The sequence below is a fragment of the Apium graveolens genome, chromosome 5, assembly GCF_009905375.1.
Source record: "Apium graveolens cultivar Ventura chromosome 5, ASM990537v1, whole genome shotgun sequence".
NCBI lineage: Eukaryota > Viridiplantae > Streptophyta > Magnoliopsida > Apiales > Apiaceae > Apium > Apium graveolens.
The window spans coordinates 81,449,175-81,593,353 of NC_133651.1; the positions used below are offsets into that span (position 1 = coordinate 81,449,175).

Below are 144,179 nucleotides of genomic sequence, written 5' to 3' on the forward strand. Positions count from 1 at the left end.
AGATTGTTGTGGATATGTTGTGAACTTGATGATTTCATTAACAAAACACCTTGGTAGATTTTACTTAGTGAAAAATGTAGCACTCGACGGATAAGGATTATAGTCTCGACGGATGACTCGATATAGTCCCGACGGATGATGATTTATAATCCATCGAGTGAGTAGCTTGTGTAACAATAAGTATGTAGCACATTTCTGCATACATATTGTTTAGATTCCGTAGTAGTACTCAAGTCATGTTGACTTTAACTAGATATGCAGAATAGGTTGATTAATTGTACATAAGTGATGTCTTGTAATTCTGCATAAATGAAATAAAGTCAAGTGCCAAATAGCTACCCGACGGATAAACAACAATGCCACTCGATGGATGATCAACAAGGCAACCCGACGGATAATCATGAACCCGACGGATAAAGAATTCAAACATCTGTTGACAGTACCAACACAGTCACATGCGTCGAGTGTATGCAAAAGGAATGTGGAAGCCTATTCAACTGGGTTTTAGAGAACAAAGAAGCATTTCCATTTCCATGCTACTATGAAGATATTCAAAGATGCTGGAATAGAGTAATAAAGCAGCATAGTATTAGACTTGATAGTTTTTGTTTTATTATCTTGTCTCATTACTTTGTAATCTTGGTGATATATAAACCAAGAAGTAGCAAATGAAAAAAAAGGAAGCAACTGAGCAAGATTGTTATTTTTAGAGAAACATTTGTAAGCTGTATTCTTAGCATTTCTCTGTAAACTTAGTTGTTCAAATTTGTAAGCAGCTGTGAGCTAATTGCTACACAGAGTTCTCTCGATATAATATATATCTCTGGTGGATACATTCAAATCCACCGGAAAGTTTTTAAAGACTTGTGTTTTTAATTACTTGTGTTTTGATTCATTCCAAGTTATTATTCTGCACTCTGTAAATGAATTCACATAGTTATATATTATTAAGATAGAACATTTTATATCTTTATGAAAAAGTTTCAAGAATTCCATTCAACCCCCTTCTGTAATTCTTGTTGCATTGTTAGGGACTAACACTGCATATTTATACAAATATGAGAACCACATCTAGTATCTAATACCGAAGATGTAGAAGTAGACAAATTGACTTCTATAACATAAATACCTGAATCAGAAGTAGTAACAACAACCTTCTTCTTCTTCAGATCATCCAAATAAGCATGACAGTTCCTCTTCCAATGACCTGGTTTCTTAAAATATTGACAATCACCAACCTTTGGAACACCACCTTTAGGCTTCAAAGCCTTGGTCGGATCAGGTTTCAGATTGGCATTCGATTTAGATCCCATCTTCCTCTTGCCTTTCCATTTACCCTTTCCTTTGGCCTGCCCCTTATTCACCATCAACATGGGAGCAGGGGATGCCTTCTGAACATTGGTCTCAGCAGTTTTCAACATAGCCAACAGTTCGGTAGGGTTCTTATCTATCTCATTCATATTGTAATTCATCACAAATTGAGAATAGCTGTTATTTAAAGATTGCAAAATTAGGTCAATCTGGTGCTCCACAGCAATCTGGGCACCCAACTTGGCAAGGTACTCAATATACCCAATCATCCTTAGAACATGCGGTCCAACCGGATCATGTTCAATTGATTATTTATATATATTCAAAATATATATCTCCCACTATTTTATCAAATTAATAGCCCTAACTATTAATTCGAAAAGAGTATCTTCTATATACTTTCTAGTGAGCTAAGATCCAATTTTTCACAACATTTTAATTCAGCTTTGGCTTTACTCCTAAAACATGATTCAATAAGGTAGACAACATTTTCCAATTACATCAACTATATAACTCTTGGAAAGTTTAGTGGAACAACATTAATTCTTATTTATCCAATAAATCTCACCAAACTCTATGCCTCTAAGTTCACAATCCTATTGTGATAACTTAGTTAAGTCAAAACCCAAAGGTCTAAAAAGTATCATATACTTCAACACGCCGTCCCACGATAGATGGGAGTACTTCGCTCTGGAAAACCCACTCCTTATCGATCTAGGGGTTAACATGTTGGACATATTGGAAGGCATCTAAAAAACTTAATATAAACATTAGGGGTTTGTTAGTATTATAACGATCATGATCCCATCATAAAGAGAATCCCAATTTTTCCTTGAATAAAATACTTCAAATCAATACTCGTCAATGGTTTGATTTCCAGGTAGTGGAGGAGTCACATCGGTCTCGCTTAAAACCCACAGCCTTACAAGTTCTATGAACCCGTTGTTGACAAAATCGCCCCATGTCAGAAACAAAGAAGATTCGTATTTCATTCCGTGTTTCATAAACACGAGAATTTCATAATCGTTTGTAAATTTTAAAATCTTGAGTCATTACAGATTTTATCTTGTTTAGGCATGGCATGGGTGACGTATCTAATACATACATTCATGCATGATTAATCTAATTAAAGCATGCATCATTAACTATTCTATACATATATTCATACATCAATATGTAAAGTGCGGTATGTAAACGTGCTTGGTTATGGCCTTTATCCTATGTGATCCTTTCAAGCTAATGAAAGGATCAAGGTCAATTTATGGTGAATAATATAAATATAATTACAATTACATGTCTTCATTCTTCTTGTCTCGATTGCTGCTTCTCCTCTTGGATCATTCCTTCTTGAAGTATATTACATAAAAACAACCTATACTAATATACTTACATAAGAAAACTCGAGTTACATTCGAGGTAATATAGCTACAAGAATAATGAAAACGGCATTCAAGTCGTATTAATAAAACCAAAACCATAAACTTTAATTTAAAGGTCTTAAGGCCATAAGCAGCACCATGCTTAAGTAAACAAATAAAGTACTATGAGAAAAAAAAAAGCGGGGGTCCGGGGCGGCAGCCCCCGGGCGGGGTCCGGGGGTGGCAGACCCCGGCTGGGGTCGAGCTTCAAATGTTTTTGTTCCAATAATATAATTATGATTTTTTTTTAATAATTAGGCTTATATACCTTACGATAAGTAATCTCAAAAATTTTGGGATAGCGAGATTTAAATTCTGCGAGAAAAATTAAGCTCTCGCCACTTAAGTGATATAATCCTGCTATAATCGTATATATGAAAAGAAAATAAAGTAAGACACTCCTGTGATGACCTTTATATCATCTCATTTTTATTATATATTATTTATTCAAATTTAATAAAATATAATCAAATTTACAAAAATATATGGTTTATTATTATGTAATTGTTATACGAATGTAAAATAAAGTTTGAATGATCATTTACCGTATTAAAAAAATAATTAAGCATAGGTGTAAATTTGTTCGGATAATATTTCGATATATATATACATGCCCCCCGAAGATGAAAATTAACGGGAGATTGTGCAGAATGAGCGGGATTGCATGGTTTGTGATTTGGGGGTTAAGGGTTTATCTCATTCCGGATTCTATTTTTTATTAAAAGAGAATCGACGTTTAATTCAAAGAACTGTGTTTAGCCCCCCCCATGAAACGGCTCTGCTACAATGGATGGCAGAGGGTCGGTAGTTCCCGAAGCACTGATGCGATCCAGTTGCCGGGAAGGGGCCTAGAAGTACGTACTCCTACACCACACTACACTTGGCTCTACACATTTACAGAGCTCACCCATGTCCAGTGCCTGTCAGAGCTAAGGGTGCTTCAATCCTTACTCTGTATTGTTAGGGATTCGTACATGAAAATGTAACGGAAAAATAAAATTTTCGAATCCCTACCGCGGGATCTATGTATAATGAACGGATAGTTACGGAGAATAGATGTTTTACCTTAAGAAGTTTTACATTAATAGAAAGATGGAGGTCTTGAATGATCACCATGTAACCCGTCGCTGGAACGATCTACGCCTTGAAGGTATCCACACGAATGATCGCCCGGAGGATGGGTGTGTACTAGCACGTTCTTGACGCCGCCTTCTTGCTCTCTCAATCTCTCTTCGAGCTGCTAGGGTTTATGTTTTATCAAATAAAACGTGTAACCCTATTTCTATTAGAAAAAGATATTATATAGGAAATATTTAATGGGCCTCCAACCCTAAACTGAATTTCAGAGTTATTATTATTATTATTATTAAATTCAAAATTCTAATTATTGTATTATTAAGTCTCACTTAATCATCCAATAACTTAATTTCGGATTTAATATTAAATTCGAATTTCGTATTTATTTAATTAATTAAGTCACGCTTAATTAATAACAAATAATTCGAATTACTTACATTTAATTTAAATCTGAATTTAAATTAAATAATCCTCCAATCATTATTTGTGCGACCCTTTAGCTTATTATTACGTTGGCAACAATTTTAAATCATAAACAATTAGCGGCATATAGTAATACATCATTGTTACCCAAGTAATGATAACTAAATCGGTGATCAATTAAACCTTTCGCAAATAATGTATAATGTAATATAATCCCTTTAGCCTTATATTATAGATCAAACTCGAGGCATGCATTTTGTCATCCTCTGTTAACGTTCAATCCTTCTTTCATTGATCAATGAATAAACTATTAAACAAATCAGTATTTGAGCACGACCATGCATTTTATAGTCTTACTCAATCAAGAGGCCAATAATATCACTCCTTTAATAAAGGAGGGCTAAATCCCATCTAGATCATTCATATTTCTCATACGATTCGTAATTTACCCAATGTCTACTTTTATTATTACCCGGTCAAGGATAACTTTCAATAGTATCAAAGTATATTAATTCTCGTATAGAAATATAATGATTTCAGGTCAAAGGACCAATACATCATTATCACTGTGAGATTAACTTATGACACTGTAAACATGTAGTATCTCACAACGGGTCAATCCAGCACCATGTATTTAATACATGTGTCTGTGTTTTGACTTTAGTATCACCATACCTATGATCAATGAGATGTGATCATCAACCAACAAACACACTAGTCTCAATGTATTTATTATCGTCCCTTAACAATAATATTTGACTAGGGACCTTTAGGAATATCAATATTATTCTCATAATCTCATTTCTAAGTCACGTACTTAGAGATATAGATTTACATATCATACTCCAAGGACATTTATTAATCTAGCATCTTATTGCAGAAAATAAAGATATAATAAATTACTAAATAATAATACATATAATCATAATTAATACTCCAAATGTTTTATAATATACACATAATAGTGTTGTCTCTAGGGCACAAACACTAACATGTATCCCCATCTTCGCCCAGGCTAACGGGGCCAGGGGGAGGGTGGAGCCTCTAGAAGCACTGTTGTGAGGAAGATCCCTGGCCCCTCTTCATTCTCTATAGGGTTCCAAATCTTTCTTCAACATATGTCACAACGAGCAATGCAGGGATGGAAGAAATTAAAGATGAGAATTAAGTGTTAGGTCACACACACTGTAGAAGGGGGTTGAATACAGTATATAGTACAATCAAATTGAATTAAGAACACAAGTATGTAATAAAGAATAATCTTATTAATAAAACAGTATTGCAATGGAACCGTTCTCTCTCAATGATGAACAATTATCAGGAGAGCTGCTAGGGTTACAATGAATAATATTCTCGATAATGATAACACTTATAGTGTAAACCCTATGTTGTGTTTATATACCACACAGTTACAAGATAATCTTCTAATTGATATCGAATATAAGTCTGCATCCTAAAATATATCAATTAGTTATATTTTCCTCCAAGTCTTCTATTCTTCATAGAATTCTTCTTCATGCATATCTTTTCTTATTTTAGTCTTGATCTTCTTTCCTTTCAATCAGCCGCCTTCCTTATCTGAAAGTCTTCTTAAGTCCTGATATCATCTTCTGATTAATATCTTCTGATATCTTAAGTTCTGATAACTTAAGTTCTGATATCTTAAGTTCCGACTTCAGTATAAGTACTGATTTCCAGTTAAGTCCTGATTTGTCCTGTTAGTCAAGATCTGAAAACTAAACACAAATCATTATTAGACATGGCATCATAAATATATCTAACAATCTCCCCCAACTTGTAAATTAGCATAATATACAAGTTCAATAGATATTTGATGATGTCAAAAACATTAAGTACAAATGCATATGAGAATTTGACTAGATAACTACAACTCATAGTCCTTGTAACTTTTACCATCCTTAAAGTCTGATATCAGCTTTAGCCTGTATATCCTTCAAAATTTAACAGTTGTAGTCCTTGACTTGGCTTCAGTGTTTGATCTCTTGAATGTCAGGAGTTGTTCTGAGATAGTTCTTCAAAAGAGTTCTCTCAGCATATTCACGTTCATTTATCATCCTCCTTTTAGCATCTTTAAGTTCAACTGTATCTTCACATTTCTGAAAGATAGCAGCCCTGAGATCATTAATCTTTGCTTTCCTTATTTCCTGATCCAGTCTGATCAGATAAGCTTTGTCATACTCCAGATTAAATTCAGTACCCTTAATACCCAGAAATATAGTGATCTGGCGGTATTTGGCTTCATCTCAACCAATTCACCATTGTGAGCACTGTACTTTGGATAGTATGGTCTGTCAGACTTTATAGAGTAAAGTTTCTTCTGTCTTTGAATATCAGATTTTAAGTAACTGGCAACACCATTTGTTGACCCGTTCTTCACTTGAAGTAGAAATAAAACATGTTGCAGTTCTTCATAATACTTCAATCGAATTGCATCCTTTCTTATCTGGAATACTCTCCCATCTGACATAAAATAAAGCATTATGTCTTCTTTCAGCTTGGAATTGTAAACCATCTGTACAGACTCCAATTGATTTAGTCTTTCTGGAGTTGTCCATACTTCTGGTTCAAAAAGAGATGTAGGATCTAAAGTAGAGTTGTTTACTCTCTTCTCATCAGCATTACCCACTCCTGTTTTATCTCTAGCTTCCTTCCCATGAAGCAATCTACCCTTAAAAACATTTGTTGAAGTCTTCATAAATTAAGCAGATTGTTGAGCTTTAGTAAACCCAGGTAGTAGAATTTTAGAAGGTTTAACATGAGCAATGTCAGAGGTTTCCTTTTCTTCTGATGTCAAGAAAACTTGAGCTCTGTCAGAGGTTGCTTGAATATTAATTTTCTTCTTCAAAATTAGACTTGTATCTTCATCAGATTTTGCTTCCAGATCCATAGTTGGCATATATTTCTTTACAGGTTCATCAACTTTTGCCTTACCCTTGAATCTAGGATCAACTTCCACCTGTGATTTGGACTTGGCCTTAGATGCCTCAGTATATGTCCTCTCTTTGATCACAATGCCCTTAGGCTTAGGTGGATTCTTTGCAATGACTTGAGCTTTAGACTTTGACTTAGACTTGTCATTTTCAGCTTTCAGTCTAATCTCTTCTTCCTTCAAACTTTCAATATCCATGCCTGGATTGTCCTTTAGAAACAACATTTTGGAGATCTCTTCATCAAGTTTCATAGTTTGTTCATCATAACTTATCCTTTTACTAGTATAAGAACTTCTTCTTTACCTAGCATCAAAACTTGTTCTTTGACTTGTAGTTCTGGCTTTGCTTGATAAAGAACCCCTGCCTTGACTTAGACCTCTACTCCTTTTAGAGTTTCCCTGGTCTTCATTATCATCATCCTTACCCTTTAGTGGTTGATCAGATTTGCATTTGGACTTAATCACTTTCTCCCCCTTTTTGGCATCATCTGGTAGAAGCAGGGAGACAAGCGATTCCACAGAGTTTTGGATTTCATTGAGTTGGTCTTGTTGAGCAGCTTGATTTTTCAAAATATCATATATTTGAGCTTGCTGCTTTTCCTGAGTCTTTTCTATGTACCCAATGGGGTCAAAGGCTGGCTGAAAAAAAGCTTTTCTTGTCCAATTTGACATTCATGTCTTGCTGAATCAGTGTTTCTTGATTTTGTTCACCTTGGCTTGAGTTATTAAGTGTTGACCTTGAAGGTTCCTGGTACTCAATGCAGTAACTCTGAGCTGTGCTTTGAAGTCATCATTCATCAGCATCTTATCAGCTTTAACCAGGTGCTCAACAAGAATATTTGCAGTAGGAACAAAATCAACTTTGTTCCACTCCTTGATCCATTCTCTTCCTCTGGAGGTTTCACTCCAAGTACTGGTGCATCCTCTCTCACAAACTTTTTAATCAAATCAGCTTTATTAACTGTTTGTAGAGGTGCATGTCTTGAAGGACCAGCTGCATCAGCATTTTCATTTGTAGCAGCTTTACCAATATTTTCAGCATTTATTTCAACAAAGCTTGCAGAATCTTCAGTATCAGCATCTTGTGATAGAATAACTATATGTGAAGCAATAGAAGATTCATCTGCATTGACATCAACATCTAGAAGTTGAGTTGCTGGTGGAGTGTGTTGAGAAATGGTTGGAGCTTCCAAGTACAGAACCTCAGGCACATTCAAGTTGTGAATATCTATTTCAGCACTTGTACCTGGATTATCAGCATGTAGTTGATCAATGATAGGAGACACAGGAGGTGTAGGCATGTGTTCTTGAGTATTCTCTGGCTCTTGAATAGGAGATTTTTGAGCTTCAGTAAAGTCTGGTTCAGTAGTGGGAAGAGATTCAATCACAATTGGGTCTTTTGAGATCAGAGATTCCTGACCTCCTTTCTCAGCTGCTGCTTCCATTCCTTCATCAGAGATTGAGGATTCTACAGCCCTCCTTGCTCTTTGCTTTTTAAGTCTCTTAGCTGATGGAGAGACTCTGGGAGCTTCATCATCAGAGTTTAGCTTTCTAAGCCTTTTTAGGGGCCTAGAACTCCCATTTTCTTGAGCTTTCGGAGAAGAGACCTTCTCAACTACTTCAGCAACAGATTCTGATGGTTGAACATGTACCTCATCATCAGACTCATCTCTTAAAATTATCTTCCTTCATTTCTGCTGTGACTGAGGAACTATCTTAGTCCTCTTTGCTATAGAAGAAGAAGGCTTCACTTGATTATGTGCTGATGGTTGGTTGGCATGTTCTGATGTGAGTGTTTGTTGAGTGACAGTAGTAGGTGTTGATGGCTGTTGTGTGTTGGTGGGTTGGACATCAGGATATAGCAATGATTAGGTAGCAGCATCAGCATTTATAAAGGCTTGCTTTACTGATAAAGGAATTCTAAGGGGTCTCAAAACTCCCTTCTTGTTGCCAGCAGTTAAAAGATCAGTAAAAGCCCTCTTAGATAATCTAAATGGTTATATCTGTTCACTTGCTAATTATGGTTCTTCTGAAGTACAATGACTGTAGATTAACTGACAGAACCTAGCAAAGTAAACTACATTCCTGTCCTCTTTCATTCTATCTCCTATAAAACATAACACAGTCTTTGCATAATCAAAATGAGACTGGTTTAAGAGTGCATACCCAATTTGTTGTGTTAGAATAAGAATGACATCAAAATTTGAGCACTTGTTGGCAAACGTTCATGATGCAATCGAAGAAGAAGCTATATTCCTTTCGAATATATGGGCGTTTGAGTTGACCAACTTAGCCAAACTCTGTTCATACCCAAGATTAGCCATCATTTGCTGTAGCAATGGCTCCTCAACAGCAGAACTGAATTGACAGTTTTCAGGTAGGTGTAGAGCTTTTCGAACTGTTTCCGGAGTAACAACATACTCAACCTCCTTTGCTGTAAACACGGTGCTTGGAGTCCCATTCTTACCACCATCATCATAAAGTCATGAATGCCAAAACGTCGGAACTTGAGTTCCAGATAAATAGGATGGTTGCGTCAAAGCGAACCCAATTTCACTATGAGATAAGAAATCCTGAATAAAATGAAGTTCCGAAGGAGCTTCACTCTTAGTGAGAATGGCAGCATAGTTGTTGGGGATGAACTTTGCTCCATTAAAGATTATATCCTTGGGTGCCATTGAATATGAGTGAGAATTTAGAGTGCCCAAAAGGTGTTTGATAAAATGTCTGTATAGAAAACCGTCAGAGAATGTGAGAAAATAAGAAAAAGAGAGAGAGTATAGAATACAAAAGTAGATAAAAGATTTAAAATATTTTCTCTCTTTTACTTATACACGCCACCTGACAGCAGTTATTGAGAAGTGGAACAGACTGTACACATGTCAGCCATGCATTTATTAAGACAAAAGTTAATGGGCACGGGAAATAAGTAATGATTACTATGCACATACAGTTTTTCAAAAAAAACTGTTCCCACTAAACAAATGATTATTACTGTCTTTATCTCACATAAACCAATATTCTGATAAAATATAACTGTTCAAGTATTGACCCAAAAATAAATCAAGGAAATAAATACTGCCACGTAAGTATCAGAACTTGATTATTATCAGAATTTAAAAGTCATCAAAATATCGCTCCTTTACTCAAAAAGTGAATGTTTATTTCTGTAATTCTTCACACAAATACTGATATGGTTTCAACAGAACTTAATCATCAGACCTTCCAACAGAACTTGTCCTCAGAATTTATGAAACTGACACTTAAACTGTTCATCTAAAACAACATTGATCACCAAAGCAGTTTTCATCATTCATATGGAGTGTGAGTGTGTGCTTTAAGCTAAATATCAGACAAAGAGTAAAGTCTGATTCAATTCATTATATCTTAGAAATAAGGCATAACTAAGAACTTTGCTCAAAATCTGTCATTAGTCTGAAGTCTGCTATAGAATGAGTTCATGCATGAGTCTACCTCAACTGTTTTGTGCTCATTATATGCATCTTTTGAAATTCCTTTTTACAGTGGCTTCTCAGTGTAAGTGAGTCACGACTGCTTATCAGAATTTATGCTATTATCAGAGTATTTCTCCAGTAATCAGAGAATATGAAAAGTCACCAATTAAATTTTATTTTGCTTTTCTAATGCATATTACTTAATACCAGCAATGCACTTGGGTCTTCCCTTCCATATATATTTTTCTCTAGATCTCAAAGGAGTACCTGATATTTACTTCTTTTCTTTACTTTTTCTTTTGATAAGTGAGGCTTATCAGCACTTAGTACATCCATAAAATTTACCAACATCAGAACTTAACAGATAAGAAGCACTATTCTAGTTTTTGACTTAGTAATAAGATAAACAAAGTAAAACTAACCAAGCTCAATATCAGAATTTGCTTATGCTAAAAGATTTCCACATAAACAATTACTTCAAACATAGGATCTTTAGTATATTAGAGACTACTAGGTAAGCATCTAGCACAGTTATCCTCATTGGATTGAATACTCACAGAAATATTCATATCACTATCAGAGTTTAGAAATTCACATCAGACAACAATTAGCACTTAGGTAAATTTCAATTTAAGCACATATTACATAAAGATAGTAATATCTGTAAATACTGATTATAAAGTCTGATGTATCAGAACATAAACTAAGCAGATTTAGAGAAAGAACGTGAAACCATTCCAAGTTTATTTACCAATCTTGTAAAAGTAGCTTCACATAGTGGTTTTATGAAGATATCTGCTAGTTGTTGATCTATTGGAACGAAATGCAATTCCACTGTACCTTCCATCACATGCTCCCTTATGAAGTGGTACCTAATGCTGATGTGTTTTGTCATTGAGTGTTGAACAGGATAACTTGTCATAAAAATAGCACTTTAATTATCACAGTAAATAGGGATTTTAGAAAATTCTAACCCATAATCCAGTAACTGATTCTTCATCCAAAGAATTTGTTCACAACAGCTTCCTGCAGTAATGTACTCTGCTTCTGCAGTTGATGTGGAAATTAATTTTTGTTTCTTGCTAAACCAAGAAACTAATCTGCCGCCAAGAAATTGGCAGCTTCCACTTGTGCTTTTCCTGTCAAATTTGCACCCTGCAAAATCTGCATCTGAGTAACGTATTAGCTTAAAGTCTGATTCCCTAGGATACCACAATCCTAGTTCAGCAGTACCCTTAAGGTACTTGAAAATTCTTTTCACAGCTGTTAAGTGAGGTTCTCTTGGATCTACTTGAAATCTTGCACGAAGACAGGTAACATACATAATATCAGGTCTACTTGCAGTTAGATAGAGTAGTGAGTCAATCATACCTCTGTAATCAGTAATATCTACTGATGTACCAGTATCCTTATCCAATTTTGTTGTAGTGGCCATGAGAGTGGATGCACTTGAACAGTCTTGCATTCCAAATTTCTTCAACAGATTTCTGGTGTACATAGATGACAAATAAAAGTTCCTTCTTCATTCTGCTTGACTTGAAGGCCCAAAAAATAGCTAAGTTCTCCCATCATACTCATTTGATATCTTGGATGCATTAGTTTGGCAAACCTTTTACAAAGTCTGTCATTTGTAGAACCAAAAATGATATCATCAACATATATCTGCACCAAAAGTAAGTCATTTCCATGGTTAAGATAGAATAAAGTTTTATCAATAGTCCCTCTGTTAAATCCACTTTCCAGAAAAAACTGAGCTAATATCTCATACAAAGCTCTTGGAGCTTGCTTAAGGCCATAAAGTGCTTTATCAAGTCTATAGACATGATTAGGAAATTTTGAATCTACAAAACCTGGAGGTTGTTCAACATAAACTTCTTCTTCCAATTCTCCATTAAGAAAAGCACTTTTTACATCCACTTGAAAGACTGTAAACTTTTTATGAGCAGCATAAGCCAGAAATATCCTTATGGCTTCCAGTCTAGCAACCGGTGCAAATGTTTTATCATAATCAATTCCCTCCTGTTGAGAATATCCTTTTGCAACCAGTCTTGCTTTATTCCTTGTAATTATGCCATCATTGTTAGTTTTATTTCTGAACACCCATTTTGTACCAACAACTGATCTGTTCTTTGGTCTTGGCACTAGGGTCCAGACTTTATTTCTTTCAAATTCATTTAACTCTTCCTGCATTGCTTGCACCCAATCAGCATCTTGAAGAGCTTCTTCCACTTTCTTTGGTTCAGCCTGAGAAAGAAAAAAATGATAGAGACATTTATTTGATGTTGCTGTTCTAGTTCTAATACCTGCTTCAGGATCTCCAATAATCAAGTCAGGTACATGTGCTTTAGTCCACTTCCTTGCAGATGGAAGGTGATCTCTAGAACTGGATGCTCCCCCATGATCCAAGCTATCTCCATCAACATTTTCTGATGCTCCCCCTGAAATTATGCTCTCTGAGTTGGATCCTTCAGAATTTGAGTTTCCAGAATTATCAGAACTTGGCCCATCAGAGCTTGATGAAATAGAATTTGAGTTTCCAGAATTATCAGAACTTGGCCCATCAGAACTTGATGAATCAGAACTTGAAGAGCCTGTTCTAGGTTCTGATGCTTCTTGAGATATGGTTGGATCTTCAATATGCTCCCCCTGCACATGTGCATTTTTCTTTGGCGTAGAAACCACAGTTTCAATAACATCAGAGTTTAACCCATCAGAGATTGCAGTATCAGGATTTAGACTATTAGAATTTACAGAATCAGAATTTAAAACTTCATTCTCAAATCTCAGCTGATCATGATCATTGAAATCTTCAAGTCCAGTAAACTTCTTATCATCAAAAGAGACATTGATAGATTCCATGACAACCCTTGTTCTTAAATTGTAGACTCTGAATGCCTTTGTGGAAAGTGGATACCCAACAAAAATTCCTTCATCAACTTTTAGTTCAAATTTTGATAGTTGTTCAAGATGAGTCTTAAGAATAAAACACTTGCATCCAAATACATGAACGTACTTCAGATTTGGCTTCTTTTTATTCACCACCTCATATGGTGTCTTTCCATGCTTATTGATAAGTGTTGCATTCTGAGTAAAACAAGCAGTTTGCACAGCTTCAACCCAAAAGTAGGTTGGTAACTTTGCTTCATCAAGCATAGTTCGTGCAGCTTCAATAAGAGTTCTATTCTTTCTTTCAACAACTCCATTTTGCTTTGGAGTTCCAGGAGCAGAAAATTCTTGCTTTATTCCATGGTCTTTGCAGAACTCTTCCATAATCATATTCTTGAACTCAGTGCCATTATCACTTCTTATGATTTTCACAGAGTCTTTGACCAATTTATCCAGTTGTTTGACATGATCAATCAAGATAGATGCAGTTTCACTTTTTGTGTGCAAGAAATACACCCATGGGTATCTGGTAAACTCATCTACTATGACCATAGCATATTTCTTCTTTGTAATATACATGACATTCAATGGACCAAATAGATCAACATGTAGTAGGTGATAAGGCTCAAGAATTGAAGATTCAGTCTTGCTCTTGAATGAGGATTTTCTTTGTTTTGCCTTTTGACATGAATCACAAAGGTCATCAGGAGCAAATACTGATTTTGGCAGTCCTCTCACAAGATCTTTCTTGACTAGTTCATTTATATTGTTAAAATTTAAATGAGAGAGTTTCTTGTGCCAATGCCAGATTTCTTCAATTGATGCTCTGCTTAACAGACAGATTGCAGAACCATCAGAACTTGTTGAAATCTTGGCTTCATAAATGTTACCATGCCTGTATCCCTGTAGAACAACTTTGCATATAGATTTGCTTACAACTTCACAGTGTTCTTCAAAGAAATCCACATGATAACCTTTGTCACAGATTTGACTAACACTCAGCAGATTGTGTTTAAGTCCTGAGACTATAGCTACTTTTTCAATGATGACATTCCCAAGATTGATATTGCCATATCCCAGAGTTTTTCCCATGTTTCCATCTTAATAAGAAACTCATGGGCCAGCTTTCTCCATAAAGTCTGATAACAGGGCTTTATTTCCAGTCATATGTCCTGAACATCCACTGTTCAGAACTGGGATGTTTTTCGTGTTTCCCTGCAATCATAAAGAGCACTAATGATTAGTTTTAAGGACCCAGACTTGCTTGGATCCTTTGGTCTTATTAAGTTTGTTAACATTTGCATCGGATTTAACATCAGAGTTTATGTTAACATTTTTCTTATCAGAATTTACAGTATCAGACTTTGCATCAGAACTTACACTAGAAGGAATAATGCTAACTTTCTTTAAAGAAGGTTTTATTTGATAATAATCATAATACAAACTATGATATTCCTTACAAGTGTAAATGGAATGCCATAAACTACCACAATGAAAACAAGGATTTTGTGGTTTAAACCTAACAGACTGACTCTTAACTCCTGATTTAGGAGGTAAAGAGTTGATATTCTTATTCTTCCTGCAAAAAGAAGCAAGATGGTTAGAGTTTCCACAGTTATAGCATTTCTTTCTAGGAACATTAGGAACAGACTTAAAATTATTGCTTTTATTCACACCTTCCTTTCCATTTCTATTTTTCCTAGGTGGCTTTACCTTGTTTACATTCTTAATCTCTTTCAGCTTATATTTAAGCTGCTTCTTTGTCGTTAAGCCTATGTTAACTTCAGCTGGTTTATCCTGTTTTGCCTTATCAGAAGTTGACTGTGCCTTAACTTCTGTCTCAATATCTTTCATCTTTTCAGAATCAGACTTTATATTTTTAGCTACAAACTTAACAGGATTTACCTTTGGCTTATTAGTCTGTTTAACAATAATTGGCTTAATTTGTTCAGTTCCTGTTTCACTTTTATCATCTCCATAACCTAAGCCCTCTTTCCAGTTTCCACTACTTAGTAAATTCTGAGTTGTTCTGCCAGAGTTAGTCCAAGTCCTGATAATCTCTCTTTCCTTTTTTAACTCGGTTTTTAGAGATTGATTCAATTTTAACACTTCATCTCTAACATAAAAAGCATCATCTCTTTCTTTCTGAGTTTGATGGAACATAATTAACTCTTTTTCTAAATAGTCATTCCTTTTCTTAAAAGCCAGATTTTCAGAAGTTATTTTTATCACATGTTAAAGTCTGATCTCTATAACTAATGAATATGGTTTTAAGATAAGATCTCAACTCAATAATATCATCAGTATGAAAAGCATAAGTTGTTTGAGGTACCTTTAACTCAGCAGCATCAGAACTGCTATCAGCATTTGCCATCAAGGCATAGTTCACCTCATTTTCAGAATCTGAAGTGTCTGTCCAGCTTTTCTTCTTTGTGATAAGTGCCTTGCCTTTGTCACCTTTTCCTTTCTTGCAATCAGGAGATATGTGGCCTTTCTCACCACAATTGTAGCATTTAACATTTGAGTAATCTCCTTTGTCAGACTTTCCTGCTTTGCCTTCAGATTTTCTGAATCCCTTCTTATCAGAACTTCCACTTTTCTTGGAAAATTTCCTTCCCTTTCTGAATTTCCTGTAGGCTATATTTGTGATGCCCTTCACCATAAGAGCACACAATCTCATTATCTCTTCATCAGCATCCATCTCAGATAAACTTTCAGTTTCTGAATCCTCATCATCATCATCAGAACTTGATGAATCTGAATCAGACTTTGTGATGAGAGCCTTTCCTTTGCCTTTCTTTGAGACAGCTACTTTGGGGGATTCCTCCTCAGCCTTAAGAGCAACTGTCCTTGACTTTCTCCCATATCTCTTGCTTCTTTGATCCATCTCAAGTTTATGAGTTTTGAGCATACCATAAATTTCATCAAGAGTAGTTTCATCAAGTGCATAGTTGTCTCTTATAGTAGTTGCCTTCAAATCCCAACTTTCAGGAAGAACTAAAAGGAATTTAAGATTAGAATCTTCAAGATCATATTCCTTATCCACCAGTGACAGATCATTCAAGAGTTTGACAAATCTGTCATATAAGCCAGTTAATGATTTATCAGGTTTTAAGTCAAAGTGCTCATACTCTTGAGTGAGTATAGTCCTCCTGTTCTTCTTAATTGCATCAGTTCCCTGGCATCTTGTTTCGAAGGCATCCCATATCTCCTTTGCAGTCTTGCAGTTAATAACCCTGTTTGACATGACATTATCAATGGCACTATACAGCAAATGCCTTACCTTTGTATCCGTGGCAATTGATGAGATATCTTCAGCTATATACTCACTTTTCTCATTTGGTATAGTTTTTGCTGGCTGATCTGCAACTACAACAGAGAGCTTTGTTGGCTTATGTGGTCCTTCATTAATTCTGTCAAGGTATTCTGGATCTGTAGCTTCCAGAAACATAGCCATCCTCACTTTCCATATGGGATACTCAGAAGGTCTCAGCATGGGAACTCTAATAGTCTCATATCGACTGTGGATTTGAGTCTTTGGAGTTTCTTCAGTTTTGGTGGGCTTGGTTGGAGTTTGTTCTTCTTCAGACATGATTGTTTTGGATCTTTACTGTATTTGTGTTAACAGATAGGCTCTGATACCACTTGTTAGGTCACATACACTGTAGAAGGGGGTTGAATACAATGTATAGTACAATCAAATCGAATTAAGAACATAAGTATGTAACAAAGAATAATCTTATTAATAAAACAATATTACAATGAAACCGTTCTCTCTCAGTGATGAACAATTATCACGAGAGCTGCTAGGGTTATAATGAATAATATTGTCGATAAAGATAACACTTATAGTGTAAACCCTATGCTGTGTTTATATACCACACAGTTACAAGATAATCTTCTAATTGATATCGAATATAAGTCTGCATCCTAAAATATATCAATTAGTTATCTTTTCCTCCAAGTCTTCTATTCTTCATAGAATTCTTCTCCATACATATCTTTTCTTGTTTTAGTCTTGATCTTCTTTCCTTTCAATCAGCCGCCTTCCTTATCTGAAAGTCTTCTTAAGTCCTGATATTATCTTCTGATGAATATCTTCTGATATCTTAAGTTCTGAACTTAAGTTCTGATATCTTAAGTTCTGACTTTAGTATAAGTACTGATTTCCAGTTAAGTCTTGATTTGTCCTATTAGTCAAGATCTGAAAACTAAACACAAATCATTATTAGACATGACATCACAAATATATCTAACATTAAGAAGTAAGTTTGTCTTCCCTTTTTTCATTATTTTTATAGAGGGGGATGGAGAAAGTGGAAAATATAGACTCGCATTTCACAGTTGAAAAGATGGGTTCCATTTTCATCTCGCATTTTTCATCAAGATACAAACATTACATGTTCGTAGATTAACAGAGGAGGGAAGAAATATTGGAAATTAACATATTCATCAATTGCAAAGAAAATATTGAAAAAAGAAGAAATTAACAAATTATCAGCAATAAGCCGGTTCGAACCCGGTGAGTATGGCTCGGACTAGACACGCCATGCCCTGAAAATCTGACTCGTCCGTTTTGTTCAAAATTCGTCAAGCTCGAGAAGCATAGTCCGGACTGTAATTGAAAAGTCTGGTTAATACTCATCCTGGTGGGCTTTTTGTACAAATGTGGTCAGAAAAAGTGGAGATTTTTTTCATTCTGAAAGGATAAAACCAATGAAACATATTCAAACTTTAGATGTATAATTTATAATGTGAAATGTATTCAATCTCATTGAAAAATTTAGTATATGTTTACGTATATTATAACCAAAAATTGACATTATTATAACTGTATGATATTAACAATTCAAAACTGTACCGAATAGGCCTAAAATATATTAACGTATTTATCGAGGAGACGTCTCCCTCGGCTTTTTGACATTAAGATAAAACTCTATTTTTATTAGGAAAGAAGACAAGTTGCTCTAGGGATGTTAATAAAAGAAGTCGTTCTTGAATAAAACTTGGCATCATCTCATTTAAGTGAACTCCGTTCAGTTCATCTTCTTAATGAACCGATTTTAAACATAAAAATGAGCTCGCAAAAGTAAATGAGCCGAGCTTTTTGTCTATTATGTTCGAACTCGAGTCGTTTAGCTCAGAATCGGCTCGAACTCTGTTAATTCAACTTGGCTGGGATAAAGTCTTTATATATCACAAAAAATATATTATTATTAATCACTTAAATATATTTATTAGTATATTTTTTCATTATTTATTAATTATTCAATTATTTAATAATTTTTGTTTATATTTTAAAATTAAACACTTAGTTTTTTCGTAACAAAACTATCAAATATTGTCATTATGATCTATTTGTCTCCATCCAGTTCTTCAAATTTTCATAAACACTAAAAAATTACTTATAATTTACAAAAACCAAATTTAAGTTAAATATCAGAATATAATAAAATTTCGACATCGACAATTTAAAAAGTAATATATGATTTCTAAAGTTAAAAATGTCTAAATAATTTAAAATAAAATTAGATATGTTCTTGAAACTCGACTTGAGAAATAAAATGACATATATTAGAAACAAGTGTAGAGTGTGAGTGTGTATTTATATCATACTATTATACCAAAGACGGGATATTAAAAGTTTTGTTGGTAGTAGTATAGTCACTCAATCCGGAGCCAATCCCTTAATAACACCCAATCTTAATAATTAATCAACTACTCTGTACTGTGACCCCACAATAAACACACACACCACACGTTATAGTCTCAAAGATGAACATCCAAAAATAATCACAAGTCATTTTATTCCACAATTATCTACCAATACACCTTAAAAGGTTATCTGAATAAATTTACATTTTCTTTGCCATTATTACAATTCATAAGTATACATAAATCTGGTACATCAAAAGTTGAAGCCTAGTCTATTGGTAGTTCCCACATTAGCTACAGCGACTTCAATGCCTATAGGAAGCTGCAGAACGTTTCCTATCCGCTCGCGAATTGGGAGCTTGGTCCTGTTCATCTTGTCTATCTGATGTTGTGTGATGAAAGAAGAAAGCAAGGGTGAGCAGCAAGCCCACCAAAATAATATGTATAATAATTTACAATATATGAGCCTTCTCATAGTACTCATGAAAGTCTTGGTCAAAAGAAATGAACCAAGTTTGATATCTTAATGCGATGAAGTCGAAAAATATTCAGTATATATACATATATACTTTTCAAAATCTTGGAAGTCCTCTTCCATGCATAATATACACAGAGTTCCAGTGTATAACTATCTAAAAATATCGTTGCAAGGTGATCTCATATATCTAACCTTATCTCAACGTTTTTCTGAAAATCTTTGTCATGCATAAGATAATCATTTACTAGATATAAGTTTAAAAGATGAAGTTACAAGATACTCCAATATACTTATATCTTTTCCAAATACTACTTGAACTACCACCGTTCAAGTTATAATTAGTTTCAAAAGTTCATCACGTAGATGAGACTACAAGATAATACTTGAATAGATTCAATCTTTGAAATATTATTGAATGAAATGAAGTTACGAGATACTTCATTAAGTCCCGATATATATATACACCTATATATATCTCTCATACATTTCCTGAAAACCTCTGTCATGTAAAGTATGAACAGAGTTACAATATCCAATGAATTTGGAAAGAAAAGAAATTTTGGCATAAACCTGATATCTTGCTGATCAGGCAAAGATACCAATAAATAACCTTTTCTACTAGTAGATGGATGAATCCCCCACCGGTCATCACCCTGGCCACATAAGGACCTTGTGCTGGACCGCCACCCGGCCTCTTACGCGTTGATGGACTGCCACCCAGCCACTTACACTTTGATAGACCGTACCCCGGCCTGTCGCTTATGCCGACTCAATTAGATGGGCTTACTTCCCGAACGTTGGGTAAGTAATCAATTCATTTGTTTTCTCAAAACAGAAACCACGTTACGAATGTAAAATGCACCACAGAGCTAGATCCCCCAGGTTTTGAGCGAGTATTTAAATCCCCTTTGAAAGGAAGATCTTAAATATAAAAAGGAGTTTTGGGGTCCACTCTAACTTTAAAAATCATTTTGAAGACTCGAAAACATTTTTAAGAATGTTTGGAGTACTGCTGATTTATTAAAATAAATCAGTCCCGATATATTAGAAAATATCTTAATATTATTATTTAAATAATATTCTCATAAAGATAATCCTTATAAAAATAATTGAAGTAGAAGTTTTAAAACTCTTACTTGAATGAAAATTAAATAATCAAAGATATACTTATACAAAAGTACTATCTTTATTTGAATAATCGAAAATAAGTTTGATTATCGAAACATTATTCTTTAATAAAATAAAGAATATATCTCAGCAAATAATCGGAGTCATAGATCCTCAAATGAATATTCAAATAATATTCAATAAATAAATTAAGCTGAGTCATAAGCTCTCGAATGAATATTCGAAATAATATTCAATAATAAAATAAAGGAGTCACAAGTCCTCGGATGAATATTCGAAATAATATTCAATAATAAAATAAAGTTATCGAATAAACCTTATTCGATTAATAGTTTTGAAAACTATAACCATATATATATATATAAATATATATATATATATATATAAAATCTACTCGGGATCCTCGACTCCCGGTTTTAGAAAATGTTTTCACCTTTGGGTCCCTATACTAAGGGTATATGCAATTTACCGCTATTCTCTAGCATAGGTATTATGCAATTGTAAGCATTTTAACTAACAGATATATAAATCAAGAATATGAAACAGGCATGCATATATACCATATCACATGCTACAATATATCGCAAGAATTTGTTAATCACAAATATGCATTTATCGCAAGATTATGCATATACACATATACATCACAACAACAGTTATAACGGGTAGAAAACTTGCCTGAGTGCTCCGGGTTAGACTTAAGCTTAGAGTGGGTCCGATAACCTATGAACAACAACATAAGTCGGAATTAAATCCCGGTCGCTTAAGAAACTAGACTTTAACCATTTAGAGTCCTAACGTTCGCTTTCGCGCTTAACGATTTACTTAAGTCGCTTGAGTACCCTCGGCTCCACCATTTTAAATAAATTAACCATTAAGGGTTTTAAGGCGATTCTTTCACGAGTGCCTTACCAACTGCATAATACACTTTACATAAGTTATTTGTACTCCAATTAGTCCTTAACCAAGGTTTCAAAGTAAGGCGAGGGGTAATGGTTTGGTCGCGAAACGCCGTTACTTAAAACGGTCGTTTCTCCTAAACCGTACATCGGAATCAAACGAACTACATATCAAAACGAAGCTCGTAACATGAACTATCTAATCATAGTAAAGTTATAGATTGGTCAGTGAGTTATCTGGTTCGAGGTTCATGTACAACAGTATAAGGAAAACGGGCATTACGACGGCTATGTTTACGAGTTTTCCAAGTTTCTCACTACACCAAAACCTCACCAAACAACCCACAATCATTAACACATAAAAACATAAACTAAATAATACTATACCAGTCCTTATTCTTCATATTCTTCACCTCAATCAACCACAATCAAGTTCTATTAACTATAACAAGATTCATTCACCAAATCACTCCAAATTCAAATCAAACTACTAATAATCAAAGATCATGTTTCTCATTTAGAAACTCAACCTTCAAACTCACTAATAATCAAAGTAAAGGCTAGGGTTTGATGTTTATACCTTCCTTGGGAGGTGTTAAGTTGCTAGGAAACCTTAGGGAGCCTCCTACAAGCTTGATCTTTCCAAAGAAATCAAGAACACAAAGTTAGGATTTGAAGTTTCTAAAAGTCCGATTGAAAGAACTGTAAAAATTAGGGTCTTACCATGATAATTTGGACGAGACTTGTGAAAAAGAGTTGTAGGCCATCTCAATACCTTTCCAACAAGCTATAGAACACAACATTTGAGTGAGTATTGAAGGAGATATGGCAGTTTAAAGTTGCTGGATTTGTTTTGGCCGAGAGCTTTTGCTCTTGGAAGCAAAAGTCAACTTCTAATTTTTGTGTTTTATGATATTTGCTTGGTTGCTTCTCCTTTTTGCCTTGGAAAATGTTTTAGCTTTTTACCATGGTAAATTTTACATGGCTCAAAATCAACCAACAAAACAAAACCCCTTGTCATGCTTATGTCATCTTGCTTGTGTCATCTATTTGCCACATGTATTTGTCTTGTGGTTTGATGATGTCATAATACATTGGATTCTTGTACAAGCTTATCTCTTGGTTGCGTATTTGTTTTACGGTTCGCTTAACTTTCATTCTCGATACCCGTTTGAGGGATCATATCCGGGATCTCATTATTTGAGCTTCCCTAAATCTTTCCTAATATTTTATAATCCTTTAATGATCCTCATTTATAATCCTTAAATTAAAATCCTTTCAATCATGTTACCTTATACTCAATTCTGTCGGTATCTGGTGGATTTTCGGGAAAAATCAAAGTGTTCGAATTCGAATTCTGACGACCTTTACATACATTCATTTACTTTATGGAATACTAATACGATCTTAGAATTTCCATAACAGTACTCCTATATAGCGTGGTCTGATAATTTTTCTTAATCAGCATAGTCAGCAAAAGTTACTATTCATCAAGGTTTCAAAAATTGGGGATATTACAGTCTCCCCTCCTTAAAAGGATTCCGTCCCGGAATCAGATAGAAAATGAATGGGGATACTTTCTTAGCATTGCACTTTCTAACTCTCAAGTCAATTTTCCCACATTGTGGTTGTGCCGCAAACTCTGACTAGCATGATAACCCTTCTTCTAAGCACTCGTTCCTTTTCGATCTATAACCCTTCCTGGTTGCTCCATATAGGTTACGTCTGGTTGCATGTCTATGCGCTCATATGCCCCTATTATCTGGCATCCGGATTACACTTCCTTAACATTGATACGTGGAACACGTTTTGAACTTGCTACAGGTTCGGGGGTAGGGCTAGCTCATGTGCTAACTTTCCAATATGTCTTAATATCTCCAAGGGTCCAACAAATTGTAGACTTAGCTTTCCTTTCTTTCCGAACCTCATCAATCCTTTCCAAGGGATACCTTTAACATTACTAGGTCCCCTATTTCATAATACTCTTCGTCCTTTCGAGTCAAATCAACATACCTCTTATGTCCATCTTGGGCTACTACCACCCGTCCTCTGATTAGATCTATTATATCCCTTGTCCTTTGGACTACTGCTGGTCCGAGCATCTTGCACTCTACAACTTCATCCTAACATAAGGGAGATCGACATTGTCTTCCCTCAAGGATCTCATAAGGCGACATCTCGATAATGACATATGATCTATTGTCGTGAGAAAACTCAATCCGCGTTAAGTGATCATTCCAAATTCTTTCAAGTCTATTGCACAGACTCTCATTATAGCTTTTAGCATTAGAGCTTTTGCTTCTCAATACCCATTCTTTTCCAGTTCGTAATCGCTACTACCTTCCGTTCCTAATATTATACTGGTTATACTTTTGCTCGTTAGCGTTCTATAACCTTTTAATAACCATGCCAACCTTAGTATCACGAATGTGTTTCCATTCCGAATACTACCACAACTTTATTACTCCTTTTTCAGCTGTTTCTATTTTCGAAAGCTTAATCCTTCATATAGAAGTAAAAGAATTTATTGAGAGATCACTATGATCATGAACACTTGTTATATCGCATAGTTAGTACAGAAGGTGGCCAGCCTTTAGTACTTGACAAGCAATTAAACAATAGATGGTATCCTACTAGGCTTCTATCACATAGATAGATAGTCATTCGGCAATACCTCCCCTTTCTGGAAGGGTTGTTCTTCTCAGCTTACATGAAATGAAAAGAAGAGAAAAGAACGAATTGAAGAGAATTGTATATATGAAAAAAATATACTGCCACAAAATATCTGGCTTGGAACCTACCTCTGAACTATAGAGGTTTGTCATAGGAGAACAAAACATATATGTATTTATATCAACATCAAGTATTATAGCATCGCATTTCACATGCCTAAATATTTTCGCCATTCCGTCCATCATTCTATGGACCCATGCTCTTCCTCGAGCTTATACACATTCACCTTTGAAACTCCCTTGGTATCGAAAATCGAATCTGGGATCTCATTCTAGACCTCATCGTTACTAGAATCCATTTCTATACCGCAACCTTCTTCGTATGGGTAATACTACTCTTTATCGATAAGAAGGAATAAATATATCATAGGTAGATAATCGACTTAATTAGTTTATCAATGATAACTTATACACCACCACGACCCGATTAGTGGTACTTACTCTCAACATCCATTCCAATACAACTCTCACGGTTGTAAGTAATCAGCTCATTACTCTCAGAATCATTCCTGCATTACTATGGCCCACCGTTGACCTACTATAGTCATTCGTTTTCCATGAAGTTTTAATAGCTAACCATACGGAGTCCATTCATATCATATCGAATTCTTCTAAGGAGGTAACATGATCACCGTTCTTGATTCATGAAGAACACTCTTGATCCTGACGTACATTCATGACATGAAGCAGATAAAATTGCAGAAGAGTTTCAATGAAAGCAATGATAGCAGGTTAATACCATTCTTAATCATATGCCTTCAATAGAAGACTTAACTCAATGGTTTGTTTAGTCCCTTTTTTTTTGAAACATGGTCCAGGCTCATTCTCAAGATAGTATCTCCTGAGATAGATAGCCCGCTCATGGCGATTACACGAATTAAACCTTTACCAACTACTATTACGGTTGGGTATTGCACAGTCATCAGAAGGAATGTCAATCTTCCAAACCATAATACAACCTTCATAGCTTTAACCATCATCACTGTATTCCTTTGGCACAAGCGCCTATAATTATCCTCTTACCTTTAAAGTGTCGGCCACCTCTTTGGCCTTTCCTGATAGTAAAATTTCCTTACAGTCAATGTCATTTTAACCACCTCCATATAAATTTTCTACCTTATTTCAATCACAGCTTATGTGAAAATGCTTTTCTTTAATATCTGATGAGTAAATAAAAAAAATATCACCATTTTTCCATAAGTTATTGCCTCAATCTTTAGAGGTTAATCACTGTCACGACTGACTCTCAATCATACTTAGAACATCTTTTATCTTAGGTCCTAATTGCCCTGAACAATTTTGATCTTTACTGGTTCGATCCATACTTTCTCGTGGTTTAACACGTGCCCCACTTGGCATCATTATAATTATGTCATATTTCCTTTAACAACATTTTTATTCTTGAGAATTTTGAATATTTCCTTTCTCCTTGTAAAACCTCTAAGGTTATCCTTCAATTGTTCCTCCTGTATTCCCTATATACAGGGCATATCAAAATACCATTTACTAATACTAGAACCATTGTCTATATACTTCTGAAAAATTTCTCCACTGATCCTTAAAGGTTATTATTACCTTAATCCTTTCCAATTCATATTGTCAAAACTCATACTATCCCTATTAAGGGTGAAATGCCAACCTTTATGCATTCCCCTAGGATTCATTTTAAGTTACCGATATTCTATCCTTAATTCCACCTTTAAAAAGGTACAAGCATCCTTCCATGGATAAATAAAGTCATATATCCCTGATAAGGGTATCTTATTCAATCATTTCCACCTCGATAGTCTATACCGAATTTCACAATAGCATCCTTATTCAAGTTAAGGTCAATCCACATGGCCTCCAAAAGATAAAAATGGTTATCCGCTTTTCTTTCCTGATTTGGTAATGATCACCTGGATGATCTGGAAGATATTGGTCGTGTTCAACGTGAACTTCTTCTTAATAAATCCTTATTTACTTTTGTTGTTTATCTCAACAGTCATCTCAATGTTGGGATATCTTTCATACCTGGCGTCTCCCTTCCTGTGTATCAAGCCACCGGTCTTACACTTCACATTCTTGAAGGTCACTTCCTTCATTCAATTTTCCTAATTTCTTACTTCCTTGTCTCCTCAGTCTATCCGCGTCTCAATATTTATCCTTCGAACTATCTCAAGGTTTCCTCAAATCCTCCCAACTTACAGGGGATAAAATATATTTATCTCTTATGTCTTCAACCATCAATTTAACTCATGGTGTATCACCCTCATCCTGACGATTACATACTTTTCTATTTCTATTGCTACGAGTCTTTAGGGTTTCCTCATACCCAACTTCCTTATCATTCCTCAAACTCTATTGCCTTTATATTCCTTTCCACTTCAGTTTCTTTTTATTTTCCTTTCTCTTATCATTATTTCATGAACCAACACAACATAAGCATCGATTTCAAATATCCCGTCATTCTGGATTCGTGTCCTCAGAACGAATCTTGATAACTTTTACAACTTAGATTCATAATTCATCATACTCATCCGCTTTTGTTCTAGCTCCAAAGCTTTTACACTACCTCCATAACCTTGGGAAGTACTTTCCCGAAAATAATTGTCTGAACTTAAATCAGTTTATTATAATCTCTTGCTCCGTGCCTTCCTTGGCCTTTCACCAGCGGGTGGCCTCTCTCTTAGGAGGGTAAGTGACAAAAATAGTCTTTTGTGATTCGTCAATCATTTAGAATCTTAAATGATTCCTGTATTTCCTTTAGCCAGGCTCTTGCCTCGACTGGGTCAGCTTGTTCCTTGGAACTCTGAGAGCTTAGCGACTTAAAGGTCCTTAAATAATTTCTCACCGTATTGTTTCCTCAGGGTGGTGGTTGGGGATAATAGTCTAAGTTCTGTCTAGACAGGTCCATAGATTGCCGTATAGGAGTACCGTCTCGGGTCTCCTTTCCTTACTCGACTTTCTGTTTCCTTAGTATGAAATGTTTCATCCTTCTCCCATACTTGGGGTTATTTTATACATTTTAAATCCTCATTTTCCACTTCATTATGTTATGGGTTCATTCTATCTTGATGGCGACCTCCCTGACTATCACGTTCAGGTTTTGCTCTAAATCTTATTCCTCAAACTAGCTTTCATCTAGGATCTCATCTTTAAGCTCTTGAACATTTGGAACCCAAATCCTGTGGAATACCTCATTATTTCCTTATCATCTTTCTCGGTATTAATCTTTTATTCTAATTGTTGGCTCTCTGCCTTCATTCATCACTTTTTCTTGGCACAATAATAAATTTTCCAATAATTCAGACCGCATAGCGATCTCAAATAGCTTTTCGGTACCGGCTCCGGTTACCTTCACTTCTATTTCCATTTTCTCAAAATCTCTTATAAACTCTCCAAAAGACATTATCATCTTGAGTATCTCCTTTTTACTAAGGGCATCAGCCACCATATTGGCTTTCCCCGAATGATAAAGAATCTCCCAATCATAATTCTTGATTAGCTCTAACCGCCTCCTCTGGCGTATGTTGAGCTCTTTCCACGTAAAAATGTACTAGAGCTCATATGGTTTGTGTAAATCCCGCACTTCTCTCCATACAAGTAGTGCCTCCAATCTTTAGGGTAAAACTATTGCCACGAGCCTAAGCTCATGGGCGGGGATATCGAATTTTATATTCCGTTAATTGTCTTGACGCGTACGCGATTACCTTACCGTGCTGCATAAGCACGCACCCTAAGCCCTTGTGCGAAGCGTCACTATACTTCACAAAATCTCCTTTTCCATCCGGCAACGCCAGCATAGGGGTCGTCACCAACCTTTGCTTCAGTTCTTGAAAGCTGTTCTCGCATTTCTTTGTCCATTCAAACTTCTCAGTCTTACGAGTAAGCCACGTTAAAGGGGGCTACTATCTTTACAAACTTGAACGAACCTCCGGTAGTGATCGACCAATCCTACCTCTGGTAGTCGACCTAACCATGGTCATCAATTCATCAGTGGTCCTTTATTCATTCTTGTCAGGATCCTCCATGGGATCCTCCTCAGCAACTGTCCCTTCTAGGACAACATCCTCAACCGCTACATCCTCAATATGAACATCATCCGGTCCCTCATTAGGGTGTTCCATTGGATCCACAATCTGATTTCCAATAACTAATAAAACATCATCGCGTTGTTGCTCCTCAACCTCAGGGTTCGGAGTCCCGCTACCATATATGATAATAAACTACGCTTCTATCACGATATTTATAAGGGTTCCCATAAGGGTTTTAACTGTCAGTACTACGTTAGGTAGCCCGACTATGAACTTGGCAAGAGTTCTTATTATCTTAGTTATTATCTTAACGTCACATCATCTCTGAGGTTTATAACGCTTAGCTCTGATACCACTTCTGTAACACCCCTAAATCCGGGGTCGGGGATCCGGGTTATCACGAGTTCCATTTCCCTTAATAACACCCAATCTTAATAATTAATCAACTACTCTGTACTGTGACCCCACAATAAACACACACACCACACGTTATAGTCTCAAAGATGAACATCCAAAAATAATCACAAGTCATTTTATTCCACAATTATCTGCCAATACACCTTAAAAGGTTATCTGAATAAATTTACATTTTCTTTGCCATTATTACAATTCATAAGTATACATAAATCTGGTACATCAAAAGTTGAAGCCTAGTCTATTGGTAGTTCCCACCTTAGCTACAGCGACTTCAATGCCTATAGGAAGCTGCAGAACGTTTCCTATCCGCTCGCGAATTGGGAGCTTGGTCCTGTTCATCTTGTCTATCTGATATTGTGTGATGAAAGAAGAAAGCAAGGGTGAGCAGCAAGCCCACCAAAATAATATGTATAATAATTTACAATATATGAGCCTTCTCATAGTACTCATGAAAGTCTTGGTCAAAAGAAATGAACCAAGTTTGATATCTTAATGCGATGAAGTCGCAAAATATTCAGTATATATACATATATACTTTTCAAAATCTTGGAAGTCCTCTTCCATGCATAATATACACAGAGTTCCAGTGTATAACTATCTAAAAATATCATTGCAAGGTGATCTCATATATCTAACCTTGTCTCAACGTTTTTCTGAAAATCTTTGTCATGCATAAGATAATCATTTACTAGATATAAGTTTAAAAGATGAAGTTACAAGATACTCCAATATACTTATATCTTTTCCAAATACTACTTGAACTACCACCGTTCAAGTTATAATTAGTTTCAAAAGTTCATCACGTAGATGAGACTACAAGATAATACTTGAATAGATTCAATCTTTGAAACATTATTGAATGAAATGAAGTTACGAGATACTTCATTAAGTTCCGATATATATATACACCTATATATATCTCTCATACATTTCCTGAAAACCTCTGTCATGTAAAGTATGAACAGAGTTGCAATATCCAATGAATTTGGAAAGAAAAGAAATTTTGGCATAAACCTGATATCTTGCTGATCAGGCAAAGATACCAATAAGTAACCTTTTCTACTAGTAGATGGATGAATCCCCCACCGGTCATCACCCTGGCCACATAAGGACCTTGTGCTGGACCGCCACCCGGCCTCTTACGCGTTGATGGACTGCCACCCAACCACTTACACTTTGATAGACCGTACCCCGGCCTGTCGCTTATGCCGACTCAATTAGATGGGCTTACTTCCCGAACGTTGGGTAAGTAATCAATTCATTTGTTTTCTCAAAACAGCAACCACGTTGCGAATGTAAAATGCACCACAGAGCTGGATCCCCCAGGTTTTGAGCGAGTATTTAAATCCCCTTTGAAAGGAAGATATTAAATATAAAAATGAGTTTTGGGGTCCACTCTATCTTTAAAAATCATTTTGAAGACTCGAAAACACTTTTAAGAATGTTTAGAGTACTGCTGATTTATTAAAATAAATCAGTCCCGATATATTAGAAAATATCTGAATATTATTATTTAAATAATATTCTCATAAAGATAATCCTTATAAAAATAATTGAAGTAGCAGTTTTAAAACTCTTACTTGAATGAAAATTAAATAATCAAAGATATACTTATACAAAAGTACTATCTTTATTTGAATAATCGAAAATAAGTTTGATTATCAAAACATTATTCTTTAATAAAATAAAGAATATATCTCAGCAAATAATCGGAGTCATAGATCCTCAAATGAATATTCAAATAATATTCAATAAATAAATTAAGCTGAGTCATAAGCCCTCGAATGAATATTCGAAATAATATTCAATAATAAAAGAAAGGAGTCATAAATCCTCGGATGAATATTCGAAATAATATTCAATAATAAAATAAAGTTATCGAATAAACCTTATTCGATTAATAGTTTTGAAAATTATAACAATATATATATATATAAATATATATATGTTAGGTCCCAATGTGTTTGTAGAAGGGGGGGTTGAATACAAACAGCACCGAATAATCGAATTAAATGCGGAATAAAAAATGTGAAACAAAATTCAAGTTAAATAAAAATATTATTAAACTTGAAAGGTGTTACAACAACTGTATCGATTACAAGGAATTAATCTCAAATTAATTATCACAAATCTAGAATAAATTCGACATGAACTTTTTCTATTTTTGCAATAATTAGAATCAAATGCTAAACGCGATTTGAGATTAAGTTCTAGGGATTTTAATCCGCTAGATTGATACACAAGAGCAAGATAAAGATTTCTAGTGGTTTGGATTTAACATTAACAAACTAGAAATTTAATCTTGAATTTCTGCAGAGAAGATGATTTTATATTTCAAGGCGGCTGCACTTTGTTCTTGGCTTGTGTTTTTGTATTATTAATGATATGCTGCTTCTCTGCTTCTATTTAATCAATCAGCTGAATCAATTGAATTGGAATGACAATCCTTTAAGCTTGTATGACTTTCGGTAGGACAATTGAATGAACTAGCAAGACAATCTGAATGAACTAGCAAGACAATCAGAATGAACTAGCAAGACAATTACCCTCCTAGAGTAACTTTCGGTGAGACAATTGACAATGGCCTAGCATGACAATCGGTATGACAATCCTGATTGTCATGCTAGTTCATTTTCAATTGTCTTGCTGATTTAATGCTTGAATTTAATCCAATTAAGCTTCTGAAAATTCCTAAAATTCCTAGAATTAATTCAGAATTAATTAATCAATTAATTCAATTAATAAATAAATTATTCTTCGCAGATATAATTTATTTTCTTAATTAAATTAGATGACTTAATTAATTAATAGAGAATTAATTCTAGTCTTGAGCAGCAACCATTCTTCTGCAAATCTTCTGAAAATCACTGAAAATTATGAATCAATTCCATCACTTCAACGTTGACACTCGATGTACTGTCTGGTTCATGAGTGACTAACTTCTGTGACGTTTCTTCATGTCTTGACTCTGACACTTTGATTTTCTTCAGATTAAATCCTTGTAATTTATTGATACCCTGACGAGATCTCTGTCACTTGATTAAATCCACGATCTTGATTTATATCACTGAGGCATGATCAATTTCTTGAACTTCTTCCAGTGAATTAATTCCTCAAGTCTGTAGATGAACCTTGTCTCTGAATCCTTTGACAGATATTACTTTGCGAGATCTCTCTGATGGTAGTTCCACTATTTACTTATTACATTCTTATTTGAGTTGAGTTGAATCCTCGAATATACAAATAGGTCTATGACATATGACTTACAATCTCCCCCTATTTGTTTGTTAGACAATCACACACAAATACCTAGAGGATAACTCAACTAACAAATAAGAAAAAGATATAAATATAAATGCAAAGTAAATAGTAGAAAAGTTCTGGACTAGATTTAACATTTTCCAGATTCCAAGTAGATGTTCCTCTAGACTGAACATATCTTCAAGTAGTTCCATCTTCATTTGTACAACCACATTTCCTGTTGAGAAGCCCATATCTCTTGCTTCTCCCCCTATGAGAATCAACTGATTAAAGAAGATCACCTTCGTTTTACCACCTCTCCCGTACAATAGGATCCGCAGATAAAAACCAATGGTACTCCCCTAACAGCTTCTTCCCTTACTAGGAAATCACCTTGTGTTTACCACCTCTCCCGTACAATAGGATCCGTAGTTAGAAACAACAATGGTGTGGTGTAGTGTACATTTTTAGGATCTTTTTCTTACTCTCTGCTATTTCTCCCCCTTAGTTGAGGAATCCTCCAAACTATTACTTAAGCTTCTATCTCCCCCTTAAAGAAGGAATGTATGCCGTCGTTTGAAGGAGTTCTCATATTTCACTTGGTTGGAAAAGAAATAACAAGTAGTTTCTTTTTCTTCCTCACTGTGAGTGTGTGATTGTGTTTTAGTGTACCTCACATGTGTTTCACTCTTCTCTCCACTCGTGTTTACACTCATTCTCACAAGTGTATCACTCCTCTCATAGCTCCATAATTCAGCTGTACCTGCAAGGAAAATCACCTTAGCCATCCTTAAGGAGGTCACAGGTGGTGCAATGGGAGTTCACAAATCCCCATCCTTGTTAAACTCGTCAGATGAATCTGAGTTATAATCTACAAGTTGCTAGTTTCCCTTTTAGGGTTCCAGATTTGAATTCTGGGAAGGTAAACAATGATCCAACGAATTTAGCATAAAGATCAAAGTTCCCTTCTAATGTCTGTGAAGACATTTCCTTGTGACTTATCAGGTAATATCTGAATCATTGTCAACAAGTTGCCGATCTGCACCTATGTCAGATCCACTATCCGCAGATGCATCCAGGGGATTTAAGCCTGGGGAGGTAGACACTGACCACTGACATATGGCTTTTGGATCAGTATTCTCTCCTAACACCTATAAAGGCAATTGGTCCACTAACGAACCTTGAACAATCGAATCTGACCTTAAAATGGTCGAAACTCTTGTTTCCGTCAACTCATCCTTTGTGTGTGTAACCTCTCCTTGTGCATCAAGAATTGTTTATGTTTGAAGTGGTGACACTACATCGGATACCTTGGCCGACAGGCAAAATTCAATAGACTCACCCTGTTGAGAGAATGAATCTAGTAACTGTTTTTGTGCCTTTTCAGCCATTACATCTTTTTGAGAAGATGTATGGGGGCTAGCAGTTGTCTCGGTTTAAATACTACTTATCTATGTATGAGACAGAGCTACTGGGTTGACTACAGAACCTTCCTTATGCGGTGCACTAGGCACTATCTCCCTCACGCTCATTCATACTACATTTAGTGGTAAGAGAGTGTTGGTTGGTTCTGTTTTTGTGTTTGTCTTTACAGTCTGGGATAGACGTTGTGGGTTTTCAACCTCATGACTGTCAATGAAAGAAAGTCATTGGAGACTGAACCTGTAACACAGAATATATGGTAATAAAGAGAAAATGATTTACAATAGTGATTTCAAAAGATTTTACATGACATAAGAAATCACTAATGTAGAAAGAAGTTTGATTTTGTTTTTCAATATGAATGAGTTTTTGATAAAACATTGATCACTTAGGGTAAAGTCTAAGTAATTCTCATTCATATCAAAAGCTTACAAATATCTGCAACATAATGTTAACAAGATATCATTGACCGATACTTGTCAAGTACTTTAGATACTAATTGTTATGTTGCATTATCAATATACCACTGCACATATAAAACAATATGATTGTGCTTAGTGATAAAAGAGTTATAAATATGACGACTCTACTAGTTCATATGAAATTATAACTTCTGTTAGAGTGCCATACCATGTCGTTGACGATTGCTTGAGCAGTATACTAGTTCATACCAACCTGAATTGAGATTGTGAAGAAGAGATTGCATAGTCCAATAGATCTGCAACTGCAAAGTCCATGAACTGTGGTGCACTGACTTCCTCTTTTAACTCACCAACCAGGAGTACACTTGTACACATCTTACTAGAGTACAATTCCAAGTGTAATGTGCAGCAGGTGTCTGATATGTCGTAATATTCTCAAGTCTCGTCACTGGTGCTATATGTTAGATACTGCTTCCTGATAATAACCTAGCACAATATACAAAATTTCACTGATAACATTCCCAGCTTGCAAACAGCCATATCCCTCAGATAAACCTTTGCTGTTATCTCCAAAGGTAACTAGGGGGCCAGCTTTCTCAATCCACATTTGATAGCAGGGCTCTATCTCCGGTCATATGTCTTGATGATCCACTGTCAAGAATCCACACTACCGGTTATACTTGTTTAATGCCCTGCACTACAAATGGATTAGACCTTCTTCGGAACCCAAACTTGGTTGGGCCCGACATACTTGTAGAACTGTCCTTTGTCAGGCAAAACAACATTTTTAATTTTAACGATCTCAACATTCTCAATGACTGAACATTTGACCTTGTAAATAGCCTTAACAAATTTCTGGTTAGGCTTAGGCACAAATGTCTCCTTTCTAGCCTTAGAAGGACTAGCAGTCTTAGACCTATCATGCTTCTTGTTATTCACATGTTGACGAGGAGTAGTCTTATCATTAGACAGATGCTTACCATTAAAATAAGCATACATCATATTAAAAGCACAAGACATACAATTAGCAATACTACATGCTCTATGAGAGTGATTAACAGCAGGCAATTTATGCATGGTAGACATGGCATTATTGTTATCCAACTCATGTGTGTCTGAGTTAGTCTCAGTTGCTTTCACAACTTTGACTGGAACTTTCGACTCACTTGACTTGGAAACAATCTTCTCATAAGCATGATCCTCAGCACGTATTTCTTCTTGAATAACAGAAGAGGCCGCATCAAATGGTTCAGCAATTGATGCTTTATAGAGGGGTTCATCAACACCCTTAAGCACATGTGGTACTTCCCTCCCTTTAGCACATACATGAGGAGGGGAGTTTATGCCTAATTCTCCAATAGCAGCATTGTAATCATAACCTATTCCAGATGTTTGATTAACAGCTTGCTTACTGTAGAACTCTTTAGCCTTCGAACAAGAATTGAAGTAGGCTCTAACCTTAGTCTCAAGACCGGTGATCTTGTCTTTGAGAATAGTTTCGAGTTTTCTATAACAGTCAACTCTATTCTCTAGAAAAGATACCTGTTCTTTTAATTTGTCTTGATTAATGTGCACAAGTCTTAATTCATTGACCTCTTTCTCAAGGTCTGTGATCTGTAAACTTAACAGTTCATTATCACGACGTGCACAATCTAAGTTACCTCTTAGATGATAAACCATTTCAGCATCAGAAAGTTTTACCTCTATTCTTGACGATGAAGCTTTTCCATCAACAGCCATAAGAGCAAGATTTCCTTCTTCTTCATCTTCACTGTCAGTATCATCCCAGCTTCTTCCCTTTGCCAGATAAGCCCTTTCAGAGTTCTTTCTTACTTGCTTTGGCTTCCTACATTCTGTGGCAAAGTGTCCCAACTCATTGCAGTTATAGCATCTAATGGTGCTTCGATCAACCATCCCTGTTTTGTACCCACCACTGCTGGTGTTAGAGGATGAAGATCCACCTTTCTGGAATTTGTTGTAGTTGGACTTGTACTTAAGCTTGGGATTCCTCCTGAATCTGACATGGGAGAATCTCTTGACAATTTGGGCCATTGATTCATCTTCCAATTGCTCCAGCTCTTCCAAGGAATAAAAATCATTACTTGATTGATTTGTAGTAGGAGGATCATATTCTGCTACTAACTCATTTTCCTCACCCTTGGAAAACTGTACCATTCTTTCTAACTGTTGAGATTGTTGTTGTTGTTGACCTTCAGCTACAAGTGCAGTAGATGTGCTGACCATTCTATCCTTCCCGTAGACTTCCTTCTGTTGAATCTGCTCCAACTCATAGGTTTTTAACACTCCATAGAGCCTGTCCAAAGAAATCTCACTCAGATCTCTAGCTTCTCTAATGGCAGTGATTCTATGTTCAAGATGAGCTGGCAGTGTTAAAAGGAACTTTTTGTTGACCTCCCTGATTGAATAATACTTTCCATTGATGTTCAGGTTGTTGATCAACGCATTGTACCTCTCAAACACTTCAGTAATTCCTTCTCCTGGATTTGATTTGAAATGTTCATATTCAGAGGTTAGGATTTCCAACTTGTTCTCCCTAACTTCCTCCGTGCCTTCATTAATCACCTCAATAGTTTCCCACATGTGTTTGGAATTTTTACAGTTCATCACATGTCTGTTCATCAAGGGATCAAGGGAATCAATTAATATTAATTGAAGGCTGGCATCCAAGGAGGCTTCTTCCTTCTCAGCAGGAGTAAAATCTTCAGGCTCTTTTGGATAGGTTCTAGCTTCAGTAGTCACCACACCATCTATTATTACCTCCGGTTCAATAACCATCGGAGTTTTTATACCCTTCTTTAACAAGTTTGAATATTTGGGATTTGCAACTTGTAAAAATAATAGCATCTTCTTCTTCCACATGATATAATTCTCTTTATCAAATTGTGGAATTTTAACGGTTCCAACTTTATGTGAAGTCATTATGAATTTTTGAATAAATAAAAATTCAAGGAGTTGAAAAATCACAAAAGTCTAGGATCTTGATTTGTTCGTTAATCAGAAGGCTCTGATACCAATTGTTAGGTCCCAATGTGTTTGTAGAAGGGGGGGTTGAATACAAACAGCACCGAATAATCGAATTAAATGCGGAATAAAAAATGTGAAACAAAATTCAAGTTAAATAAAAATATTATTAAACTTGAAAGGTGTTACAACAACTGTATCGATTACAAGGAATTAATCTCAAATTAATTATCACAAATCTAGAATAAATTCGACATGAACTTTTTCTATTTTTGCAATAATTAGAATCAAATGCTAAACGCGATTTGAGATTAAGTTCTAGGGATTTTAATCCGCTAGATTGATACACAAGAGCAAGATAAAGATTTCTAGTGGTTTGGATTTAACATTAACAAAATAGAAATTTAATCTTGAATTTCTGCAGAGAAGATGATTTTATATTTCAAGGCGGCTGCACTTTGTTCTTGGCTTGTGTTTTTGTATTATTAATGATATGCTGCTTCTCTGCTTCTATTTAATCAATCAGCTGAATCAATTGAATTGGAATGACAATCCTTTAAGCTTGTATGACTTTCGGTAGGACAATTGAATGAACTAGCAAGACAATCTGAATGAACTAGCAAGACAATCAGAATGAACTAGCAAGACAATTACCCTCCTAGAGTAACTTTCGGTGAGACAATTGACAATGGCCTAGCATGACAATCGGTATGACAATCCTGATTGTCATGCTAGTTCATTTTCAATTGTCTTGCTGATTTAATGCTTGAATTTAATCCAATTAAGCTTCTGAAAATTCCTAAAATTCCTAGAATTAATTCAGAATTAATTAATCAATTAATTCAATTAATAAATAAATTATTCTTCGCAGATATAATTTATTTTCTTAATTAAATTAGATGACTTAATTAATTAATAGAGAATTAATTCTAGTCTTGAGCAGCAACCATTCTTCTGCAAATCTTCTGAAAATCACTGAAAATTATGAATCAATTCCATCACTTCAACGTTGACACTCGATGTACTGTCTGGTTCATGAGTGACTAACTTCTGTGACGTTTCTTCATGTCTTGACTCTGACACTTTGATTTTCTTCAGATTAAATCCTTGTAATTTATTGATACCCTGACGAGATCTCTGTCACTTGATTAAATCCACGATCTTGATTTATATCACTGAGGCATGATCAATTTCTTGAACTTCTTCCAGTGAATTAATTCCTCAAGTCTGTAGATGAACCTTGTCTCTGAATCCTTTGACAGATATTACTTTGCGAGATCTCTCTGATGGTAGTTCCACTATTTACTTATTACATTCTTATTTGAGTTGAGTTGAATCCTCGAATATACAAATAGGTCTATGACATATGACTTACAATATATATATAAAATCTACTCGGGATCCTCGACTCCCGGTTTTAGAAAATGTTTTCACCTTTGGGTCCCTATACTAAGGGTATATGCAATTTACCGCTATTCTCTAGCATAGGTATTATGCAATTGTAAGCATTTTAACCAACAGATATATAAATCAAGAATATGAAACAGGCATGCATATATACCATATCACATGCTACAATATATCGCAAGAATTTGCTAATCACAAATATGCATTTATCGCAAGATCATGCATATACACATATACATCACAACAACAGTTATAACGGGTAGAAAACTTGCCTGAGTGCTCCGGGTTAGACTTAAGCTTAGAGTGGGTCCGATAACCTATGAACAACAACATAAGTCGGAATTAAACCCCGGTCCCTTAAGAAACTAGACTTTAACCATTTAGAGTCCTAACGTTCGCTTTCGCGCTTAACGATTTACTTAAGTCGTTTGAGTACCCTCGACTCCACCATTTTTAATAAATTAACCATTAATGGTTTTAAGGCGATTTTTTCACGAGTGCCTTACCAACTACATAATACACTTTACATAAATTATTCGTACTCCAATTAGTCCTTTAAGGTCCTTAACCAAGGTTTCAAAGTAAGGCGAGGGGTAATGGTTTGGTCGCGAAATGTCGTTACTTAAAACGGTCGTTTCTCCTAAACCGTACATCGGAATCAAACGAACTACATATCAAAACGAAGCTCGTAACATGAACTATCTAATCATTGTAAAGTTACAGATTGGTCAGTGAGTTATCTGGTTCGAGTTTCATGTACAACAGTCTAAGGAAAACGGGCATTACGACGGCTATGTTTACGAGTTTTCCAAGTTTCTCACTACACCAAAACCTCACCAAACAACCCACAATCATTAACACATCAAAACATAAACTAAATAATACTATACCAGTCCTTATTTTTCATATTCTTCACCTCAACCAACCACAATCAAGTTCTATTAACTATAACAAGATTCATTCACCAAATCACTCCAAATTCCAATCAAACTACTAATAATCAAAGATCATGTTTCTCATTTAGAAACTCAACCTTCAAACTCACTAATAATCAAAGTAAAGGCTAGGGTTTGAAGTTTATACCTTCCTTGGGAGGTGTTAAGTTGCTAGGAAACCTTAGGGAGCCTCCTACAAGCTTGATCTTTCCAAAGAAATCAAGAACACAAAGTTAGGATTTGAAGTTTCTAAAAGTCCGATTGAAAGAACTGTAAAAATTAGGGTCTTACCATGATAATTTGGACGAGACTTGTGAACAAGAGTTGTAGGCCATCTCAATACCTTTCCAACAAGCTATAGAACACAACATTTGAGTGAGTATTGAAGGAGATATGGCAGTTTAAAGTTGCTGGATTTGTTTTGGCCGAGAGCTTTTGCTCTTGGAAGCAAAAGTCAACTTCTAATTTTTGTGTTTTATGATATGTGCTTGGTTGCTTCTCCTTTTTGCCTTGGAAAATGTTTTATCTTTTTACCATGGTAAATTTTACATGGCTCAAAATTAACCAACAAAACAAAACCCCTTGTCATGCTTATGTCATCTTGCTTGTGTCATCTATTTGCCACATGTCTTTGTCTTGTGGTTTGATGATGTCATAATACCTTGGATTCTTGTACAAGCTTATCTCTTGGTTGCGTATTTGTTTTACGGTTCGCTTAACTTTCGTTCTCGATACCCGTTTGAGGGATCATATCCGGGATCTCATTATTTGAGCTTCCCTAAATCTTTCCTAATATTTTATAATCCTTTAATGATCCTCATTTATAATCCTTGAATTAAAATCCTTTCAATCATGTTACCTTATACTCAATTCTGTCGGTATCTGGTGGATTTTCGGGAAAAATCAAAGTGTTCGAATTCGAATTCTGACGACCTTTACATACATTCATTTACTTTATGGAATACTAATACGATCTTAGAATTTCCATAACAGTACTCCTATATAGCGTGGTCTGATAATTTTTCTTAATCAGCATAGTCAGCAAAAGTTACTATTCATCAAAGTTTCAAAAATTCCAAAAATTGGGGTTATTACAAATACTACATCCTTTATCTATATATATATATTGAAATAGATATCGAGAGAAGTCTTATTTTTAAATCCTTTTATTATGTAATATTTTTTTATATATATCACGGTTTGGTAATTAATAAATATGGATGATGATATAATTTATATTTCAATTAATTGCAGTAAAGCGGACTCAACTATTTTTTTCCGCACCTAATTATGGAAACTAGCACGGGAATGGCGGAACAATAATTTTTTGAGTACCCGATATCGTTCCGTCAACGGGGTTAGACGGACATTAGTATATCAACGGTAAAAATGTAAATAAAATTTAAAAAACTATATACTTAGATGGTGTGTGTATGTGTATCCCAACTGCTTTTTAGTAAACCTTAGAATCTAAACATTTATTTCAACTTGAGGGCAAATTAATTAGCTGAAATGTGTCCTATATTGAGAGCTCACTGTCCTTCCAAACTTCATTCTCGATTGAATTTATTCAAGATTCATCAAGTCATAACAAATACTGATCAGATTATTGTTGAGTTTGTGATCAAGAACGTTGAGTATGAGATCACTGTTGATGAGTAGGATGGAGGGGACCAAAAGTGGAAGGAGTTTTCGAGGAAAATAGAATTGCAAAAGAGCTTGTTGGAGGTTTTGGAATCGAAAAGGTTGATTCTATTGAATGAGAATGCTAGATTAGGATATAGAGTTGGTACAATAGTGGAAGAGAACACAAGAGTGGAGAAGTGACATTTGAGAATTACTTTCAGGTTGATGAAGAAGAGGCTGACACTCTTTTGGGAGCTCAAGAAATTTAGATACATCCTTACAATAATCATATACCTGGTTGGCTAGAACTCACTTCATTTGCTTTCTTTTTTGCTTGTTTAACCTATTCATGGCCTGCTTGTCCCACCAAAACTGTCCCAACTTTCCACATTTTCCGGCAAGGCCATCAGATTCAGTCAAAAACTCGCAAACATCAATGTCGAAGGATCTAAACATAGATTCAGATGAGGCGTTAGTCCAGTTTATCTTCATTCTTTCTCCTTGTGTAGCCCTGTCATCAACATTCTATAGGGATCTATACTAAAAGGCTTTTGCATAAATAAAGTTTATAATACATCATTAATATCAACGAAGTTCTTATATTTTTAAATTAGTTAAGATTTGAAATTATCACTCGCCTTAAAGCTTGCTATCTGGTGTGTTCTTTCACATCTTTTCACTTTGATATTTGCCCAATTTATAATCTTTTTACTTTTCAGATTTTGCTTTCCATCAAATTCAGCCTTTTAAACTTTATTACTTTATTTGGATTGATTTTACCCTTTTAGCCTTAATTGTGTTTTACTTTATCATTAAACTAACATATGTCGAACCACATTTGACGGAACACTATCAATTGCTTAAAAAATTATTTTTCGGCCACTCATGTGCTAGTTACCACAACTGGGATAAATCTGTGCAAAAATAAAATAATTGTGCCCACTTTACTGCAATTACATCTTTACATTTATTGTGCTTCTATCTATAGAGGTATAATAATTGTGTAGAGGTGCATTCCTTTACCTAAAGAATGAGGTAAGTTATTCTACGATTCTAAATTTATTTTTGTAAGTGTTTTTCCCCTTTGAAATTTCTTTGATCTCATAAATCTTCCTTATTCTTCTTTTATTTACCCCTTCCTTGATCAGTTTCTCCTTATTTGAATTATTAACTTTGTTCATAATTTATTAATATCTTGAAAACATTGATGTTGTTTTACTTTAATGTTGTTTTACATGAGACACGATAACCCTGGATAATTTTTAAATGAGTTTTCCTTTAAAGGTCTCCATATGATGTGACAGTAATTGGTATCATTTGTGACCCAAGGTGTAAATAAAAAGAATTACAATGCATGCGGATCGTTTAGAGCTTATGGCTAGATCACCTTTTGCGACGTTGAGAAATAAATCAAATGTGAAGTCTTATCTACCTTAGGGTTACTGATATTGTCTCCCTTTATAACAAACATCCAGACGAGCAGTCAAATTTATACCGGACCCAACAACCCACCATAGGTCAATCCAAAAGAGCTGGCAATTGGTACACATTAGTTATTTACTATTCTCTATAAAAGATCCAAATACTCTTATTTTTATCGATCTAGGATGTTACACTTTATTAACGAGTCGATCTTGAACATAACTTTCCATTATTAAACTTAGCTCAGCACATTTAAAAAATTTAAACTCGATTCGAATAAAACTTTACTCGAGTCTGTTCGTTTGTATATCTCAGTGACTATATATGAAAGGAGGAGGATAATGCTTGGAAGGCCCTTAAGAGTGATTTTCTTGAAAGGCGATTATGGGTGATAATGATCGAAAAGTTCTTAAAGATGATTGATTTGAAAGTTCCTTCAATATGATATTCTTCAAAAGACTATCAGAAATGATCGTTTTGAAAGGCTTTTCGGGTAATTTTTTTGGAAGGTTTTTGGAGATGATTTTTCTTGGAAAGCTCCTCAAGGTGATTTTGTTTAGGAGTATCTCTCTAGGGAAAATATCATTTCGAGGATATTCTTTGTGTTTCCGTATTAAAAAAATTGAAAAATCAACAATGAATACAGTTATACAAACTTATACTTAAAAATAAATGCATCCAAAGCTTCAAATATTTAGCAAAAAAATATATTTTGTAATTATATGTTACTCATGCATCCTACTTATATTTGAGTAAAACAGTTTTTTTTTAACAGTATTAGAACTAGGGATGTACACGATTCGATTTGGTCAGTTTCATGAGATTTTAACAACCAAACCTAATTAAATTGGGTTTGTAAATTTTCAACCCAACTCATAAAATATAAATTTATAATCCAACCTATTTAACGTACTTCACCTTGTTAAATGTAACAAACAACCAATTTTAAGTTACACTGGTCTCCTTTCTAAAAGCTATGTAATTTTTGCTTCTTATCCACTGCCCTTTATGGATCTTAAGTGATCCCATGAACTACTCGTGCCATTGATATTGTGACAAGCATAATCAGCCCTGCAGTAGTTATAATTGCATCTTGGATTCAAGGGATTTCCTCCTATTACTTTAGTAAAATGCTCCCAAGTATCATATATCTTTGTTGGTTTCCTCTTTTGTGTGAGAGGTTCGTCATCGACTTCTTTTTAAGTGATTTAAACTCAATAAGAGTGATATTTTGGATGGTTTCCGGAGTTGTTTGGGATAAGATTCGTGAAGGTGTTTGGGAGGTGGTTTGGAGGAGCGTTTGGGATGGGAGTAATGTTTGGGTTTGGGATGAGATTTAGGTCCATGATGTGAAGAATCGGAAAGAGGCACCAAAAAAATTAGTGTTTAGAGTATAAGTTAAATGAGGCCGATCCTTGGCAAACATTTTCCAGGGAGGAGTTAGATAAAAATTGATACTAGCGTAAAAACCCGTGTGAGGCACAGGCCTGTATTTTTATCGAAATATTATCTCGAACGAATTTACGTCTATAAGAAATTAATTTTTGAATACAAGAAATGATTATTTTAACTTTATTTTATATTCATACATCAATTACATAATAATGAATGATATATTTTTATAAATTTAATTACATTTCATAAAAATTCAAATAAATAAATATGCAATGAAAATGAGATGACATAAAAGTCATAACTGTATTTTCTTTTTTTTTTCTTTTCGAACATATAGATAACTTATGTGGTGAAAACTTATTTTTGTCATAAAGTTCAATTTTTGCTCACCCCCGATAATTTTAATATTAGATACTTAGTTTAAGGTAGATAAACATAATTACTAAAAAAATTAAAACTCTGCTATTATAACAAAAATACTTGTAGTTTGTTTGTAGGGATATGTATTCGGTCACTTCGGGAAGTGTTATCGGATCCCCAAACAAACCCTACACCCCGAATGGATATTCTATTCCTTTCCAGTCCTCACCCGAATGGGGAATCCTGCGAGAATTCTGGATATAATTAAAAATAATAATCATGTATTTTTATTTTTATTTTTATTTTTTTAAAAAGAATTACTAATTCGTATTATACAAAAACATTAGTAATATCACATATTTTTAAAATCAAATCATATTAAAATTGATTTACAATATAAAGAAATGATAAATTAAAATTCGGACAAATATTTTAAATTATAATGTAAAAAAATTGATCAACAAAATTTTAGATTAATTTAATAATAAAATAATATTTTATTTATATTTTTATAATAATTAATTTAATATAATATATAAATATGTTGTTATGTATATATATACATATTAGGGGGTGCCCGCGGGTCGGTTTGGCCGGTTTACGGGCATTTTAATGATCCGGTCCATTTAGATCGGTTTTATCAAAATCGAACCCATTGTAAAAATAATAATCCTATAACCCAACCCTACCCTTTGTACCTCGGTTCGGTTCGGATTAATCGGTTTAACAATAAAAAAATTATAAAATAATGCAATGACAAGACCAATCAACAATAATAAAGTTGCAGAATAGTGCTTGCAACTAAGAGCCAAACTCGATAATTTAGTTGGTACATCTAACTTTTTAAGTTCACTGATATGTACTCATGTATTATCATAACAATGAGAGATAATACAGTTAGCATAACAATTCAAAGCATAACAATTCTTCTAAGGTTGCAGTCCAGGAATTCTGCTATTTTATGTATAAGATAAAGCATAACAGTTAGTAGCTACAAATATTACGCATGAATCATAAATTCTGCAGGCATAAATTCTGCAGGCATAAATTCTGCAAACATAATATAGTCCAGCCCATGCCCATTATATATATTTCGGGTTGGGTTAGATTTAAAATTTATAAAAACCTAACCCAACCCATTAACTTCGATTTTATAATATATAACCCATTTATAGTTCGGTTTTATTTTAATGGCTCGGGTTGGCCGAAAATAGGGTCGGGTAGGGCCGGGTTAACGCTACCCATGGGCATCCCTAATACATATAATCGGGGTCGGGAAAATGAGGCGGGGAGACACTAATCCTAAACTCCGCCCGGTCGCGAAATTTTATAAACCTTCCTCGTTGCTAGGTCTGCCCCCAAAAACTTCTCGAAATCCATGACCCGGACGGGCTGGGATCGAAAATAGAGAAGGGCAGGAAGGGCTTTTTTTAAGCTTGTTGCTCGTTTTCTCGCTTCCGAGAGGCGAAGGGGCGATTGAGACCCGAAGATACCCATTTCACTGCCCTAACAACCAGAAAAGCGGAGCAACTCCTATCAAAATATAATAAATAAAAAATATAAATGGATAAAAAATAGTGGCTTCCTTCGTTTATATGGTTACTTCTTAAACGGTGAGGTTTTCTCTATACACCAGAGCCTTTACTTTATTTAATCAATGTTCATAAAAATTCTCGTAGAATCGAGAATGAATTTTTCATTCTGTACATGCCAATTTCCAAAAAAAATCCCAATTATTTCAAACTTTCCATTTTTAGAATGGAATATTTACGGAATCTCCATGAATACGACCAAACCTTATTCCATGGTATCGGGGTCAGGAGGGATGACGTTAATTCTCATTCCTATTTATTTCGTTGAGATTAAAAAAATGAAGAGCGAAAAAAAGAGAGCAGATTCATTACTAATTCGTCTCAATTCTCAATTGTTAACACTTAGGTTGACTAAGCGGGTAAATTAATACAAGTGTAAATTTTTTAAAACTAATAAAAAACTAACATTCTTTATTAGAAGATAATAACAAATGAAGTACACTCAGAAAAAATATGATGATAAAAAATAATTTTTTCAAAATGAGGGTATAAAAATGAATGTTGTCTAATTTAATAAAACTTTCAGCATTAATTTTCTTATTTTACAAATACACTTAATACAAGAAATGCACTACATTTAATATATTATTTATATTATATCAAATTTTAGTGTTATATTTTTCCGTGTCACTGCTCGACTAACCCAATTCATTGTTCTAAAACTCGAACGTTTTAGCCAAGATATCGACCGAGTACACATAATTGAACTTATTCACGAGCTGATTTTTCTTTACTCGAATAATACCTGATTTTGAGTCTGACTCGGGTCAAACTTGTATCTACTCGGATTAAATATTAAGAAGTCTTAAAATAAATAGAAGGTAAGAAAAATATTGAACCAACACAACTACCTAATTATTTAAGAGTCTTACAAAATTTACTTACTCATCTCGTTCGGTAATCTATATATGTCCGATTGTACAAAATTAACATTTTTACCTCCTTAATGAATTATAATTAATATTTTTTCTGTTATGTAGGAGTATGTATATAATAATGATAAGAATAAGAGTAATGCATATTGATTCGCTTGATTTCATCTTTAAAAGTAACATATACATTTTATATGATATATATCTATAATAAGGGTATTTCCAATCACATCTTAATATGCCATATTACTTTATTTCTTACTCTATATATGAAGTTACGGGCTCCACCGATGAATTACCCTAACTTTATATATAAAGGGGAAAGCACTGTGCAATTTCAAATTTGGAGTTACACTGTAGATTTGAAGATATTGGTTTTATAATAAACCCTCTCACATGTTTCTATATCATATAGGCCCAACTATCTGTGTATTTTAAAATAATTTAATTATTGCACATAGTGATAAAGTAAATTTTAAGTAAAATTTGAAGAAATGATTGGAGATGAAATGGTAATACAACTAAAAAAGGTGAAATCTGAAGATAAAGTTATTTTAAAATAGAGCAATGCTTGGAGATGGCCTAATGTATTAGTTTTTAAAGTTAAAATTTTAATATATTTAATTTTTTAGATCCAAGTACTCATTCCGAGTACACCCGGATTAAACCTAGTACTTTTGACTCGAAAATCACAAAGTCAAACTGAATAAAACAGAATTATGATTTTTTGAAAATAAATCCAAAAAAAGTATAAAAAAATGTTTAATTTTATAAATTATATTTAAAAATATAATTGATATATGTGTGTGTGTCTAACTTCAAAATTTAAATTGCAACTATATAATTATATAAACAAACATTTTATTTACTTAAAGTTAAAATTAAAAAAAGGAGAAAATATAATTTTTTAAACAATACTTTTTAAATAAAATCAAAATTCATTATAGCACCATGATTCTAAGATAAAATTTAGTCACAAGTTCGATTCTCGTATATTTGATTTTTTATCTCATTACTCATTCCAAGTATTTACAGATTAAACTGAATGATTTTGACTCGATAAACACACAAGTCAAACTTAATTAAATGAAATTATGATTTTTCGAAAACAAATCCAAAAAAAGTATAAAAAATATTTATTTTTATAATATATATATATATATATCATAACAATTACAACATAATTGAGATATATATATATATATATGTCTGTGTGTTTGTCTAACTACAAAATTTACATGACAGTTGTATAATAGTATAAACTAACATTTTATTCACTCAAAAGTTAAAGTAATAAAAAATAAAATTTGTTGAAAGGAGAGGATATGGCTTATCTAATAAGAAATTTAATTTGGACTCAAAAAGTTATGTATCTTGATGGTAATGACACGAAATTTGTTAGTAAGAGGTAAGGGGTTCGATTCCTATTGGTTACAACAATTCTACTTATTATAAACAAAAATTGTGTAATATTGGCATTTTTATAATTTCTAAAAAATAAAAGGGGAAAATTGTGATTTCACAGCCATTAAAATGGCTCTTTTTACCCTTGGTTGATATATAATATATAGTAAGAGATTATAGTACCACTCTATAAGTGTACATATTTATTTGTTATTATGTATATTTTATTATTATCTCTAAAAATTTCATTTTATTAAAACTAAATTATAAATTAATTATAAATTTTATTTCTATTGAAACAAAAATTGTAGTATGATATATATATATATATGTGTGTGTGTGTATGTGTGTGTATATAACATTATAAATTAAGCTTGAAAGTAAGAAAAAATAAAATAATAAAATTTAATTAACTAAAATAAAAGAGAAAGCAAACCTTCTTTTAAGGTTGCAAGATGGAGGTTATGGAATAGCATGTAATAATGACAATTTTTTAATATATTTAGTGATTGATATCTAATTATCAATTTGATTAATTTTGGAAGTATTTTGAATATTTTTGCGAAATTTTAAATAGTTTTGTTACATCTACTTGAATGTGTTATAATTTTTATCATTTTAGCTTCCATTATTTAAATTTTATATTTTTATAATTTTCATTTTAAATTTATGAGTTGTTATAGTTTACGGATGAAATAAAATCTTTAAGTAACATATATCAATATTCAATAAATAATATAATTAAAATTGATAAGATTTAATAGTAAAATTATAATATATAAGATTGGTTTCTAATTTTATTTTATAAAAATATAATCCCATTCAAATCATTATAATGAACACACACATACATTTATAATACACTATTATAAGCGAAACATATTTTTGATTGGTCGATCGGTCAATACATACCTAAAAAGTATGTTAACACTTCTAAAATAAAATTTAAACAAATATAATTTAGTTAAAAAATTAAATCATGTAAATGATATAACTACAAACTGTATGAATTATTATTTCTAATCGCACTCAACTTCTTTCTTATCTCTTTTGTAGTGAAACAAAAACCTTTCAATTTTTTTTGTAATTCAAATTATAATATAATAAAATAATTAATAAATCAATAAAAAAATAAAAGAACAATATTGGAAAAAACAATACCAAATTATCCACATACATCATTGCTATTCAAAAATCGCATTTTCATATAGTCTTTGCACATGATATTTTAAAATTTTAACTATCTAAATTTTGAATCATTCAATAATATAATACATTCAAGATAATACATAAATATTTTAACTTCATTAATCTCAATTATATATAATTATTATCTTTTATAAATTATTAAAATATTAAATCATATATCTAATATAACTACAAATTCTATGAATTATTATCCAACTTAATTTATAATTGCACTCAACTTCTTTCTGATCTTTTTGTAGGGAAACAAAACCCTTCCAAAATTAAGTTTAGTAATTCAAATTATAATATTAAAAAAACTAATTAATAAATCATGAAATATTTTAAAAAACAAAATTACAAAAATAATACCAAATCATCCACATACATCATTGCTATTCAAGACTGTCACATTTTCTTATAGGCTCTGCACCCACGTAGCGAAGTGATCTATAAGCTATAGTAGGAGAATATTTTAATAGTTTAAGTATCTAAATTTTGAATCATTCAAAAATTATATTACATACAAAATAATACGTAAATATTTTAACTTCATTAATCTCAATTATATATTGTTATTCCCTAACAATACAACAAGAATTACAGAAGAGGAGTTGAATGTAATTCAGACCACTTTTTCAGATTTTAAAAATGTTCTAACTTGATAAATATAACAGTGTTTGATTAGCAATGTTACGGAATAAAAGAGTAATGGAAATCAAAACACTAAGTAATAAAAACACAGGCTTTTAAAACTTTCTGGTGGATTTGAAAGTATCCACCAGATATGTATATATATATATATATATCAAATTGAGAACTCTGTGAAGCTTTGAATAACTCACAGCTGCTTACAAGTTTGAACAACTAAACTTCAGAGAAATGCTTACAGAATATAGCTTGATATATTTCTCTGAGAATGAGCTTTCTTAGTTAGTTATTCTACTTGTTCCACTTGGTTTATATATCACCAAGTTTACATGGCAATAAGACAAGATAATAAAACAAAACATATCTAGTCTAACTCCATGCTGCTTCACTACTCTATTCTAGCATTTTTGAATATCTTTACAATTACATGGAAATGGTAATGCTTCTTTGTTCTCAAATTTCTGCTTAACAGACTGCCACATTCCTTTTTCAGACACCCAACGCATGTGACTGTGTTGTCACTGTCAACGACTATTTGAATTTGATCATCCGTTGGGACTATGTTTGTCATCCGTCGGGAGCTTTATTGATCATCCTTCCGGAGTCTTGTAGATCATCCGTCGGGAGTCTATCTGCCACTTGACTCTATTTCACTTATACAGAATTACAAGACATCTCATATTTATAATTAATCAACCTATTATGCATATCAATCTAGTAGTCAACATGACTTACAAAATCCTAAGCAATCTACTTGACTAATATATATTGTTTGTCAAAATGTGCTACAGTTCTTATTTGTTACATAAGCTACTCACTTGATGGATGTCAATTTGTCATCCGTCGGGACTATAAAGTTCATCCTTCAGGGCTATATTAGGTCATCCGTCGAGTGCTACAAAATTCACTAAGTTAAATCTACTAAGGTGTTTTGTTTAACTTATCATCAAGTTCACAACATATTCCTAACAATCTCCCCCAATTTATGTATAATGAAATTATAGCCATAAATTAAGAGAAACTTGATGATAACAAAATGCCCTAAAATACAGATTAAAAAGTAGTAGATAAAACTGATAAGTGCTACAAAATTTATTAAAAATTGAACAAAGCAAAGTGTACAAAGAGTTCTCACAATCGTTATTAAGGTGCTCCTCTAGTCTGAGCATATAATTCTATTTCCTTGATTGTCTGAATTTCTTCCCAAACTTCCTATTGTTTTCCTCTATTTGATTCTGGAGTTGTCTATGGAATTCAAGTTCATCAGCTTCAGATAGATCCAACATTTCTTGTATTTCCAATAGAGTCTCATTGCTAGAGATACTCAATTGGTCATCTAGTCTGAAGAATCTTCTAACTCCCTTATCATCCATGAATTCCATCATCCAATAAGGCCTTAAATGCACTCTCTTCCCTGTGAAAAGAATTGACAGAGTTTTTGGAAGTGCATCTTTGGCTTTATTACTCCTTAACTCTTCAATCTTCTTCAGAACCAATCTCCTTGCAGTCACATTGAATCCAAAGTTCTTCTTGAAAGATGAGTAGATCTTTATTAGTATAGAGCAGCTTTCTTCTAGAATCTGTGAAAAGGCCATGTGATTTCTTTCCCTGCCTTGTACTTTAACACCAATCTTTCAGGAAGATGTATGTGTGCATCAATTCCTCGTACTTCTACCAGTTCATCCAAATAGAGGTTTAAATCTGAAAACTCCGTGATATCATAGATATATAAAAGATCTTCCTTGTTGACTGTAGATTTAGATTTGGTTAAAGTCTTGGTTCTGAGAGTGACAGGCTTGCTTTTCTTGGTTGCTCTTACCTTTGTCTTCTTTGGCTTGTTGAAGATAGGTAAGTTGAATTCAGGACTTGGCAGACTTTCCCAATCTAATGGCTCATCCTTGGGAATAATAAGCTCACCATGAAAATTCTTAGTTGGATCCACCTTGAATTCTTCATGTACCACTGAGGACTTGGATGTCTGAGTTGAAGTTGTAGACTGTTTGGGAATGTAGTCTTCCATTTCCTCATAACTAAAGTCCAATTTTCTTTTAGAATGAAGCTTGTATCTGAATCTTCTTTTCTGTTGTGGTTCCTGATGCATTTTCTGATCTTGAAGTTCAGCAATCACAAATGGTTGTGCATACATCTCAGTTGTAGTCTTCACAGCTTGAAATTTGGCCAAGATAGCAGCTTGCTCCTTCTTTTGTTTAAGCTTCTTAGCATCTAAGGTAGCCTGCTTCTTTTCTTGCCTAATTCTTTCCTTCTCTTCCTTCTTAGCTTCTATAAACTGAAGGTGTCCAGCCACCACACAGATTTCCTTACCATTTCTTTAGATTTTGGCAATCTTTCTTTTAAGTGCTGAATTAGTTGGATCTTTGAAAAATATAATTGACCTAGCTAACCGCTTCTTCTCATCAGGCCTAGGTGTCTCAAACACAAGATCCATAGGATTTTTATTTGAGAACTTTGAGTAATTTCTTTTAGGCTTCAAGGACAGATTTGCCTTTGGAGATTTGATGCAAGAAGTTTGGCCTTTTTCCAGGTTGCCTAGACTCATTTCATGCACTGAGATGGGTTTTACTTGAGAATGGTGATGAAAGGTCTTGTCTGGATTTTTTAGCTGACCAAATTTCTCCTGAATAGCTGCATCAATCTTCTTCCATTTCTCATCTAGTTCCTTCTCAACAGCTGCAACATCAAGCATCTTTGGATTTATCTTATAATCAAGTTTAGCAGCTGCTATTTGGATCAGATCAATGTTGTCCAATACTGGTGGCTTTGGAAGAGTAATTTATGGAACAATTACTTGACTAATTTGAACATTTACCATATGCTCCTCCTCACTGGTTGGCTCTGCTTGATTGACTTGGATTGTTGAATCTTTCTCCCTCTTTTTGTTATCATCAAGTATAGTGGAGGTTGAGGTTTGTGTAGCCACCAGCTTTTGCAGCAACTGAGTTTGATGTGCTTGATGAAGATGAATAGCTGTGAGAGAGGCTTCCATTGCAGTCAGCCTTGTATCCAGGGAATCCACTTTAGTGACAAGATCAGAATTCTTCCTTAGCTGTCTTTTAATGTCAAGCATTGTTGCATCTGGAATTTTAGCATCCAATCTTTCAGAGACATCCTTCTTTACTTGGTCAATCTCTGTCTTGATGGAAGTGACATCTTGGTTATGTTGAAGAACTTGGATTTGATGGAGTTATAGTGAGTTAAGATGTGCCTGTAGAAGCTTCTTGGTGCTACAATTGGTAGTGGCTTGAAGAGTATTATGTGTCTGTTGAATGATATGAAAAAGAGTTATCTTAAAATGATGTTCATCACACTCTATAGAAAACACCCAAGAAGAAATGTTTGATCTAGAGCTAGGGCCTGCTTCTCCCCCTATGTCCATCAGCTCTTCACTATCATCACCATCATCTCCAAAGATATCTGCAGACTCACCAGTACCATAGTCAACATCATCACCAGCTCTAGGTGGCATGGCTGTGATGGCATCCTTTTCTCTTTGCATTGATTGAGTAGTATGCACCAAGTTCAGCATCTTTTCTACATTTGCATTGCCCTGTCCAGCATATCGAATAAATGCCTCATCATCCAAAGAGATGGAATCTATGTCAGCTTGATCATGCTAAGATAGTTTCTCTATGTCTGCATTATTGGTATTCATTGACTCACTAACAATGATGTCCATCCTTATTTCTCCTGTACCTGCATTTCTCTCATGATCTCTCTTTTCTTGCATCAAGGGCTCCCCTTGGCTTCCCACCCTCACACCCTCACCTTCACCATCTAAGGTGGGACTCCCATCACTCACTTTTGCAAGACCTGAAGAAATGGCCTGCATTGGTTCACTCTTTTCCTCTCCTTGGGAGCAACCCAGCCTCTCACTCGATTCACTCTCCTCCCTCAGTCCTAAGAGTGATTGTACTACTACTAGGTCATCTGCACTTGTGATAATTGTATGGATTTGAAGTTGTGGAGAGAGTACCGATGGATGAGGAACATCTATTGGGATAGTAGTTTGGCTATCTGACGGATGACTTCTGTTAGGCATATCCATCGGGATACAATCACTACTCGACGGATGAACAATATCCACCGGGATAGAAGAAGTGAATGAGTTTGGAGTGGAGACTATTATAGACTCTGTGCAGATTGATGAAAATTTGGGCACATATGTCTCAATAGACTCAGAAAGAATTGGAAAGTGATCCAACAAATCATCTAAAAGATGATGCTCACTTGCTTGGATTTTTGGCTTCTCCAAGAGAGTTAAAGATGGAGAATTTGGAAGTGCTGTATGAATCATGTCTACATCCAGTGAGTGTGTAGGTGAATTTGGTGTTTCAGGTGCTTCAATTATCATTGATTTTGACTGTGACTCCATATTTATTGGAGCCACATCAAGCTGACTTTGAGATGGTGCAGTGACTGAGTCTTTAGCTCTAGTTTGCACTGTGTGTTCCCTGTGCATCCCCAAGGGTTTTAGATATTTTCTTTCTGGCATAAGTCTGTGGTGAACTTATGTCCCTAACCCTCTTGGCCTGTGCTCTGGTTGGGAGCTTATTTCGATAGTAACATCCTTTTGGGAGGATGAAACTAGAATTGCGCTGATTTCCTTATTAACAACCACAAATTGTTGGGAAACTGTGGTATGGCTAGGCTTGGGTACACTGATCTCACCAGCTTTATCCTTAGGATTTTTTTGATTTTCACCCTGTCCCTCACCTAACTCACTCTCCTTCACACTCCCCTCTTTGTGTTTGGTAGTTTTTGCAACTGGTTTCTTTTGAAAAAAACCGTTGGGGGATTTTTTTGCTTTGGATTTTGAAGTTGTTGATTTGGTAGCTTAGGTAGGCATCTGTTGGGTCATTGACACAGATGTCATAGCTACACTTGAAGGAAAAGAAATTTGTGAGGTTGGAAGAGTAGAGACAGGGGTGCTTACCTCACTTACCTGAGGTCCCCCAATGATTGGAAAATAAAAGAGGGGCACCTCTTTGTGGTGACTTGCTCTGTTAAGATCTGCAATGATTCTCCTTTCTTGGACCCAACAATTCAGTTTGTTGGTTGGGTTCTCAACAGCAATGTTCTCAATAAGATGGTTAGCAAGCATCATAAATAATCTAGCATAATAGACACTTTTACCTCTCTTGTTAAGTTCCCCAAACTTATAACCTAACTCAAACATGATCATGTCACTGAAGTTAAAATACTTATCAGTAACTAGAAAATAAAGCATTTTAAGCATGGCAATGTTAATAGAATCAAAATTACTCACTTTACCAGAAAATACCTTAGTTACCACATCATACAGATAGCTCCATTCCTTTCTGTAACAACCCAAATCCGGGGTCAAGATTTGGTGTCACGAAACAATCTTTACATAAAGTGAAATAATATTCAATTAACCCCTTGAATCCGGATCATTTATAGGTTATGGTATAAAACAAGAATTTAACCTTCTACAATTCACAACAACTACAATACGAGTGTAAATACCTTTACACAAATGTTCTTGTCTTATTCTTCTAACATCTTCGATCTCTCGCAGCGGAGATTTCCCTATCTTCTGCTGTCTATCAAAAGCTATTCACTTTTATCATTATCTACTTCTGGAAGAAATAAGAATTTCAAAGCAAGAGTGAGCCAAAAATGCCCAGCAATTATATAATTTGAGTTTCAAATATTAATATCAAAGGAATTTTTCGGACAAAAGCTTTAAACAATTTTAAACAATTCTATTTATTTGAGTGAGTTGAGCGAATAAACGATGGTTGTCACCAGCCTTTGATTATAAATCTAAAAGTGACAAGCGATTCCCAGATTCATCTCCTGAATCAGGGTTTTGTTTGGTTTTGGAATCATAAAACCTTTCGAGAGCGAATGTCGTTAATGGCGATCAACAACAAATTAGACTGGACACTAGTTCGCATCTATATCATGCTGATCAGTCAGGATACAGTGCATATCTATACCTACCTATATAGATCTAGTCGGGTCCCCAGGCATTACAGCCCATCTCAAGGCACCGGTCGTGTCCCGGTCCTTAGGATTTAGTAAAACTTAATTCCCAAAATATCACTATCCAGCCCGTGGAGTATTTTGATGTCAAATCATTTGAATTCAAAACATCCCAATTCAGGGTTCACAAATAACCCGAAAGAATGGGTATTTGCTCGAGAGAGCAATCGAATTATAGGAACAATAATGAAAAGAACATGCATAATCAAAGTAATTGCAGCGAAATGTAAAACATTTAACTATTATAAACTTAGAATAGGAACGAATAAATAATTGCAGTAATTTAAAAGAAAGTTCAGGAATACTTGCCTTAATAAGCTTTAATCGCTATTACTAGTGGACTTTGGTTCGATTTGGACGTTCGGCTTTATCGTCAAACTACTATTCCATTCTGGATACGATCCCAACATTCAGGCCCTTCAATTGGAACTTCGTTGATCTCGACGTCTAATCACTAGATCGTTCCTAGTCCGATGTCAATACTCGGGTTTTCCGTCTAGGACCTACAGGGTTAAAATATCCTAATTCAGATAATCGTTTCACTTAACATAACACCACTATCTTATTCTACCCATACGATTTCATATCCCAACTCATATTTATATGTATTATTGAAACACACATAGCAATTATGGTTCACATCTTCGAAACTCGGTTCGGTATTTATTTTCGGAAAATACGTATACTCGTCATTTTGAAAAATAGGGCAATCGATTATTTATAAATTATTTTGTCTCAATCGCACTTAAGTTCATATAATATAATTATATATGGTTATTCAACATCTCCGATAATTGCGGGTTACACTCCCGTATTTTCGGAATCAATTTCCCAAAAATCGGGCAGCGTCTCCTTTGTTTATCGGTCTACCCGTCGAAATCGAATCGACGTCAAACACAACAACAATTGCAATACAATCCAGTCCATAATCCAATTCATCAATCCCAACCACCGGTACGAATTTTATTATTAACAATTATTTATTATTATTCCTTTTCGTTTCGAAATTTATTTCACAAACTAATTTTAATTTTATTTATTTATAATTTAGGACTCAGAATTAATCATCATTGTCCACCGTCGGCTCGCCGAGGCTCATCGCCGACGGTAGTAAAATTCGTCGGTGCCCGGTAATTTCCAGGTTTCCATTACGAATTTCACCAATAAACTACGAATATCCCAATAGTCAATCAATTCGAATAACCACAGGAAATTCACTCGAATTTTAATAAAATAACTCGAACATTTATTCATCACAAAGGCTGCAAAAATCTGAAACTTTGAACCAACAATCAGATATCAGATTAATCATTCGAATTAACTACAAACACTCAACTAATTGCAGCAAAAGAAGCAACAGAAGGCAGCTACTTCACAAAAACACATAGCACACGTGCGTGTACCGTCCCCACGCGCCACCGCCTCCCTGTCGGAAAACAAGGAGGGCGGCGCACAGATGGATACACAGTGTATGTATATATTTATACTATCTGAACAGAAAACGTAAAAGGGAATAAGGCCGGAGAAAGAAAGAAACCCGACTGAATCCACCGGAAATAGAGGCCCAGACGGAGATAACAGAGAGAAGGGGGAGAAAGACGAGACGCGAGAGAGAGAGATATGACAGAGGTGAGAGAGAAAGGGGAGATCGAACAGGAGAGAGAGGGGGAGAGGCATGATAGACGAGTTGGGGGGAGATAAGGAGGAAGTTTATTTATCTGTTAAGCCTATTCTGAAAATTAACGAGGGTTTTACCCATGTTTTACGATGTTTTACGATTTTTCACAGGCTCGATCTTACTCGAAAGTTCAAAATTTGCGCTTAAATATAAGTCGAATAAATTTCCAACAGCTCTTTAAAATTTTAGAATAACTAAAATCTAATAAAATAAAATTTCATAATTTTTAAATTATTTTTGGATCGGGTATCATACATGTATTTTACGATTTAACGAATAAACGTGCAGGTAAATAAAAGCTAGAAATTTACTGGAATAATTTTAAAACTCTCGAAATATTTAAAATTTCATAAAATAAAATTTTTCATGATTTTTGAAGTAATCTAGAATTAAATACTGATTTTACAATTAATTACAATCTGAAAATCATTAAGAAATAAATAATGATTAAAATATTGATTTTAAACTTTTAAAAACTCCTAGCAAAAATAAATAAAATTATAAAGCAACAAAAATAATTTTAGAGACAATTTAAGCATTTATGAGAATAAAGATTCAATAAAATCATTTTAAAAGCAAAATGAATTCATATTGCTCAATAATTAATTATACAACCAATCTTCGTACCCAACCAATCAACTACAATTAATAACATCGCAATACATAGCTAACAGGACCATCACATATTTTATTCATTTGATAATTCAATAATTATATTTATATATCGGATCCGAAAATAGGTTACTTAGCCGCTAAGTAACCATATAACGATACAATTATGATACTAGATTTGGATAATTATCAAAAAAGGGCCTCTTATAAAACACTTTATACAAAAAGAAAGTAACAGTATCCCGTCCTTCGATAATACGGGTTTTATCGGTTTATAAAAATGATTAGCGTGTATCGAGAATTTCACGTCGGGACTCGTACGGATTAAACCGTACCCCAGATCGAAAAAGTCAAAACATGAAAAGTGTTCAGAATTATCAGATTAGGTTAGGAAGGAGTTTTCGGAAGAGTTTCGGGTTGTAAAAATGCAAAACCGATTGAAGTGAGACGATTTCTGTTTCTAAAAAGTAATTTTACAATTACGTGAAATAATCATTATTAATTCTATAAATCCTTATAAAATCATATGATAATCCAAAAATTATCAAAAAAATACCAAAACACTTTATATTTTATTCTGGATAATTAAAGATTAAAATATCTAAATTTTTATCAGAAACAACATCCAAATATTAATATCAATTATCAAATAATTCACCAAAATTCACATAAAATCACATAATAATTATTTATTGATAAAAATAATTACATAATATTTCTCAGACGTTACACTTTCTAAGACCTAGCCTCCTAATCTCACTTAACATAGAAGTAGAAAGTGCATAGCCCATAGAATTAAGAATGGTAACTAAATTAGTATCAGTGTATGGAACAGTAGTAGTGTTATCTGGAATTTTAAAGCACGCTTTGATAATGTCACTATTAATGCAGAACTGCTTACCTTTGAGAGTGAAAGTTATGGTCTTGTCAGTAGAATGATACACAGTTGTTGTCCATATCTCCTCCACAACCTCACAGTAGATTATTGGTGATTCCAGAATAGCATAACTGAGTTTGTATTTTTTCACAAAGTCCATCATCTTGTGAAAATCTCCATATTGTGGAATCTCCTTGTTCATAAGAGCTACAAAATTATTCTTCTCATAGATGAACCCAGAGTGGGACATGATTTTGACTACAGATGCCGTTGTTAAAATTTGGAAGTTTGCAGAGAGAGGGATTGCTTTGGAGAAGAAAGGAGTTAGAGCAATTTATTTGAGAATGATAAAAGAATATAATAAAAATGAATTCTGCTTTTATACTATCTCAGAAATAAACTGTCAATAATAATAAAGTGAAATAAAGTAACCAATCAAAATAGCCCAAAATAGCCGTTTAAAATAAATAAACTGTCAAAATTCTGTCAATTATCCGTCGTGTTATACTTACAAACTGTAAGTATATCCGATGTATAATATTCAGAGAATTAACGGCTAAGATTGAGACAATTCGGCGGATAAGAATAAAATAATTATCCGTCGGATTATAAAATAATCCAGAAAAGTAATTGATTTTTATTAATAAATATTATTCCGACGGATGATCAAACTCGATGGATAACGAGCATCCGTCAGGATGTAAATTTTTACTTAGCCAAAATTTCATCCAAAACAGAATAATCAATTAAGTTTCTGGCTTCTTCATAACTTGCAAAAATATCTGAAATGATTCAAGAATAATTAAGCATACCTAACTCACTTACCAACCTTGAAAAGGTGGATTCATCAAGTGGCTTGGTAAAGATATCTGCAAGCTGCTTTTCACTTGGAACAAAATAAAGTTCCACAGTACCATTTATCGCATGTTCTCTAATGAAGTGGTACTTGATGTCTATGTGCTTTGTTCTTGAATGTTGTACTGGATTTTCAGTGATGGAAATTGCACTTGTGTTATTTCAGAAAATGAGAATTCTATCCACTTGTAGACCATAGTCCAACAATTGGTTTTTCATCCACAAAATCTGTGCACAGCAACTACTAGCAGCAATATATTCAGCTTAAGCTGTAGAAGTAGAAACTGGATTTTTCTTTTTAGTTTACCAGGACACAAGCTTGTTCCCTAGAAATTGAAAGGTTCATGTTGTACTTTTTCTGTCTATTTTATAACCTGCATAATCTGCATCTGAATAACCAGTTAGATCAAAACTATAATATCCAGGGTACCAAAATGCCAAGTTTTGGTGTTCCCTTGAGATATCTGAAAATTCTCTTTATAGCTACTAAGTGAGATTCTCTAGGATCAGCCTGAAATCTAGCACAAAGACAAGTAGCAAATATTATATATGGCCTACTAGCTATTGAGTACAGAAGTGAGCCAACCATGCCCCTATAGCTTGAAATATCCACAGACTTTTCAGTAATGTTTAATTCAAGTTTAGTTGTAGTGGCCATGGGAGTTTTTGTAGATGTGCAATCCATTAGATCAAATTTCTTTAAAAGATCATAAATATATTTAGTTTGACTAATGAATATTCCATCACTAACTTTCTTAACTTATAAACCAAGAAAGTAAGTTAGTTCTCCCATCATGCTAATTTCATACTTACTTTGCATCAATTTGGCAAACTTTTTGCAAAGTTTTTCATCTGTAGAGCCAAATATAATGTCATCTACATAAATTTGAACAAGTATACTAAAGCCATTAACATTTCTAAAGAATAAAGTTTTATCAACAGTACCTCTTGTGAAGTGATTTTCCAAAAGAAACTTTGATAAAGTATCATACCAGGCTCTAGGTGCTTGCTTCAGTCCATAAAGCGCTTTCAAAAGATAGTAGACATATTCTGGAAAATTTGGATCTTCAAAACAAGGAGGTTGACTGACATAGACTTCCTCCTCCAAATCTCCATTCAGAAATGCACTTTTGACATCCATTTGATAGACCTTGAAATTGGCATGAGCTACATAGGCTAAGAATATTCCGATGGCTTCAAGTCTTGTAACAGGAGCAAAAGTTTCATCAAAATCTATTCCTTCTTATTGACAGTAGCCCTTAGCAAGCAATCTAGCTTTGTTCCTGACCACTATGCCATTTTCATCCATCTTGGTTCTGAATACCCACTTGGTGTCAATTGGATTCTTTCCTTTAGGTTTGGGTACCATCTTCCATACCTTGTTTCTTTCAAATTGGTTTAGCTCCTCCTACATAGCTAAAATCCAATGAGGATCCAACAAAGCTTCTTCTGCCTTCTTTGGTTCTTCCTTCGAAATGAAGCGTCTATATAGACATTCTTCTTGAGTTATTTTCCTTGTTTGAACTCTAGAAGATACATCACCAATGATGAGCTCAAAAGGGTAATTTTTAGTCCATTTTCTTTATTGAGGTAGATTAGCTCTAGATGAAGAGGCTTTATTGTTGTCTTGATGTGTGACTGAGTTTTGATTATGAGAAACTCCCCACGAGTTTGTGAATCTTTGATTTGAGAAAGGGGTACTTTATGTAGGTGATCTATTTTGACTCTTAGCTTCTCTCATTATTCCGACGGATGATGCACTTTGTATCTCGACAGATGAAGCTGATTGTCTCCCGATGGATAAGGCAGATTGTCTCTCAACGGATGAAGAATTTTGTAACTCGACAGATGTTGAATTATGTGCTTCATTAGTTGTAGATTTTTCTGTATTATCCTTAGTTAGTGTTTCTTGATCACTTTCATCATCACTGTCATCACTAACCATCTCCACATTATCGAACTTGAGGCTTTCATGGAAATCTCCATCTTGTAGTCATTCAATATTTTTATCATCAAACACAACATGTACGGATTCCATAACAATGGTGGTTCTTAGATTGTAGACTCTATATGCTTTTCCCACAGAATATCCATTAAAAATTCCTTCATCTGCTTTAGCATCAAACTTTCCATGTTGATCAGTTTGATTTCTTAAGATATAACATTTACAGCCAAAGACATGAAGAAAATTTAGAGTTGGCTTCCTATTCTTGAACAATTGGTAGGGTGACATGCACTTTGCTTGATTAACCAAAGAGATATTCTGAGTGTAGCAGGCAGTGTTCACAGCTTCAGCCCAAAAATATATTGGTAACTTTGATTCTTCAAGCATTATCCCTGTAGCTTCAATAAGAGATATATTCTTCCTTTCCACTACTCATTTTATTGTGGAGTTCTTGCTGCAAAAAACTCATGCATAATCCCATTTTCTTCACAAAATGATCTCATCACAGAATTCTTGAATTCGGTTCCATTATCACTCCTAATTCTTCTTACTTTAAAGTCAGGATGATTGTTGACTTGCCTTATGTGATTGATGATGATTTCACTAGCTTAATCTTTGGACTTTAGGAAATATGTCCAAGAGAACTTTGAGAAATCATCCACAATTACTAGGCAAAATCTTTTTCTTGAGATTGACAACACATTGACTGGTCCAAACAAATCCATGTGCAACAATTGCAAAGGTTCTTCAATTGTTGAATCAAGCTTCTTTCTGAATGATGCTTTGATCTACTTTCCTTTCTAGCAGGCACCACACAATCCATCCTTAGTAAACTCCACTTGAGGAATACCTCTAACCAGCTCTTTCTTGACAAGCTCATTCATGGTCTTGAAGTTTAGATGGGACAGCTTCTTGTGCCATAGCCAACTTCCATCTTGACTTGCTTTACTGAGAAGACAAGTGACTGATTCTACATTAGATGAGTTGAAATCAGGTACACATTTCTTTTTCTCACTTCAGTGAGAACCACTTTGTTGCTCTTTTTGTTTGTCATAACACAAGCTTCTGAATTGAAAGTAACTGAGTTGCCCTTATCACAAAGCTGGCTAATACTAAACAAATTATGCTTGAGACTATCCACTAGAACAACTTCTTCAATAATGACATTATCTTTTGAAATCAAGCCATATCCCATAGTATAACCTTTGTTGTCATCTCCAAAAGTAATACTTGGGCCAACTCTTTCCTTGAACTCAGTGAGCAGGGTAGAATCTCCAGTCATGTGCCTTGAGCAACCACTGTCCAGATACCAAAGATTCTTTCTGTTTCCCTGCACAAATCAAAATCAAATCAAGTTGATTTTGGTACCCAAGTTTCCTTGGGTCCTGCCTTGTTAGCTTTTTTCTTTAGTTTCTTAGGTTTAATCTCATTTGACTTGGGAATTTCCGATTCATCCTTAGTCATTTGAGTTGGACCTTTGAAACCAGTCATTAGAACAGAATTATCATGCACATTTTTATTAACAGGAAAAGGCATGTTATTTGCAAACATGTTATTCCAGTAAGGCATGCTAAATGGCATTCGAGGCATACTAAATGCAGCATAATAACGATTAGGTGCAAATGCCATATTAGCAAATTATGCATTCATATTCTGAGTAGACATGGCATTTATAGGCATGGTAGGCATGGCTGTCATGTTGGGAAAAGAAGAGGGTGCAGACATGGAAGTAGGCATAGCAAGTTTGCAATTATCAGACAAGTGATTAACACTACCACACTTAACAAAGATTTTTCTCGGTGCATATTTATCAGGTGTGTAGTTGTTATGTTTATTAATTCCTACTTTCTCAATTTTATTATTTTTCTTTTTAGCTTATGTTTTAACCTCAATCTTTTCTAATCTGTCATTCAATTGCTTGATAGACAGATGACCAACATCAACTTTCTTTTCCTTCCTGACTTGACTTGATTCTCCTGGAATAAAGTTCTTAGAAACTGATTCATACTTCTTATTCAACTTAGCTAGCTTAGATGTGGCTCCTTGTCACTCGGCGGATAATCCTTTTGATTATCCGACGGATGATTTTCATCATCCGTCGAGTCCACATCTGTAAACAATCCTTCAACCAAATTGGACTAAAGCTTCTCTTTACTCTTCTTCCAGGCTGCATCACAAAAGGATTCAATACCTTAAACTTTAGTGATTTGAGCATGGACATCTCTAGATGATTTCCATGTCTTAATCACTTCATGTTCTCGTTCAAGCTGCTTCTTTAAAATCTCTTATTTCTTCAAGGACTCAGTTAATTCATCCTTATCAATCTTACACTCAATTCTCAATTTCTCAAATTTAATAAACTGAGACTCTAGCACATTATTCCTCTCATTTAAAAACAAATTGTTTTCTTTGATCTTAGCATTTTCTTTAGTGAGGGACTTAAGTGTAACACGCAGGTGATATAATTTTGTGGACATGTCATTTATTGTATCATTACACCCAGATTTAGATAAATGTGCTAGGTTAGTGGTGATTACTTGATTGCTTGAAGAACTTGTTTCTGTTTCATCAGATTTGGCCATTAGGGCTAGATTGACATAGATTGTTTCTTCATCTTCATCCAATCCATCTGCAGCCCAGTCATTTTCCTGTGTGATGAAAGCCCTTTCCTTTTGTTTGAGCAACTCAAAGTATTTCTGTTTATAATCAACAGGCTCAAACTTCTTTTTGTTGGAATCAAACTTTCTACATTCACTAGCAAAATGACCCACCAAGCCATATTTGAAATACTTGAATTTTGACTTATCAACCATGTTTCTATTTGGCTTAGCTGTTCCAAAATTCTTCTTGAACTTGAGCTTGGAAAATCTTCTGGATAAGAATGCTAGATGTTCATCAATATCATCCATGTCATCTTGGCTTAATTGATCTTCATTTTCAGCTACCATCCCTTTACCCTTGCTTTCTCAAACCTTTGATGTAGACTCAACAACTTATACCTTCATCTCTTTCTCCTTCTCTAGCTCTGCAACCAAAGCTATGGAGCCTCCTTTCTTCCTTCCTTTTTCCATCCTCTCATCTTGCTCTATTTCAAGCTCATAGGTTTTTAGGATGCCATACAGTCTCTCCAAGGTGAACTCCTTGTAATCCTGTGAATTTCTCAATGAGACTGTCATTGGCTTCCACTTCTTTGGAAGAGATCTAAGGAACTTGAGGTTAGAGGCTTTTGTTTGATAGACTCTTTCATACAACTTCATAGCATTTAGTATCTTTTGAAATCTACTAAAAATATCAGTGAGAGACTCACTTTCTTCACAGTGGAAATGCTCATATTGCTGAATCAGTAGTTGCATCTTGTTCTCCCTTACTTGCTCAGTACCATCACAAATAATCTGGATTGTGTCCCAAACCTCTTTGGCTGTTTTACAATTAATGATGTTATCAAACATATCAGCATCAACTTCATTGAACAATATATTCAAGGCCTACTTATCCTTCCTGACTTGCTCAATATCAGGGTCTGGCCATTCATGCCTAGGTTTTGGAACAGATGGCTCATTGCCATTTGCAGCTCTCATTGGTACATGAGAACCTCTCTCTATGCAGTCCACATAAGCCTCATCTTGGGAAAGAAGATGTAGGTGTATCTTCACCTTCCAATGGTGATAGTTGTCTTTGTCCATAAATGGAATCTTCACTCCAACATCCTTTTTGTTCATCTTGTTATTTGTTGTGATCTTTATACTCTTTGTACTTCAAGAGCTTACTCTGATACCAATTCTTATTCCCTAACAATACAACAAGAATTACAAAAGGGGGGTTGAATGTAAATTTGGCTACTTTTTCAGATTTTAAAATGTTCTAACTTGATAAATATAATAGTGTTTGATTAGCAATGTTGCGGAATAAAAGAGTAATGGAAATCAAAACACTAAGTAATAAAAACACGGGGTTTTAAAACTTTCTGGTGGATTTGAAAGTATCCACCAGATATATATATATATATATATATCAAATTGAGAACTCTGTGAAGTTTTATATAGCTCACAGTTGCTTACAAGTTCGAACAACTAAACTTCAGAGAAATGCTTACAAAATATAGCTTGATATATTTCTCTGAGAATGAGCTTGCTTAGTTAGTTATTCTACTTGTTTCACTTGGTTTATATATCACCAAGTTTACATGACAATAAGATAAGATAATAAAACAAAACATATCTAGTCAAACTCCATGTTGTTTCACTACTCTATTCCAGCATCTTTGAGTATCTTTACAATTGCAGGGAAATGGTAATGCTTCTTTGTTCTCAAATTCCTACTTAACAGGCTGGCACATTCCTTTTTCAAACACCCAATGCATGTGACTGTGTTGTCACTGTCAACAACTATTTGAATTTAATCATCCGTCGGGACTATGTTTTTCATCCGTCGCGAGCTTTGTTGATCATCCGTCGGGAGTCTTGTAGATCATCTGTCGGGAGTCTATCTGTCACTTGACTCTATTTCACTTATACAGAATTACAAGACATCTCATATTTATAATTAATCAACCTATTATGCATATCAATCTAGTAGTCAACATGACTTACAGAACCCTAAGCAATCTACTTGACTAATACATGTTATTTGCAAAAATGTGCTACAGTTCTTATTTGTTACATATGCTACTCACTCGATGGATGTCAATTTATTATCCGTCGGGACTATAAAATTCATCCGTCGGGACTATATTAGGTCATCCGTCGAGTGCTACAAAATTCACTAATTTAAATCTACTAAGGTATTTTGTTTAACTTATCATCAAGTTCACAACATATTCCTAACATATATAATTATTGTCTTTTATAGATTATTTTTATAAAATAATAAAATTATAAATGTATAATTAGTCTGTACATCGCATGGGTTATAGGTTAGTGTATATATATATATATATTAAATCTCATTATATACCGACAAAATTGTACTTCAAATAATAAATAAAATTGGTACCAATTTAATTTAATAAATACACCTAAATTCACAAAATTATACCAAATTAAATCTGAAACATGTATACACACACCAAATACACTGATGTATATACCTACGGGTTAGAAAATTTTTTAGGGACATTGAATAATGTATGCGCCTGTTGTACGTACTAATTTTTTAACTCATCTCGAGCGTTAAATGGATAATTACCTAATTCCTCAATGACAAATGTTTTTCAGATACCGTTCCCCTAAATTACAAGGATATAAATTAGAAGTTTGGGTGGCAAACGTGACGACGGACTAACTTTAGATAAATGGACTATGTATTGTAATTAATCGAAGATGCTAAAGTAATAACAGATCAGCGTATATGAAAATTATATACAATTCATTTAAATTGATTTTACCGTTTTTTAATTCAAATACATTAGGTTTAATAATTTTTTATTTGGATAAGGTAAAATAAGGTCGTGTTTAACATGAACAGTGAAAACTAATAAGGGGCCAATCTGTAATTTATCCTTACTGATAAAACAAAAGTTGTTAGTCCTTAGGGACAAAAGTTGTTAGTACTGCTACTGCTAGGCCTCATCTAGTAATTTCATATTTTGTTATTTAAGGATATGGTGTATACTCATTTTGGAGTTCAGGATAATAACTTTTTGTATGAAATGAATGTTGCTTTTCTCTAATCATTTCTCTATCACTTTCTCCCTTTAGTATCATTCTCATTCCTGTTTTGCAGATCTTTCATCCTTAGAGCAACTCCAAGAGTGGCCAAGGTTTTTAGCCTAAATCTTAGTCTAAATTTGGACCGAGACAACTCTCTATTCCAACAGTTTGGTCTAAAATTTGGTCCAAATTTATATATCAATATTTTACTTTTTTCAACTATTAATATATTATTATTTTAATGAGTTGATACTAATTCATAAACTTATTAATTCAATTGGACCTTAAATATATTATTTGGCTTGCAAGATGAAGATCAAGGATCATAAAATGATCATAATTATACTCAATATTATGATTATCTTAGAGGATTAAGAAATAATTTCTTTGATTAAATCGATGTTTAAATTCATATTATACTTTTGTATTAGTTGTATTTGCAATTAATTTTTATCAAGTGTAATCTTTATTTTATGTTTGATGTATTATTAGTTTGAATTAAAACAATTTATGGTGTTTAATATATTTTTGTTAAATAATTATTATATAAATAAGTGAAAATTAAAAACTACTTAATATATATATAATAACATTTAATTAACAAATATATAAAACATAAAAAATTAATATTTTATTACCGGCCTAAATTGAAACAGGGTAATAGACCAAGGTTGGGTAAATTTGGACCGAAATCGGTCCAAATTTAGGCCAACAGACCGCTCTTGGAGATGGCCTTATGGTATGAATATTCATAAAAACCCCTAAAATGAAGTACAGAACTCAAAGTTGTTAAAAACATAAGTAGGGGTAACTTTTATCTGTAGCAAGGGACACTACGCCATAAGTGGGCTACTGTAATGCCTAAATGGTGTTATAATAGGCCCTAAAAGCATTACATTAGGTCTATTGTAACACCAAGGGGCGTTACGTATACGAGCATTACAATAGACCCCTAATGTAACACTTCACTGATCTATTGTAACAGAGAGGAAAATGTTACAATAGGCACCTATTGTAACACTAAAAGGCATAAATATAACGCAAAATGAGTGATGCAATAGCTTGATCAAGATTGCATAAGTGGGACCCACCTGTGAGTCCCATATAAGCTATTGTAATAGTCTATTTTATCTATTGTAACATAATTTTTTTATAATTAAGCAACACTAGCAACGTAATACTATATATAATCATATATTACACTATAATAGGGGCAAATTTAACTGTTAATTTTAAATTTTTTGAAAAATATGCTTAATTTAAAGAACAATCCCATAAGCAACAAAACATTAAAGTTATCATACATAATGTTCTTAATATCCAAACCATACTACTAAATAACAGTGTCAACTTTATACTAACATCAACTACTCACACCCCCGACACATATCACAACAACTTTTACTTCTAATAGGACTTCTACTAGAACTACTGCTTCTACGAGTGACACGCGGAAGGCTGCCACTAACACTTCGACTTCGGCTCATGCCCATGCTCATGCTCCTAGTAGGGGTCATGCTTCTCCAAGGGCTCATGCTCGGGCTCTTTTTCATGCATTTACTCTTTCCCATTAATGTACCATATATAATTTCTGCTCAATATCCTTGTAGGACTGAAACTTTTACTCATGCTTTTACTTTAGGAGATTCTTTCTTATTACCTGTACAACTAGAAATCTGCAAGAACAAACCATCAATTCAAACCAGAACAACCCTGGTTATTTTGTTCCTCGCCCTTTATAATCCAAATGATAAAAAGGAATTTAGAAAATACAACAAATTATTTAATCAGAAATTGAGATGGTGTTTGTCTAGTGGCAAATGAAAACAAATATATAATCACTTGCCTGCACATTGGTCTCACCAGCAAGTCAAATATATAGTGGGAATAAGTACAAACCAGATTATAATTTTGGGTTGTGTTGCTGTTGGTGGTGTTGCTCGGTGTCGTAACTAGAGCAAGTTCCCAACCTGATGTATTACCAATTTCACTAAAGGCATTACTTGTTGACTGAGGTTCACTACATGCATGATATTGTATGTATAAGACTGATATTAAATAATCTTTGAACAAGAAATGAACCGGAATTGTCCATAACATAACAAAAGGTGTTTATTCTCTGAACAGGTGCATTAATCCTCACAACATTTTTCTATTGGGTTCAAGTATCACCCCAATAGAAATACAAATAAAGATGCAAAAGTAACATCTTTAGCTAACCCTATTTTGGGGTTACAATATAAAAGGTGTTTATATATATTTCTAATAATCCATGGTAGAGATTAACACTATTTTGGGGTCACGATATACAACTGGACTAAACATGGAATATACTCCATATCCTTTCTAGATTAACACAACTACTTTATATTGACACCATATCTCAAGACTAAAATGTAGCTTCTGTAAAGCCTTGAAACTGCAATAATACATCAAGATGATGGACACTGCAGCTTGGATAACATAAAAAGTGGTATAAACTAGGAACTGGCTATAGTACTCCATATATAGACTGCAATGTCTACCCATCTGGTAAAGTCAATTACTCAACCTGTTAGGTCACACAACATTGTAGAAGGGGGTTGAATACAGTGTAGAATACAATTAAATCGATTTAGAACACAAGTAACAGAAAACAGATGTATTCGATATAATAAACTCTGTTACAATGGAACTGTTCTCTCTCAGTGATGAACAAATATCACGAGAGCTGCTAGGTTACAATGTATGATCTTCTCGATGATCGTAACATATATAGTGTAAACCTATGTCTATGTTTATATAGACACACAGTTACAAGATAACTTCTAATTGATATGGAATATAATTATATCTCCTAAAATATATCAATCAGATATCTTATACAATTCTTCTAGTCCTCTAACTCTTTCCATACATGTAATAACCCCAATTTTTGGAAATTTTTGAAACACGGATGAATAGTAACTTTTGCTGATGATGCTGATTAACGAAAATTATTAGAACACGCTATATAGGAGTACTGTTATGGAAATTCTAAGATCGTATTAGTACTCCATAAAGTAAATAAGTGTATGTAAAGATCGTCAGAATCCAAATTCGAACACTTTAATTTTTCCCGAAAATCCACCAGATATCGAAAGAATTGAGTATAAGGTAACATGATTAAAAGGATTTAAATTGAAGGATTATAAGAGAGGATCATAAAAGGAATATAAAATATTGAGAAAGGTTTAGGGGAACCCAAGTAATAAGATCCCGGATATGATCCCTCAAACGACGAACGAGAATGAAAGTTAAGCAAACTATAAATAAATAAGCGACCAAGAGACAAGCTTGTACAAGAAGCCAAGGATTGTGACGTCATCAAACCACAAGGAAGAGACATTCGGCAAATGGATGACATAGGCATGGTGACATAAGCATGACAAATGGAGGGATTGGTTGGTTGATTTTAAGCCATTCATTTTTTACTATGGTAAAAGGATAATTAACAAAACAAAACAAAGCAACCAAGCCAAAACAAATCAAAAACACAAAATACAAGTTGACTTTCATTTCCTTCAAAAAGCTCTCGGCCAAAACCAGAGCAGCAACTTCAAACTACCATATCTCCTTCAATACTCACTCAAATAGTATGTTCTATAGCTCTTTGGAAAGGTATTTAGATGGCCTACAACTCTTATTCACAAGTCTCGTCCAAATAAGTAAGGTAAGACCCTCGTTTTGACAGTTCTTTCAATCTGACTTTTAGAAACTTCAAAACCTAACTTTGTGTTCTTGATTTCTTTGGAAAGATCAAGCTTGTAGGAGGCTCCCTAAGACTTCCTAGCTACTCTAATCACTCCGAGGAAGGTATAACACCTCCAAACCCTAACTTTACTTTGAGTATTATGATGGTTTTGATGGTTATAGTAAATGAGAAGCATGATGCTTGTGTGTTTAGAGTTTGGATTGGATTTGTAGTAATTTGGATGTTGAAATCTTGTTTATAGTTAATGAAACTTAAGTAAAACTAGTAGTTCATGTGTGGGGTTGTATAAATTGGAAAATCTTGAGGTTTGGGGACTGATGTAGTAAGGTTTGGATGAAGGTTGGTTGTATTGTTGGTTGTGAGTTGAATGGTGGTTGTTTGGAGTGGTTTAAAAATTGGAATTCGCGTAAACATAAACGTCCTAATGCCTGATTTTCCTTAACTATTCTGTTCTTAACTTTAGGACCCGTGAACTCACTGAAAGATTCTAACCTTTGCCATTTTTAGATAGTTCATGTCACGAGCTTCGTTTGATATGTGGTTCGTTTGAATCCGATGTACGGTTTAAGAGAAACGACCGTTTTAAGTAACGGCGTTTCGCGAACGAACCATTACCCCTCGCCTTACTTTGAAACCTTGGTTAAGGCCCTTAAATGACTAATTGGAGTATGAAACAATTATGTAAAGTGGACTAAGCAGTTGGTAGGGTATTCGCAAAAGCGCCGCCTTAAAATTCGTAACGGTTAATTTATTAAAAATGGTAGAGCCGAGGGTACTCGAACGACTTATGTGATTTGTTAATCTTAGAAATGACCATAAACAAACGTTAGGGTTCAATTGGTTAAAGTCTAGTTTCTTAAGCGATCGTGGTTTAATTCCGGCTTATGTTGTTGTTCATAGGTTACCGGACCCACTCTAAGCTTAAGTCTACCCTAGAGCATTCAGGCAAGTTTTCTACCCGTTATACTGTTGTGGTGATGTATATATGTATATGCATTATCTTGTGATAGATGCATGATTGTTATTAGCAAATCTTACGATATATTGGAGCATGTTGATATGGTTTATATGCATGCCTGTTTCATAATATTGATATCTAACTGTTGATTCAAATGCTTATAAGTTGCATAATACCTATGCTAGAGATAAGCAGTAATTGCGTATACCCTTAGTATAGCGGACCCAAAGGCGAATATTTTCTATACCGGGAGTCGATGTTCTCGAGTATAATATATATATATATATATATTTATATATTTATATATATATATTGATATAGTTTTCAAAACTATTAATCGAATAAGGTTTATTCGATAACTTTATTTTATTTAATAAATATTATTTTGAATATTCATTCGAGGACTTATGACTCCGCTTACTTTATTTAATGAATATTATTTTGAATATTCATTCGTGGGCTTATGACTCCGCTCCTTTTATTAAATATTATTCTTTATTTTATTAAAGAATAATGTTTCGATAATCAAACTTATTTTCAATTATTTAAATAAAGATCGTACTTTCATATAAGTATATCTTTGGTTATTTATTATCCATTTCAAGTATGAGTCTTAAAACTTCTACTTCAATTATTTTTATAAAGATTATCCTTTATGGGAATATTATTTAATAATAATATTCTGATATTTTCTAATATATCGAGACTGATTTATTTCATTAAATCAGCATTACTCCAAACATTCTTAAAAATATTTTCGAGTCTTCAAAATGATTTTAAAAGTTAGAGCGGATCCCAAAACTCATTTTTATATTTAAGATCTTCCTTTCAAAGGGGATTTAAGTACTCGCTCAAAACCTGAGGGATCCGGCTCTATGGTGTATTTTATATTTGCAACGAGGTTGCTGTTTTGATAAATGAATTAATTACTTACCCAACGTTCGGGAAGTAAGTCCATCTATTAAGTCGGCATAAGCAACATGGGCTCAGTGGGCGTCCATGAAGGTGTAAGTGGCTCAGTGGGAGTCCATCAAATGCGTAAGTGGCTGAGTGGCAGTCCAACATAAGGTCTTATTGCGGCCAGGGTGATGACCAGTGGGGAATTCGTCCATCTACTAGTAGAAAAGGTTTATGCCAAGGTTTTCTCCTTTCCAAATTCATTGGATATTGCAACTCTGTTTATAATTTTCATAACAGAGGTTTTCAAGGAGTGTATGAAATGTATATATATAGGTGTATATATATATCGGGACTTAATGAAGTATCTCGTAACTTCATTATTTATAATGATATTTCAAAGATTGAATCTATCCAAGTCTTTTCTTGTAGTCTCATCTATGTGATGAACTTTTGAAACTGATTATACCTTGAACGGTGGTAGTTCAAGTAGTATTCGGAAAAGATATAAGTATATTGGAGTATCTTGTAACTTCATCTTTTCAACTTATATCTGGTTAATGATTATCTTATGCATGACAAAGATTTTCACAAAAATGTTGAGACAAGGTTAGATATATGAGATCACCTTGCAACGATATTTTTATATAGTTATAAACTGGAACTCTGTGTTTATTATGCATGGAAGAGGACTTCCAAGATTTTGAAATGTATATGTACATATATACTGAATATTTTGCGACTTGGTCGCGTTAAGATATCAAACTTGGTTCATTTCTTCTTGACCAAGACTTTCATGAGTACTATTGGAATGCTCATATATTGTTAATTATTATACATATTATTTCGGTGGGCTTGTTGCTCACCCTTGCTTTCTTCTTTCATCACACAACAACAGATAGACATGATGAACAGTATCAAGCTCCCAATTCGTGAGCGGTTAGGAAACGTTCCACAGTTTCCTGTAGGCATTGATGCCGTTGTAGCTGAGGTAGGAACTACCAGTAGGCTAGGCTTTCAACTTTTATTGTACCGGACTTATGTATCTATATGAATTGTAATAATGGCAAAGAAATGTAAATTTATTCAGAAACCCTCTTGAGGTGTAATGGCTTATAATGTGGAATAAAATGACTTGTGTTATTTTATGTATTCATCTCTGAGACTATAACTTGTGGCGTGTGTGTGTATATTGTGGGGTCACAGTACGGAGTAGTTGATTGTTTATTAAGATTGGGTGTTATTAAGGGAAATGGAACTCGTGACAACCCGGATCCCCGACCCCGGATTTGGGGGTGTTATAGAAATGGTATCAGAGCTAAGCGTTATAAACCTCAGAGATGATATGACGTTAAAATAATAAGTTCACTAAGATAATAAGAACTCTTGCCAAGTTCATAGTCGGACTACCTAACATAGTACTGACAGTTAAAACCCTTATGGGAACCCTTATAAATATCGTGATAGAAGCGTAGTTCATTATCGTATATGGTAGCGGGACTCCGAACCCTGAGGTTGAGGAGCAACAACACGATGATGTTTTATTAATTATTGGACATCAGATTGTGGATTCGATAGAGCGTCCTAACACGAGACCGAATGATGTTCATATTGAGGATGTAGCGGTTAAGGATGTTGTCCTAGAAGGGATTATTGCTGAGAAGGATCCCATCAGGATCCTGAGAAGAATGAATAAAGGACCACTGAGGAATTGATAACCATGGTTAGGGCGACTACCAGAGGTAGGATTGGCCGGTCACTATCGGAGGTTCGTTCAAGTTTGTAAAGATAGTAGCCCCTTTAACGCGGCTTACTCGTAAGACTGAGAAGTTTGAATGGACAGAAAAATACGAGATCAGCTTTTAAGAACTGAACCAAAGATTGGTGACGGCCCCTATGATGGCGTTGTCGGATATAAAAGGAGATTTTGTGATGTGTAGTGACGCTTCGCATAAGAAATTAGGGTGCTTCTTATACAGCACAACAAGGTAATCGCGTACGCGTCAAGACAATTAAGGGAATATAAAATTCGATATTCCCCCCCCCCATGAGCTTGGGCTCGTGGAAATAGTTTTTCCCTAAAGATTGGAGGCACTACTTGTATGGAGAGAAGTGCAAGATTTACACAAACCATAGGAGCTCTAGTACATTTTTACGTAGAAAGAGCTCAACATACGCCAGAGGAGGCGGTTAGAGCTAATCAAGAATTTTGATTGGGAGATTCTTTATCATTCGGGGAAAGCCAATGTGGTGGCTGATATCCTTAGTAAAAAGGAGAGACTCAAGATGATAATGTATTTGGGAAAGTTTATAAGAGATTTTGAGAAAATGGAAATAGAAGTGAAGGTAACCGGAGCCGGTACCGAAAAGCTGTTTGAGATTACAATACAGCCCGAATTATTGGAGAAGATCATATTGCGCCAAGAAAAAAAAAGTGATGAATAGAGGCAGAGAACCAATGACCGGAGAAGAGATTAATACCTAGAAAGATGATGAGGGAATAATGAGGTATCCCTACAGAATTTGGGTTCCAAATGTTCAAGAGCTTAAAGATGAGATCTTAGATGAAAGCTAGTTTGAGGAATAAGATTTAGAGCAAACCCTGAACGTGATAGTCAGGGAGGTCGCCATCAAGATAGAAGGAACCCATAAGATAATGAAGTGGAAAATGAGGATTTAAAACATGTAGGATGACCCCGATTATGGGCAGGAGGAGGGAATGTTTAGACTAAGGAAACCGAAGTCGAGTAAGGAAAGGAGACCCGAGACGGTACTCCTATACGATAATTTATGGACCTTTCTAGATAGAACTTAGACTATTATCCCCAACCACCACCCTGAGGAAACAATGCGGTGAGAAATTCTTTCAGGACCTTTAAGTCGCTAAGCTCTCAGAGTTCCAAGGAACAAGCTGACCCAGTCGAGGCAAGAGCCTGGCTAAAGGAAACATAGGAATCATTTGAGATTCTAAATGATTGACGAATCACAAAAGACTATTTTTGTCACTTACCCTCCTAAGAGAGAGGCCACCCGCTGGTAAAAGGCCAAGGAAGGCACGGAGCAAGAGATTATAATAAACTGATTTAAGTTCAGTCAATTATTTTCAGGAAAGTACTTCCCAAGGTTATGGAGATAGTGTAAAAGCTTTAGAGCCAGAACAAAGGCAAACGAGTATGATGAATTATAAATCTAAGTTGTAAAAGTTGTCAAGATTCGTTCTGAGGACACGAATCCAAAATGTCGGGATGTTTGAAATCAATGCTTATGTTGTGTTGGTTCATGAAATAATGATAAGAGAAAGGAAAATAAAAAGAAACTGAAGTGGAAAGGAATATAAAGGCAATAGAGTTTGAGGAATGATAAGGGAGTTGGGTATGAGGAAACCCTAAAGACTCGTAGCAAGAGAAATAGAAAAGTATGTAATCGTCAGGATGAAGGTGATTCACCATGAGTTAAAATTGATGGTTGAAGGCATAAGAGATACATATATTTTATCCCCTGTAAGTTGGGAGGATTCGAGGAAACCTTTAGATAGTTCGAAGGATAAATAATGAGACGCGGATAGACTGAGGAGAAAAGGAAGTAAGAAATTAGGAAAATTGGATGAAGGAAGTGACCTTCAAGAATATGAAGTGTAAGACCGGTGGCTTGATACCCAGAAAGGGAGACGCCGGGTATGAAAGATATCCTAACATTGAGATGACTATTGAGATAAACAACAAAAGTAAATAAGGAATTATTAAGAAGAAGTTCACGTTGAACACGACCAATATCTTCCAGAACATCCCTGTTGTCATTACCAAATTAGGCAAGCAAAGCGCAAAAAAAAACCGTTGTTATCTTTTGGAGGCCATATGGATTGACCTCAGTTTGAATAAGGATGTTATTGTGAAATTAAGTATAGACTATCGAAGTGAGAATAATTGAATAAGGTAATCTATAAAGTATATATGACTTGATTTATCCATGGAAGAGTGTAAGTATCTTGTAAAGGTGGAATTAAGGATAAAACCCCGATAACTTGAAATGAATCCTAGGAGAATGCATAAAGGTTGGAATTTCACCCTTAATAGGGAAAGCATGAGTTTTGACAGTATGAATTGGAAAGGATTAAGGTAACAACAACCTTTAATGATCAGTGGAGAAATTTTTCAGAAGTATATAGACAATGATTCTGATATTAGTAAATGGTATCTTGATATGCCCTGTGCCTAGGGTGTACCTGATGAAGGATTTAAGGATAACCTTAGAGGTCTTACAAGGAGAAAAGGTAATATTCAAAGTTCTCAAGAATAGAAATTTTGATAAAGGAAATATGACGTAATTATAATAATGCCAGGTGCGGCACGTGTTGAACCATAAGAAAGTATAGATCGACCCAATGAGGGTCGAGATTGGTGAAAACAAGAAGGACCCAAGATAAGAGACGTCCTAAGTATGATCGAGAGTCAGTCGTGGCAATGTTCACATCTAAAGACTAAGGCAATGACTTATGGAAAAAAATGGTGATTTTTTTTCTTCTCACCAGGACTTTAGAAAAGCATTTTCACATAAGCAGTGATTGAAATGAGGTAGAAAATTTATTTGGAGGTGGTTAAAAAATATGACATTGATTGTAAGTAAATTTTACTATCAGGAAAGGTCAAAGAGGTGGCCGACACTTTAAGTGTAAAAGGACGATTATAAGCACACGTGCTAGAGGAATACAGTGACGATGGTTAAAGTCATGAAGGTTGTATTATGGTTTGAAAGATTGACATTTCTTCTGATGATTGTACGATACTCAACCGTAATAGTAGTTTGGTAAAGATTTAATTCATGTTAGCACTGTGAGCGGGCTATCTATTTTAGAAGGTCCTATCTTGAGATAAGCCAGGACCATGTTACGAGAGGACTAAATGAACCTTTGAGCTTCATGTCTACTAATAAAGACATATGGTTAATAATGGTATTAACCTGCTATCGTTGCTTTCATTAAAACTCTTCTGAAATTTTATCTGCTTCATGTCATATGTGCGTCAAGTTCAGGAGTGTTCTTCATGAATCATGAGCGGTGATCATGTTACCTCCTTAGAAGAATTCGATATGACAGGTATGGACTCCGTATGGTTAGCTATTAAGATTCCAAGGAAAACGAATGACTACCGTAGGTCCGTGGTGGACTATAGTAATGCATCAATGATTCTTTGAATAATGAGCCGATTACAACCGCGAGAGTTGTATGGTAATGGATGTTGAGATTAAGTACCACTAATCGGGTCATGGTGATATATAAGTTATCATTGATAGACTAATTAAGTCGATTATCTACCTATTGAATATTTATTTCTTCTTATCAATAGAGAGTCGTATTACTATACGAGGAAGGTTGCGGTGCAAGCATAAAATTCTAGTAACGAGGAGGTCTAGAATGAAATCCCAGATTCGATTTTCGCTGTCGAGGGAGTTTTAATGGTGATTGTTTATAAGCTCGAGCAAGAGCATGGGTCCATAGAATGATGGACGGAATAGTAAATATTCCGACACGTGAAATACGATGTTATAATACTTGATGTTGATATATATACATATATGTTTTGTTCTCCTATGACAAACCTCTATAGTTCAGAGGTAGATTGCAAGCCAGATATTTTGCGGCAGTATATTTTATATATATTCAATTCGTTCTTTTCTCTCCTTTTCATTTCATATAAGCTGAGAAGAACAACCCTTCCAGAAGGGGAGGTATTACCGAATGACTATCTATCTGTGTGATAAAAGCCTAGTAGGATACCATCTATTATTTAATTGCTTGTCAAGTACTAAAGGCTGGCCACCTTCTGTACTAACTATGCAATGTAACAAGTGTTCATGATCATAGTGATCTCTCAATAAATTCTTTTACTTCTATATGAAGGACCAAGCTTTCGAAGATGGAGGCAGCTAGAGATGAAGTGATACCAAGTATGGTGGTATTCCGATTCTAACGCGTTCGTGATTCTAAGGTTGACGCGATTATTAAAAGGTTATAGAACGCTAACGAGCAAAAGTGTAATCAGTATAAAATTTGGTACGGAAGGTAGTAACGATTACGAACTGGAAAAGAGTGGGTATTGAGAAGCAAAAGCTGTATATCTAGATTAGATAATGAGAGTCTGTACAATAGACTTGAAAGAAATTTGGAATGATCACTTAACGCGGATTGAGTTTTCTTATGATAATCGATCGTATGTCAGTATCGAGGTATCGCCTTATGAGATCCTTAAGGGAAGACAATGTCGATCTCCCTTATGTTAGGATGAAGTTGTAGAGCGCAAGATGCTCGGACCCACAGTAGTCCAAAGGACCAAGGATATAATAGATCTAATCAGAGGACGGCTGGTAGTAGCCCGAGATGGATATAAGAAGTATGTGGATTCGACACAAAAGGACAAAAAATAGGAAGTAGGGGACCTAGTGTTGTTACAGGTATTCCCTGCGAAAGGATGGATGAGGTTCCAAAAGAAAGGAAAGCTAAGCCTACGAATTGTTGGACCCTTTGAGGTATTAAGACGTATTGGGAAGTTAGCATATGAGCTATCCCTACCCCCGAACATGTAGCAAATTCATAACGTGTTCCACGTATCAATGTTAAGGAAGTATAATTCGGATGCCAGACAAATAGGGGCATATGAGCGCATAAGCATGCAACCAGACATAACCTATATGGAGCAACCAAAAAGGGTTATAGATCGAAAAGGAACAAGTGCTTAGGAGAAGGGTTATCAAACTAGGCATAATTTGGTGGTAGAACCACAATGTGGGAAAATTTACTTGAGACTTAGAAAGTGCAATGCTAAGAGAGTATCCCTATTCATTTTCTATCTGATTCCGGGACGGAATCCTTTTAAGGAGGGGAGACTGTAATAACCCCAATTTTTGGAAATTTTTGAAACACGGATGAATAGTAACTTTTGCTGATGATGCTGATTAAGGAAAATTATCAGAACACGCTATATAGGAGTACTGTTATGGAAATTCTAAGATCGTAATAGTACTCCATAAAGTAAATAAATGCATGTAAAGATCGTCAGAATCCGAATTCGAACACTTTGATTTTTCCCGAAAATCCACCAGATACCGAAAGAATTGAGTATAAGGTAACATGATTAAAAGAATTTAAATTTAAGGATTATAAGAGAGGATCATAAAAGGAATACAAAATATTGAGAAAGGTTTAGGGGAACCCAAGTAATAAGATCCCAGATATGATCCCTCAAACGACGAACGAGAATGAAAGTTAAGCGAACCGTAAAACAAATAAGCGACCAAGAGACAAGCTTGTACAAAAAGCCAAGGATTGTGACATCATCAAACCATAAGGAAGAGACATGCGGAAAATGGATGACATAGGCATGGTGACATAAGCATGACAAATGGAGGGATTGGTTGGTTGATTTTAAGCCATTCATTTTTTACCATGGTAAAAGGATAATTAACAAAACAAAACAAAGCAACCAAGCAAAAACAAATCAAAAACACAAAATACAAGTTGACTTTCATTTCCTTCAAAAAGCTCTCGGCCAAAACCAGAGCAGCAACTTCAAACTACCATATCTCCTTCAATACTCACTCAAATAGTATGTTCTATAGATCTTTGGAAAGGTATTTAGATGGCCTACAACTCTTATTCACAAGTCTCGTCCAAATAAATAAGGTAAGACCCTTGTTTTGACAGTTCTTTCAATTTGACTTTTAGAAACTTCAAAACCTATCTTTGTGTTCTTGATTTCTTTGGAAAGATCAAGCTTGTAGGAGGCTCCCTAAGACTTCCTAGCTACTCTAATCACTCCAAGGAAGGTATAACACCTCCAAACCCTAAATTTACTTTGAGTATTATGATGGTTAAAGTAAATGAGAAGCATGATGCTTGTGTGTTTAGAGTTTGGATTGGATTTGTAGTGATTTGGATGTTGAAATCTTGTTTATAGTTAATGAAACTTAAGTATAGCTAGTAGTTCATGTGTGGGGTTGTATAAATTGGAAAATATTGAGGTTTGGGGACTGATGTAGTAAGGTTTGGATGAGGGTTGGTTGTATTGTTGGTTGTGAGTTGAATGGTGGTTGTTTGGAGTGGTTTAAAAATTGGAAATCGCGTAGACATAAAAGTCATAATGCCCGATTTTCCTTAACTGTTCTGTTCTTAACTTTAGGACCCGTGAACTCACTTAAAGATTCTAAACTTTGCCATTTTTAGATATTTCATGTCACGAGCTTCGTTTTGATATGTGGTTCGCTTGAATCCGATGTACGGTTTAAGAGAAACGACCGTTTTAAGTAACGGCGTTTCGCGAATGAACCATTACCCCTCGCCTTACTTTGAAACCTTGGTTAAGGCCCTTAAATGACTAATTGGAGTATGAAACAATTATGTAAAGTGGACTAGGCAGTTGGGAGGGTATTCGCGAAAGCGTCGCCTTAAAATTCGTAACGGTTAATTTATTAAAAATGGTGGAGCCGAGGGTACATGAATGACTTATGTGATCTGTTAAGCTTAGAAATGACCATAAGCAAACGTTAGGGTTCAATTGGTTAAAGTCTAGTTTCTTAAGAGACCATGGTTTAATTCTGGCTTATGTTTTTGTTCATAGGTTACCGGACCCACTCTAAGCTTAAGTCTACCCCGGAGCACTCAGGCAAGTTTTCTACCCGTTATACTGTTGTGGTGATATATATATGTATATGCATTATCTTGTGATAGATGCATGATTGTTATTAGCAAATCTTGCGATATATAGGAGCATGTTGATATGGTTTATATGCATGCCTGTTTCATAATATTGATATCTAACTGTTGATTCAAATGCTTATAAGTTGCATAATACCTATGCTAGAGATAAGCAGTAATTGCGTATACCCTTAGTATAGGGGACCCAAAGGCGAATATTTTCTAAACCGGGTGTCGATGTTCCCGAGTATAATATATATATATATATATTTATATATATATTGATATAGTTTTCAAAACTATTAATCGAATAAGGTTTATTCGATAACTTTATTTTATTTAATGAATATTATTTTGAATATTCATTCGAGGACTTATGACTCCGCTTACTTTATTTAATGAATATTATTTTGAATATTCATTCGAGGACTTATGACTCCGCTTACTTTATTTAATGAATATTATTTTGAATATTCATTCGAGGGCTTATGACTCCGCTCCTTTTATTAAATATTATTTTTTATTTTATTAAAGAATAATGTTTCGATAATCAAACTTATTTTCAATTATTTAAATAAAGATCGTACTTTCATATAAGTATATCTTTGGTTATTTATTATTCATTTCAAGTATGAGTCTTAAAACTTCTACTTCAATTATTTTTATAAAGATTATCCTTTATGGGAATATTATTTAATAATAATATTCTGATATTTTTTAATATATCGGGACTGATTTATTTCATTAAATCAGCATTACTCCAAACATTCTTAAAAATGTTTTCGAGTCTTCAAAATGATTTTAAAAGTTATAGCGGATCCCAAAACTCATTTTTATATTTAAGATCTTCCTTTCAAAGGGGATTTAAATACTTGCTCAAAACCTGAGGGATCCGGCTCTGTGGTGTATTTTTTATTCACAACGAGGTTGTTGTTTTGATAAATGAATTGATTACTTACCCAACATTCGGGAAGTAAGTCCATCTATTAAGTCGGCATAAGCAACATGGGCTCAGTGGGTGTCCATGAAGGTGTAAGTGGCTCAGTGGGAGTCCATCAAATGCGTAAGTGGCTGAGTGGCAGTCCAGCATAAGGTCCTATTGCGGCCAGGGTGATGACCAGTGGGGAATTCGTCCATCTACTAGTAGAAAAGGTTACTTATTGGTATCTTTGCCTGATCAGCAAGATATCAGGTTTATGCCAAGGTTTTCTCCTTTCCAAATTCATTGGATATTGCAACTCTATTTATAATTTTCATAACAGAGGTTTTCAAGGAGTGTATGAAATATATATATAGGTGTATATATATCGGGACTTAATGAAGTATCTCGTAACTTAATTATTTCTAATGATATTTCAAAGATTGAATATATCCAAGTCTTTTCTTGTAGTCTCATCTATGTGATGAACTTTTGAAACTGATTATACCTTGAACGGTGGTAGTTCATGTAGTATTCGGAAAAGATATAAGTATATTGGAGTATCTTGTAACTTCATCTTTTCAACTTATATCTGGTTAATGGTTATCTTATGCATGACAAAGATTTTCACAAAAACGTTGAGACAAGGTTAGATATATGAGATCACCTTGCAACGATATTTTTATACAGTTATAAACTGGAACTCTGTGTTTATTATGCATGGAAGAGGACTTCCAAGATTTTGAAAAGTATATGTACATATATACTGAATATTTTGTGACTTGGTCGCGTTAAGATATCAAACTTGGTTCATTTCTTCTTGACCAAGACTTTCATGAGTACTATGAGAATGCTCATATATTGTTAATTATTATACATATTATTTCGGTGGGCTTGTTGCTCACCCTTGCTTTCTTCTTTCATCACACAACAACAGATAGACATGATGAACAGGATCAAGCTCCCAATTCGTGAGCGGTTAGGAAACGTTCCGCAATTTCCTGTAGGCATTGATGTCGTTGTAGCTGAGGTAGGAACTACCAGTAGGCTAGGCTTTCAACTTTTATTGTACCGGACTTATGTATCTATATGAATTGTAATAATGGAAAAGAAATGTAAATTTATTCAGAAACCCTCTTGAGGTGTAATGGCTTATAATGTGGAATAAAATGACTTGTGTTATTTTTGGTATTCATCTCTGAGACTATAACTTGTGGCGTGTGTGTGTATATTGTGGGGTCACAGTACGAAGAAGTTGATTGTTTATTAAGATTGGGTGTTATTAAGGGAAATAGAACTCGTGACAACCCGGATCCCCGACCCCGGATTTGGGGGTGTTACAATACATATCTTATTCTATATTAGTCTCGATCTTCTTTCCTGTAAATCAGCTTCCTTCCTTAACTGTTAGTCCTCCAGTACTTAAGTTCTGATATCCATCTTCTGATATTATCTTCTGATAATCTAAGTCCTGATATCCTTAAGTCCTGACTTCCAGTAAGTCCTGATTCCAGTAAGAACTGATATTTCCTGTTTGTTAAGATCTGAAAACTAAACATGAAACATATTAGACATGACATCTCAAATATATCCAACAATCTCCCCCAACATGTAAATTATGCAAGAATGTACAAGTTAATAGATTTGATAATGTCAAAAACATTTAAGTTCAAATGCAATAAGAGCTTAATAAGACTATTAACTACAACTTACAAAACATCCAGTTTTACCAACATCACTGAATCAATTTGAATCCATAATGATTCTTAACAAAATGATTTATCAGATTATCTTCAGCTTTCCTCAGAACTTCAGCTAACTGTGCTTTGACCTACATCTGTTCTTCTTCTTTACTATCACCAATTTGATAAATGGTTGTTCTGAGAGCTTGAATGGATGTTCTTTCAAGTCCATCACCGAGTCTGATAACCTTAGGATGTGAAGAGTTTTCATTATAACATAATCATCTCCTTCAGAATAACTTCCACCTTAGCAGAATTCTTCAGCATAGGAATTTCTCTTCCATCACCTTCAGTAATTATTGGACTGTAATGAGAAGTCTTTGTACCAGAGATTCTGAATAGATCTCTTATAGCCTTCAAAATGTATTATGACCATCTTCTTGTAACATCAGATTTTACTTCCAGGAGATAGTGAATATGTTGAAGCTCTCTGACAGACTTCTTTAGTACATCAGTATCAGCTAGTCTAGAAGTCCTTCTATCATTGAGAAATAAGATCAATTTCTCTTTTAGATTCTCTTTGTCATGAGCATCTATCACAATTCGAGTAGACAACACCTTTTCAAGGTGCCTTTGTTTGATTTGTTCATATGGTTTGTCTGTCAACATGAAAGGATCTCTTAGAGTAACCTCTACTCCTGTTTGAATCTTCTCTTCATCAAAACCTAATCCAGCTCTATCTCTAGGTTTCTTGGCTCTCAACCCAAATGTAGCGAGTTGATTAATCATGAGATTGGATTTTGGTTCAACTGGAGTAGCTTTCTTCCATAACAGCTTCTTCTTATCAGCAAATGTCTTTTTCTTCAAATCAACTTGAGCATTGTCAGTAGTTGATTTCTTGATAGCTTGAACAGAATTTGATGTTTCTTTTGTACCTTGTTGTCCTTTATTCTGAACAACAACTTGAGCAGTGTCAGAGGTTGTTTTAGATTCTTCAATTATCTTTCTTCTTTTCAGAATTTGAACAGTTTCATCTTCAACAAGATTATCATCAGTTACTTGAACCATTTTGCACACTGGTTTCATCAGGTCTTGAGAAGTTTTCAAGTCCAGTGGCTTGGTTGGTTCATCAACTTTTCCTTTCCCTTTGTCTTTGGGATCACTCTCAGTCTGTGATCCAGTCTTGAACTTTGAAGTTTCAGAATTTGACTTTTCCTTGATCACAATGTCTTTTTCCTTAGGCCTTGGAGGTTTCTTTGCATCAGAAGCTTTAGACTTAAGATTTGTCTTCTCAGCAGCAAATTTAGCTTCTTCCTCATTGAGAGTTTCTAAATTCATTCCTGGATTGTGTTTCGGAAATAATCTTCTATCTATCTCCTCATCAAGTGTCTGGATTTTAGGATTTTTATAATAAACAGTAGTCTGCTTCCCCTTTAACTTCAGAGTTTGCAAAAACTTCTGAGAGTCTTCAGATCCTGACTGAATCAGAATATCAGAACTTGACATTAGAATTTGTTTATCAGCACTTGACTTCAGTCTTTGAGCATTCACAGCATCAGAACTTGACTTGTTCTGAATAGAAGATTTTCCTTGAACTTTTATTTGACCTCTGCTCTTTTCAGAGTTTCCCTGGTCATCACCTTTATCATCCTTTTTCTTCAGTTCATAAGTAGGTGAGCATTTGGACTTAACTACCTTCTCCCCCTTTTGGGCATCATCAGGAAGTAAGAGAGAAAGAAGAAGTTCAACTGAAGATTGGATTTCATCCAATTGAGCTTTCTGAGAAGCTTGATTAGCCAGGACCTCAGCAATTTGGGCATGTTGCTTCTCTTGAGTTTTCTCAATGGCTTCAACTTTTTCAGAAATAGGTCTGATATACATGTTCTTGTCAAGCTTGAGCTGTAGATCGAGCTTATCAGCTTGTTCTTTGAGTGTATCAACCTTTTTATGAGTAGAAGTATATAGACCTTGAAGATGTTTTGTAGACATAGCTGTGATCTTGAGTTGTATCTTAAAATCAGCATTTGTGAGCAACTCATCAGCTTTTGTAATATGCTCTGTCAGAACTTTAGAACATGGAATAAAATCTGATTCATTCCACTTCTTGGTCCACTCAACACCTCTGTGAGTATCCTCCCAAGGAATAGGTGCTTCCTTTTCAACAAATTTCATTACCAATTCTTCCTTGCCCAGAAATGGAACTGGATGCTCAGCAGAAACACTGTCATCAGAACTTGAGGAAGACTCATGCTGTTCTGATAGCTCAATAGTGTGTGAAGCAACTGGAGATTCTGGAATAACATAATCTAAATTCTAAGGATCAGAATTTATCTCCAGAGCTGGTGTCTTTGATGTACATGGAGCTTCCAGATAAAGAACTTCAGGTATATTCAAATTATGAATATCTATTTCAGAATTTTCAGTTTGTTCTTTAGCATCATCTGTAGCTTTAATAGGAGAGACATGAGGGGTAACAACTGTATCATTAGCAGTGTCTTTGTCTTGAGCTGGAAGGGCTTCAATGATAACTGGTTCTTGTGAGATCAGAGATTCCTGATCCCCTTCCTCAGCTTCTTCAGTATCTTCTGATGGAGCCTTAGCCAAATACCTCCTAGCCTTCATTTTCTGCAATCTCCTTGCCAATGAAGGAGTTGCTTCAGCAGCAACAGAACTTACAGATATCTTTCTTTTCAAAGTATTAGAACTTTGAGCTGTTGTTTCTTTCTGAGAAGTAACATTCTCAGCTACATATGTCACAGGTTCAGATGCATGAACCCGTGCTTCAATTATTTCCTCAAATCATCAAAAACTGAATCAAAACATTCATCACAGGATAAAGTTAAAAATCTGTTAGTCCCTTAACAATGTAGCAAGAATTACAGAAGGGGGTTGAATGGAATTCTTGAACCTTTTTCTTGAAATAAAAATGTTCAACTCGATTATAGATATATTTATTTTGATTAGCACAATGCGGAATGTAAACTTAAATGAATCAAAACATAAGTAATTAAAAACAAGAGTCTTTAAAAACTTTCTGGTGGATTTAAACAATTCCACCAGAGATATATATAATATATCGAGAGGACTCTGTGTGCAGAAATGCTCACAGCTGCTTACAAATGGAACTACTGAGAATACAGGAAATGCTAAAGATTATGCTTACAAAGATTTCTCTGTGTTTGTGTTTCTCAGCTATCTCAGTTATTTTTCTATTTGCTACTCTCTTGGTTTATATAATACCAAGATTACAAAGTCAAAAAGAATGAACAAATATAAAATCTAACAGCCTTAAGCTTTGCTGTTTTTCATCCTCTATTACCTAGTTAATGGGCTTCCACAGTGTGTTTGTATACATCTTCGACGACTGTGTGTCAGCTTTCACTGTTCAACTGCTGTTTGAATTCTTCATATGATCATCCGTCGACTTTCAGAACATCCGTTGATGGTTTAATTGATCATCCGTCGAATGCTATATTAAACATCCGTTGATAGTCATTTGATCATCCGTCGATGGCTTTGTTAATCATTCGTCGGTAGCTATTTTGGCACTTGACTCTATATCACTTATGCAGAATTACAAGACATCAATTATGTACAATTAATCAACCTATTCTGCATATCTAGTTAAAGTCAACATGACATATATGCTACTACAGATTCTATACAAAGGTGCATACATAATTGTGCTACAAACTTATTATTACATAAGCTACTCACTCGATGGATAATAAGTTAATCATCCGTCGGGACTATAACGAGTTATCCGTCGGGACTATAATTCTTATCCGTCGAGTGCTACATAATTTCACTAAGTAAAATCTACTTAGATGTTTTGTTTATAAAATCATCAAGTACACAACATATGCACAACAATCTCCCCCAATTTATGTCAACTGGAATTGTAGCCATAAATTAAGAGATACTTGATGATAACAAACCATCCTGAACATATATCTTTAAAGAGAAGTAGATAAACTGAAAGTGCTTCAATTAAACAAAATGTACAAGGTTTGGCTCACAGTCAATTCAAGATGCTCCTCTAGCCTGAGCAGATTTTTCTAGTTCCTTGAAGGTCTGGATCTTCTTCCAAGCTTTCTGTTATTTTCTTCAATTTGATTTTGGAGCTTCCTGTGGAATTCTAGTTCATCAGATTCTGAGAGATCTAGCTTTTCTTGCATTTCCAAGAGAGTCTCATTGCTAGAGATACCCAATTGGTCTTCTAATCTGAAAAATCTTCTTACACCCTTGTCATCCATGAATTCCATCAGCCAGTAGGGCCTTAGATCCACTCTTCTCCCTGTGTATGGGATGATTAGAGTCTTTGGGAGTGCATCTTTAGCTCTAACACTCCTCAGCTCTTCAGTCTTCTTCAATACTAGTCTTCTTGCAGTTACATTGAACCCAAAGTTTTTCTTGAAGGATGAATAGACTTTAATCAGCACAGCTTGGCTTTCTTGAAGAATCCTGTGAAGTGGCCACTGAATCTCCCTTCCTCCTTTGTACTTGAACACCAACCTTTCAGGTAGGTTTCTGTATGCATCAATTGCCCTTACTTCATCCAGTTCATCCAGATAAAGGTTTAGATCTGAAAATTCTTTGATGTCATACAAGTACAAGTAGTCTCCCCTGTTGACCTTGGGTTGAGCTTTAACTACTGACTTGGATTTGAGAGGTGACAGCTTCACTTTCTTGACTACCCTTGACTTTGTCCTTTTTGGCTTGCTAAGGATTGGTAAGTTGAAGTCAGGAATTGGTATGTTATCCCACTCTATTGGCTCATCCTTTGGCACAATAGGTTCACCATGTATGTTCCTGTAGGGATCCACCACCCTTATGCCTTCAAATACCATAGAGGGCTTTGATGCTTGAGTTGTAGCTGGTGTGGATTCCTTAGGAAACTGATCTTCCAATTCCTTGTCAACAACATCCAGTTTCCTTTTTGTTCTTCTAGCCAATTCTTTCTTCCTTGGGGATTTCTTCTGTTCTTCAATCTTCTTCTTTGATTCAGAAGCTTCAGATGTTTGAGAGGGAATTTGTTGAGAAGAATTCACAGCCTGTAGCTTGGCCAAGATAGCAATCTGTTCTTTCTTTTGTTTAGACTTCTTTGTATCTAGAGCAGCTTGCCTCTTTTCCTGCTTTAATCTGGTTTTTTCTTCTTTCTTTGCTTGAGCAAACTGTGGATGTCCAGCTACCACACAAATTTCCTTTCCATTTCTGAATATCTTAGCAATTCTCCTTTTTGAAGCTAAATCAGCTGGATCTTTATAGAAGACAATAGATCTTGACAAAAGCTTCTTTTTATCAGGCTTGGGTGTCTCATACACAGTGTCCATAGGGTTCTTCTAAGATGATTTTGGATAATTTGCCCTTGGTTTAAGAATTTTTTCAGCCTTTGTAGACTTGATGCAGGAAGATTGTCCTTTTTCCAGATAGTTCATGCTCATCTCATTCACACTGATTGGCTTGACATGAGAGTGATGGATGGCTGACTGAACTGGCTCCTTGACTAGTTCAAACTTTTTCTGTATCTCCTCATCAATCTTATTCCAGTTGATCAAACTCAACTTTCCTTTTTCAGCAACTTTCAAATTTGCTGTTGCTGCTTTAATTAGATCTATACTATCTGCAACTGTTGGCTTGGAGATTGTAATTGAAGGTACAATTACTTTACTGATTTGTACTTAAAGTTTCTCCCCCTCAGTTGGTCCTTTCTCCCCCTTACTTGATTCTCTCTCCCCCTTTTTGTTATCATCAAGTTGAGGAGTTAGGCATTGTGCTTTAGCCAGTTGCATAAGAAGATTTGTCTGAGTCTGTTGATTTTGAAGAAGGATAGCCACTGAATTCTCAATAACTTGAACTCTGTTTTCCAGCTTGGCTAGCTTCTTTTCAGAATCTGATTCTCTCCTTAATCTCAGTAGTAGATCTTGCATGGTACCATATGGCATTACTGAATCCAGCTTCTCAGAATTGTATGTCTTCAAGTCAGCTATATCTCTTTTTAGTTCATCCACATTCATATTTTGTCTTAAGTGTTGGATCTTCATGAGATGTAGAGAGTCTAGGTGAGCTTGAAGAATAGCCTTGGTACCAGCATCTGAAGTCTCCTGAAGGGCCTTTTGAATAGCCACCACTTGCTTGACCAAAGACACATCAAATTGTCCTGGTGTAAATTCCTTTGTCCATGCCCATCCAGGTAAATTTAAAACAGAACTTGGGCCTTCATCTCCCCCTAAGTTTATGCTTCCATCCAAAGAAACAGAGTCATCATCATTAGAATTTACTCCAAATTCTTCAGATGGCTCACCAGCTTGAGAAGGCATCCTATTGACAGCAGCTTTATCTCTTTGAAGAGATTCTGAGGTGTGTACTAAATTCAAAGTCTGTTATGCCTACACATTGCCCTGAGCAGCCAATAATTGATAGGCTGACACAGGATGAGTAAAAGTGTCAGCATCCAAGGAAATGTTATCAATTTCAGCTTTGTAATGTTGCTGAAATTGTCTTCCCTTTTCAGCATCATCCATAATCATTGACTCACTAGCAATGGCTGGATCCATCCTTATTTCTCCTGTACCTGCATTTCTCTCATAATCTCTCTTTTGTTGCATCAGGGTCTCACCCTGGCTCCCCACCCTCACACCCTCACCTTCACCTACTAAGGTGGAATTCCTCTCACTCACTTTTGCCAATCCTGAATAAATGGATTGCTGAGATTCACTCTTTTCCTCTCCTTTTGCCTGGGAGCAACCCAGCCTCTCACTCAATGCACTCTCCTCTCTCAGTCCTAAGAGTTACTGTATTACCACTAAGTCTTCTGCACTAGAAATAATTGAAGTTTAAAGTTGTGCAGAGACACTCGACGGATAAGTGATATCCATCGGGTGAGTGGTAAAGCTATCCGATGGATAACTGCTGTTAAGCTTATCCGTTGGGATAAAATCACTACTCGACGGATGAGCAATATCCATCGAGAGAGTAGAAATGAATAAGGTGGGAAGAGAAACTATTGTCGACTCTGTGTTGATTGAAGTTATTTGAGGCACAGATGTCATAATAGTATCTGAAAGAATTGGTAAGTGAGCCAACAAATCATCTAAAAGATGATGCTCACTTGCACTAGATTTTGGCTTCCCCAACAGAGTTAAAGAAGGGGAATCAAGAATTGAAGTGTTTATCATATCCACTTCCAGAGAGTTTGTTGGTGAGTATGGTGTTTCAAAGGCTTCTATTATAAGAGATTTTGGCTGTGACTCCACATTTATTGGAGCCACATCAATCTGAATTTGAGAAAGTGAAGGGACTGTGTCTTTAGCACCAGTTTGCACTGTGTGTGAGCCCTGTGCATCCCCAGTTGTTTTGGATTTCTTCTTTCTTGTGTAGGTTTGTGGTGAGCTTGTGTCCCTAACCCTTTTGGCCTGTGCTCTTGGCTGAGAGCTTTGTTCAATAGCCACATCCTTTTGGGAGGATGCAGCTAGAAGTGAGCTTTTGTCCTTTTTAAGCACTGCAGTTTGTTGAGAAACTGCAGTGTGGCTAGGCTGGGATTCACTCAACTCTCCAACCTTATCCTTGGGGTTTCTTTGATGTTCACCCCTTCCCTCACCTAACTGATCCTCCTTCACACTCCCCTCTTTGGATGTGGTAGATTTTTCAACTGGTACCTTTTGAGAGATACCAAAGGGGGTTTTTTTTGACTTGGATTTGGAAATTACAGTTGTTTTGGCAGCTTTGGTAGGAAACTATTTGGTCATTGTCACAGTTGCCATAGCTACTCCTGAACTCAAAGAAATTGAGGAGATTGGAATAGTTGAGGGTATGGATGAACTTACCTCACTTACCTGAGGTGTCTGCATTACAGGAAAGTAGAACATTGGCACATCCCTATGATGGTTGGCTCTGTTCAAATCTGCAATAATTCTTCTCTCTTGAACCCAACAAGCTAATTTGTTGTTTGAGTTCTCAAGTACAATCTCTTGACAAAGATGGTTAGCCAATATCATGAAAAATCTAGCATAATATACATTCTTCCCCTTTTGGCTAACTCACCTAGTTTAAAACCTAACTCATACAAGACAAGGTCACTGAAATTGTAAAATTTATCTGTAACTAGCATGTATAGCATGTTAAGCATGGAAATGTTCACAGAATCAAAATTACTGACTTTTCCAGAGAAAACTTTAGTCACAACATCACACATAAAACTCCATTCCTTCCTAAGACCTAATCTTCTAATCTCACTTAGCTTATTAGTAGAAAGTGCATAATGCATGGAATTAAGCATATTGATAATATCAGTGTCAGTGTGTGGTGAAGTTACATTATCATCAGGAATTTTGAAACATGCTTTTATCACATCACTATTGATATAGAACTCATTACCTTTGATAGTTAGAGTGATGGTTTTGTCAGTAGAGTTGTAGATTGCAGTGGTCCACATCTCTTTAACAACTTAACAGTAAACTGTGGGTGATTCAAGCATGGCATAACTTAACTTGCAGTTCTTCACGAAGTCCATCATCTTGTGATAGTCTTCTGATTGCTGAATACCCTTATTGACCAAAGCAGTGAAGTTGTTCTTCTCATAAATGAACCCAGTCTGAGACATGATCTTTTCTACAGGTGCCATTGTTAGAGAATGAAAGCTTTGAAGAGAAAGAGGATATTTGCTTGAGAGAGAATAAATAAAAGCAGTTGAATTTAAGAATGATAAAAGAAAATAATTGGAATGAAATAAGCTTTATACTTCCTCAAAAACAACGGATGAAAATAATAAAGAAAAGTAAATTACCCAATAGAAATTGCCTAAATTAACCATTTAAAAATAAACTATAAAAATTCCACCCATTATCCGTCGTGTAATGCTTACAAACTGTAAGTATACTCGATGGATAATGTTCAGGGAATTAACGGTTAAGATTTAGACACTTCGACGGATGAGGATAAACTGTTATCCATCGAGTTTTAAAAGATTCCAGAAAAGTAATTGATTTTTATTTGTACATAGTACATCGACGGATGACTCAACTCGATGGATAATGGTCATCCGTCGAGATGCAAATTTTGACTTAGCCAAAATTTCACTCATGACTAAAAATCAGTTAAATTTCTGGCTACATATCAACTTACAAAATAACTCAGATAGATTCAAGAGTAATTAAGCATACCTAACTCACTTACCAACCTAGAAAAGGTGGATTCATCCAGTGGCTTGATAAATATATCTGCAAGTTGCTTCTCACTTGGAACAAAATGTAACTCTACAGTACCATTCATTACATATTCCCTTATGAAATGGTACTTGATGTTCATATGCTTTGTCCTTGAATGTTGCACTGGATTTTCAGTGATGGAAATTGCACTTGTGTTATCACAGAAAATAGGAATCCTCTCAACTTGCAAACCATAGTCTAGCAATTGATTTTTCATCCATAAAATCTGTGCACGGCAACTGCCAGCAGCAATATATTCAGCTTCATCTGTAGAAGTAGAAACTGAATTTTGCTTTTTACTGAACCAGGACACAAGCTTGTTTCCTAGAAATTGACAAGTTCCTGTTGTGCTTTTTCTGTCAATTCTGCAACCTACATAATCTGTATCTGAATAACCAGTTAGATCAAAATCAGAATCTCTAGGATACCAAATGCCAATTTTTGGTGTTCCCTTGAGATATCTGAAAATTCTCTTAATAGCTATCAAGTGAGACTCTCTAGGATCAGCCTGAAATCTAGCACATAAACATGTAGCAAACATTATATCTGGTCTACTAGCTTTTAAGTACAGAAGTGAGCCAACCATGCCTCTATAGCTTGAAATATCCACAGACTTTTCAGTAGTGTTTAGTTCAAGCTTAGTTGCAGTGGCCATGGGAGTTTTTGCAGATGTGCAATCCATTAGATCAAACTTCTTTAAAAGATCAAAAATATATTTAGTTTGACTAATGAATATTCCATCACTAACTTGCTTAACTTGTAAACCAAGAAAGTAAGTTAGTTCTCCCATCATACTCATTTCATACTTACTTTGCATCAGTTTGGAAAATTTTTTACAAAGTTTCTCATCTTTAGAGCCAAAGATAATATCATCTACATAAATTTGAACAAGTATGCTAGAGCCATTAACATTTCTGAAAAATAAAATTTTATCTACAGTACCTCTTGTGAAGTGATTTTCCAAAAGGAACTTTGATAAAGTGTCATACCAGGCTCTAGGTGCTTGCTTCAGTCCATAAAGTGCTTTCAGTAGATAATAGACATACTCTGGAAAATTTGGATCTTCAAAGCCAGGAGGTTGACTAACATACACTTCTTCCTCCAAATCTCCATTCAGAAAGGCACTTTTGACATCCATTTGATAGACCTTGAAATTGGCATGGGCTGCATAGGCCAAGAAGATTCTGATGGCTTCAAGTCTTGCAACAGGAGCAAATGTTTCATCAAAATCTATTCCTTCTTGCTGTCAATAGCCTTTAGCAACCAATCTGGCTTTGTTCCTTACTACTATGCCATTTTCATCCATCTTGTTTCTGAATATCCATTTGGTGTCTATTGGATTCTTTCCTGTAGGCTTGGGTACCAGCTTCCATACTTTATTCCTTTCAAATTGGTTTAGCTTCTCCTGCATAGCTAAAATCCAATCAGGATCTAACAGGGTTTTTTCTACCTTCTTTGGTTCTTCCTTTGACAGAAAGCTGTTGTATAGATATTCTTCTTCAGTTGCTCTCTTGGTTTGAACTCTAGAAGAAACATCACCAATAATCAGTTCAAAGGGGTGATCTTTTATCCATTTCCTTGGTTGAGGTAGATTAGCTCTAGATGAAGAGACCTCAATGTTTTCTTGATGTGTGATTGAGTTATGATTGCTAGAAACTCCCCCTGAGTTTGTGGATCTTTGATTTGAGAAAGGGGTACTTTCTATGAGTGATCTGCCTTGACTTCCTGCTCCTTTTGATAACCCGACAGATGGTGAATTTTGAGTACCGACGGATGAGGCAGGTTGTCTACTGACGGATAACACAGATTGCCTTCCGATGGATGAAGCATTTTGCAACTCGACGGATGTTGAGTTTTGTGCTTCATTGGTGGTAGATTTGTCCGCATTATCCTTAGACACTGTTTCTTGATCACTCTCATCATCACTTTCATCACTAACCATCTCAACATTGTCGAATTTGAGGCTCTCATGGTAATCTCCATCTTTCAGTCCTTCAATCTTTTTATCTTCAAACACAACATGTATAGATTCCACAACAATGTTGGTTCTTAGATTGTAGACTCTATATGCTTTACCAACAGCATATCTAACAAAAATTCCTTCATCTGCTTTAGCATCAAACTTCCCATTTTGATCAGTTTGATTTCTCAGAATATAGCATTTTCAGCCAAAGACATGAAGAAAATTTAGAGTTGGCTTCTTGTTCTTGAACAATTGATAAGGAGTCATGCATCTTGCTTGGTTAATCAGAGAGATGTTCTGAGTGTAGCATGCAGTGTTTACAGCTTCAGCCCAGAAATAAGTTGGTAATTTTGATTCTTCAAGCATTGTCCTTGCAGCTTCAATAAGAGATCTGTTCTTTCTTTCTACTACTCCATTCTGTTGTGGAGTCCTTGCTGCTGAAAACTCATGCAAGATCCCATTTTCCTCACAAAATGCTCTCATGACATAGTTCTTGAACTCCGTTCCATTGTCACTCCTGATTCTTCTAACTTTGAAATCAGGATGATTGTTAACTTGCCTTATGTGATTGATGATGATTTCACTAGACTCATCTTTAGACTTTAGAATAATGTCCAAGAGAACTTTAAGAAATCATCTACAATTACTAGGAAAAATCTTTTCTTTGAAATTGACAATACATTGACTGGTCCAAACAAATCCATGTGAAGCAATTGCAGAGGCTCATCAATTGTTGAATCAAGTTTCTTCCTGAATGATGCTTTGATCTACTTCCCTTTTTGGCAAGCATCACACAGTCCATCCTTTGTAAACTCTACTAGAGGAATGCCTCTTACTAGTTCTTTCTTTACCAGCTCATTCATGGTCTTGAAGTTTAAATGGGATAGCTTCTTGTGCCATAGCCAACTTTCATCTTGACTTGCTTTACTGAGAAGACAGGTTACAGATACTGCTTTGGTTGAGTTGAAGTCAGCTAGGTACACATTTCCTCTTCTCACACCAGTGAGAACCACTTTGTTGTTTTGATTGTTAATCACAACACAGGCTTCTTTGTTGAAGGTTACTGAGTTGCCTTTGTCACAAAGCTGGCTGATACTCAACAGATTGTCTTTGAGACCATCCACTAAGGCAACCTCTTCAATGATGACATTGTCCTTTAAAATCAAGCCATATCCCACAGTATAACCTTTGATGTCATCTCCAAAAGTAATACTTGGGCCAGCTCTCTCCTTAAACTCTGTGAGCAGGGTAGAATCACCAGTCATGTGTCTTGAACAGCCACTATCCAAGTACCAAAGATTCTTTCTGTTTCCCTGCATACATCAAAATCAAATCAAGTTGATTTTGGTACCCAAGTTTCCTTTGGTCCTGCCTTGTTAGCTTTCTTCTTCTGTTTCTTAGGTTTTATCTCATTTGACTTAGGAATTCCAGATTCTTCCTTAGTCAATTGGGTTGTACCTTTGAAACCACTAAATGCAACAGAATTAACATGCATGTTATGGCTAACAGGAAATGACATGCTTGGTGCAAACATGTTATTCCAGTAAGGCATGCTAAATGGCATTTGAGGTATATTGTATGCAGCATAATATGGATTAGGTACAAATGGCATATTAGCAAACTGTGCATTCATGTTCTGTGTAGGCATAACATTAACAGGCATGGGAGGCATGGCATTCATGTTAGGAAATTGAGGCTGAACAGACATGGGAGTTGGCATGACAGATTTGCAATTAACAGACAAATGATTTACACTACCACACTTGACACAGATTTTTCTAGGAGCATATTTATCAGGTGTGTAGCTATTGTATTTGTTAATCCCTACTTTACCATTCCTATTGTTTTTCTTTTTAGTCTCTGTTTTTACCTCTATTTTCTCAAGTCTGTCACCTAACTGTTTGACAGTCATGTGACCAACATTAGCCTTTTTCCCTTTCTTAGCTTGACTTGACTCTCCTGAAATAAAGTTCTTGGAAAGAGACCCATACTTATCATTTAGCTTGATTAATTTGGCTTTGCTAATGGGTTTGCTTACAGCCGACGGATGAGGATTTTTATCATTCGACGGATAACACTTTTTGTTATCCGACGGATAGTCTTCATCATCCGTCGAGTCTACATCTGTCAGCAACCCATCTACCAAAATAGGTTCTAGTTTCTCTTTATTCTTTTTCCAGGCTTCATCACAAAAAGACTCAATTCCTTGAACTTTGGTGATTTGAGCATGAACATCCCTGGATGTTTTCCATGCTTTAATCACCTCTTGTTCACGCTCGAGCTGCTTCTTCAAAATTTCTTCCTTTTTCAAGGACTCAATTAATTCCTCATTGGCAATCTTACACTCAATATTTAGTTTCTCAAACTCAACAAATTGAGACTCAAGCACATTATTCCTCTCACTTAAAAACAACTTGTTTTCTTTGATTTTAGCATTTTCTTTAGTGAGAGACTTAAGTGTAACACGCAAATGATACAATTCTGTAGACATGTCATTTATGGCATCATTACACTCAGCTTTAGATAAATGTGCAAGGTTTATAGTGATTACCTGATTGCTTGAGGAACTTGTCTCTGTTTCATCAGACTTGGCCATTAGGGCTAGATTGACATAGCTGACATCTTCATCTTCATCCAAACCATCTGCTGCCCAGTCATTCTCTTGTATAATGAAAGCCCTTTCCTTTTGTTTGAGTAGATCAAAGTATTTTTGCTTATAATCCACAGACTCAAACCTTTTCTTATTGGAATCTGACTTTCTACACTCATTTGCAAAATGCCCTGCCAAGCCACATTTGAAACATTTGAATTTTGACTTATCCACCATGTTTCTATTTGGCTTGGCTGCTCCAAAGTTCTTCTTGAACTTGAGCTTGGCAAATCTTCTTGAAATAAATGCTAGGTGCTCATCAATGTCCACCATGTCATCTTGGCTCAATGAATCTTCACTTTCAGCTAGCCCCTTACCCTTATTCTCACAGACCTTTGAAGTTGATTCTACAGCTTCCATCTTCACTTTCTTCTTCTTTTCCAGATCAGCAACTAGTGCAATGGATCCTCCTTTCTTCTTTCCTCTCTCCATTATTTCATCCTGCTCTATCTCGAGCTCATAGGTCCTAAGAATGCCATACAGTCTCTCCAAAGTAAACTCCTTATAATCTTGTGAGTTTCTCAATGAGACTGTCATTGGTTTCCATTCCTTTGGAAGATATCTGAGAAATTTCAGATTAGAGTCTTTAGTCTGATAGACTCTTCCATGCAACTTAAGAGCATTTAGTAGTTTTTGGAATCTACTAAAAATGTCAGTGAGTGACTCACTTTCTTCATTGTGAAAGTGCTCATATTGCTGAATCAGGAGCTGCATTTTATTTTCTCTTACTTGCTCAGTGCCATCACAAATTATCTGTATTGTGTCCCAAACTTCCTTGGCAGTTTTGCAGTTGATGATGTTATCAAACATATCTGCATCAACACCATTGAACAGAATGTTCATGGCCTTTTTATCTTTCCTGATTTGTTCAATGTCAGGATCAGACCATTCATGCCTTGGCTTTGGAACAAAGGGCTCGTTTCCTGTTACAGCTCTCATTGGAACATGAGGGCCTCTTTCTATGCAGTCCACATAGGCCTCATCTTGAGAAAGCATATGAAGATGCATCTTTACCTTCCAATGATGGTAATTATCTTTATCAAGAAAAGGAATCTTGACTCCAACATCTTTCTTGTTCATCTTGCTGAATTGTTTTGATCTTTAAACTCTTTGTAGATTAAGAGCTTGCTTTGATGACAATTGTTAGTCCCTTAACAATGTAGCAAGAATTACAGAAGGGGGGTTGAATGGAATTCTAGAACCTTTTTCTTGAAATAAAAATGTTCAACTCGATTATAGATATATTTGTTTTGATTAGCACAATGCGGAATGTAAACTTACATGAATCAAAACATAAGTAATTAAAAACAAGAGTCTTTAAAAACTTTCTGGTGGATTTAAACAATTCCACCAGAGATATCTATAATATATCGAGAGGACTCTGTGTGCAGAAATGCTCACAGCTGCTTACAAATGGAACTACTGAGAATACAGGAAATGCTAAAGATTATGCTTACAAAGATTTCTCTGTTTTTGTGTTTCTCAGCTATCTCAGTTATTTTTCTATTTGCTACTCTCTTGGTTTATATAATACCAAGATTACAAAGTCAAAAAGACTGAATAAATATAAAATCTAACAGTCTTAAGCTTTGCTGCTTTTCGTCCTCTATTACCCAGTTAATGGGCTTCCACAGTGTGTTTGTATACATCTTCGACGACTGTGTGTCAGCTTTCACTGTTCAACTGCTGTTTGAATTCTTCATATGATCATCCGTCGACTTTCAGAACATCCGTTGATGGTTTAATTGATCATCCGTCGAATGCTATATTAAACATCCGTTGATAGTCATTTGATCATCCGTCGATGGCTTTGTTAATCATCCGTCGGTAGCTATTTTGGCACTTGACTCTATATCACTTATGCAGAATTACAAGCCATCAATTATGTACAATTAATCAACCTATTCTGCATATCTAGTTAAAGTCAACATGATATATATGCTACTACATATTATATACAAAGGTGCATACATAACTGTGCTACAAACTTATTATTACATAAGCTACTCACTCGATGGATAATAAGTTAATCATCTGTCGGGACTATAATGAGTTATCCGTCGGGACTATAATTCTTATCCGTCGAGTGCTACATAATTTCACTAAGTAAAATCTACTTAGATGTTTTGTTTATGAAATCATCAAGTACATAACATATGCACAACAAAATCGATGAAGGAAAGATTAACAAATTGCAATTAAAACATGCACAGTCATATAATTTGAGAAACAAAGACAAAATCTTGTAATTAAAGGAAATTTCATTAATATATCAGATGAGTACATTTCATGAAATTTATCAATTACATGCAAAAATTACAAGATATAGTCATATTCTAAGATTCTTAACATCAACAGCCTTAATCCTAGTCTAAGAAGCCTAACGACTAGTTCCTTCTGCTGCTAACGAAGAGCACTGCAAGACAGATGATCCGTTCTTGCTGACGGAGAGCTTCTCTCCTTTCCTCTTCCAAACTATCAAGATGGAGGTGGTAGTCCATCGAAGAGAAAAAGAGGTCTATATGAACCTCTTGTGGAACTGAGTTCCAGAGCTCTTCAGGAATGGCGGTGACATGCCACTCCTGTTGCCAGTCATCACAACTCAACTCTATATTAAAAGTTTCATAGTTCATGAACAAGTTGAAATGAACCATTTTTGTTGATGAGAATAAAAAGAGAGTGAGTTTGTGAGAAAATGAAAGATGACTTTGGCTTTGATGAGTAGTCGGTTTAAATAGCCAATGGAAGACCAAGGGATGCGAGGACTGTTTGACTATTGAGAGTAAAAATAATGATGCCTCATCTCCCTAGATCAATGTGTAATAATAATAGTCAGTAAAAGGTTAAAGCAGGAGTTAATGGGCACGTAAAATAGGCAATAATTACCGTGCACATGCATTTTTTCAATACATACACGTTTACCACTAACCCAAAATGATTATGACTATTTTTATCTTACCCGGATATATTTTGATTTAAATATGACTATTTCAGATTTTATCATAAATAAGTCAAGTAAAGAATAATGTCACGTAAGCATCAAGGATTCCATCAGGATTTAATATCAGAACTTAACTTATATCAGATGTTTACAGTCATCAGAACATGGCTTCTGTACTCAAAAAGTGAATATCTTTTTCTGTAATTCTTCATACAAATACTGACTTGTTTTCTTCAGAGTTTAATTATCATAACTTCCATCAGAACTTGTCCTCAGAATTTATGCAAATGACACTTAACTGTTTGTTAACAACAACTTAATCACCACAGTAATTTTCATCATTCATATGGAGTGAAAGTGTGCGTGCATTCAGAAAAATATCAGATAAAGATTAAAGTTTGATAAACTTCAGTACATCTTAGAAAGAAGGCATAACTGAGAAAAATGCTTAAAATCTGTCATCAGTCATGATGTCTACTATAGAACAAATTTATGTAAGAGTCCATCTCAACTGTTTGTGCTCATTTTATGCATCTTTTGAAATTCCTTTTTATAGTGGCTTCTCAGTGTAAATGAGTCACGACTGCTTATCAGAATTTATGCTGTTATCAGAGTATTTCTCCAGTAATCATAGAATGTGAAAAGTCACCAAGAAATTTTTTTTTCTTTTCTAATGCATATTACTTAATACCAGCAATGCACTTAGGTCTTCCCTTCCACATATTTACTCTAGATCTCAAAGGAATACCTGAATTTTATTCTTTTCTTTTCTTTTTTCTTTTGATAAGTGAGGCTTATCAGCACTTAGTTTATTCTTAAAATTTACTGACATCAGAATCTGACAAATAAGAAACAAGAATCTAGTTTGTGACTTAGTAATAAGATACACAAAATAAACTTGACTAAGCTCAATATCAGAATATGCTTGTGTTAATGAGTTTCCACATAAACAACTAATTCAAACATAGGATTTCTAGTATGTTAAAGACTTCTAGGTCAGCATCTAGCACAATTATCCTCATTGGATTGAATAGTCACAGAACATTCAAAACACTATCAGAGTTTAAAGATCCACATCGGATAACAATCAGCATTTAATGAATTTCAATTAAAGAATAGATTTCATAAAGATAAGACAATCTGTAAACACTGATCATAAAGTCTGATGCATGAGAACAAAAAAAAACTAAGCAGATTTAGAAAATGAACCTGAAACCATTCCAAGTTCATTTACCAGTCTTGTAAAAGTAGCTTCACATAGTGGTTTTGTGAAGATATCTGCTAGTTGTTGATCTGTTGGAACAAAATGCAATTCCACTGTACCTTCAATTACATGTTCCCTTATGAAATAGTATCTAATGCTGATGTGCTTTGTCATTGAGTGTTGAACTGGATTACCTGTCATAGCAAAAGCACTTTAATTATCACAGTAAATAGGGATTTTAGAAAATTCTAACCCATAATCCAGTAACTGATTCTTCATCCAAAGAATCTGTGCACAACAGCTTCCTGCAGCTATATATTCTGCTTCTGCATTTGATGCGGAAATTGACTTCTGTTTCTTGCTAAACTAAGAAACCAATCTGCCTCCAAGAAATTGGCAGCTTCCACTAGTGCTTTTCCTGTCTATTTTGCATCCTGCAAAATCTACATCTGAGTAACCAATTAGCTTAAAATCTGATTCCCTGGGATACCACAATCCTAGATCAGTTGTACCCTTAAGGTACTTGAAAATTCTTTTCACAACTATTAAGTGAGGTTCTCTTGGATCAGCCTGAAATCTTGCACAAAGATAGGTAGAATACATGATATCAGGTCTACTTGCAGTTAGATAGAGTAAGGAGCCAATCATACCTCTGTAGTTAGTAATATCTACTGATTTACCAGTATCCTTATCTTACTTGGTTGTAGTGGCCATGGGAGTGGATGTAGTTGAATAATCTTGCATTCCAAATTTCTTCAGTAAATTTCTGGTGTACTTGGATTGACAGATAAAAGTGCCTTCTTCATTTTGCTTGACTTGAAGGCCCAGAAAATAGCTGAGTTCTCCCATCATACTCATTTGATATCTTGACTGCATTAGCTTTGCAAACTTCTCACAAAGTTTAGAATTTGTAGAACCAAATATGATATCATCAACATATATCTGTACCAAAAGTAAGTCATTTCCATGGTTGAGGTAGAATAAAGTCTTGTCAATTGTGCCTCTGTGAAATCCACTTTCCAGAAGGAATTGAGCTAAAGTCTCATACCATGCTCTTGGAGCTTGCTTAAGGCCATTAAGTGCTTTGTCAAGCCTGTAGACATGATTGCGAAATTTAGGATCTACAAAGGCTAGAGGTTGTTCAACATATACCTCTTCTTCCAATTCTCCATTGAGAAAAGCACTTTTCACATCCATTAGAAAGACTTTAAACTTCTTGTGAGAAGCATAAGCCAAAAAGATCCTTATGGCTTCTAACCTAGCAACTGGTGCAAATGTTTCATCATAATCAATACCCTCTTTTTGAGAGCAGCCTTTAACAACCAGTCTTGCTTTATTTCTTGTAATTATGCCATCACTGTTAGTTTTATTTCTGAATACCCATTTTGTGCCTATAACAGATCTGTTCTTTGGTCTTGGGACTAGGGTCCAGACTTTATTTCTTTCAAATTCATTTAACTCTTCCTGCATTGCTTGCACCCAATCAGCATCTTGAAGAGCTTCTTCCACTTTCTTTGGTTCAGTATGAGATAGAAAAGAATGATAGAGACATTCATTTGAAGTTGCAGTTCTAGTTCTGACACTTGCTTCAGGATCTCCAATGATTAAATCAGGTGTGTGTGCTTTAGTCCATTTCCTTGCAGATGGAAATTGATCTCTAGAACTGGATCCTCGCCCATGATCCATGATATCTCCATCAGCATTTTCTGATGTTCTCCCTGTAGTTATGCTCTCTGAGACTTCAGAATTTGAGTTTGATTTTTCAGGAGTTGAAGAATCAGAGCTTCCAGAATTATCAGTACTTGGCTCATCAAAACTAGATGAATCAGAACTTGAAGAGTCAGTGACAGGTTCTGATGCTTCTCGAGAGTCTTGAGATGTGGTAGGATCTTCAGCTTGCTCCCCCTGGATAGGTGCATTTTCCTTTGGAGTAGTTACCACAGTTCAATGACATCAGAACTTAATCCAGTAGAACTTAAAGGATCAGGATTTAAGTCATCAGAATTTCCAGAATCAGAATTTAAATCTTCATTCTCAAATTTCAGCTTATCATGATCATCGAAATCTTCAAGTCCGGTAATCTTCTTATTACCAAAAGAGACATTGATAGATTCCATGACAACCCTTGTTCTTAAATTGTAGACTCTAAAGGCTTTTGTGGAAAGTGGATATCCAACAAAGATTCCTTCATCAGCTTTTAGATCAAATTTTGACAGCTGTTCAGGATGAGTCTTAAGAACAAAACACTTGCAACCAAATGCATGAAAGTATTTCAGATTTGGCTTCTTTTTTTCACCATCTCTTATGGTGTTTTTCCATGCTTGTTTATGAGTGTAGCATTTTGAGTAAAACAAGCATTCTGCACAGCTTCAGCCCAAAAATAGGTTGGAAACTTTGCTTCATCAAGCATAGTTCGTGCAGCTTCAATCAGAGTCCTGTTCTTTCTTTCTACAACTCCATTTTGCTGTGGAGTTCCAAGTATAGAAAATTCCTGCTTGATTCCATGCTCTTTGCAGAACTCTTCCATAATTGAATTCTTAAACTCAGTGCCATTATCACTCCTTATTATTTTAGCAGAATCTTTGACCAACTTAACCAGCTGTCTGAAATGATCAGTTAGAGTAAATGCAGTTTTATTCTTCTTGTGCAAGAAGTACACCCAAGTGTACCTTGTGAACTCATCCACTATAACTATAGCATATTTCTTCTTTGCAATAGACATGACATTGACTGGACCAAATAGATCAACATGCAGTAGGTGATAAGGCTCAAGAATTGATGACTCAGTTTTGCTCTTGAAAGAAGATTTTCTTTGTTTTGCCTTCTGAGATGAATCACAAAGGCCATCAAGAGCAAATATTGTTTTTGGTAGTCCTCTCACAAGATCTTTCTTTACAAGCTCATTTATATTGTTAAAATTTAAATGAGAGAGTTTCTTGTGCCAATTCCAGCTTTCTTCAATTGATGCTCTACTCAACAGACAGATAGCAGAACCATCAGTACTTGTTGAAAGTTGGGCTTCATAAATGTTACCATGCCTGTAACCTTTCAGAACCACTTTTCCTGTAGAATTACTTATAACTTCACAGTGTTCTTCAAAGAAATCCACATGATAACCTCTGTCACAGATTTGACTTATACTCAACAGATTGTGTTTAAGTCCTGAGACTAGAGCTACTGATTCAATGATGAAATTCCCAAGATTGATCTTGCCATATCCCAGAGTTTTTCCAATGTTGCCATCTCCATAAGAAACTCATGGGTCAGCTTTCTCCACAAAGTCTGATAGTAGGGCTTTATTTCCAGTCATATGTCCTGAACATCCACTATCCCTTACTAGGATGTTCTTCCTGTTGCCCTGCCATCATAAAGACCACTAATGGTTAGTTTTAAGGACCCATACTTGCTTGGATCCTTTGGCCTTATTAAGTTTATTAACTTTTGCAGCGGATTTAACATCAGAGTTTATGCTAACATTTTTCTTATCAGATTTTATATTATCAGACTTTGCATCATACTTTACACTAGAAGGAATTAAAGCAACTTTCTTCAAAGAAGGTTTTATCTGATAATAATCATAGTACAAACTATGATATTCCTTACAAGTATAAATGGAATGCCATATACTACCACAATGAAAACAAGGATTTTGTGGCTTAAACCTAATAGACTGACTCTTAACTCCTGACTTAGGAGGTAAAGAGTTGATATTCTTATTCTTCCTGCAAAAAGAAGCAAGATGGTTAGAGTTTCCACAGTTATAGCATTTCTTTCGAGGAGCATTAGGAACAACCATATAATTGTTGCTTTTATTCACACCTTCCTTTCCATTCCTATTTTTCCTAGCTTCATTTACCTTGTTCATACTGGTAATTTCTTTCAGCTTATGTTTAAGCTGCTTCTTTGTCATTAGGCCTATGTTAACTTCAGTTGGTTTATCCTGTTCTAATTTGTCAGAAGTTGACTCTGCTATCACTTTTGTCTCAATATCTTTCATCTTTTCAGAATCAGACTTTACAGTTTTAGCTACAAATTTAACAGGATTTACCTTTGGCTTAGTAGTCTGTTTAACAATAATTGGCTTAACTTGTTCAGTTCCTTTTTCACTTTTATCATCTCCATAACCTAAGCCCTCTTTCCAGTTTCCACTACTTAGTATATCCTGAGTTGCTCTACCAGAGTTAGTCCAAGTCCTGATAATCTCTCTCTCCTTTTCTAACTCAGTTTTTAGAGATTTATTTATTTTCATCAATTCATCTCTAATATAAAAGGCATCATATCTTTCTTTCTGAGTTTGATGGAACATAATTAACTCTTTTTCTAAATAATCATTCCTCTTTTTAAAAGCAAGATTTTCAGAAGTTAATCTTTCACATGTTAAAGTTTGATCTCTGTAACTAATAAACATGGTTTTAAGATATAATCTCAACTCAGTAATATTATCAGTATAAAAGGCATAAGTTGTTTGAGGTACCTTTAACTCAGCAGCATCAGAATTGCTATCAGCATTTGCCATTAAGGCATAGGTCTCCTCATCTTCAGAATCTGAAGTGTATGTCCAGCTTTTCTTCTTTGTGACAAGAGCCTTGCCTTTGTCACTCTTTCCTTTCTTGCAGTCAGGAGATATGTGGCCTTTCTCACCACAGTTGTAGCATTTGACATTTGAGTAATCTTCTCTGTCAGACTTTACTCCTTTGCCTTCAGATTTTCTGAAGCCCTTCTTATCAGAACTTCTACCTTTCCTAGAAAACTTATTTCCCCTTCTGAATTTCCTATAGGCTATCTTTGTGATACCCTTCACCATAAGAGCACACAATTTCATCATCTCTTCATCAACATCTACTTCAGGTAGACTTTCAGTTTCTGAATCATCATTATTAGAACTTGATGATTCTGAATCAGATTTTATAATGAGAGACTTTCCTTTGCCTTTCTTTGAGACTGCCACTTTGGGGGATTCCTCCTCAGCCTTAAGAGCAACTGTCCTTGAATTTCTCCCATGTCTCTTGCTTCTTTGATCCATCTCAAGTTCATAAGTCTTGAGCATACCATAAATTTCATCAAGAGTAGTTTCATCAAGAGCATAGTTGTCTTTTATAATAGTAGCTTTCAAATCCCAACTTTCAGGAAGAGCTAAAAGGAATTTTAGATTTGAATCTTCAATATCATATTCCTTGTCCACCAGTGACAGATCATTCAAAAGTTTGACAAACCTGTCATATAAGTCAGTTAATGACTCATCACTTTTTGAGTCAAAGTGCTCATACTCTTGAGTAAGTATAGTCCTCATGTTTTTCTTGATTGCATCAGTTCCCTGACACCTTGTTTCCAAAGCATCCCATATCTCCTTTGCAGTCTTGCATTGAATTACCCTGTTTGACATGACATTATCAATGGCACTATGCAGCAAATGCCTTACCTTTGTATCCTTGGCAATAGATGAGATATCTCAGCTATATATTCACTTTTCTCCTTTGGTATGGTCTTTGTTGGCTGATCTGCAACTACAACAGAGAGCTTGGTTGGCTTATGCGGTCCTTCATAAATTCTATCAAGGTATTTTGGATCTGTAGCTTCCAGAAACATAGCCATCTTCACTTTCCATATGGGATACTCAGAAGGTCTCAGCATGAGAACCCTGATAGTCTCATATCGACTGTAGGTTTGAGTCTTTGGAGTTTCTTCAATTTTCGCGGGCTTGGTTGGATTTTCTGCTTCTTCAGACATGCTTGTTTTGGATCTTTACTGTATGTGTGTTAACAGATAGGCTCTGATACCACTTATTAGGTCACACAACACTGTAGAAGGGGGTTGAATACAGTGTAGAATATAATCAAATTGATTTAGAACACAAGTAACAGAAAACAGATGTATTCGATATAATAAACTCTGTTACAATGGAACTGTTTTCTCTCAGTGATGAACAAATATCACGAGAGCTGCTAGGTTACAATGTATAATATTCTCGATGAACGTAACATATATAGTATAAACCTATGTCTGTATTTATATAGACACACAGTTACAAGATAACTTCTAATTAATATGGAATATAATTCTATCTTCTAAAATATATCAATCATATATCTTATACAATTCTTCTAGTCCTCTAACTCTTTCCATGCATATCTTCTTCAGTATTAGTCTCGATCTTCTTTCCTGTAAATCAGCTTCCTTCCTTAACTATTAGTCCTCTAGTACTTAAGTTCTGATATCCATCTTCTGATATTATCTTCTGATAATCTAAGTCCTTATATCCTTAAGTCCTGACTTCCAGTAAGTCCTGATTCCAGTAAGAAATGATATATCCTGTTTGTTAAGATCTAAAAACTAAACATGAAACATATTAGACCTGACATCTCATATATATCTAACACAACCATGCCAGAGTCCACAAGGGTTTGTTAGTAAAACCAGTCCCAACAATATAATTTCCTAGTATTTTAAACCATAAATTTGCTAATAAGGTGTTGTACTGGGAATAAATCATGAATGTGATTAAAGATCCAGAGAATACATATAGATTCCTGTCAACCCGTGTTCACATATTCAGAAATATTCCAGCTCCTGGAAACTGTAAATGTAACTTTTACATATAGTTGGGTTTTACACATGTTTACATTTTAATATGAACACAACTGAAGAGAACTAGATACAGAAGGCAAGAATCCATGACACGAAATCGCAATCTCAAAGGCTTCCATCTTTGCACCACGGACAAATCCATTACGATCATAAGAAGATATTTCATTGATGTTAAGATCAATACAAACCTTGACAAGCTCTTCACCAATTCGTTTTGCAGCTTCCTGAGATTATGAAATGTGAAAAAAGCTAATCTAAACAGCAGTTCAATGTCAAAAAACTCAACCACAAGATTTGTCCAAGTGATAAGTAGACAAAAACTCTCGGTTCTTTTAAAATAAGCACCTTCTATAAGATATGGTCTACTCTCTTGACATCAACTTATGTAGAATGTGTACTTACAACAGTGCTACAGGTGGGGTCCTCACACATTGCTTTCTGCAGAGTACTTCCATAAAACAAATTTTTCTTGTTATGATCATCAACCAGCATAGCATATAACTGTTTATCAGAGCAGAATACCGAAAGTCTTGGTCTTGTAGGCGTACCATTAAACTGCTCAAACCAAAAACACAATTCGTAAACTAAGCAGTAGTAAAGATAAGCTCCGAACAAAACAACAAATCAAACAATGAAGTACGATCGACAAATCAAGCTAAAAAATATTACTGGGACAACATAAAGTTAGAATTATCTTGAATTCAGCAATAAGCACCAAAAAATTTAAAGTTTCAAAAAATTATGTCAAATGAAGACTATGTGCCTTGACAGCATTGTACCACCGCAGTTTATGTGGTTGAAGACGTGCACAAACTAGTTATCAGAGACTTAGTCAATGTCTTTGCAGTAAAAAAATGAGTACCTTTTCCTTATAATAGAAATACAATTTTCTATTGTGCAACTGATATTGCATTGTTAATGTTGTATTTATTTGTAATGGATACAACATTTATCGGTGTATAGCTTTTATAGTAATTGACCAAGAAATAACATAAATGAAGATGCAAAAGTAACATCTTTAGCTAACCCTGTTGATTTATTAAGGATAGAAGACACTTTCAATATCATTTGATTGCTTCATCATTGGAGCAAAATATTCCTATAGTCTGTTGATGTAGACTAAGGACAAGATACAGCTAACAAAGTATTTCTGAAAGCAACCATAATGTAATACTGCCATAGTCTAATTGGTCAAATTGGGACGGTAAATGAAGTTACTAGGTTTAGCAAATATTTTAAAAAAGTGTGTTAGGTCACACAACACTGTAGAAGGGGGTTGAATACAGTGTAGAATACATTCAAATCGATTTCGAACATAAGTAACAGTAAACAGATATATTCGATATAATAAACTCTGTTACAATGGAACTGTTCTCTCTCAGTGATGAACAAATATCACGAGATCTGCTAGGTTACAATGTATGATCTTCTCGATAATGATAACACATATAGTGTAAACCTATGTCTGTGTTTATATATTACACAGTTACAAGATAACTTCTAATTGATATGGAATATAATTTTGTCTCCTAAAATATATCAATCAGATATCTTATACAATTCTTTCAGTCCTCTAACTCTTTCCATGCATATCTTCTTTTGTATTAGTCTCGATCTTCTTTCCTGTAAATCAGCTTCCTTCCTTAACTGTAAGTCCTCTCGTACTTAAGTTCTGATATTCATCTTCTGATATGTATCTTCTGATAATCTAAGTTATGATATCCTTAAGTTCTGACTTCCAGTAAGTACTGATTCCAGTAAGTACTGATATTTCTAGTTTGTTAAGATCTGAAAACTAAACATGAAACATATTAGACATGACATCTCAAATATATCTAAGAATCTCCCCCAACTTGTAAATTATGCAAAATATACAAGTTAATAGATTTGATGATGTCAAAAACATTTAAGTTCAAATGCAATGAGAGTTTAATAAGACTATTAACTACAACTTACAGTCGTTGTAGCTTTACCAACTTCACTGGATCAATCTGAATCCATAATGATTCTTAACAAAATCTTTTACCAGCTTGTCTTCAGCTTTTCTCAGAACTTCAACTAACTGTGCTTTGACCTGCATCACTTCTTCATCTTTACTATCATCAATTTGATAAATGGTTGTTCTGAGAGCTTGAATTGATGTTCTTTCAAGTCCATCACCAAGTTTGATAACTCTAGGATGTGAAGAGTTTTCATTATAACATAAGCATTTTCCTTTCAGAATAACTTCCACTTTAGCAGAGTTCTTTAGCATAGGAATTTCTCTTCCATCACCTTCAGTAATCATTGGTATATACTGAGAAGTCTGTGTACCAGAGATTCTAAATAGATCTCTTATAGCCTTCAAAATGTATTTTGACCATCTTCTTGCAACATCAGATTTTACTTCCAGAAGATAGTGAATATGTTGAAGTTCTCTGACAGACTTCTTTAGCACATCAGTATCAGCTAGTCTGTAAGTTAATCCATCATTGAGAAATAAAATTAATTTCTCCTTTAGATTATCCTTCTCATGAGCATCTATCACAATTTGAGCAGAAAAAACTTTGTCAAGGTGCTTTTGTCTGATTTGTTCATATGGTTTTTCTGTCAACATGAAAGGATCTCTTAGAGTAACTTCTACTCCTATTTGTATCTTTTCTTCATCAGAACCTAATCCAGTTCTATCTCTAGGTTGCTTGGATCTCAACCCAAATATTGCGAGTTGATTCATCATAAGATTGGATTTTGGTTCAACTGGAGTAGCTTTCTTCTATAACAGCTTCTTCTTATCAGCAATTGTCATCTTTTCCAAATTAACTTGATCATAATTTGTTGTTTCTTCTGTAACTTGTTGTTCTTCATTCTGAATAACTTGAGCAGTGTCAGAGGTTATTTTAGATTCTTTAATTATCTTTCTTCTCTTCAGAATTTGAACAGTTTCATCTTCTATCAAATCATCATCATGCATTGTAGTTTGATAGACTGGAACGGAAGAACTTATCTTTTTCTCATTCTTTAAAGGTTCATCAACCTTTTCTTTTCCTTTTGACTTAAGATCAATTTCAGTTTGTTATCTAGTCTTGGACTTTGAAGTCTCATAATTTGACTTTTCTCTGATCACAATGCCTTTTTCCTTAGGCCTTGGAGGTTTCTTTGTAATTAGAAGCTTTATATTTAAGATTTGTCTTCTCAGCTCCAAATCTAGCTTCTTCCTCCTTGAGAGTTTCCAAATCCATTCCTAGATTTTGTTTCAGAAATAATCTTCTAGCTATCTCCTCATCAAGTGTCTGGATTTTAGGATTTTTGTAATAAACAGTATTCTGCTTCCCTTTTAGCTTCAGAGTTTGTAAAAACTTCTGAGAGTCTTTAGATCCTGACTGAATCAGAATATCAAAACTTGACATCAGACTTTGTTTATCAGAACTTGACTTCAGACTTTTAGCATTCACAGCATCAGAACTTGACTTGTTCTGTGTAGAAGATTTTTCTTGAACTTTTCCTTGACCTCTGCTCTTATCAGAGTTTCCCTGGTCATCACCTTTATCATCCTTTTTCTTCAGTTGTTGAGTAGGTGAGTATTTGGACTTAACTACCTTCTCCCCCTTTTTGGAATCATCAGGAAGTAAGAGAGAAAGAAGAAGTTCAACTGAAGATTGGATTTCATCCAATTGAGCTTTCTGAGAAACTTGGTTAGCCAGAACCTCATCAATTTGGGCCTGTTGCTTCTCTTGAATCTTCTCAATGGCTTCCATTTTCTCAAGAGTAGGTCTGATATATCTATTCTTGTCAAGCTTGATCTGTAGATCTAGCTTATCAGCATGTTCCTTTAGTGTATCAACCTTTTCATGAGTAGAAGAATGTAGACCTTGAAGATGTTTGGTAGAAAGAGCAGTGATCTTGAGTTGTGTCTTTAAATCAGCATTTGTGAGCAACTCATCAGCTTTAGCAATATGCTCTGTCAAAACGTTAGAACTTAGAATGAAATCAGTGTCATTTTACTTCTTGGTCCACTCCACACCTCTGTGAGTATCCTCCCAAGGAATAGGTGCTTCCTTTTCAACAAATTTTTTCACCAATTCTTCCTTTCCCAGAATTGGAACTGGAGTCTCAACAGAAACATTGTCTTCAGAACTTGAGGAAGACTCATTATGTTCTGACAGCACAACAGTGTGTGAAGCAACTAGAGATTCAGGAACAGCTTCATGTAAATTCTGAACATCAGAATTTATCTCTAGAGCTGGTGTGGTTGGTGTAGATGGTATCTCAGCATTTAAAATTGGAAAATGAGTTGGAGATTGTTGAGCTTCTTTAGATGGAGCTTCCAGATAAAGAACATTTGGTATATTCAAATTATGAATATCTATTTCAGAAGTTGTAGTTTGTTCTTCAGCATCATCTGTAGCTTTAATAGGAGAGACAGGAGGTGTTGACAGAGTATCCTAAGCTTGAGTAGGGAATGGCAGAGCTTCAATTATCACAGGTTCTTATGAGATCAGAGATTCCTGATCCCCTTCCTCAGCTTCAGTTGAATCCTCATATATAGGCTTGGCCTTGTACCTTTCTGCCCTCATTTTCTTTAGTCTCCTTGCTAGTGAAGGAGTTGCTTTAGCAGCTTCAGAGCTTACAGATTTCCTCTTCAAAGTATCAGAACTTTGAGCTGCAGCTTCTTTCTGAGAAGTAACATTCTGAGCTCCAACTGTCACAGGTTCTGATGCATGAACCCGTGCTTCAACTGTTTCTCCAATCATCACAATTTATTATTGACCATAATTTTAATCAAAACATTCATCAAAGTATAAAGTTCAAATAGATGAAGTAAAGATTAACATATTATAATTAGAACATTCACAGTCACATAATATGAGAGAAACAGAGACTAAATCTTGCAATTAAAGGAAATTTCATTAATATATCAAACGAGTACATTTCATGAAATTTATAGATTACATGCAAAAATTACAAGATAGTCCTAGTCTAAGAAGCTTAACATCAACAGCCTTAGTTCTAAACTAAGAAAACCTATCGACTAGTTCCTCCTGCTGCTGACAAAGAGCACTGCAAGACGGATTATCCATTCTTGCTGAAGGAGAGCCTCTCTCTTTTCTTCTTCCAATCGATCAAGATGGAGCTGATAGTCCATCGAAAAGAACAAGAGGTCTGTGTGAACCTCTTGTGGAACAGAGTTCCAGATCTCTTCAGGAATGGCGGTGACATGCCACTCCTGTTGCCAGTCATCAAAACTCAACTCTATATTGAAAGTTTCATAGTTCATGAACAAATTGAAAAGAACCATTTTTGATTATGAAGAAGAAAAATGATGAGAATTAAAAGAGAAAGTGACTTTGTGAGAAAATGGAAGATGATTTTGCTGACAAAAATTATCGGTTTAAATAGCCATCGGAATACCAAGGGACTCAGGACTATTTAATGATTAAGAGTAGAAATAATGATGCCTCGTCTCCCTTGACTGATGTGTAATAATAACAGTCAGTAAAAAGTTATAGCAGAAGTTAATGAGCATAAGAAATAAACAATAATTACTGTGCACATGCAGTTTTTCAAGACAAACACGTTTACCACTAACCCATAATGATTATGACTATTTTTATCTTACCTAAATATATTCTGATTTAAATATGACTGTTTCAGTTTTTATCACAAATAAGTCAAGTAAAGAATAATGCCACGTAAGCATCAGAGATTGTATCAGGATTTAATATCAGAACTTGAACTTATATCAGATTTTAACAGTCATCAAAATATGGCTTCTATACTCAAAAAGTGATTATCTTTTTCTGTGATTCTTCATACAAATACTGACTTGCTTTCTTCAGAATTTAATCATCAAAACTTCCATCAGAACTTGTCCTCAGAATTTATGCAAATGACACTGAACTATTTATCAAAAACAACTTAATCACCACAGTAATTTTCATCATTCATATGGAGTGAAAGTGTGTGCATTCAGCAGAATATCAGATAAAGATTAAAGTCTGATAAACTTCAGTACATCTTAGAAATAAGGCATAACTAAGAAAAGTGCTTAAAATCTGTCATTAATCATGAAGTCTACTATAGAACAAATTTATGCAAGAGTCCACCTCAACTGTTTGTGCTCATTTTATGCATCTTTTGAAATTCCTTTTTACAATGGCTTCTCAGTGTAAGTGAGTCACGACTACTTATCAGAATTTATGCTGTTGTCATAGTATTTCTCCAGTGATCAGAGAATGTGAAAAGTCACCAAGAAAATTTATTTGCTTTTCTAATGCATATTACTTAATACCAGCAATGCACTTGGGTCTTCCCTTCCACATATTTACTCTAGATCTCAAAGGATTACCTGACTTTTATTTTCTTATCTTTTCTTTTCTTTTGATAAGTGAGGCTTATCAGCATTTAGTTCATCCTCAAGATTTATTGACAAAAGAATTTGACAGATAAGAAGCAAGAATCTAATTTATGACTTAGTAATAAGATACACAAAGTAAACTTGACTAAGCTCAAAATCAGAATTTTCTTGTGTTAATGAGTTTCCACATAAATAACTAATTCAAATATGGGATTTCTAGTATGTTAAAGACTACTAGGTCAGCATCTAGCACAGCTATCCTCATTGGATTGAATAGTCACAGAACATTCAAAACACTATCAGAGTTTAAAGATCCACATTAGATAACAATCAGCATTTAATGAATTTCAAGTAAAGAACAGATTTCATGAAGATAAGACAATCTGTAAACACTGATCATAAAGTTTGATGCATGAGAACAAAAAAAACTAAGCAGATTTAGAGAAAGAACCTGAAACAATTCCAAGTTCATTTACTAGTCTTGTAAAAGTAGCTTCACATAGTGGTTTTGTGAAGATATCTACTAGTTGTTGATCTGTTGGAACAAAATGCAATTCCACTGTACCTTCCATTATATGTTCCCTTATGATAAGGTACCTAATGCTGATGTGCTTTGTCATTGAGTGTTGAACTGGATTACCTGTCATAGCAAAAGTACTTTGATTATCACAATAAATAGGGATTTTAGAAAATTCTAGCCCATAATCCAGTAACTGATTCTTCATCCAAAGAATCTGTGCACAACAGCTTCCTGCAGCTATATATTCTGCTTCTGCAGTTGATGTGGAAATCGACTTCTGTTTCTTGCTAAACCAAGAAACCAGTCTGCCTCCAAGAAATTGGCAGCTTCCACTAGTGCTTTTCCTGTCTATTTTGCATCCTGCAAAATCTGCATCTGAGTAACCTATTAGCTTAAAATATGATTCTCTAGGATACCACAATCCTAGATCAGATGTACCCTTAAGGTACTTGAAAATTCTTTTCACATCTATTAAGTGGGGTTCTCTTGGATCAGCCTGAAATCTTGCACAAAGACAGGTATCATACATGATATCAGGTCTACTTGTAGTTAAATAGAGTAATGAACCAATCATACCTCTGTAGTTAGTAATATCTACTGGTGAGATAGTATCTTTATCTAACTTGGTTGTAGTGGCCATGGGAGTGGATGCAGTTGAACAATCTTGCATTCCAAATTTCTTCAGTAAATTTCTGGTGTACTTGGATTGACAGATAAAAGTTCCTTCTTCATTTTGCTTGACTTGAAGGCCCAGAAAATACTAAGTTCTCCTATCATACTCATTTGGTATCTTGACTGCATTAGCTTTGCAAACCTCTCACAGAGTTTGGCATTTGTAGAACCAAATATGATATCATCAACATATATATGTACCAAAAGTAAGTCCTTTCCATGGTTGAGGTAGAACAGTGTTTTATCAATTGTACCTCTATGAAATCCACTTTCCAGAAGGAATTGAGCTAAAGTCTCATACCATGCTCTAGGAGCTTGCTTAAGGCCATAAAGTGCTTTGTCAAGCCTGTAGACATGATTTGGAAATTTTGAATCTACAAAGCCTGTAGGTTGTTCAACATAGTCCTCTTCTTCCAATTCTCCATTAAGAAAAGCACTTTTCACATCCATTTGATAGACTTTAAACTTTTTGTGAGCAGTATAAGCCAAAAAGATTCTTATGGCTTCTAATCTAGCAACTGGTGCAAATGTTTCATCATAATCAATACCCTCCTGATGAGAGTAGCCTTTAGCAACCAACCTTGCTTTATTCCTTGTAATTATGCCATCATTGTCAGTTTTATTTCTGAACACCCATTTTGTGCCAACAACTTATCTGTTCTTTGGTCTTGGCACTAGGGTCCAGACTTTATTTCTTTCAAATTCATTTAACTTTTCTTGCATTGCTTGCACCCAATCAGCCTCTTGAAGAGCTTCTTCCACTTTTTTTGGTTCAGTCTGAGATAGAAAAGAGTGATAGAGATATTCATTTGATGTTGCAGTTCTAGTTCTGACACCTGCTTCAGGATCTCCAATAATAAAGTCAGGTGTATGTGATTTGGTCCACTTCCTTGCAGATTGAAGTTGACTTCTAGAACTGGATCCTCCCCCTTAATCCATTTTTTCTCCATCAGCATTTTCAGATGCTCCCCCTGTAGTTATGCTCTCTGAGACTTCAGAATTTGACTTGGATCCTTCAGGATTTGAAGTATCAGAGCTTCAAGAATTATCAGAATTTGACTCATCAGAACTAGATGAATAAGAACTTAAAGAGGTAGTGACAGGTTCTGATGCTTTTTGAGAGACTTGAGATGTGGTAAGATTTCCAGCTTGCTCCCCCTGGACATATGCATTTTCCTTTGGAGTTATTACCACCGATTCAATGACATCAGTACTTACAGGATCAGAGTTTAAGTCATCAGAATTTACAGAATCAGAATTTAAGTCTTCATTTTCAAATCTCAGCTGATCGTGATCATTGAAATCTTCAAGTCCAGTAATCTTCTTATCATCAAAAGATACATTGATAGATTCCATGACAACCCTTGTTCTTAAATTGTAGACTCTGAAGGCTTTTGTGGAAAGTGGATATCCAACAAAAATTTCTTCATCAGCTTTTAGATCAAATTTTCACAACTGCTCAGGATGAGTCTTAAGAACAAAACACTTGCAACCAAATACATGAAAGTATTTCAGATTTGGATTCTTTTTCTTCACCATCTCATATGGTGTTTTTCCTTGCTTGTTTATAAGTGTTGCATTCTGTGTAAATCAAGCAGTCTGCACAGCTTCAGCCCAAAAGTAGGTTGGCAGCTTTGCTTCATCAAGCATAGTTCGTGCAGCTTCAATGAGAGTTCTGTTCTTTCTTTCTACAACTCCATTTTGCTGTGGAGTTCCAAGTGCAGAAAATTCCTGTTTGATTCCATGCTCTTTGCAGAACTCTTCCATGATTGAATTCTTGAACTCAGTGCCATTATCACTTCTTATAATTTTAACTGAATCTTTGACCATCTTATCTAGCTGTCTGACATGATTAGTTAGAGTAAATGCAGTTTCATTCTTCTTGTGCAAGAAGTATACCCAAGTGTACCTTGTGAACTCATCCACTATAACCATAGCATATTTCTTCTTTGTAATAGACATGACATTGACTGGACCAAATAGATCAACATGCAGTAGGTGATCAACATGTTATGGATGCACTACACTACGTGTATTATTCTAAATTGTACGTACCTCTTTTCTCCAGCAATCATCACAATTGTATAAGATGGAAAGCAATAAATACAAAAAGAAAATCTAGATGATGTGATCCTACGTGAGAGAATGAATGATGCAACAAATTGGTTTTTAACAATTACCTAACTAATATTTTTGAATTTTTCAAATATTTTTTCTTTTTTTTGGAGTATTCAATAATAAAAGTGAGAAGAAAAAAAAATAGAGAGGTGATACGGAATACCGAAAAGTGCTTTCAAAAATTCCAAAAGAGACGGCGAGGCCTCCTAGCGATCTTCTTTTCCAAACTTTCCTCCGCTTCACGATTCCCTAAAAAAACAAAGAGAAAACAAAAAAACTAGTCTGAAGAATTAAATATCAAGGAATGCAAATTAACAATAGTCCCTGACAGCGGCGCCAAAAACTTGATGTGTAAAATAACTGCAAGTGCACAGCGGTAATTTGTAGCAAATACAGGTCGATCCACAGAGACTATGAATTTTCAAAACCCTAACAATTTAAATCAGGCGAACTAGACAATACGATTTGAGAGGACTTTGAATTAACCTAATTAGCAAATAGATCAAATAATTTGAAAAACCTAGGAATCCGAATCTGTTAATTAATCACAATTAATATCAACTCGCCCTAAAATCAATTCTCTTTTCTTCACTAATAAATTTTAATTAACGAGACAAGCATATACTATGAAACTTGTTATCTAACAATAACCCATCAAAACTTCATGGAGCAAGCATAGGCTATGAAAAATAAATCCAGTAACAATAATATATCAAAATTACTTTGTCAATTAAACAATTAAGCACCAAGAAAAATCATGAGAATCAAATAATAGGAACGAGAAGATATCAAAGCAATTAAATTAACTTCATCTTCATCCTAGGGAACAAATTTAGTTACACATGATAAAAAGATGAACAAAACAAATAACTAATTGAATGTCCCGGGTGTTGGAATGTTGAATGTATAAAATACAAGAGGGGAGACCCATATATATAGGGAAAATATGAGGGTTGGGTTCTTGGAATACAAGTAGGATTCTTAAAGTAAATTATTCTTCTTCTCCAATAAGGATTCTATTTATCTTCCAATTCCCTTGACTTCTAGAATAGTCCACCTCCTTCCTTATTTGCTCCTTTTCCAACTCAAATTCTGATTTTATTTATTTTCCTACAAAACAAAGTAAAACAATTTATTTATTAATAAAATGACGAAAACGGACATAAAATAGGTATTAATAATATGCAATAATATGGACCTATCATCATGCATAAGAGTTTGTTAAATTCTTTTGTTTGGTTCCTAGTGAGGTTTCAGCTTAAACTACATGATACTGACTAGTAACTACATATAAGTGTGAATTAATTAATTTACAAGTGGATGTAAAAACTGTAATTCAGGAGGATGTTATAAGCTGGTTAAAAGTCTCGACATCTAAGCGTCATTTATGAAATAGTCCATAAAAATAGCATTAAAATCCTGCATATGCATTCATGGCACTATAACTGTACACACAAATGTAGACGCCTTAAAAAACAAACCTTGCGCTGCTCACTAATAAGATAAGCAACTTGTCGATATTAGGAACAACAAGCAATTTAGGCATCAAATGGTTGCGGAAATGTCCCGGAGCTACTTTCACAACCTCTTCGGTTTTCCCTAGCTTGTCGACATTCTGTAAAGTAATCCCGCGGATATAAACATTTCAAATTGTTCATTCAATTGTTAAATAGGAAACAAGTGATAAGTGGCATTTTATACCACTTAGAACATCTTATAATGGCTTGAATTGATGTCTTGAAATCAGGTATTTTGTGTATTTGATGCGTTTTTCTAGTGTTTGTGCATGTCAGGGTATAACTTGCATTTGTGGGGAGATTTTATTAGGAATAAGCCTAGGGGAGTGCTTGGCAATGGATGTGGGAAGTTAGGAGCAGAACGCAGCAGAAATCGGGAGCAAAATGAGTATTTTTCCAGTAACTTGCTGGGCGCCCGCTCAGGAAAGCTGGGCGGCCGCTCAGGAAGCTGGGTGCTCGCTCAGGATTGTTGGGCGGCCGCTCAGGGTCGGGAAATTTTATATTGATTTTTACAATCCTTATTCTGTTGGACTTCTGAGACGACTGTTTCTTGTGGACTTCTATATAAGTAGTTTTCAGAGACGTTTCACGGTGGCGTGGTATCAATCAAAGAGCGAGGAGAGAAGGAAGAATACCGTTTTAGCACATCACAATGAAGAAAAGGAAGCATACATTTTCTTGTGATTCTTTTATTCGTTGTATCACTGGATGCTAGTTTTCATTACTTTAAACCTTATTACTCTTGTGACATACTCTGGTTTTAATAAGTATTTTTATTAGTTTATATTGTGTGTTATATCATATTTTCATATGAACCCATGGTGACGATGAGTTCTATCACGGGCTAATCGTGATCATGGGGTCGTAGCGGATTTACTATGGAATTCTTTAGTTAGTTGTTTAATACCTTAGTATGTGACGATTGTATGATATCTAGCATAGGTTATGCTAATTCGTCTTATGTGCGTCGCGAACATATAAGATAGTCTGTTAATCTCTTGTGAAGCGACGGTGGATCTTGAGGTTTAGAACTTGCCATGGTAGCATAGGTTCATGTGTGTGTATGCATGATTAGTGGGTAACTCTAACCGTTTTACTTGCCCTGTGTAATCATAAGGAATAACTTGTGCTTAAATCGTTATGTTGTCAAATTCTGTAGACATATAGGGTCTCAACATAATTGATGCCTATTCAACTTCTATCTTAACTGTGGATGTTTGGTAGAATGGTATTGGTATAACGAAAGTTGGCTTTTATCAGTTTCGTGTTGTTCGATTAATATCATCATCGTTACATGCTAAGGGTAATAATAATAACTATTTAAGGAAGTAGTAATGAAGTTATGATCTCATGTGTGTTTAATATTGTTAATTCAAGTGTCAATTAAGTGTTTAATCCTCGTAGTTAATTATAGTTAATAATTAGTTAATCAAATCTAAGTGTTATTGTCTGGACATTGAGAAGTAATCATACATTGGTGAGTAAGTGTTAATTGAACATAATTATTCTGAGTCTCTGTGGGAACGAACTAGAAATTATTCTATATTACTTGCGAACGCGTATACTTGTGTGAATTATTAGCGCGTGTTTTGTGCCTAACAAGTTTTTGGCGCCGTTGTCGGGGACTCGGCGTATTTGTTTAGTTTATGTACTTACCATCAGTGGTCATTAGGACTCATTGATGAAGACGTGTTACTTATTATTTCCAGTTGTGTTTCAGGTACTTTAGCGAGCGTTTATTCAAACACGTTCTCGTACTCGCAAGAGGACTTTGGATACGGCTGAGGAGACAGACGCAGTTCTTGATATTCCGGAGAAGATAGATTTTGAAGATTCGGATAAAGAGAGTGAGCAGAAAGAACCAATAATAATGGGTGATCGTATAGTTCCGGAAGATCCAGCTCTTATGGACTTTTCTCGGCCTAAAATTGATGACATTCAGTCAAGCATCCTTCATCCGGCTATTCAGGCTAACACTTTTGAAATCAAGCCGGGCACTATTCAGATGGTGCAGATTTCTGTTTCTTTCGGAGTGTTGCGACTGAAGACCCCAACATGCATATCAAGAATTTTGTCGAGATATGTAGTACTTTCAAATATAATGGTGTGACTGATGAGGCTATCAAGCTGAGGCTTTTCCCATTCTCTCTGGGGGATAAAGCTAAGGACTGGTTACATTCTGAACCAGCTGGGTCCATCACTACTTGGCAAGATCTTGCGCAAAAGTTTCTGGCGAAGTTCTATCCAATGGCAAAGACTGTAGCTATGAGGAGTGCTCTTACTCAGTTTGCGCAGCAACCAACAGAATCTATGTGTGAAGCTTGGAAGCACTACAAGGAGATGTTGAGAAAGTGTCCACATCATGGTATGCCTGACTGGATGGTGATCACTGGTTTCTATAATGGTTTGGGGGCCCAATCTCGGCCCATGCTCGATGTAGCAGCTGGAGGCGCCTTGTGGGCCAAAAACTATACTGAGGCTTATAATCTTATTGAAACTATGGCTGCAAATGAGCATCAAAACCCAACTCAAAGGATAATCCCTGGGAAGGTAGCAAGTATTCTGGAAGTTGATGCAGCTACAGCTATTGTAGCGCAGCTCCAAGCGCTGTCTTTGAAGGTCAATTCTTTAGCCAACTATGGAGTCAATCAGATAGCTATGGTCTGTGAGCTTTGTGCAGGTTCTCATACTATGGATCAGTGTTCTCTTGTTAATGAAACTGTGCAGTATGTGAACAATTATCAGCGACCGCATCAGCCTGTGCCAGCTACTTATCATCCTAACAACAGAAATCATCCCAATTTCAGCTGGAGCAATAATCAGAATGCTATTCAGCAACCATATCAGCTAGGCATAAGTAAACAGTTTAATCCACCTGGATTTCAGCAACCACAGTATTACGCTCAAAGGCAATCATATCCTCAACAAGGAGGTGCTGCTCCACCTTCTAGTGCTAATTCCGAGGAACTCAAGTTGTTGTGCAAAAGTCAGGCTATTTCTATCAAGACCTTGGAAAATCAAATCGGTCAAATAGCCAATACAGTGCTCAATCGTCAACCTGGCACACTTCCCAGCGATACTGAAGTGACAGGCAGGAAGGAAGCTAGGGAGCAAGTCAAAGCTATTACCTTAAGGTCTAGAAAAGTTGTTGATGCTGAAAAAGCGAAAGACGGAGAAGCTGAAGTTGTTGATGAAGAAGAGAAGCAAAAGGAGAAAGCGGAGGAACTAAGGAAGACTACTGTTGAACACACTCTGCCTGAGGGTAATACAGGGGAGAAACAGCTCTATCCTCCACCACCTTTCCCTAAGAGATTGCAACAACAAAAGCTGGATAAGCAGTTCGGTAAGTTTCTAGAGGTGTTCAAGAAAATTCACATCAACATACCTTTCGCTGAGGCTCTGGAGAAAATGCCTAGTTATGAAAAATTCATGAAGAGTATTCTTTCAAGGAAGGTAAAACTGGATGACCTTGAGACCGTTGCTCTAACGGAAGAGTGCAGTGCTGTGCTGCAACAAAAATTACCTCCAAAGCTTAAAGATCCAGGTAGCTTCACCATTCCTTGCACCATCGGCAAGTTGTCTTTCAACAAATGCCTGTGCGATTTGGGAGCAAGCATCAATCTGATGTCATTATCTATCTTCAAAAAGTTGAATTTGCCTGATCCAAATCCCACCTATATGTCTCTACAATTAGCTGATCGTTCTATTACATACCCACGAGGCATAGTGGAGGACGTGTTAGTAAAGGTGGATAAGCTCTTCTTCCCTGCCGACTTTGTCATTTTGGATTTCGAGGAAGATAAGAAGATTCCCATAATCTTGGGAAGACCTTTCTTGGCTACAGGCCATACCTTTGTTACATGTGCAGAAAGGTGAACTTACTATGAGGGTGCAGGATCAGGATGTGATATTCAATGTATTCAAAGTGATGAGATTCTCTACAGAAGACGAGGAGTGCTTAAAGGTGGATTTGATTGATTCTGCGGTAACTTCAGAAATTAATCATATGCTAATGTCTGATGCCTTAGAGAAAGCCTTAGTGGGGGAGTTTGACAGTGATGATGAGGATGGCAATGAGCAACTACAATATCTAAATGCTTCTCCTTGGAGGCGAAAGCTAGACATGCCATTTGAATCTCTTGGTACTACTGATCTCAAGAATGCTGAAGGAAAGCTCAAACCATCTATTGAGGAAGCACCTACTTTGGAGCTTAAACCATTGCTTGAATACTTGAGGTATGCTTTTTTAGGTGATGCATCTACTTTACCTATTATTATTGCATCTGACCTTTCAGGTAGTAAGGAGGACAAGCTCTTGAGGATCTTGAGAGAATTCAAATTGGCTATCGAATGGACTATAGCAGATATCAAAGGGATCAGCCCTTCGTATTGCATGCATAAAATTCTGCTAGAGGAAGGTAGTAAGCCGACTGTTGAGAAACAACGACGACTTAATCCTATCATGAAAGAAGTGGTGAAGAAAGAAATTCTGAAGTGGTTGGATGCCGGAATCATATATCCTATTTCTGACAGTTCTTGGGTGAGCTCCGTGCAATGTGTACCTAAGAAAGGAGGTATAACTATTGTAGCAAATGATAAGAATGAGCTCATCCCCACTCGAATAGTCACAGGATGGAGGGTATGCATGGATTACAGAAAGTTGAACAAAACCACAAGAAATGATCACTTCCCTCTTCCATTTATTGATCAGATGCTTGACAGGTTGGCCGGTCATGAGTATTATTATCTTCTGGGTGGCTATTCAGGGTATAATCAGATTTGCATTGCACCAGAAGATCAAGAAAAGACTACCTTCACTTGTCCATTCGGCACATTTGCTTTTCGTAGAGTATCGTTTGGCTTATGTGGTGCACCTGCCACTTTTCAGAGATGTATGATGGTTATATTCTATGATATGATTGGAAACAATGTCGAAGTGTTCATGGACGACTTCTCCGTCTTTGGACATTCGTATGATGAATGTTTGAATAATCTTCGTTCGGTGCTCAAAAGATGTGTGGAAACTAATTTGGTGCTCAATTGGGAAAAATGTCACTTTATGGTGCGTGAAGGCATTATTCTTGGGCATAAAGTCTCTAGCAAGGGTCTTAAGGTGGACAAAGCCAATGTGGGAGTCATTGAAAATCTTCCACCACCTATTTCTATGAAAGGAATCCGTAGTTTTCTTGGTCATGCGGGTTTTTATCGGCGTTTCATCAAGGACTTCTCGAAGATATCTAAGCCGTTGTGCAACTTACTCGAGAAAGATAATCACTTAGTGCGGAATAAAAAATTGAAACAAAATTCAAGTTAAATAAAAATATTATTAAACTTGAAAGGTGTTACAACAATGGTATCGATTACAAGGGATTAATCTCAAATTAATTATCACAAATTTAGAATAAATTCGACATGAACTTTTTCTATTTTTGCAATAAAAAGATTCAAGTGCTAAACGCAATTTGAGATTAAGTTCTAGGGATTTTGATCCGCTAGATAGTTACACAAGAACAAGAGAATGATTTCTAGTTGTTTGGATTTAACTTTAAAACTAGAAATTGTGATCTTGAAGTTTGCAGATGAAAGATGAAATATTGGATGCTGCTTCTTTTCTTTTTTTGTTCTTGACTGGTTGACTTGTGTTCTGTTGGATTATTGTGTCTTCTGCTGCTTTTGTCTTTTTAATTCAATCAACAGAATCACTTGAACTGGAATGACAATCAGTTGAACTAGCAAGATAATCTGCTGAACCAGTAGAACTTTCGGTATGACAATCAGTTTAAGCTAGTATGACTTTCGGCAAGACTATATGTTGAACTAGCAAGACTATCAAACTGAACTAGCAAGACTATCTCCTTCCAGTAGAACTTTCGGTGAGACAATTGAAATGACCTGGCATGACAATCGGTATGACAATCCAGATTGTCATGCTAGTTCAATTTCAATTGTCTTGCTGAATTAAAACTGATTTTAATCCAATTAAAATTCTGAAAATTCTTAATATTAATTCAGAATTAATTAATCAATTAATTCAATTAATCAATAAATTATATTTTGCAGATTTAATTTATTTTCTTAATTAAACTATATGACTTAATTAATTAATAGAGAATTAATACTAATCTTGAACAGCAACCATTCTTCTGAAAATCTTCTGAAAATCACTGAGAATTATGAATCAATTCCACTACTTCAATGTTGGCACTCGATGTACTGTCTGGTTCATGAGTGACTAACTTCTGTGACGTTTCTTCATGTCTTGACTTTGATACTTGATTTTCTTCAGATTAAATCCTTGTAATTATCTGATACCTTGACAAGATCTCTGTCACTTGATTAAAAACACAATCTTGATTTATATCACTGAGGCTTGATCAATTTCTTGAACTTCTTCCAGTGAATTAATTCCTCAAGTCTGTAGATGAACCTTGTTTCTGAATCCTTTGACAGATGTTACTTTGAGAGATCTCTTTGACGGTAGATCCACTATATACTTATTACATTCTTATTTGAGTTGAGTTAAATCCTCGAATATATAAATAGGCTATGACATATGCCTTACAATCTCCCCCTATTTGTTTGTTAGACAATAACAACAAATACCTAGAGGATAACTCAACTAAACAAATAAGAAAAAGATATAAACAGAAATGCAAAGTAAATAGCAGAAAAGTTCTGGATTAAATTTAACATTTTCCAGATTCCAAATAGATGTTCCTCTAGACTGAACATATCTTCAAGTAGTTTCATCTTCTTTTGTACAACCACATTTCCTGTTGAGAAGCACATATCTCTCTTGCTTCTCCCCCTATGAGAATCAACTGATTAAAGAAGATCACCTTCGTTTACCACATCTCCCGTACAATAGGATCCGCAGATAAAAACCAATAGTACTCCCCTTTTGGAAAACAGCTTCTCCCCTTACAAGAAAATCACCTTGTGTTTACCACCTCTCTCGTACAATAGGATCCGTAGTTACAAACAACAATGGTGTGGTGTAGTGTACATATGTAGGATCTTTTTCTTCCTCCCTGCTATTTCTCCCCCTTAGTTGAGGAATCCTCCAAACTATTACTTAAGCTTTTATCTCCCCCTTAGAGAAGGAATGAATGCCTTTGTCTGAAGGAGTTCTCATATTTCACTTGGTTAGAAAAGAAATAACAAGTAGTATCTCTTTCTTCCTCATTGTGAGTGTGTGATTATGTTTAGTGTACCTCACATGTGTCTCACTCTTCTCTCCACTCGTGTTTACACTCATTCTCACAAGTGTATCACTCTTCTCTCATAGCTCCTAAATTCAGCTGTACCTGCAAGGAAAATCACCTTAGCCATCCTTAAGGAGGTCATAGGTGGTGCCATGGGAGTTCGCAAATCCCCATCCTTGTTAAACTCGTCAGATGAATATGAGTCATAATCTACAAGTTGCTAGTTTCCCTTTTAGGGTTCCAGATTTGAATTCTGGGAAGGTAAACAATAAATGATCCAACGAATTTAGCATAAAGATCAAAGTTCCCTTCTAATGTCTGTGAAGACATTTCCTTATGACTCATCAGGTAATATCTAAATCATTGTCAACAAGTTGCCGATCTGCGCCTATGTCAGATCCACTATCCGCAGATGCATCCAGGGGATTTAAGCCTGGGGAGGTAGACACTGACCAATGACATATGGCTTTTGGATCAGTATCCTCTCCTAACACCTGTAAAGGCAATTGGTCCATTAACGAACCTTGAACAATCTAATCTGACCTTAAAATGGTCAAAACTCTTATTTTCGTCAACTCAACCTTTGTGTGTGTGACCTTTCCTTGTGCATCAAGAATTTTTTATGTTTGAGGTGGTGACACTACAACGGATACCCTGGCCGACAGGCAAATTTCAATAGACGCACCTTGTTGAGAGAATGAATCTAGTAACTGTTTTTGTGCCTTTTCAGCCATTACATCTTTTTGAGAAGATGTATGAGGGCTAGCAGTTGTCTCGGTTTAAAATACTACTCATCTTTGTAGGAGACAGAGCTACTGGGTTGACTACAGAACCTTCCTTATGTGGTGCACTAAGGCACTATCTCCCTCACGCTCACTCATACTTCATTTTAGTGGTAAGAGAGTGTTGGCTGGTTCTGTTTCTGTGTTTGTCTTTACAGTCTGTGATAGATGTTGTGGGTTTTCAACCTCATGACTGTCAATGAAAGAAAGCCATTGGAGACTGAACCTGTATCACAGAACATATGGCAATATAGAGATAAAATGTACTTAAGATCTTTAAGAAATGAAAATTATACATTTAATCTTTTGAGAGAAATGATGTACACTAGTGATTTCAAAAGATTTTAATGAAATAAGAAATCATTAATGTAGAAAGAAGTTTGATTTTCTCCTAAAACTCACTGCACATATAAAACAATATGTTTGTGCCTAGTAATAAGAGAGTTATTAAAATGACGACTCTACTAGTTCATATTAAACTGTAACTTCAGTTAGAGTGCCATACCATGTTCATAACGATTGCTTGAGTGGTACACTAGTTCATATCAACCTGAAGTGACATTGTGAAGAAGAGATTGCATAGTCCAATAGATCTGCAACTGCAAAGTCCATGAACTGTGGTGCATTGACTTTCTCTTTTGACTCACCAACCAGGAGTACACTTGTACACATCTTACTAGAGTCCAATTCCAAGTGTAATGTGCATCAGGTGCCTGATATGTCGTAATATACTCAAGACTCATCACTGGTGCTATATGTTAGATATTGCTTCCTGATAATAACCTAGCACAATATACAAATTTTCAATGATAACATTACCAGCTTACAAACAGCCATATCCCTCAAATAAACCTTTGCTGTTATCTCCAAAGGTAACCAGTGGGCCAGCTTTCTCAACCACATTTGATAGCAGGGCTCTATCTCCGGTCATATGTCTTGACGATCCACTGTCAAGAATCCACACTACCTGTTCCACCTATTTAATGCCCTGCACTACAAATGGATTAGACCTTCTTCGGAACCCAAACTTGGTTGGGCCCGACATACTTGTAGAATTGTCCTTTGTCAAGCAAAACAACATTTTTAATTTTCATGGTCTCAACTTTCTCAATGAATGAACATTTGACCTTGTAAACAGCCTTAACAAATTTCTTTTTAGGCTTAGGCACAAATGTCTCCTTTCTAGCCTTAGAAGGACTAGCAGTCTTAGACCTATCATGCTTCCTATTATTCACATGCTGACGAGGAGTAGTCTTATCACTAGAAACATGCTTACCATTAAAATAAGCATACATCAAATTGAAAGCACAAGACATACAATTAGCAACACCATATGCTTTATGAGAGGGATTAACAACAGGAAAAATATGCATGGTAGACATGGCAGTTTTGTTATCCAACTCATGTGTGTCTGAGTTAGTCTCAGTTGCTTTCACAACTTTGACTGGAACTTTCGACACACTTGACTTGGAAACAACCTTCTCATTAGCATGATCTTCAGCACATATTTCTTCTTGAATAATAGAGGAGGTCGCATCAAATGGTTCAGCAATTGATGCTTTATAGAGGGGTTTATCAACACCCTTAAGCACATGTGGTACTTCCCTACCTTTAGCACAGACACGAGGAGGGGAGTTTATACCTAATTCTCCAATAGCAGCATTGTAATCATAACCTATTCCAGATGTTTGATTAACAGCTTGCTTACTGTAGAACTCTTTAGCCTTCGAACAAGAATTGAAGTAGGCTCTAACCTTAGCCTCAAGACCGGCGATCTTGTCTTTGAGAATAGTTTCGAGTTGTCTATAACAGTTAACTCTATTCTCTAGAAAAGATACTTGTTCTTTTAACTTGTCTTGATTAATGTGCACAAGTCTTAATTCATTGACCTTTTTCTCAAGGTCTTTGATCTGCTGACTTAACAGTTCATTATCACGATGAGCACAATCTAAGGAACCTCCTAGTTGATAAACTAATTCAGCATCAGTAAATTTTACCTCTTTTCTTGACGATGAAGCTTTTCCATCAATAGCCATAAGAGCAAGATTCTCATCTTCTTCATCTTCACTATCAGTATCATCCCAGCTTCTTCCCTTTGCCAGGTAAGCCCTTTCAGAGTTACTCTTCTGATTTGAATCATAAGAGTTCTTCCTTACTTGCTTTGGCTTCCTGCATTCTGTGGCAAAGTGTCCCAACTCATTGCAATTATAGCATCTAATGGTGCTCTGATCAACCATCCCTGTTTTATATCCACCACTACTGGTGTTAGAGGATGAAGATCCACCTGTCTGGAATCTGTTTTAGTTGGACTTGTACTTGAACTTGGGATTTCTCTTGAATCTGACATTGGAGAATCTCTTGACAATTTGGGCCATTGACTTATCTTCCAATTGCTCCAGCTCTTCCAAGGAATAAAAATCATCACTGGATTGATTTGTAGTAGGATGATCATATTCTGCTACTAACACATTTTCCTCAGCCTTGGAAAACTGTACCATTTTCTCCGACTGTTGAGATTGTTGTTGTTGTTGACCTTCAGCTACAAGAGCAGTAGATGTGCTGACCATTATATATTTCCCGTAGACTTCCTTCTGCTGAATCTGCTCCAACTCATAGGTTTTTAACATACCATAGAGTCTATCCAAAGAAATCTCACTCAGATCTCTAGCTTCTCTTATGGCAGTGATTCTATATTCAAGATGAGTTGGCAGTGTTAAAAGGAACTTTTTGTTGACCTCTCTGATTGAATAATATTTTCCATTTATGTGCAGTTTGTTGATCAATGCATTGTACCTCTCAAACACTTCAGTAATTCCTTCTCCTGGATTGGATTTAAAATGTTCATACTCAGAGGTTAGGATCTCCAACTTGTTCTCCCTAACTTCCTCTGTACCTTCATTAATCACCTCAATAGTTTCCCAGATGTGTTTGGAATTTTTACAGTTCATCACATGTCTATTCATCAAGGGATCGAGGGAATCAACTAAAATTAACTGAAGGCTGGCATCCAAGGAGGCTTCTTCTTTTTCAGCAGGAGAAAAATCCTCAGGCTCTTTTGGATAGGTTCTAGCTTTGGTAATCACAACATCATCTACTATCACCTCTGGTTCAATAACCATTGGAGTTTTTGGACCCTTCTTTAACATGTTCAGATATTTGGGATTCGCAACTTGTAAAAACAAGAGCATCTTCTTCTTCCACATGATATAATTTTCTTTATCAAATAGTGGAATTTTAACGATTCCAACTTTTTGTGAAGTCATTATGAATTTTTAAATAAATAAAAATTCAAGGAGTTGAAAAATCATAAAAGTCTAGGATCTTGATTTGTTCGTTAATCAGAAGGCTCTAATACCAATTATTAGGTCCCAATGTGTTTGTAGAAGGGGGGTTGAATACAAACAATACCGAATAATCGAATTTAGTACGGAATAAAAAATTGAAACAAAATTCAAGTTAAATAAAAATATTATTAAACTTGAAAGGTGTTACAACAACGGTATCGATTACAATGGATTAATCTCAAATTAATTATCACAAATTTAGAATAAATTCGACATGAACTTTTTCTATTTTTGCAATAAAAAGATTAAAATGCTAAACGTAATTTGAGATTAAGTTCTAGGGATTTTGATCCGCTAGATAGTTACACAAGAACAAGAGAATGATTTCTAGTTGTTTGGATTTAACTTTAAAACTAGAAATTGTGATCTTGAAGTTTGCAGATGAAAGATGAAATATTGGTTGCTGCTTCTTTTCTTTTTTTGTTCTTGAACTGGTTGATTTGTGTTCTGTTGGATTATTGTGTCTTCTGCTGCTTCTTTCTTTTTAATTCAATCAACAGAATCACTTGAACTGGAATGACAATCGGTTGAACTAGCAAGATAGTCTGCTGAACCAGTAGAACTTTCGGTATGACAATCAGTTTAAGCTAGTATGACTTTCGGCAAGACTATCTATTGAACTAGCAAGACTATCAAACTAAACTAGCAAGACTATCTCCTTCCAGTAGAACTTTCGGTGAGACAATTGAAATGACCTGGCATGACAATCGGTATGACAATCCAAATTGTCATGCTAGTTCAATTTCAATTGTCTTGCTGAATTAAAACTTATTTTAATCCAATTAAAATTCTGAAAATTCTTAATATTAATTCAGAATTAATTAATCAATTAATTCAATTAATCAATAAATTATTCTTTGTAGATTTAATTTATTTTCTTAATTAAACTATATGACTTAATTAATTAATAGAGAATTAATACTAATCTTGAACAGCAACCATTCTTCTGAAATTCTTCTGAAAATCACTGAGAATTATGAATCAATTGCACCACTTCAATGTTGACACTCGATGTACTGTCTGGTTCATGAGTGACTAACTTCTGTGATGTTTCTTCATGTCTTGACTTTGATACTTAATTTTCTTCAGATTAAATCCTTGTAATTATCTGATACACTGACAAGATCTCTGTCACTTGATTAAATCCACAATCTTGATTTATATCACTGAGGCTTGATCAATTTCTTGAACTTCTTCCAGTGAATTAATTCATCAAGTCAGTAGATGAACCTTGTTTCTGAATCCTTTGACAGATGTTACTTTGAGAGATCTCTTTGACGGTAGATCCACTTTTTACTTATTATATTCTTATTTGGGTTGAGTTAAATCCTCGAATATACAAATAGGCTATGATATATGCCTTACAAGCTCAAATGAACTACACCGCTATTGTGAAAGAGATCTTGGCTATAGTCTTTGGTTTCGAAAAATTTCGATCTTATCTACTTGGGACAAAGGTGACAGTATTCACTGATCATGCTGCCATTCGCTATCTAGTCTCAGAGAAGGATTCGAAGCCTAGACTTATTCATTGGGTGCTCTTGCTACAGGAATTTGAGTTAGAGATCAAGGATCGAAAAGGTACTGAGAATCAAGTAGCTGACCATCTCTCTAGATTGGAGAATCCTGATTCTACTTCACATGATAAGACATTGATCAACGAATTTTTTCCGGATGAGCAGTTGTTCGCAGTTCAGGAGGAAGAGCCATGGTTCGCAGATATTGTGAACTATCTTGTCAGCAATATAATGCCTCCTAATATGAATGCAGCTCAAAAGAAGAAGTTTATGCACGAGGTGAAGTGGTACATGTGGGATGAACCGTATTTGTTTAGACAAGGAGCTGACCAGATCATCAGGAGATGTATCCCATTCTGTGAGACGGAGGGGATATTACGAGACTTCCATTCCACAGTTTATGGTGGACATTATGGTGGTGAAAAGACAGCAGCTCGTATTCTGCAAGCAGGTTTTTTCTGGCCTACTTTGTTTAAGGATGCCTAGCAGTTCGTTTTAAGGTGTGATCGTTTTAAGCAGCTCGTTATGGGGAATCTTACGAGGAAGGATGATATGCCGTTAAATATGATGCTTGAAGTCGAGGTCTTTGATGTTTGGGGAAGCGATTTCATGGGACCATTTATCTCGTCCTGCAATAATCAGTACATCTTGCTGGCAGTCGATTATGTCTCAAAATGGGTAGAAGTCAAGGCTCTACCGAAGAATAATGCAAGGGTAGTGTTGAATTTTCTTCATAAGCAGATTTTCACAAGGTTTGGAACGCCCCGAGTAATCATAAGTGATGAAGGGTCGCATTTCTGCAATCATAAGTTCACTTCTATGATGTAGCACTACAATCTGAATCATCGTGTTGCTACTGCCTATCATCCGTAAATGAATGGTCAAGCTGAAGTGTCTAATAGAGAGATCAAGTGCATTGTAGAGAAAGTTGTTTTTCCTTCAAGGAAAAATTGGGATTTAAAGCTCGATGAAGCTGTTTGGGCTTATAGAACAGCATACAAGACTCCACTTGGGATGTCCCCGTTTTAAATTATTTATGGTAAGGGGTGTCATTTACCTGCGGAGCTTGAGCATAAGGCTTATTGGGTGTTGAAGAAGTTGAACCTTGATCTAGATGCAGCTGGGAAGAAGCGAATACTTCAGTTAAATGAACTTGATGAATTTCGACTTCAAGCGTACGAGAACAACAAAATGTACAAGGAAAAAGTGAAAAGGTGGCACGACAGGAAGCTATCTCCCAAGTCATTCGTGCCGGGGCAACAAGTTCTGTTATTCAACTCTCGTCTCTGACTTTTTCCGAGAAAGTTGAAATCAAGGGGGTCTAAACCTTTTATTGTCAAAACTGTGTTTCCACATGGAGCGGTGGAGATTTTTGAGAATGATCTGGGCCAAGCATTCAAGGTTAATGGTCAGCGATTGAAGCATTACTATGGGGACATGGCAGACCGGAAAGTGGTTAGTGTCGTTTTATTGTCAACTTGATCAAAGTACTCTACGTCAAGCTAATGACGTAAAATAAGCGCTTCTTGGGAGGCAACCCAAGATTTGTGACAATAGGAACCCTTAGAAGTTAGTAACCTATCCAAAAACAAAAAAAAAATCAGAAAAAATTGGGCAGGAAAAACAGTTTTCCAGAAACCCCCTGGGCGCCCGCTCAGTAATGTTGGGCGGCTGCTCAGAAGGCTGGGTGTAACACCCCCAAATCCGGGGTCGGGGATTCGGGTTGTCACGAGTTCCATTTCCCTTATCAATACTTAATCTTAACAGTCAACCAACTACTGCGTACTGTGACCCCACAATATACACACACACCACAAGTTATAGTGTCAGATATGAATACCAAAAATAACACAAGTCATTTTATTCAACAATTATAAGTCATTACACCTCAAAAGGGTTTCTGAATAAATTTACATATTCTTTGCCATTATTACAATTCATAATATACATAAGTATGGTATATCAATAGTTGAAAACCTAGCCTATTGGTAGTTCCTACCTCAGCTACGGTGGCATCAACGCCTACAGGAAACTGCGGAACGTTTCCTATCCGCTCGCGAATTGGGAGCTTGATCTTGTTCATCTTGTTTATCTGTTGTTGTGTGATGAAAGAAGAAAGCAAGGGTGAGCAACAAGCCCGCCGAAATAATATGTATAATAATAAACAATATATGAGCATTCTCATAGTACTCATGAAAGTCTTGGTCAAGAAGAAATGAACCAAGTTGATATCTTAACGCGACAAGTCGCAAAATATTCAGTATATATATACATATATACTTTTCACAATCTTAGAAATCCTCTGACATGTATAATATACACAGAGTTCCAGTTTATAACTGTATAAAAATATCGTTGCAAGGTGATCTCATATATCTAACCTTGTCTCAATGTTTTTCTGAAAATCTTTGATATGCATAAGATAATCATTTATTAGGTATAAGTTTAAAAGATGAAGTTATAAGATACTCCAATATACTTATATCTTTTCCGAATACTACTTGAACTACCACCGTTCAAGTTATAATTAGTTTCAAAAGTTCATCACACTGATGAAACTACAAGATAAGACTTGAATAGATTCAATCTTTGAAATATCATTTAAAAGAAATGAAGTTACGAGATACTTCATTAAGTCCTGATATATATATACACCTATATATATATACATTTCATACACTCCTTGAAAACCTCTGTTATGAAAATTATAAATAGAGTTGCAATATCCAATAAATTTGGAAAGGAGAAAACCTTGGCATAAACTTGATATCTTGCTGATCAGGCAAATATACCAATAAGTAACCTTTTCTACTAGTAGATGGACGAATTCCCCACTGGTCATCACCCTGGCCGCAATAGGACCTTATGCTGGACTGCCACTCAGCCACTTACGCATTTGATGGACTCTCACTGAGCCACTTACACTTTCATGGACGCCCACTGAGCCCATGTTGCTTATGCCGACTCAATAGATGGACTTACTTCCCGAACGTTGGGTAAGTAATCAATTCATTTATCAAAACAGCAACCTCGTTGCGAATATAAAATACACCACAGAGCCGGATCCCTCGGGTTTTAAGCGAGAATTTAAATCCCCTTCGAAAGAAAGATCTTAAATATAAAAATGAGTTTTGGGATCCGCTCTAACTTTTAAAATCATTTTGAAGACTCGAAAACATTTTTAAGAATGTTTGGAGTAATGCTGATTTAATGAAATAAATCAGTCCCGATATATTAGAAAATATCTGAATATTATTATTTAAATAATATTCTCATAAGGATAATCTCTATATAAATAATTTGAAGTAGAAGTTTTAAAACTCATACTTGAAATGAATAATAAATAACCAAAGATATACTTATACGAAAGTACGATCTTTATTTGAATAATCAAAAATAAGTTTGATTATCGAAATATTATTCTTTAATAAAATAAAGAATATTATTTAATAAAAGAAGCGGAGTCATAAGTCCTCGAATAAATATTCAAAATAATATTCATTAAATAAAATAAATGGAGTCATAAGTCCTCGAATGAATATTCAAACTAATATTCATTAATTAAAATAAAGTTATGGAATAAACCTTATTCGATTAATGGTTTTGAAAACTATTCATATATATATATATATATAAATATATAAATATTATACTCGGGAACATCGACTCCCGGTTTAGAAAAATGTTCACCTTTGGGTCCCCAATACTAAGGGTATACGCAACTACTGCTTATCTCTAGCATAGGTATTATGCAACTTATAAGCAATTGAATCAACAATTAGATATCAAGATTACGAAATAGACATGCATATATACCATATTACATGCTCCAATATATCGCAAGTTTTGTTAATAACAATCATGCACTTATCACAAGATAATGCATATACATATATTTACATCACAACAACAGTATAACGGGTAGAAAACTTGCCTGAGTGCTCCCGGATAGACTTAAGCTTAGAGTGGGTACGATAACCTATGAACAATAATATAAGTCGGAATTAAACCCCGGTCGCTTAAGAAACTAGACTTTAACCAATTGAACCCTAACGTTCGCTTATGGTCACTTCCACGCTTAACGAATCACATAAGTCATTCGAGTACCCTCGGCTCAACCATTTTTAATAAATTAACCATTAAGAGTTTTAAGGAGATTCTTTCGCGAGTACCCTACCAACTGTCTAAACCACTTTACATAATTGTTTCATAATCCAATTAGTCATTTAAGGGCCGTAACCAATGTTTCAAAGTAAGGCGAGGGGTAATGGTTCGTTCGCAAAACGCCGTTACTTAAAATGGTCGTTTCTCCTAAACCGTACATCGGATTTAAACGAACGACTTATCAAAATGAAGCTTAAAACATAAACTATCTAAGCATGGAAGTGGTTAGTTTATAGAAGTGGGTGTTCGGGTCCAACATTTAATCACAAAACAGTTTATAGAAAATCGGGCATTACGACGGCTAGAACCTAAAGATTTCCAAAGTTTAAACTATACCAAATCATCATCAATTCAACAAAAATCCAACATCCATCAACATCAAACTAAACCCATTCATCTAAGTACCATTATCATCCAAATAAACCAAACTTAAAACTAAGGGTTCAAGAGTTTATACCTTCCTTGGAGAGTGGGTAGTCACTAACAAGCCTCTAGGAACCTTGATCTATGCTTAATCAACCTTAAGCTTTCATGAAAATCAAGAAAATCAAAGTAAGTTACTATTAACTACTATTCATCATCATCTTTAATGAGTGGATTAGCTAAGCAAACCATGGAATCTTGATCTTAAACTCATGGTATAACTAAGTTATGAAATATAGGATCCAAGGAAACAAACCTTGTAATTTTCCATGGCCTAGAACTTGAGTTTTGAAAATCTATTTCTTCATTTCTTGAAAAGGCCGAATGGAAGAAGAAAGAAATGGGGAGAGCTTTTGCTTGCTTGTTTTTCCTTGGGAAATGAGAAAGAAATGCTTGGTGGAGGAGATTTTTGAACAAATATCTTGATAAAGTGATGACATCACTCACACATGTCATTGCTTGCATCATTCATTTGCCACATGTCCTTTCCTTATGGTTTGATGATGTCATCCTCCTCTAATCTCTTTGATTAGTGCTTAGTTATTTGGTTAATACTTTGGTTACTTATATAAGCTTGATCCTTGGTCGCTTATTTGTTTTACGGTTCGCTTCACTCTCGTTCTCGGTGATCGTTCGAGAGATCATATCCGGGATCTTATTACTTGGGTTCCCCTAAACCTTTCTCAATATTTTATATTCCTTTTATGATCCTCTCTTTAAATCCTTGAATTTAAATCCTTTTAATCATGTTACCTTATACTCAATTCTTTCGGTATCTGGTGGATTTTCGGGAAAAATCAAAGTGTTCGAATTTGGATTTTGACGATCTTTACATACACTTATATCCCATATAAAGTACTAATAAGATCTTAGAATTTCTATAACAGTACTCCTATATAGTGTGGCATGAAAAATTTCCTTAATCAGCATAATCAGCAAAATCACTATTTATAGGGGTTACAAAAAGTCCAAAATTTTTGGGGTTATTACAGTCTCCCCTCCTTAAAAGGATTCCGTCCCGGAATCAGATAGAAAATGAATAGGGATACTCTCTTAGCATTGCACTTTCTAACTCTCGAGTAAATTTTCCCACATTGTGGTTCTACCACCAAACTCTGACTAGTTTGATAACCCTTCTCCTAAGCACTTGTTCCTTTTTTATCTATAACCCTTCCTGGTTGCTCCATATAAGTTACGTCTGGTTACGTGTCTATGCGCTCATATGCCCCTATTTGTCTGGCATCCGAATTATACTTTCTTAACATTGATACGTGGAACATGTTATGAACTTGCTACATGTTCGGGGGTAGGGCTAGCTCATATGCTAACTTCCCAATACGTCTTAATACCTCAAAGGGTCCAACAATTCATAGGCTTAGCTTTCCTTTCTTTTCGAACCTCATCAATCCTTTCCAAGGGAATACCTATAACATCACTAGGTCCCCTACTTCCTATTCTTTGTCCTTTCATGTCAAATCAACATACTTCTTATGTCCATCTTGGGCTACTACCAGCCGTCCTCTGATTAGATCTATTATATCCTTGGTCCTTTGGAATACTGCGGGTCCGAGCATCTTGCGCTCTACAACTTCATCCTAACATAAGGGAGATCGACATTGTCTTCCCTCAAGGATCTCATAAGGCGATATCTCGATACTGACATACGATCTATTATCGTAAGAAAACTCAATCCGCGTTAAGTGATCATTCCAAATTCTTTCAAGTATATTGCACAGACCCTCATCATAGCTTCTAGCATTATAGCTTTTGCTTCTCAATACCCACTCTTTTTCCGTTCAAAATATTATACTGGTTATACTTTTGCTCGTTAGCGTTCTATAACCTTTTAATAACCATGTCAACCTTAGTATAACGAACGCGTTAGATTCGGAATACCACCGCACTGATACTACTTCCTTTTGCTGCTTCCATCTTCGAAAGCTTGATCTATCATATAGAAGTAAAAGATTTTATTGAGAGATCACTATGATCATGAACACTTGTTCTATTGCATAGTTAGTACAGAAGGTGGCCAGCCTTTAGTACTTGACAAGCAATTAAACAACATGTGGTATCCTACTAGGCTTCTATCACACAGATAGATAGTCATTCGGCAATACCTCCCCTTCTAGAAGGGTTGTTCTTCTCAGATTATACAAAATGAAAAGGAGAGAAAAGAATGAATTGAAGAGAATTGTATATATATAAAATATACTGCCACAAAATATCTGGCTTGGAATCTACCTCTGAACTATAGAGGTTTGTCATAGGAGAACAAAACTTATATGTATATATATCAACATCAGGTATTATAGCATCGTATTTCACATGCCTAAATATTTTTGATATTCTGTCCATCATTTTATGGACCCATGCTCTTGCTCGAGCTTATACACAATCACCTTTGAAACTCCCTCGACATCGAAAATCGAATCTGGGATCTCATTCTAGACATCATCGTTACTAGAATTCTATGCTTGGACCGCAACCTTCCTCGTATAGTAATATGACTCTCTATTGATAAGAAGGAATAAGTATTCAATAAGTAAATAATCGACTTAATTAGTCTATTAATGATAACTTATACATCACCACAACCCGATTAGTGGTACCCAATCTCAACATCCATTACACTACAACTCTCACGGTTGTAATCGGCTCATTATTCAAAGAATCGTTGCTGCATTACTAGGGTCCACCACTGACCTACTGTCGTCATTCGTTTTCCTTGGAATCTTAATAGCTAACCATACGAAGTCCATACATGTCATATCAAATTCTTCTAAGGAGTTAACATAATCACCATTCATAATTCATGAAGAACACTCCAGATCCTGACGTACTTTCATGACATGAAGCAGATAAAATTGCAGAAAAGTTTCAATCAAAGCAATGATAGCAGGTTAATACCATTATTAACCATATGTCTTTATTGGGAGACATGCATCTCAAAGGTTCATTTAGTCATTTCGTAACATGGTCCTGGCTTATCTCAAGATAGTACCTTCTAAGATAGATAGCCCGCTCATGGCAATTACACGAATTAAACCTTTACCAAACTACTATTACGGTTGGGTATTGCACAGTCATCAGAAGGAATGTCAATCTTCCAAACCATAATACAACCTTCACGGCTTCAACCATCATCACTGTATTCCTCTGGCACGAGCGCCTATAATTATCCTCTTACATTTAAGGTATCGGCCACCTCTTTGGCCTTTCCTGATAGTAAAATTTCCTTACAATCAATGTCATTTTAACCACCTCCAAATAAATTTTCTACCTCATTTCAATCACTGCTTATGTAAAAATGCTTTTCTTAAGTCCTTGTGATAAAAAAAAATCACCATTTTTCCATAAGTCACTGCCTTAGTCTTTAGATGTGAACATTGTCACGACTGACTCTCGATCATACTTAGGACGTCTCTTACCTTGGGTCCTTCTCATTTTCACCAATCTCGACCTTCATTGGGTCGATCTATACTTTCTTATGGTTCAACACATGCCCACCTGACATTATTATAATTACGTCACATTTCCTTTATCAAAATTTCTATTCTTGAGAACTTTGAATATTACCTTTTTCCTTGTAAAACCTCTAAGGTTATCCTTGAATCATTCCTCATGTATTCCCTAGATACAGGGCATATCAAAATACCATTTACTAATACTAGAACCATTGTCTATTTACTTCTGAAAAATTTCTCTACTGATCTTTAAAGGTTGTTGTTACTTTAGTCCTTCATTCCATACTACCCAAACTCATAATGTCCCTATTAAGGGTGAAATGCCAACCTTTATGCATTCCCCTAGGGTTCATCTCAAGTTATCGAAGTTATATCCTTAATTCCACCTTTAAAAAGGTACTTGCATCCTTCCATGGATAAATCAAGTCATATATCCTTGATAGATTATCTTATTCAATAATTCCCACCTCGATAGTCTATACCAATTTCATAATAGCATCCTTATTCAAACTGAGGTCAACCCATATGGCCTTCAAAAGATAACAATGTTTACCCGCTTTTCTTTCCTTATTTGGTAATGACAACAGGGATGTTCAGGAAGATATTGGTCGTGTTCAACGTGAACTTCTTCTTAATAATTCCTCATTTACTTTTGTTGTTTATCTCAACAGTCATCTCAATGTTGGGATATCTTTCATACCTGGCGTCTCCCTTTCTGGGTATCATGCCACCAGTCTTACACTTCACATTCTTGAAGGTCACTTCCTTCATCCAATTTTCCTAATTTCTTACTTTCTTGCTACTCAGTCTATCTGTGTCTCATTATTTATCCTTTGAACTATCTCAAGGTTTCCTCGAATCCTCCCAACTTACAGGGGATAAAATATATGTATCTCTTATGCCTTCAACCATCAACTTTAACTTATGGTGAATCACCCTTATCCTGACGAATACATACTTTTCTATTTCTATTGCTACGAGTCTTTAGGGTTTCCTCATACCCAACTCCCTTATCATTCCTCAAACTCTATTATCTTTATTCTCCTTTCCACTTCAGTTTCTTTTTATTTTCCTTTCTCTTACAATCATTTCATGAACCCACTAATCATTGACTTCAAACATCACATCGTTCTGGGATTCTTGTCATCAGAACGAATCTTGACAACTTTTACAACTTAGCTTCATATTTTATCATACTCGTCCGCCTTTGTTCTGGCTCTAAAGCTTTTACAGTATCTCCATAACCTAGGGAATTACTTTCCCGAAAACAATTGACTGAACTTTAATCAGTTTATTCTAACCTCTGGCTCCGTGCCTTTCTTGGTCTTTCACCAGCGGGTGGCCCCTCTCTTAGGAGGGTAAGTGACAAAAACAGTCTTTTGTGATTCGTCCATCATTTAGAATCTCAAATGATTCCTATATTTCCTTTAGCCAGGCTCTTGCCTCGACTGGGTCAGCTTGTTCCTTGGAACTCTAAGAGCTTAGCGACTTAAAGGTCCTGAAAGAATTTCTCGCCGCATTGTTTCCTCAGGGTGGTGGTTGGGGATAATAGTCTAAGTTCTGTGTAGGCAGGTCCATGAATTGCCCAATAGGAGTACCATCCTGATTCTCCCTATCTTGTTCAACTTCTGTTTTCTCATTATAAAATGTTCCAACCTTCTCCCATAATCGGGGTTATCTTATACGTTAAAAATCCTTGTTTTCCACTTCATTATGTTATGGGTTCCTTCTATCTTGATGTCGACCTCCCTGACTATCACGTTCAGGGTTTGCTCTAAATCTTATTCCTCAAACTAGCTTTCATCTAAGATCTCATCTTTAAGTTCTTGAACATTTGGAACCCAAATTCTGTAGGAATACCTTATTATTCCCTTATCATCTTTCTCGGTATTAATCTCTTATCTATTTGTTGGCTCTCTACCTTCATTCATCACTTTTTCTGGCACAATATGTTATTTTCCAATAATTCGGACTGTATTGCAATCTCAAACAGCTTTTCGGTACCGGCTCCGGTTACCTTCAATTCTATTTCCATTTTCTCAAAATCTCTTATAAACTCTCCCAAAGACATTATCATCTTGAGTCTCTCCTTTTTACTAAGGGCATCAGCCACCACATTGGCTTTCCCCGAAAGATAAAGAATCTCCCAATCATAATTCTAGATTAGCTCTAACCGCCTCCTCTGACGTATGTTGAGCTCTTTCTACGTAAAAATGTACTAGAGCTCTTATGGTTTGTGAATCTCGCACTTCTCTCCATACAAGTAGTGCCTCAAATCTTTAGGGCAAAATTATTGCCACGAGCCCAAGCTCATGGGTGGGGATATCGAATTTTATATCCTCTTAATTGTCTTGACGCGTACGCGATTACCTTGCTGTGCTGTATAAGAAGCACCCTAATTTCTCATGCGAAGCGTCACTACACTTCAAAAAATCTCATTTTCCATCCGACAACGCCAACATAGGGGACGTCACCAACCTTTGCTTCAGTTCTTAAAAGTTATTCTCGCATTTCTCTGTCCATTCGAATTTCTCAGTCTTACGAGTAAACCGCGTTAAAATGGCTACTATGTTTACAAACTTGAACGAACCTCCAGTAGTGACCGACCAATCCTACCTCTGGTGGTTTCCCTAACCATGGTCATCAATTCCTCAGTGGTCCTTTATTCATTCTTGTCAGGATCCTCCACGGGATCCTCCTTAGCAACAATCCCTTCTAGGACAACATCCTCAACCGCTACATCCTCAATATGAACATCATCCGGTCCTACGTTAGGACGCTCTATCAGATCCACAATCCGATCTCCAATTAGTAATAAAACATCATCGCGCTGTCGCTTCTCAACCTCAGGGTTCGGAGTCCCGCTACCATATACGATAACGAACTACGCTTCTATCACGATATTTATAAGGGTTCCCATAAGGGTTTTAACTGTTAGTACTAAGTTAGGTAGTTCGACTATGAACTTGGCAAGAGTTCTTATTTTCTTAGTGAACTTATTATCTTAACGTCACATCATCTCTGAGGTTTATAACGCTTCGCTCTGATACCATTTCTGTAACACCCCCAAATCCGGGGTCGGGGATTTGGGTTGTCACGAGTTCCATTTCCCTTATCAATACTTAATCTTAACAGTCAACCAACTACTGCGTACTGTGACCCCACAATATACACACACACCACAAGTTATAGTCTCAGAGATGAATACCAAAAATAACACAAGTCATTTTATTCCACAATTATAAGTCATTACACCTCAAAAGGGTTTCTGAATAAATTTACATATTCTT

The 144,179-nt window shown here is 35.3% G+C and overlaps 1 protein-coding gene across 1 annotated transcript; it reads right to left on the reverse strand.

Moving 5' to 3' along the window:
• Positions 1–108,864: 108,864 nt before the first annotated feature.
• Positions 108,865–109,739, reverse strand: LOC141660223 (uncharacterized). The gene is made up of 3 exons (XM_074467188.1): positions 109,689–109,739; positions 109,229–109,381; positions 108,865–109,050 (listed from the first exon to the last, which is right to left on the reverse strand). The coding sequence occupies exons 1-3, from the start codon at positions 109,737–109,739 to the stop codon at positions 108,865–108,867; spliced, it is 390 nt and encodes a 129-aa protein (XP_074323289.1).
• Positions 109,740–144,179: the final 34,440 nt, after the last annotated feature.

Coding starts and splice junctions, on each gene's coding strand:
- LOC141660223 (XM_074467188.1), bottom strand. CDS start 109,739: ATGCAATATCAGTTGCACAATAGAAAATTGTATTTCTATTATAAGGAA. Junction 109,382..109,688: donor ATTTCTATTATAAGGAAAAG/GTACTCATTTTT, acceptor TGGTTTGAGCAG/TTTAATGGTACGCCTACAAG. Junction 109,051..109,228: donor ACCCCACCTGTAGCACTGTT/GTAAGTACACAT, acceptor TCATAATCTCAG/GAAGCTGCAAAACGAATTGG.